Source organism: Drosophila sulfurigaster, chromosome 3 (assembly GCF_023558435.1).
Source record: "Drosophila sulfurigaster albostrigata strain 15112-1811.04 chromosome 3, ASM2355843v2, whole genome shotgun sequence".
NCBI lineage: Eukaryota > Metazoa > Arthropoda > Insecta > Diptera > Drosophilidae > Drosophila > Drosophila sulfurigaster.
In genome coordinates this window covers 9,044,854-9,156,891 of record NC_084883.1, presented here as the reverse complement: position 1 = coordinate 9,156,891, position 112,038 = coordinate 9,044,854, and the positions used below count along the sequence as shown (strand labels likewise).

General features: G+C 37.5%; 10 protein-coding genes, 1 long non-coding RNA gene and 1 other non-coding gene across 24 annotated transcripts; 8 read left to right on the top strand and 4 right to left on the bottom strand.

Annotated features, from left to right (window-relative positions):
- Nucleotides 1-13,111: 13,111 nt before the first annotated feature.
- On the top strand, nucleotides 13,112-14,653 carry LOC133840417 (uncharacterized). 2 transcript variants are annotated; one of them, XM_062272224.1, is made up of 3 exons: nucleotides 13,112-13,274; nucleotides 13,367-13,764; nucleotides 13,821-14,653. In XM_062272224.1, exons 2-3 carry the CDS (start codon nucleotides 13,525-13,527, stop codon nucleotides 14,472-14,474), a joined length of 894 nt encoding a protein of 297 aa, XP_062128208.1. In that variant the 5' UTR covers nucleotides 13,112-13,274; nucleotides 13,367-13,524; the 3' UTR covers nucleotides 14,475-14,653. The 2 variants fall into 2 exon arrangements, with proteins under 2 accessions (XP_062128208.1, XP_062128210.1); XM_062272226.1 differs by having other exon boundaries at nucleotides 13,335-13,764.
- A 298-nt stretch (nucleotides 14,654-14,951) lies between these two features.
- Nucleotides 14,952-19,643, top strand: LOC133840416 (SAM50-like protein CG7639). 2 transcript variants are annotated; one of them, XM_062272222.1, is made up of 5 exons: nucleotides 14,952-15,125; nucleotides 17,802-18,370; nucleotides 18,428-18,539; nucleotides 18,611-19,169; nucleotides 19,235-19,642. In XM_062272222.1, exons 2-5 carry the CDS (start codon nucleotides 17,871-17,873, stop codon nucleotides 19,384-19,386), a joined length of 1,323 nt encoding a protein of 440 aa, XP_062128206.1. In that variant the 5' UTR covers nucleotides 14,952-15,125; nucleotides 17,802-17,870; the 3' UTR covers nucleotides 19,387-19,642. The 2 variants fall into 2 exon arrangements, with proteins under 2 accessions (XP_062128206.1, XP_062128207.1); XM_062272223.1 differs by lacking the exon at nucleotides 14,952-15,125 and having other exon boundaries at nucleotides 17,740-18,370; nucleotides 19,235-19,643.
- Nucleotides 15,429-28,916, bottom strand: LOC133840414 (SH3 domain-binding protein 5 homolog). Its single transcript, XM_062272221.1, has 5 exons — nucleotides 28,769-28,916; nucleotides 28,269-28,631; nucleotides 17,674-17,736; nucleotides 17,433-17,610; nucleotides 15,429-17,369 (listed from the first exon to the last, which is right to left on the bottom strand). The coding sequence occupies exons 2-5, from the start codon at nucleotides 28,308-28,310 to the stop codon at nucleotides 16,159-16,161; spliced, it is 1,494 nt and encodes a 497-aa protein (XP_062128205.1). The 5' UTR covers nucleotides 28,311-28,631; nucleotides 28,769-28,916; the 3' UTR covers nucleotides 15,429-16,158.
- On the top strand, nucleotides 25,493-25,574 carry Trnal-aag (transfer RNA leucine (anticodon AAG)). The gene has a single exon. It is a non-coding gene; the product is annotated as a tRNA-Leu (tRNA).
- On the top strand, nucleotides 26,053-28,837 carry LOC133840418 (uncharacterized). Its single transcript, XR_009894183.1, has 2 exons — nucleotides 26,053-27,776; nucleotides 27,836-28,837. It is a non-coding gene; the product is annotated as an uncharacterized LOC133840418 (long non-coding RNA).
- Nucleotides 28,917-29,713: 797 nt separating the features above from the next.
- LOC133845087 (uncharacterized) lies at nucleotides 29,714-54,085 on the bottom strand. Of its 3 annotated transcripts, none has more exons than XM_062279439.1 (6): nucleotides 53,500-54,083; nucleotides 42,862-43,843; nucleotides 34,661-34,894; nucleotides 32,909-33,154; nucleotides 32,228-32,716; nucleotides 29,714-32,161 (listed from the first exon to the last, which is right to left on the bottom strand). In XM_062279439.1, the coding sequence occupies exons 2-6, from the start codon at nucleotides 43,789-43,791 to the stop codon at nucleotides 31,262-31,264; spliced, it is 2,799 nt and encodes a 932-aa protein (XP_062135423.1). In that variant the 5' UTR covers nucleotides 43,792-43,843; nucleotides 53,500-54,083; the 3' UTR covers nucleotides 29,714-31,261. The 3 variants fall into 3 exon arrangements, with proteins under 3 accessions (XP_062135423.1, XP_062135424.1, XP_062135425.1); XM_062279440.1 differs by lacking the exon at nucleotides 53,500-54,083 and adding an exon at nucleotides 49,889-50,283; XM_062279441.1 differs by lacking the exon at nucleotides 32,909-33,154 and having other exon boundaries at nucleotides 53,500-54,085.
- A 481-nt stretch (nucleotides 54,086-54,566) lies between these two features.
- On the top strand, nucleotides 54,567-81,706 carry LOC133845086 (atypical protein kinase C). 9 transcript variants are annotated; one of them, XM_062279432.1, is made up of 11 exons: nucleotides 54,567-54,850; nucleotides 55,826-56,156; nucleotides 56,237-56,357; nucleotides 75,929-75,979; nucleotides 76,054-76,139; nucleotides 77,131-78,087; nucleotides 78,148-78,342; nucleotides 78,796-78,917; nucleotides 79,666-79,792; nucleotides 80,751-80,973; nucleotides 81,033-81,706. In XM_062279432.1, exons 2-9 carry the CDS (start codon nucleotides 55,947-55,949, stop codon nucleotides 79,751-79,753), a joined length of 1,830 nt encoding a protein of 609 aa, XP_062135416.1. In that variant the 5' UTR covers nucleotides 54,567-54,850; nucleotides 55,826-55,946; the 3' UTR covers nucleotides 79,754-79,792; nucleotides 80,751-80,973; nucleotides 81,033-81,706. The 9 variants fall into 9 exon arrangements, with proteins under 9 accessions (XP_062135416.1, XP_062135417.1, XP_062135421.1 ...); XM_062279433.1 differs by lacking the exon at nucleotides 78,796-78,917 and adding an exon at nucleotides 79,443-79,558 and having other exon boundaries at nucleotides 54,570-54,850; XM_062279429.1 differs by lacking the exons at nucleotides 54,567-54,850; nucleotides 55,826-56,156; nucleotides 56,237-56,357 and adding exons at nucleotides 68,611-69,352; nucleotides 71,506-72,487.
- A 779-nt stretch (nucleotides 81,707-82,485) lies between these two features.
- On the bottom strand, nucleotides 82,486-86,958 carry LOC133845088 (fas apoptotic inhibitory molecule 1). Its single transcript, XM_062279442.1, has 4 exons — nucleotides 86,393-86,958; nucleotides 86,209-86,274; nucleotides 83,526-83,825; nucleotides 82,486-83,463 (listed from the first exon to the last, which is right to left on the bottom strand). Exons 1-4 carry the CDS (start codon nucleotides 86,528-86,530, stop codon nucleotides 83,272-83,274), a joined length of 696 nt encoding a protein of 231 aa, XP_062135426.1. The 5' UTR covers nucleotides 86,531-86,958; the 3' UTR covers nucleotides 82,486-83,271.
- Nucleotides 86,959-94,661: 7,703 nt separating this feature from the next.
- On the top strand, nucleotides 94,662-95,497 carry LOC133839943 (uncharacterized). Its single transcript, XM_062271597.1, has 2 exons — nucleotides 94,662-94,788; nucleotides 94,861-95,497. Exons 1-2 carry the CDS (start codon nucleotides 94,671-94,673, stop codon nucleotides 95,400-95,402), a joined length of 660 nt encoding a protein of 219 aa, XP_062127581.1. The 5' UTR covers nucleotides 94,662-94,670; the 3' UTR covers nucleotides 95,403-95,497.
- Nucleotides 95,498-95,549: 52 nt separating this feature from the next.
- Nucleotides 95,550-96,278, top strand: LOC133839944 (uncharacterized). The gene is made up of 2 exons (XM_062271598.1): nucleotides 95,550-95,667; nucleotides 95,734-96,278. The coding sequence occupies exons 1-2, from the start codon at nucleotides 95,637-95,639 to the stop codon at nucleotides 96,258-96,260; spliced, it is 558 nt and encodes a 185-aa protein (XP_062127582.1). The 5' UTR covers nucleotides 95,550-95,636; the 3' UTR covers nucleotides 96,261-96,278.
- A 1,630-nt stretch (nucleotides 96,279-97,908) lies between these two features.
- On the bottom strand, nucleotides 97,909-102,392 carry LOC133839941 (protein lap1). The gene is made up of 6 exons (XM_062271594.1): nucleotides 102,038-102,392; nucleotides 101,677-101,941; nucleotides 101,473-101,608; nucleotides 101,115-101,404; nucleotides 99,147-101,057; nucleotides 97,909-99,076 (listed from the first exon to the last, which is right to left on the bottom strand). The coding sequence occupies exons 2-6, from the start codon at nucleotides 101,830-101,832 to the stop codon at nucleotides 98,900-98,902; spliced, it is 2,670 nt and encodes an 889-aa protein (XP_062127578.1). The 5' UTR covers nucleotides 101,833-101,941; nucleotides 102,038-102,392; the 3' UTR covers nucleotides 97,909-98,899.
- An 824-nt stretch (nucleotides 102,393-103,216) lies between these two features.
- On the top strand, nucleotides 103,217-108,207 carry LOC133839942 (alkyldihydroxyacetonephosphate synthase). The gene is made up of 6 exons (XM_062271595.1): nucleotides 103,217-103,408; nucleotides 105,012-105,226; nucleotides 105,306-105,392; nucleotides 106,205-107,393; nucleotides 107,464-107,568; nucleotides 107,628-108,207. Exons 2-6 carry the CDS (start codon nucleotides 105,108-105,110, stop codon nucleotides 108,027-108,029), a joined length of 1,902 nt encoding a protein of 633 aa, XP_062127579.1. The 5' UTR covers nucleotides 103,217-103,408; nucleotides 105,012-105,107; the 3' UTR covers nucleotides 108,030-108,207.
- Nucleotides 108,208-112,038: the final 3,831 nt, after the last annotated feature.

Below are 112,038 nucleotides of genomic sequence, written 5' to 3'. Positions count from 1 at the left end.
ACGCAAACGCGTATTGACAGTTTTCGTCGGATGCCTTTGCTCGCCTTTAAGAAACACGCGTAATTTATCTCTTCACGTTTCTTGACTGCTTCGCACGCCAATTAGACGACGTCCCCGTTTCCCTCCCCACTCCTGCTCCAACAATTGCTAAAGCATTTTACACGAGCTTGAATGAGCTTATTATTGGTTTTGCTTTTGTCGATGGCTGTCAATATTATTGATACCCATACTAAACGCATTTGCTTCCATACATACATACTAAAGTATGTATTTCTGCGCTGTTTATAGGCATCGACATTTTCCCACTGGGCTAAGCTGCCTCACCTCACCTCACCTCGCCATGGATTGCCTCAGCTCAGCTCATCAATGCCAGAAGCAGTTCCAGCCAGACGCTTGTTGTGGCTAATTTGCTTTTATTATTCGCATTAAATTTTATGCTTATGTTTATGTTTTTTTCAAATAAAATCCAAAAGAGCCAAACCGAGAACCGACTGTCGAACGCCGATCGAAATTGAGACATTGTTTGGCAGTGCGAATTAGCCGGAAAATGTTTCGCCCTTATCCGCTTCGTTGCCGTGCATTTTAATGGCCAGTTTAGACCAACAGTTGCAACACCAGCAACAGCCACAACAGCAACAGCAGCAGCTGCTCATCGGCATACGCAATGATTAGAAATTGGCAGCAACGATGAAGCTGACAGCTGAAGCCTACCATAAGGTAATAGTACTATTATCATTTTCTGACATGTGATTCGGGCGTCGAGTGTGAACAGCACACATCGAAATTGGCCATCGCCATGACAATCTGATTACCATAAATTACAGCACATTACAGTTGTCCGCTGAGGCTTGATTAATTAGATCAATAAACAGCCAATAATTTGCATAAAAGAAGTTCAATTTGTTTAGTTTTACTACTACGAATACAGTTTATAACTATCACAAATGGAAATCACATTTATTTTGATATGAAAATATTAAAAAAGAATATTGCAATAATTTAAAAGTATTATATAACTAAAAGTATTTAAAAGTATACTTACATATATACAAACAAGATAAAAACTAATTGGAAATACAAAATTTGAAATCGCAAAGAAATTCCTTGTTCAGTAAAGTGAACCAATAGTTCAACATTATTGTTCTTTTTCACTTGTTCACTTTAGATTTTTACTTCGCTCTTTTTGACATGTTCAATTTTTGGTTGTTAAAATTCATTGTCAAATTTATTATACAAATTTAAAGTAAAAATTTAAATTGAATAGGTACTCAATTTTCTATTCAAATCATTTTACAATTAAAATTAATTTATTATACAAATTTAAAGTAAAAATTCAAATTGAATAGGTACTCAATTTTCTATTCAAATCATTTTACCATTGAAATTAAAGCAACATCAAAATGTGAATGAATTTGACTATTAGTTTTTACAACACTATTCGAAATTCACTAAAATACCAAAATCATATTGGTAATTAAATGCATAACAAACAACATTAATTTTCAATACATTATTCCTCGAAATTAAACAATTCACAATCGAAAATAATTATTTTACTACATGTCCACATCATTGATATTAATAAAAAAAAAAAAAAATAGAATATGAAATATTTGAGATGACAGCTTGCAAAAATAAATTCAATATTTCTCTTTACATGTTTTTTTATAAATCATAGTCAACTTGCCTTCAAGTATTTGCTGTGCTTGATTGACGAAATAAAAATAGCATAAAAGCATATTGCTGAAATAAAAAAGCAGAGATAAAAACAAATGAAATTCAATCTCTGTTTTAAGGACACAAATAGCATGGCACAAAAATATAACTGGAACTGGAATTTTTTTGGTTCTCGCTGTTCAGAATTCGCGAACAAAATTTCTAGCGAAAATCAAACTTGACTTGTTGACTTTGATGGTAGTCTGGTCCCTCTGTTTTTATTCGGAGCTAACAGGTTTTGTGACCCAAAACAACCCTAACCCACCTTAATTAAAATCTCGCTGTCTGGCAAATTTCAATTATATTTTGTGACCTATCAGTGACAACAATAAACAAGGCGAATCGGTCGACAACAGCAAGCATAAACATAATACACACACAGCCACACTCCTCCTTGTTTTTGTTATGATATTCGCATATATCTACATATATAATATATGTGTGTGTATATAGGTAAAAGACTCCCTCCCCTTCTGCCAGGCCGTGGCAAGCGCATATGTGTCATAAAAACAGGCGTCGCATAACTCTGTCCCCAACATCGCAGCCAGGGAGAGTAAAGGGAGCTGCCTCTGGCTGGCTGACGCTGTCCCCTGCACTCGGTTGTTTTGTTTTTTATGCCACACCTCGATGCAAATCATTGCCACATCTGACGCACATGTGGCACGTAACAGACACAGCGACAAGCTCGTGTACATCGCTGTTCCCGTTGCAGGATTTTGTCTGTTTTGAGATTGTCGTCGTCGTCGTCGTCAGCAGCAGCGGCTGGGGCTTCACTCCCTTCTGTTCCTCCTGCTCCTCCCTTAGTTATGCCCGCCATTGCTCTTCCCTGCTCCCTTCAGCTGTCTGCTCTGACATTTTGTAGGCGCTATGGCGTGCGAAATTGTAAATTTTTGTGTTGTCTCCTGTTGTCTCGCTGTGTACCTCTCTTCCTCTTCCTCTCCCTTTCTGTTCCTCTCCCACTCTGTAGCTGGTGTGTTGCTGTCCATGTTATGCTTTGTTGTTGCCTTTTTTGGGGGTATATGCATTATTAAGAATATACTCAGCTGTCAACAAGTCAGCGTCTGGTATCCCACGCATCTTTCCTCCCCCTTTTATTCGGGGCGTTGATTCGCCCCGCCTCTCAATGCCCGAACAACATTTGAATTTGTGACGCCTTTTTTCACCACTTCACTTCAGGTCGATGTGGTTTCGGTTCGCTGACTGTCTCGACTGACCTGAGGCAGCTTTTAGTCTGAATTTAGCGTTTAAATGTATTCTCGGCCAGCTTGCGTGGCAAGTGTGGGTAGCAACAGCTTAACTAATCCTTGATTTAGCCACAACGCGAACAACTCGACTGCTGCTGGTTTAAGTGCCTTAACGACCATTTTGTGTTTCACCCCTGCGACTACTAATGATCGCTGTTATTGAACTCCCAACGCCCCGAACTCTCAGCTGACAGCTTCAGTTTTGCAGTTGCCAGTTTCCAGTTTCAGCTACCATTTTGACTCCCCCACCTTGCCAACTTGCCAGCAGTCTAGCCCATGGCCTTAACTGGCCCGCCGATGAATCATGAGTACGTGCCGAAAGTTTTACTTTTGAGTTTTTCCGCTTCTGCTGCATGAGCTGTAAAACTTGACACTGCTTGACCTGCACCAACAACACCAACACAAAGACACACAAACACAGTGAGCTCCTTTGCTCGAGTTTCTACTTAAAAATTTATTTCATATTTTCGCTGACAAAACGAAGCTCGAACTGTAACTGGAACTGGAACTAAAGCTGAGCCAGCCGCTTTTGCTATTTACTTTTCATTTATAGCATTAGACCAGCGAAAGAGAACAAAACAAGCGATAGAGAAGGGAGTGGGAGAGCAACGAAAAAAGCGCGACTGTTGCAGTTACTTGCTGCCTCTCGCTCTCTCTCCCACTACTGGAAAGGCTAACCTCACTTTTTGGCTCGTCACTTTTGCTCATTGGACACGTGTTCACAAATATTTGTGCTACGTGGCTGCACACCTCTGTACACCTTTTTCCCCGCACTCTTTATTCATTGGCCCCTTTGTGTATCCTAGACTGCACATTAGCGCAAACGGGTATGCTTCACATTAAAATCATTTAATCAGTGAAAATTATTTTATTCAGTTAGCTATGAAAATTTATACTGACACTATTGGTAATGCGATGGCTGCAAAGGCCTTCAGTTATTTTATTCAGTTATTCACATTGTTTAAAGAATTAAAATAATTATTGTGTGTCAAAACATGCTGCGCTTTTGCTGTTCGAATGATAAGCTTACTTATGAAAGCTCAGCTCCAAGTTGTTCTTTTTTGCTCACTAGCTCACTCCTCACTCGTTCACTGCTCACACACTGTGTGATAGAACTAGTTCCATTGATGAGTGGATATGATGTTTCAGAACTAGTTATCGAATTATCGAACCATGCACATGAACTACATCGACTGCTTCAAATGATGGAGCTACTTTTGCATTTTGTAGAGGGTATTTTATTTACAGCAATTGTGTGCCATCAAAGCTGTTGCCTTATGGGAATTGAAAATTATTTTATGCTATGGTTTTAATAATCCAGCGATTTTTTTGCGATCTCGATTATTGACATAGCTTGCTCGTATGTAAACAAACAAGCAACGCAAAAAAATGGGAGACGGAAGCGGAAGCAAAAAAAAAAGTTCGCCAAATATCGACAAATTTACCGGACGCACATATTTCCATGTTGTTTCCCTGTCTCTTTTTTTGTGGCACGCTGATTTTCAATAAACACGAGACACACTCAACACACTCCACAGACAGGCGGACAGACAGACAGACAGACAGACAGAGATTCAGACTAGCGATTGGTTTAAAACCATTTGCCGGTCGCTTGGCAGCTGATAATTTTTCCATTTTCATTCTGCGGCCCGTTGCAATTTAATTTTTGTTTAGCGGCAATTTTAGGCGACGACACACACACAGACACACACATACACAAAGTGTTCTCCAGTCCATTCATGTGTGAGTTTTCCTCTCGCATCCCTCCCTTTGTTGTTGCCTCTACGTTTTGCAGTGTTTGATATTGAAATTTAATTTCGAGGTGAAATTGTAAACCATTGACGTATGTAGGTTTGGTCTTTAAGCCCAAAACCAAACGATGTGGCCAGGAATGTTTGTTGAATGTAGAGAAGCATGTTTATGTTTGTACTCTTGCCCCGTATTGAATGCTGCCTGGTTTTGCATACAAATTCCTGTCGCTTTCGGCGAACAGCCGTTTATTGTTGCCTCTTGTTGCAATATTCGTTTTCCTATTCGTATTCCTATTCGTATTCGTATTTGCACAAGTCAGCTTTTTGGGATCTCGTCCTCTTATTGCCGGGTTATTACATTTTGCCAATTGCCTGCATTTTTGCGGCTTTCTAATTGATGCCACCGTTCCGGACCAAACATCAATTCCAATGCTCACATGTGAAACTACGCACTAATTTATGGTCTTAAAGTAAGTTCAAACGAATTTCGAAATGTTGCAATTTCATTTTACAAAATTTAAGTCTTATTTGTTAGCCAATATTTTGCTTATAAATTACATATAAATTCAGATATGCAATATGTATAATATATGTATGTATATGCAAATTAAATATATGTGCTTTGTTTTGGTTTAACTGTGCATGGAGTGAGAAAGAGGTTTGAGAATAGAAAGTAGAGTATAGAAAGTAAGTTCATTTTAATGCTGAAAAGCTAAGATATGTGTTTACAATATCTCCTGAAACAACTACAATCCAATTCTTTCTATATAGAAATTCTTTTGTCAAAGCTGCTTTAAACTCTTTCGATTTAAACAATTGCCAGAATCGAGCATAAAATCACGTCTACACATTATATTCTTAATTAAAAATGTACACAATTTTAAATGCAAACAAATGCGCAGACCCATTAAATGTTTATTGTTCTATTTAATTTATTCAATTTTTTGTTGAAATAAATATACAGTGTTTTCATAGCCGAAAGCAAATAAAAACAAAATCATGACATCACTAATTTTATGTCAAATATTTTCGTTTATTTAAAATACATACACTGAAAAATGAAAACCAATTACTAAAATCTAGAACATTCGTCATTTGAAATAAAACCACTTTAGGAACAAATTCTTAAAACTAAAAAGAATGACAAATTTACAAAATAATACCAAAAATACTAGTTTTAGGTTACAAAAGTCTATAATCCATTGAAATTTCTATAATGTTTTTAAATACGTTTGAGTTTTTCAATTCAACTAAGCTAAGAGAGGAGGTCCTGAGTTCAAGTTCACAAATTTCTAATAAGTATTTCGCAATAAGAGTGATTAACATACTGAATAACTAAACTAAATTGCAGTTAAATCATAAAATCGTAAAATAATAAATAAAAAGTAAAAAAAAAAACAAAACAAAAAAAATATGATATAATATAATATATATTTTAAAACTATGAAATTCTCACCTCTTATTTGGAACTTGGGTCTTTTATTAACATGTTCTTAAAATCAAAATGTGTTTTCTAACATTAACATTTTCATATACGCACTTTTAAGACCAAAAATCTTAGTAATAAGACCAAAATCTTGAATTGAGAACTTTTTTCCAGTTTATAAAGACCATTAAGTTCTTGAAATAATTAAAAAAGCTGAAACGTATGTTAGATAAGAAATGTGTGAAATCATAATTTCAGTAATATTGAGCATAAATTCAATTATTTATTTGCCCCAAGTACTTTGCATTAATTACTTTAGAGACTCCTACAACAGATATGCACATATCCAAAAGTATAAATAACGTTTGGCAAGCATTCAACGACTGTCAATTTGCTATCAATACTTGCTTGTTGTTAAGCTCTCAATTTATTATAGTCTGCTTTTAAGCTGTCCGTTTAATATTGGCCAACTATCTCACTTTCCGACTCGTGACTCGTTACGGGTGCATTGTATTTATTATTGATGCAGGTCGATAGGCGATAGTCGGTAGACGATAGTCGATAGGCAATTGGCAACGAGTGCCCACTTTATTCCACATAATATGGCCTCAAATGTTATCTCTGAATGGACAGTCATGTTTCTCTTTGGGACAAGCGAGTTACCTTCTTAGCTCGTTACTCGTTTCAGGTGCATTGTATTTATTATTGTTGCAGGTCGATAGACGATAGTCGATAGGCAATTGGCAACGAGCAACGCTTTAAGTGCACACTTTATTCCACATAATATGGCCTCAAATGTTATCTCAGAATGGACAGTCGTATTTCCCTTTGGGGGCAGGCAAGTTACCTTCTTAGCCTTGGCATAAACAGCATGTGCAAAGGATGCACAACACAGCTACAACAGCTGGGGCAACATACACACATGTGCAACGAGACGAAATTCAATTGCATAAAGCCGAAGACATTCTATTCAAAAATTGTTGGTGGGGAGCAAACTTAGCCGCCGTAACTTTTCGACTATTTGCACTGACTGCACTGACATGCAAAGTAGCAGAAAAATTGTCTGGCAAAGTTGGCAATCAGACGCACAGACGGACAATTCTTCTTGCTCCTTTCCCTTCCTCACCTCTTTTGCTGCGCACCCCCTTACTTAAGCTAACATCCTTCCAAGCCAGACGCATAAAGTAGCTCAGAATGTTGCAGCTGCTGTATCTGTGTCTTGTAATTGTTGTAGTTGCAGCTTGTAAAGCTTTCGCTGGCGCATCTTAAAGATTTTTAACAGCACAGCGACGGAGCACAGGGCAAAAGTTGTCGAAAATACTCGTTCGTATATACGAAAATTGTTTAACAAGTTAAGCAAAAAGAAATAAGACGAACTACACAAAAAAAAAAGAATTAAATAAATGAAGAACTTTTTCACCTGCTTGCCGGCTCGGCTTGGCCTGCAAAAGTTTTCACACCGGGCCATAAGTTTGCCGTTTTCTCTCGTTGCTTTTTTTGCAACTGGAAATTCCAGCAGACGCTTTGACTTTAGCTTCAGTTTCACTTGCACTCGGAATCAGCTTCAGCTTCAAAGCTCTGGCTTTCGCTTCTTCAACTCCAACTCCAACTCTATTGGTCGAGCTCGAGCTTGAGTTTCTCTCAGCTTTTAATTAAATAATTTCAGGCAACAATGGCAGCAAGCTGCAGCAGTAATAAAATGTTTTCCAGGCTTTTGAGTTAACATTTCATATTTGATTTGGCTTTAAGTTTTCTGCAATTATTTCGGCTGGCAAAATATTTAACTGCATTTCCTATTGATTTTAGTGCTTTGTAATCAACTTGGCAACCTGCAGGCAGCCAGGAAATTGACGATCTCCTGCAATTGTTGTGCCTTAGCAAAGCCTCAGCTCCAACCGTAGCTAAAGCCAAAGCCAAAGCTGAAGCTGAAGCGAAAGCCAAAGCTAAAGCCAAAAAGCCATTGCCATAGTCATTGCTATACTCGTTGCTGTAGCCAGCAGTCATCCAGGAAGTGAGCGCAGCTGCATTTTGTCTATTTTTCTTTAGTCTTCTTTACACACACCAACACACACCCACACCCACATTCACTCACATGTGGACAGAGAGTAAAACAGAAGGTGGAAATCTGAAAAGGAAGAAAAACTGCAGCGTTTAGAGCAATTTTACTCGACTTTTGCTGCTTTTGTTTGCACTTGGTCAATAAATGAGCGTAATATTAAGACATTGATTCGTTCGTATGGCTAAAACGACAGGTATAAAAGAGACTGAAACTGAGACTGAGAATACAATGCAACGTTTTCCCGTTAACTTTGATTCCATTGGTCAATAGCAAATGCAATTCATTCGGCCTAAAGGCTTCCTCCACTTCCACCTCCACTTTTCCACTTGTTTTCTTCCTTTTCCTGTGTCCAACAAATTGCAAAACGATTCCGTAAACCAATAAAGAAAATATTACCAGGTAAACACGTAGCTTAGCTCTAATGAATTTCCTAACATTTTTTCAACAACACTTTTTTATTTTGCTACCTTATTAGCAGCTTGACGAGTTGTAAGTTAAACAATAACAATTTGGTAAATAAAAACAAACCGATAAAATGTATTGTTTTATGGGCGGGATTTCCACAATCTTATTTAAGTTAAAGGACTTGTTACAACTATTGTTTAAACTAATGAGAATTTCATTACATAACTTTCGATTGCTCTTTTTATACACTGTTTAATCAGCTTTTGCTTATCCACATCAAATATTCTATGAAGTTTGATGTACCCAAATTTTGAATCAAATTCCCAGGCGACCAGAAATTGTGAAAATTCTGTCAAAGTGACATTTCTCTTAATTGAGTCAAATGAACAGTAGATAAACAAGTAAAGTAATAATTAAGATACATTATTGTAAATTGTGTTTGCTTTAAAATATAATACATCATATTATATATAATATTTAATACAAAGAAAGCATTTCTTGTTTTATGGAACTTTAGTGTAAGTTTCATGACATTTACTTTGTATTTTTGTCTCATTAAAACTTTTGGGATATGAGTGTTAAAAATATTTTCTTTTTTATATAATATAACAAACATTAAAGTTTTAATTAAAAACAAGTAAGAAAGCTACAGTCGAATGTCCTCGACTGTGAGATATCTGCTACCCATTTTGAATAAATGCAATATATTTTGTGGTATTATTCTCAAAATATACTAAATATACTGAAAAATACTAAAAAAATACACCGAATGGTATATTTGGTATATCGATAGTACCGCATTCAAAATATACCATAGACGGCACAATAGTCCAGACTGTCAGCCAAGGCAACTAAGACCCGTAAGACCCCGTTTTTGCCCACACATAAGTATTTCTTTGATAACTGCGACAATTTTTATCTGATTGCAACCAAATTTTCAGGTATTAAACTACTATAGTTATTATTGTATATACCAAAATTCGAACTTTAAAATTTCGTTAGTTATTCGTTTTTTGTTGATTTGCGGGTGCGGAAGTGGGCGTGGCAAAAATTTGAAACAAACTTGATCTGCGTGCAAATATAGCAAATGCTGGCGAAAATAATATAGCTTTATCGCTTATAGTCTCTGAGATCTAGGTGTTCATACGGACAGACGGACAAACAGACAGACGGACATGGTTAGATCGTCTCGGCTGTTGACGCTGATCAAGAATATATATACTTTATAGGGTCGGAGATACCTCCTTTTACCTGTTACATACATTTCCATACCTGCTATGGGTAGCGGGTATAAATATTATTGTGATTGTAGAGGTTATTATGTAGTCGAGCACACTTATTTGAACCCTTCTTACCTATTTATTTAAAGTCAGAATTACAACAAAGTTCAAAATTTAATATTGATTTAAAATTGATCTGAGAGACTTTTGAAAAATAATGATATAATATAATATAATAATACACATGTCATAACTGGGCTACTCTAGTCTATACTAGAGTTCTTCTTCTAGAAAGACAAACATAATTCAACTGACTGCGGATCTATGATATTGCACACCATATGTTATCAATATTAAAAATTCATATAAATGGATGTTAGACGACAATAAAGATAAAGGATATAACATGGTTTACAAAATGCTATACTTCAAATTCCGGAACTTTTAAGATGACTGTGAATAATCCTAGACTTCTTCTTATTCTAGAAAGACAGAACGAACTCAACTGACTGTGAATCTGTGATATTGATCACCATATGTTATCAATATTTTAAACTCTGCATGAATTCCTGATAATAATTCCCTTAAGCTGTAATGTGTGCAACGTGCATGAGAAGGAGTGAATCAATTACCCGTGTGAGGATATCTGTGAGTGCATCCCAGAAGTATGCTACAAAAAAGTTTCATATCCTAAATTGATGTTATTGCGCAGCGCTTAGCATGTGAAGTAGCCAACAATATTTTGCAGCTCAGTTGCAAGATGCTCGGCTAAATGACAGCACAAGTGTACGCTATGGTTTTTTAAAAAGTCAACTAACCTAACTCAGCTGGACTCTCCACAAACACACACACATATGCACATATATGTATATATACATATATATGTGCATACCTGAACACACGTGCATGCAGACAAAGAATTTGTGACAAAGCTGGCGTTGGCTGCAAGCATCCAGTACTTTGATATGGATGAGGTCTGCCTGAGAGTGTCTGTGTGTGTGTGTGTGTGTGTGTGTAGCGGGGTTACAAGTTGGCCAACGTGGAGTGCAGCGAGCCAAAGGCTAATTCACAGTCAGAGCGCGCACAATGCGCACAAACAATAAAAACACAACAACAACAACAACAACGAAGTACGTCTCGTCCCGCTTTCTGTATTGTATTATGACAGCAGCCGCGCCTGCAAGTATGCAGTGATTTTTTTTTTGAAAATGCGCTACTCTCATTCTTTACATCTCTCTCTCTCTCTCTCTCACCCTATCTCTTGCGCTCTGTGTGTGGAAGTTGTAAACAAGAACTTGCTACAATGGCAAGGTGGCAATAGTTGACAACGACGCTGTGGTATTCTAGGTGTTCATTGTCCAGGCTCTGCTCCTCATGCATGACCCTATCAAACAGACACACACACACACACTTACATACAGACTGCACATAGATATGTGTTCAAAGTCCGAGTGGAGGGACAGCACTTGGCATATCAACTGGTCGGACATGGTGTAAACACGTTTAATGTTGTTGCCCATGTCGTCCATTGCGTTGCGTTGGGTGCAGTTGCTCCAGAGCCAGTGGACTTTGAATCGGACTCTGTCGCCGGCGCGTCGACTGCACTGTTGCACTGTTGCTACGTTTAATTTAATCTACTAGTCGGGCTGCTACCTTGACATGGACTAGCTCAGCCACCTCACAAACACACACGCACACACACTCGTTCAGTTTCCATGCAATATGGCTTAAAGTGGAAATGTGTGAGTGCGCTCACTTGTGTGTGTGTGCGTGTGCGTGTGTGTTGGCTGCTTGAGTGCACCGCAAGTCCATTTAACTTAACTTTGTCCGTACATGTCCCAGCATTGGTTGGCTTTTGGGTGCTCGCTCTCTCTCTCTCTGTCGTTTTTCTCACTCTGCTGCCTGTCTCACTGCATCACTCAAACGCACGGCCAAATGGTGACAGCACTGCGTGTCCATATCCATATGTGTGTGCCTGTCCCTGTGCATGTGTTTGGGTGCAACGTAATTTGCATGGTCAGCATGCAATAGCAAAAGGACCGGCTACGGGAAGGGGTATGAAGAGGCGACGACGACGACGACGACGGCACCAGATGGCAAGGAAATATGTATGGGGAGCTGGAGCAGGAGATGCAAAAGTCTACCGTTGCTGGCTTAATTGCATGGCACAGCATTGGCAACTTCATGCTACCAAAATTCAATTGCCGATGCCAAAAAGTGTTGCCTACTTTCAGGCTGTTTTCTTAGTGTCACTCCTTAAACATGCACATTTCTGTTTTGGTTTTTCACTGCAGTTTTTAAGCATTAACAACAACGAAAGGAAAGTGACCACTTTTCTACTTTGACGTTCAGTTTCTCTGGCAGGTGATTATAGGTCAACCTTTTTCTACTTCTGTGTGTGTGTGTGTGTCAATGTGTATGTGTTCACGTGATCCGACACATGAGCAACTCATATAGCGGATAACGTTAACGCAAAAAAGTATATTGCACAAGTGCCGCAACACGCAAAACATTAAAAGGATTTTTTTGTTACGGCGTTGTTCAGCGTCAGAGTCAGGGAATCAAAATCAGACAATGTTCTCGTTTCGTTGTACATGTGTTTGTATAACAAGAGTCTGCTGGAAAAAAAATTGCAACCAAATGGTGCGGCATTTGCAATCGCTTTTTGTTTATTTTTTCTTTTTTTTTATTTTTATTTCTGTTAGACTATAAAGTGTACGAATCATTTGCGAGCGATTTAATTTCAATTGCATGGGCGTTAATCAATAGCAATAGCAGCACAGGACAAACGTTTACCAAATCCGATTCGTAGAAAAAACACACAAACAAACACACACGCTTACACACTATAAAATTCAATTGGAAAAAATTCTACAACGATAAAAAAATACATAGAGATTTAAACCAACACACAGATTCATTTTGAATACGCGCCAATTAAATGAGTTTCTCAACCCTTCTCCCGTAACATTTTACAGCACTGATGCAATCTGTTGACCATCCCTGTCTTCAATGTGACCAGTTTATTCTCAGCTCTTCAAACTTTCACTGCCAGAATTTATCTTTGAAAAAAAAAACGTCTATTTAAGGAAAAACAAAAAATATGTAAGGCCAATTTATAAAACTACATTTTTTATTCCACATTTTAAAGTTTAAAATTGCTCACAAACAAATCTATGCTACGTTCTATTTGCCTAAAAAAAAATTTATTTGTGTTCCCAACTGCCAAAAAAGCGATGTTTGCAAAAGTGCAAAAATATCGATATAACAAGCGACTTGTCGATTATGCTTCATCTTTATAATCAGCTTGCCTCCACAGTTAAATAAGTAAACCGACCGAGACGAAAACAGAAGTTTACTAAGTTTTGAAAACATTGGGAAGAACATTTTGTAAAATTTATTACAAGGGAGCTAGCATGCATTGATAGACGACACTAATGCTTAGACGTTTCGGTAAGAATGCTTACAATATTTGTAGCAAAACATTTAATTTACGATAACAAATGATTTAAGTCACATTTTTGCGTATTTTGCCTCCAAAATAGACGTCTACTGAAGTCTGATAGAAACCACTTAATAATGAAAGAAGGCAACACATTGATTACAAATCTCTGCAGCGAAGCACACTAGAATCGATAACAGTAACAAAAGCAAAGTTGGCATTAATTTATCTGATAATTGTCAGCCATCAATTAATAGACAAATGAACGGATCTCGCAAATTTAAATCGCTGCGTCTTGTGCGCTTCGGCGATATTCTCTACGATCAGCAAAGGCGTCTTATATTGCTGTGCCGTTCCTGCCAACATCACTTTCTGTCCCTGGAGGCGTTCCAGTCACATCTCACCAAGTGCATTGGCGTCAAGCACATTGTGTCGTCAATCAATGAATTGGATTACGACGAGGATAAGCGAGAGACAAGACTAGTTAATGGCCAACAGGAGGTGAGTGTGAAATTAACACATGCAAATGGCAAGTAACTAGATTATTTCCTATTTAGCTATTTATTTATGAGCCACAAGCCATTCGCAAAAACGACTGCAAAATAGACTGGGAAGCGGAACTTGAGGATCCCCGCTGGTATTCAGATGACTCAGTAAAGTCACCGCCAAGCAAAGCAAAGCAATCACCTGCCAATACCAAAGAGAATGTGTCGAAAGTTCGCACACGCTTTCAGGCCTCGAATGAAGCACATAGAGATAGAGATGCGAAAAGACCACAACAACAGCCGCCGGAGCTGTCGCCCACATTAGCCAAGCGTGGAAGGCACTCAACGCCAAGGCGAACCATTCTAACAAATCAACAACAGGGCAAACCTCGCAGCAGCCTCGATCTACCCGCAGCACCATCACAGACGAATGACAGCGAAGGATTGATACCGGATAACATAGCAACAAAAAACACACCAGCACCATTGCCAATGGTTACCGTACCAGTATCGAATGTGTCCAACCATGGTGACACCCAACAAATACTCAATAAACTGCGTGCCTGCGGAGTCGAAGTAAAGCGTCGTAAAACCCATGAAACAATTGAAAGTCCAGGCGATGCTGCGGCAAATGCGAAAAAGCAACAAGCGCTTGATATTATGCGAAAATTGCAGTCGAATGGTATTAAATGTACCAAAGTAAGCAAACAAACGATTTTTAAATAAATCCAAACTCGTAGTGAAGATTCATCGTTCAGCGGGTTTATTGTTGACTGTAAAAATATGAAAACGCCGAATTAACAAATCGCATTGTGCCCATCTCCAATTATTTACTAAACGCTGAGTAAAGTTGGATTTAAAAAATAAACTAGGTTGCTAGATTAATAATGCATTTATATCTTGTTTAATTTTCGAATTTATAACCAACCCTGACTCTTGCGTGACAAACAATGCTTATTGGAATTATTATTATTGGTGTGACCAGCTGCGCTAATTATTAAAGCCATCTGCATTGCGAATTTAAATGAATTATATTGTTATGCAGATCTGATTAGATTTTCATTATTGATATTCGATAAACAAATTATATTAGACGCTGCCTACTTTACTCAATTAATTAAAAATTAAGAACAATTCAAATCGAGCGCTCACTTATAAGTGTTACCAAGCTAGACCTGGTATATTCCTTAATTGAGCTTGCGGTCACACTGCTTAGTTGATGCCGCACGCGTGTGTTTTCAAGTCACAAGAAATTTGTTAAAAATCTTGGCCTGCTGCAGTGCCGCTTAGTTTGTTTATATTTTGTAACAATTCGTAGCACAATACGAGATTTGTAAAAGCGCCGCGTGTGGTAAACAAAGCAATAACATAAACCAGGTAAGACAGCTGGGAGCCAGCAGCGGCTTACATAATTTTCGAGCTTTTCGGGCCAAATTTTGTTTTCATTAATAGATTTGTGGTGTCAAACTGCAGTCAGAAAATGACATCATACTTTAATTTTTAGGCGTCCAGGTTGCATCAGAATCGACCGTTAATTGCATTTTCAAGTGGCCAAAAATCATTAATTATCATAGACTTCAAGTTTAAACCTTAATGACAATACTGTTAGTTTAAAATGCCTTAAAGCTCTCTTAAATCCATCAGCTTTAAAAAGACTCCCATTAAAAGTCGCTTTTCGAATGAATTAAAATGTATAGTTTTATTTTCAAATTTCATATTGTATTTTAACTATGCAGAAATACTTGTTTACTTGTTTTGCACTATAACATGTAGCTTATCATCTCACCTCGTTTCGAATATTTGAGAATTTCACTTAAATGGCTAATTGAATTCGTTTTTTATTCATTTTTTCATTTGATTTTCATTTTCACACACAAGTGCCGATTGTTGAATTATGTGGTATTTTAGGCTAAACTATTTAGTGCATGTGCCCATTCATTAATCTTTAATTAGTAAGTGGCATTTTGTAGTTGTTTATTTTATAATTAAACATTAACTTAAAGCTGATTATTGAAATAGTGCCTGTTTATTTGCAATTCGCGCACAAATTACAATTTTTCGTTATAAGAAATCACATATATGATGATGACATACGACATAAGGTGTAGGAGTAATATTAACAATTTGAAAAAACAGTTACACAGGACACTCAATATAAGTCAACAATTACGATACGTTTATATACGAAAATAGATGTATGCTATATATATTATATATTTTGTTTGCTTTTGCATTTATGTAGGCATTGTGTACTTAATATTCAGTGTGAACTTAAATGCGGCATTCACTTCTTCACGATTTACAATACAATTCATTTAATATAAACAAACTTAGAATTTGATATACGCGACTCCACTGCTGAGTTCTTTTTCGACCATCCTTGCTGATGCTGCTGAAGCATTTGCTGCTGCTATTCGAGGGAACGACGCCTCAATTGGCGACGTACGCTGCCCATGGCAGCACTGCTCCGATCGAGCAACTCATTCGAGAGCCTCGCCAGCAGTGGCAACTCGCGCATGGAAACATTCACCGATGGCAGCGGAGCCAACTGTTGTTGCAGCTTCTTTATGGAAGTCGCCGCACCGCTGGTCTGGTGCTGTGGCGTAACGGGCAGGCTGTGGGCAACTGAGGTGGCGGGTGCAGTGATCTTGATGATCACATCCCTGGCATCCACATCGTCGACATCAGTGTGTCGTTTCAGCGCCTCGGCGCCCAGTGAAACAGGTCGCATTTCTGTGGATTTTGCGCGCTCGGTTTGCTGATGCTTGGCCGCTTCCTTAAGCATCATCAGATGATCCAGCTTATCGACAGTGGCCTTCAATTCGTGTTCCCACACATCATTCTGCTGCTGACCGTCGCCACCCTCAATGGGACGCACTGCCAAGATCTTAACCTTTTGCCGCAACGCCTCCAGTTGGCGTTCGTCAACGATGCCGCGCAGATCATTGCCCAACGTGGTGGACTCATCGTAGTCGCAGACATTGTCATCCTCGGCCTCATCCTCGGTCTCCACCGTGGAGGATTGTGTGACAAGTGTGGCGCCGAGTGACATTTGACTGCCTGCTATCGATGGATAGTCGCATTTCTCCAGCTCCAGCTGGAAGTCGGGCAGCGATGGCAATGCACTGGAGGTGGGTGTATTCAGTTCAGCACCCACGCCTGGCTCTCGCGTTCCGGGCGGTGGCGGAGAGGCGCTTAACGTTGGATAATCGCCGCGCTGTCTGTGTATGTCTTCGCTGATGCGTTCGAGATTTCGCAGCGCTGTGGAATATGTCGACTTGGCACATCCCACCTGCTGTTGCAGCTCCTGTATGCGGTTCTTTTGTGTCTGTAGTTGGTCCTGGCAGACCTGCTTCTCCTCGAAATAGGGACGCGACTTGTTGATGCTGCGCCTGAAGCGATCTTCCAGCTGCTGCAGCTTCTGTTCGGCGGCATGAAAGAGGCGTGTGCGTCGTTGATGTTCGGCATGACAATCGGCTTTCTGTTTCTCTGCGTCCATTACCTTTTGGGTGGCATGATTCAACATCTCCTGCCAGGCATTGTCGAATTGCCATTCGTGTGAGTTGGACATGAAACGCTGCTCGGCCAACGCCACTGTCTCCTTGGCTGCGGCATGGATCTCTGTAAAATTGATTAACAATCCATTTAGCTTGGCTTTAAAATTCGTTTTGCACTCGCACTCACCATTGGCGCGCTGAAACTTGACTGCTGCCTGCTGGCACTCGATTTGTGCTTCGCGAGCCTTGTCGAGCGAATCATAGTAGGGACGCGCCTTCTCTATGCAGTTGCCCAACTTCTTCGAGGAGAGTTTAAGGCGCCGCGTGGACTCGTTTAAAAGTATGCGAAATGTTGAGTTTGCCTCCTGTTACAAGAGATACAAGTCAATAAGCGAGAGTTAAGCTTACACGCTTTTAGATAAACTTACCTCCAATTCGATTTCCAATTTATTAATCTCATCTGTAGCACTATTGAGATTCTCTAGTTCAATCTGGAAATACAGAGAGTAAACAACAAAAATGTATTAATTTATATTTCTGATTTACACATTTACAGTTATTGCTAATCGACTAACACATCATCTAAACTACAAAACCTGCCCCACCCAACGATAACGAATACAAAATGTCACAAACACCGCCTAAGGATCCAAATAGTAAATACGATCTGAGCAAAATTGGAGCACGAGTTGATCGAGTCAATGTCAACGGCCTGCTGAGGACTCACAATGATTACGTGTTGCGGGCAGCCGATGGCCTCTTTAAGGCTGACAATTTTCAGGACATGATGATCGAAGCAATGGCGGCCAAATCATATCTGCATGAACTGGGCATCTTCAAGGATGTGAGCGTACATATCGATATCAGTCGTGGCGCAGATGCCACGCCCCAAGGCTATGAGATAACACTCAAGGGCAACGAATACTCGAGGATTATGGGTTCGGCGGGCACTGAGATTGGCCAGAACGAAGGTTCGCTCCGCACAGAGCTGACCATACCGAATGTGCTTGGTCGCGGTGAGAGCATTTCCCTGCAAGGAAGCTACAGCAGCACCAGAGCCAATGACCTGCAACTGAAGTTCTGGAAGCCCTTTTTCCATACACGATTCCGTGAGAATCGACCAGAGTAAGTTTGTTATTCAATGAAGATAATGAGCACATTTTATGTTCGTTGGCTTTGCAGAATGTCCTTCAGCGTGTTCCGGCAAACGGATCGATATGACATAAGCTCGTTTCAGACCACAAACTTGGGCTACTTGGTGGACTTGAGTGCACACACAATGCTGGGCGTGGATGTGAGTAAAGAATGCATTATTTTTTATGGTAATTGTCAGTTATTAATGGTAATTGTTTCCTTCTCTTATAGCTCACACACTCGCTGCAGTATGAGAACTCCATTAGGGACGTGAGTTTGTTGAACAAATCCGTGCCCATCGCCATACGTGATCATTGTGGACCCAAGCTAGCTTCACTTTTGCGGTATTCGGTGATCTTTGACAATCGCGACAGCAACGTATTCCCCACAAAGGGCGTTCTATTGAAGTCAGTGAATGAATATTGCGGACTGGGCGGAAACATTTCATACACCAGCAGCACAGCCCATGGCGAAGTGAATGTGCCGCTATTTGCGGGATTGGTGGCACAATTCTGTGGCCGTGTCGGCGTCATGAAGGAGACCAAAAAGACCACAATACTGCCCATTAACAATTTGTTCTACTGCGGCGGACCTTTGACGCTGCGGGGCTTTAAGTATGGCGGAGCTGGACCAGTTGTCGATGGCACTCCCATTGGTGCACAGACTTTCTGGTGCACTGGCGCACATCTGTGGACCCCGCTGCCGTTTGCCGGCGTCTTTAAGGGACTCGCTAGTCATTTTAGAATGCATTTCTTCTATAATATGGGCAACAGCAACAGTTTTAACACAGGTAATTCGACTTTACTGACTTTAAAGTGCTTCTCTTAACTGTATTTATCTCTTTTGATTGTGCAGACAACATGCGCAGCGCCTACGGCATGGGAATTGCTGTAAAGCTGGCGGAACGTGCTCGCATCGAGTTGAACTACTGCGTACCTGTGCGCCGGCAAAACACTGACAAGGTTTTGAATGGTTTCCAGTTTGGCATTGGCTACGAGTTTGTCTAAATCCTCACGGTGAAGTGCAAATGTACTTAGCTATAGAAGCCTTCAGAGTCCCCAAAAAGAACTGCAGCACAGTTGAAATGCTGCCCCAACCCACAAATAGTCACTGTTAGTTTATAGACTATCTATCGATATTTTGTTGTATTTTTTCGTCAATGCATTTTTTCATCCTAAAATTTAATTGTAAATCAGAACACATTTTAAGTATAGCATTTAAGGCGTGTATATAGAAAATAATACGTTGAGCGATTAAACTGTTAAATTAATAGCAAAGTGTTTGATTGATTTAACTACAAAAATATATATTTCAGAACTGATTGAGAAAATCCATTTTACATTTTCGATAAGCAAAATAATGTGGCTTACGAATTATTAAACAATGATTAGCAATCACTATTTATTAATTGCAACTTTACTTAAGATTAATTAAAATCTAAAAAATTAACAAAATCTGTCAGTTAATAAGTCCACAGGAGGGCAACGCTAGATTAATGAAGTGACGCGTACACTCCAGGGTGGTGATATGAAACGGTTTTTGCTCTAGCCCTATGTGAACATGAAATTGCTTTTTGAGCAGCGAATTCCAAAGCAAACCTAAGGGCAAATAGCAACATAATTTATTATTTTTTAAAAATAACAACACATTTTATAATAATTTCGACCGACCGGGGACTCGAACCCGCTACACAATTTCAAATTGTTCTCGCGTACCGCAACTCAACGCTGAACGCCACACTCACATCACAAAAATAGCAGCCACAAAGCTTATTTAACAAACAACCCCGTAAAATGCTGAACGATATTTCCAGCACTTCAAATTAGGGATATTCATCTGGCTACAGGTTTTGCTGGAACTTTATAACCTGTTTACACTGGCCGAATTATGAAAACTTTGTGGGAAGTGTAACCTTTCTTCGAATCTTTCGCATTCGTAGCTGTAAGAAATTGTGATGAAAGATTCCGAAAGTGCAGCCAGTACTTTTTAGTGCTTTTTAGTGTTTGTTTACACTTTTACTTCTAACCTGATGTTCGAATGATTTTAGTTTGATGTAAACACTTTTGCACCACATAACATAATCTATCAAACAGAAGCGTTTGGTATAATCAGGATATAATGTATACATCCACTTCAAATTAGGGATATTCATTTCGCTACAGGTGTTGCAGGTGATCAATCAACTTCACTGTGCAAAAAGTATTTTTTTTTCCAATGGGGATGTTAAGAAAGCCACAAGTGCACAGGATGTGACTTGTATTATCTTATTCCTTTTTTTTTGACATAAATTTCCTGTTCAATAGAGTTTTGGGGGAAATGCGGGCGTGTAACTACTCCGCCCATTGTCATGGATCGCTGAACTGCATGCGGTTATGGGTTTTGTTTTGGTTTGTTGTGGTCGAAAAAAAAAACCGGTTTTAATTATCATATTTATTTCATTTTATCTGAATTTTGTCTGCGTGTAAATACATACAGATATACTACTACGATATGCTGGGCATAGGAATGTATGTAATGCATGTTGTTTTATTATAACAGCTTTTATGGAGCTTGTCCCAATTTGATTTTTATCGTGGTCGCAGGGCATTTCTTTACATACCGGATATACACACATACATTTCAGTAGAAGTATATACACGAAAACCTCTCTCTACATATACTTGGAATGAAGCAGGTCGTCGCAGGGCGACTCTGGAGGCTGATTGATTTAAAGGCCGAGACGAATCGCCGGCTGCTTCGCTGACTGCTTGAGACCGGTTTTTGTGTTGTGTTGAGTTTACCTTTTGGCTGGCCCCTAAAAACCAGTTTCATATACGTCGCTGCCGTTGCAGAAATTTCAAGAGTTGAACTTTCCTGGAATTCGCTGGCATCTGGCATCGGATCGCATCGCACAAAGGAAGCGCACAGCTAAAGCTTGTGGCCTCTGCTGGCATTTGACTAGCAAAGTGCTTGTTAATTAAAAGTTTTTCATTGCACCGCATTTGGCTTTCCATGTCTATTGCCCAACTATTTTCACGAGCGACGTGCACCAAACAAAAACAAAGCGAAAAACTAACAACAGTTATAAACAAGTTGGCACAAGCACGCCCCCTGGCGGCAGAGATAGTGCACTAATTAATGCTGTGCACCGTGCACACTGCGCAGTGGCCCTAAAAAAGCCAAAGACCTCTTAAGTGTGAACATGGTACATTCGATCAGCATATTAAATATATTTACGAAGTATTCATCCCTCAGTTCAATGAGCCGCAGTCAATGAAGATTGACGGACGCTTTTGACATCGTAAAATTATTTATTACAATGCAATTGAATTGTAAAAAGAAAAACCTCACACACAAAAGGCTGTACTTACGTCTGGATATGAAGTAGAGAAAATATTTGATTATCTCCAAAGAAACCAGCAATTATTTATTGAAGGTAAATTGTATGTTGGAATGACGACTCGAAAATTGTATAAATATTTGCGCAACTTTTGCATATTTATTTATTTACTTATTATATTATGCCTCATGTTCAATAGCAAAACATGGAGTGGATACAAAATATGGAAATATACAATACAAAGCCAAATTCATGACGTGCGCAATAAATTGACAAAATATCTCGATTCAATTACTAACAACCAAAGGGGGGATTTTTGTTATCTGACTGGTAGTAAAATTTATTATTAAAGCTACACAAAATTATTCTTCAACAATCGAGTTTATTATCCGAATTTTGCTTCAACAACTAGAATAATTTCATCCGACAAGCAAGTTGATATATTGATTTGTTGATTTTTAAACTTCTTCTCTCTTTGCGTTGATGTGAAAGCGTTTTGCATAAACAGGGTCAAAATCACATGATATAGACCCCCAACTAAACGCAAAGCCGGCAATGAAACGTTGCCCAATCACGCGATGTGCTGACGTTTTTTTATTTTACTTTTTTTTTGCATTCGTCAGAGAGCTTGAAAGGTGTGTTTCGGTAAAGGGCAACGCAACTCAACCTGAGTCACAGACTATATAAATCAAATGGAAAAGGTTACAACCGCAGCTAAGGCGAGTCTAAATTTCCTAGAGTATGTTTTCAAGATGACGTATTGCCCATCGCACACACACAGACAAATGGGCGCCCTTTTGACAAAAACCCAACGATAAAGTTGATGATGACGTTAATTTTTGCCAAGTTGTATAAAACGATGATAGGCAGTTGCTTGGTACTAAACAAAGTTATGCCAACTTGAGCATTTAATGCTAGCTGTCAAGCTGGACAACTTTTCAAACTTAATGCGGAATTGGCATGTCCTTTTTTATGTTTGCAAAGCCAAAGGGAGAAGTGACAAGGAAGTGGGTAAGTGAAAGTGGCAGTTGTTGTTGGAGTGTTCAAGCCAACAACTGTGCGAATAGTTTAAGCACTCTTAAGTTAGAAGATAATTATGCAGGAAATGAAAGCTTAGCTTCAAGTCATTTCAACTTTATCTAACAGATGTCGCTGCTTGTGTCGGTGAACTGAGAGAAAGAGTTTTGCAAGCGATAGTCACATTTATAATTATACACTATCGTGTTCCCTTTTATTTAAACTGAGCATATATCATTAGCTTATTAGTTTGCTTCACCGTGAACCCGTTAAGGACACACCCTGAGATAGTCGCAATGACGCCAGCCAAGCGAAATCGTATGGCGTGATGTCCTGGCCCAAACGAATGCCTTCCCCGGCCTAACCTGACCTGACCTACTTGTGGTGGCCTCGTATAACTACGACTACCAGCCGAATGTCCTCCCACCCGTGGCTGCGTCAACATTTGCCAAATGGGGAAATGCGAGCCAGCCGTAATGGAAACCTTATTCATCGATTTGTTTTTAGCAACATCAAACAGGAAGTCAGGTGGCACGTGTAGAGTGTAGTTGATCAAAGGACATTCAACTCAATGCGTTCTCATTTGCGTCATAATCAGCAGAAAGTGGCATAGATATCTCAGCATGTTTGCTTAGTGTTTTTCTCATGTATTGGGGACAGGCAATTAACGCGGATTTTGGCTAATAGAAAGTCGCTACGCCTGAGGCTGGGCGGTGGGTTGAGAAGGTTAAGCGGAGGGAGGTAGGGAGGAGGGCTGCGTGCTTATAGCTGAAACTAAACTAGCACAAGTGTTGTCGTTGCTGAGTGCGCGCTGCGAAAGTGTTGTTATATAAAGAAAAACAAAAAAAAAAGTGAAGAAAAAAAAAAAAAGAGTATGCCACGCCGCCCAAAAAAAGCATAAAATAAATGAGAAACAACAACGCAGCGTAGCTTGACTGAAACGCAATTGACCGAAACAATTTTAATTAGCCCAAAACTCTAACCCACAAAAGAAAAGAGACCAAAAGTTATGTCAACAATGCAAAACAGAAAGAGAGATGAGAAAAATCCGATAATGAATAACGAACATACCATCCCAAAAAAAAAAAGAGAGAGGGAACATCAGAAGCCAAATCTCCGATTTATATGAATCATGCTAGCTTTGGCTTTCAGAAGTCAAATAGAAGAAATTAGTCAAGATTTTGTTTTTCCTTTTCATCGCTAGCATGGGGTAAAAGAAATTGTATCTTGTGAGCATGGGAAAGGTCAACTGAGTTGAGCTGAATAAAGTCAATAATCTGAGAATATTCTTTGCTTTCATTTAAAGCTAGCTTTTGATGTTTATTAATTACTGTCCCAAGGCGATTTGAATTTGGGTAATTAAACACAATTTTCATCAAATTTGGAGCAGAATTTGAGCTTTGAACCTTTTGCTGCTTAAGTTCAAAGTGCTTTTAGATTTGATTTACTTATTTATTCATTCTTAAAATTTCAAGCCAGATCTTATTAATCTACTTTACAACGTATTTTTATAACTACTTTATTTCTAATGCAATTATTTATTGTTAAATCTATTTCTATCTTCATTTCTACATCAATTTCATTTGAAGATGGTTCTTTATTAATAATAATGGTATAATTGATTCCAAATGAATGGAAAAATTCCTGTTGCTAGTTCAGTTAGAATTTCTTCATAAAGAAACTTCACATAAAATGACACAATATTTATGCATTGTCAATAACAATTTACCAACGATTATTACCAACTGTTTACAATCACATTGAACTTGGAACTGCTTTTGAAATGCATCAGTCAGCTATTGATAAGATTATTCCTGATATACTTAGAGGGTGAGCACACTCCGTGAATATATATGAGCGTGATAGATAATATTGGGGGACTGGTAAAACGAGCAATAACGTAATTGAAAGAGCGGAAATAACTACTTGGCATTTAGCAAGATATTTGCCGCTATTGACAAACCGCGAATATCATTAAAAAAAATATAATACCAAACAATGACGAGAGCAAAATCTACGTAACCAAATTGTTTGAAGCATCTGGCTTATGGCAATACAAAATTAATTAATTAAGGCAAATTATACAAAACAGTAAATGCAAATTGAGTGCGGTAACCGGCGGCAAAATGTTGCCGACTTTTGCCACAGATTTCTGTTTCTGTTATGCATCATTGAAGAGGCGGCGCTATTCATGGCAATAATGATGATGCTGAATGACGATAATGATGATGGCACCTCGGGGGCTTGTTGAAAAGACGGCGTCAAAAACAAAACGAAAAACTACAAACAATTTGCGCTTTGACAACAGACTACGAAATTGAAATAGAAAGTAACCTCGTTGCAACGAAGTGTGGATACACTTAACTGAACAAGATGTGAGTGAATGTAGTTGAATCTGCAGTTCAATCAACTGTTTGAGGCATTTCGGTGATGAAATTCGTAAATTGCGGCGAGTTAAGTGAGAATAAAAGACAATGGCATCCGTTCAACTTGCAGCTTCGCAAGATGCAATCGCGGATGGTGCGACTGCGATATAAAAATAAAAAAAAAACAGCTGCGTGTGGGAGTCTCTCTCTCTCTTTCTCTGTCACTGTTATTGTTGCAAGTGCACAACAATATTGTTGCTTTATGTAAATATTTTCAAAAGGTTCAACTCTTAAAATAAATAAACTTCCTACAATTGTCCGACAGTTACACTTTAGCTTTATAAATAGCACAACCCTCAACGAGTGGCGATGAAAGCATAAGAAATATTTCTGGCCGGAGATCAACCAACTGGTAGCGTGGCCGAGCGGTCTAAGGCGCTGGTTTAAGGCACCAGTCTCCTCGGAGGCGTGGGTTCGAATCCCACCGCTGCCAAATGGGATTTTTTTTAATTTTTATTTATGCACTGCGAGATAAGCGAGATAAGATGAACTGCAGTATCTCAGACACAGTTGTGATTGATTTAACAACGCAATACCTGGGTAGGGAAATTTATACACAAAGAGTACGTTATGTATATTTAAAGCATGTTTATTTCTTATTGTTTAGTAATTAATTCCACAGTTATACCACACTACTTGAGTCACTAGAACACCTTATAAGTGCATTTCATAAGCTATATGACATGTCAGGCGCTTTGGTGATTCATAGAAGTCGGTTAGGTTCTCTATATGGCGTCTCATCGCTCTTCTTGCAAATATCGTATATCGTTTCGCGTTTAATTAGTCATTAGCATAATCTCAGACGTGTATATTGTTTGTTTTGGCATCCAAATTATCAAGTGGCACAAGGTAACACAGTACGGCAACGTTGATAATAAGGAGGGACTTAAATCTCAAATGGCATATGATAATGAAATTTGATTAATATCAAGGCGACACACAAAAAAATATAAAAATAAAAAATTCCTCGAAGTACAATCGATATACAGCGAAAGGTTAATGTTTCTCATATCGCCCAGACATGTGTATTAACAGTTAACGTGTCATCGATAAGTGCCAACTAATTATACAACCCATGACGAAAGTTTTTAATTCCATCGATACGAAGAAAGCAGAAAGAAAAAAAACTCCCCTACAGAAATGACTAAACTTTCCATGGCGCGTGTGGGAGGCGGTGTCGGGTGGGTGGCAGACTTAAAAAAAAAATACAATTTGAGTTGAGCGCAAATATCAACAATTGAAACAGCTGTCTAAATCGCTGAGGACTTTAAGCTTTTTTCGTCGTTGGCTTTCTTTTGTCGTACGCAAGCGCGAGCAGACGTCACTCGAGTGTCTTTGCTTTCTATCTTTGTACTTCTAGATCTAATCATCTATCTCTGTTTCGCTCTGTCTCCCTCTCAAATTGCGTGATAAGACAACGAGCAACAAAATTGCACGCGCTAAAAATTTCATTGATAAACCGAACTTGGTGAAAGAAAAAAATAATAATAAACAGCCGCTTGTTTTTTCTTAATAAGAGGAAGTGGTGCATAAAACATAGAAAATCCATCAGCAGCAAGCACAACAAAAAAAAAAAGAGATATAAATAAATATTTATGAACATATTCGAGTATTATATCATGCACATTGGCAAACGGGTTTTCAATTGTTTATGGAGAGAACTTTTGCGAAAAATACAATGTGCATACGTATGTATGTTTATACTATAATGTTTATAGGAGTATCAAAAGTCTATACACCGCCATATCGAGCATTCCAATCGAATCACATGCCCGCAACATCAAATTTTTGTTAATGTTGTTACTCAGCGTGGGACTTTTGTTGCTATCTTCTTTTCATTTTGTGCTCTCCTACTTGGCTGTGTGTTTAAAAATAAACAAATTGAGGCCGGGTGGGAAAATAATAATAGACTGACTGGTATTTGTATTTAATAGAAAAGACTTCTACGAAATTTTGATGGATTATGATTAAAACTTGTATTTTTAAATTAATTTTTTACTTCAATTTCTACGAAATACGAATCGAATTTCTGCTGACTCTTTTGAAATATTGACAAAGTAACAGACAAATAAAATGAAACAAAGCAAAGCAAAGCCAAGTCGAACTTAATTTGCATAAACTGCGCACGAGGCTCTTGAAATCGGAGAGAACAAAATCAACACACAAATTCTTTTGTGTGTTCGTATTTATTCGCTTTAGGCAAAATTTGCGTATTTGTATTTGTTTTCATCTGCTTGCGTCGGCGTTTTGGCATTTCCCAAACATTAATGGTATGCCTGACATTGCCATTCCACGAATTCCAATGCGATTTACAGTGGTCTCCCTTTCTCGCTCTCACATACTACCTAAGCCGTACTTAATACTCAACTGCACTTAAGTTGGGATTTGGCCACACGCACGTACAGCAATAGAGAGAGACGCCAACGTGAGTGCGTAAATTGAATATGTATGAATGTAAGTTCGAAATTACGCACAAGGAGAACGGATCATAAAGTGCAATTACGTGGAAGAGGCAACAAGACAGAAACACTTGACAAGGACATGGACAATGCGAATGTGTGGGTGAGAGAGCGAGACAAGCATCTCATACTTTGAGACAGGAAGTTGTCGGTTGGGACAGCTGTCTTACTAAACGGTAAATACCACAACAACAGAAACAGCAATTCCCATGAATATTTAACAGTTTCATTAAAGGAAGCGCGCAATTTGTTTAATTGCCAGGCAAAAAATGCCATGGAAATTGATTTTTGTTGGTTAAGCAACAAAACGCAGCCAAGCGTAAACAAGGCACATGCGAAAGTCAAACGAGAAATGTAAAATGTAAAACGCAAAGCGCATTGCAAAAACTAAAGCCACCTTCCTGCGATAGCCTTTGACAACTGTCAAACTAATTAATACTACACTTATGCACAAAGAGAGTGCGAGTGGGAGAGACATACACGTAAACAAAGAGAGCACTCACTCGTTCCGACACACACAAAGATAGTCTACTCGTACTATTGCGAAAACAATAACAAATAACTAGCCAAGGCAACTACAGCTGAGCCCCGTTTGCGCCTGTCACTGCCTGACACCATGTTTGTCGATTGAGCGAGAGATGGAAGGAAGACACGTGCATTTTTCTTACCTGAATTTGCGGGTCCAGCTCGCTGTCTTCAGTGTTTGACATTTTGCACCACAGTAAATTTGCTTTTATCGTCTGCCAAATCCGAAATGTGTTAATTTGCTATTCCAATGCAACCGCTTTCAATTTCAATTAGTTTTCACTTTTGTCGCCAACAGCAGCCAGTTATTGCTTTATTTGCGCCTTTTCAATTGATTTGCATTTGCATTTTCACTTGCATTTCATTTGTTAGCAGCGCAATTCAATGATTTGTTTTATTCTGCTCTGCCCGGGGACGACGCTACTTTTATGGCAGCATTTATTTAAGCAATCAACTTTTAGCTGTGTGTGTTTTTGTGTACGAAGATTATGCAAACACTCTTCTCACTGAGAATTTCGTGAATTAAATAAAAATAATAATAATAGCATTTGTTGTATTACGTTGTTTGTGTAAGAGAGGGATAGATAAATAGAGAGAGGGACGCAGACGTATAAAATCACAATTGCAAAATTAACTCAAATACCACAAATTTCATATGCACACTTCTAATGTTACTGTAGCTTCACTGTTAACCAACTATTTTCGTTTTAAATGCTATCTTAAAATTATTTATTTATTTCGAGGAGCGAGCGTCCCCGTCCAACCGAACGCGGTGTAAGTGAAAAGCAGACTCAGTGTGAACGCAAGCCAAATCCATGGATATGCTAACAAAATATACCATATCCATTATTACGGACGGCCACACTTTTACTGTAGATAGTAGTCTAGTATTTATAAATGTATTTTTGTATATACAATTTTAGTGCAGTATATTTAACAATTTATTTAATAATATATAATGTTTTTGTAAAAATGTGTTAAATATGGTTAATAGATAGCTCGGTGTAAGCGTTGAGAGGGGTTGCAAGTTGACTTACCGAATATACTATTACAGAAAACAAAATGTACTAAACCTACCACAACTGATTCAAATGAACTACTGAGTTTGAACTAAGATTAGCGCGCGTTTAAAGATTATTAGTTTTTTCGCAAATAATATTTTCAAAAGACAAACTTGAGTCCGGACTCTTTTAATATATTGCCAAATATTATTAGCAATCAATTAATAAATATTATTAGCAAGTTAGATCAGCTTTCGTAAAATGTGAAAACTATACTACAGTTTGATGAATACTGATTTCACACACCATCTTACAGACAGAAATACGTATTCATCATCAAAACTTGGTCCAAACTTTAGATGCATTCTAATCAATTATTAAAAAATTTACATATTGATATCAAAAATTTCTCTTGATACAAATCGTTAAACAAAATTGAGATGAGAAGCATTAATCAATCATCAATCACATAGCTCACATAGAAGTGGAAAAAGATCCGTTAAATATGTTTTAATTATTAACAAATTTTGTTTTAAACATATTTGCTCACCTCTAACTTTTTAGGAGACAAAGGAAACAAAGTGGAGTTTTTTATTATGAAATTTTATTTTATTTGTTTGTTGGGTTTCTCGATCATTTTGGTTTTGTCCATTATGTGCTTTACATGTTGTGTGATTTGTTTTGCTTTTTGTTAATATATGTGTTTGAATATGCATATATGTATACGTATATGTATATTTCAATTTCCAATTTCATTTTCTAATGATATGCGCACCAAAACAAATTAACTCAGCGCAAAAAATTTGCTTTACAACTGAAAATGATAATCGAAAAGAAATTCTAATATGTTTTTTACTAAAAAATTTTTATTTAAGTAAATGATAAAGAAAGGCAATAGAAGTGTATACCACGGAATTTCTATACGTTATTTAGCATTGATGCCCGTATTTGCTTGCTCTTAATGTAACGCTAATATATTTATATATATATATAATATAATTTGTTATATTTAATATAATGAATTTTTATAGTTTATATGGAATAACACTTAATTATACATTCATATAGATCTTGTTTTCATTTTGTATCGTATTGTTTTGTATACATATTTAAAATATATATAAAATACAACTGAATTCTTGTAGTTTGATTCGATTTGAAACGGAAATACAATTGTTTAATAACTAAAAAGCCTGTAAAAATGCAATTTGTAGCTCATTTTTGTAGTAGAAATGTTTTTACTTTGTAGTTTAAGTTTTTGTGTTTTTCGGTTTCTGTGCGTCTTTTGTTTCTGTTTATAAATGTATGCTTTGTTTTGTCGTATAGTATCAAACCACTAAATACTTGCCATATAAATGATTTTGTCGTTTAAATATTTATTATATGTATACATCATATATATATATTTTATGCTATATATTAACTATGCAATTGTTGCATACTTGCCATTTGCAATTAGCGCTTAATTTTCATAATTTGCTTAGATATTTTTATTCTTCATTTTTCTTGTTCTTTTTTTCTGTTCGGTTTTCTAGGGAAAGTACAAAAGTATACGTGTTTCAAAAGCTTTTCTGTTGTAGTTGTTCAAGTTACATGTTTATTATACACACTTCAAATGCTGTGTATGCGAATATCGTAATCATAATCATAATTAATAAAACTGGCCATGTCGTAATACATATTAACAAAAGAACTTATTCAGCTATAGCCCGAGGGTAGTATCAAGCAACGTGTAGAGCAGAATTTTGGAATGTCTGATAAATTACACAATGGTTTATATTATTAATAATTTAGGTAGGTTCATTAAATGCAACATTCATATTCATTCATTTTTGATACTACCACAGCTAACATAAATTAGTAGAAAGAGTCAACGAATGTTACTCTTATTGCAAACTTTGCTCTTATTTCCAAATCAAAAATTATTGTTAAAACATAGAAAAAACGAAACTCAAATGTGACGATGGCTGAAAACCAAGAATTTGTCGACTACACACGGGACTACAAATTACAAAAAAATTCAGCTACACTACGTGAATTCATTCATTCTCGAGAGTTGTGGGAGTTGTGTGTTCACCTTAAGGAAACTTTGCTTTCGGATTATTGTTATTGTTGTTGTTGTTGTTGTTGCGAGTCTACTCGCTGTCAATGTTGAGACCCACACGCTTCTCCTCCTCGAGCATGGCGTCCAGCTCGTCAGTTAAGTTTGCCAGCATGTTGCCAATATCGTTGAGCACATTGACCGATACTTTTGGCGGCACTGTCGTCACCGGAACAACAGGAGCAACCGCTGTGGCTGCATCTGGCGATGTTGCTGGCTCAATGCCGCTACAACTGATGTTGCCACTGCCACTGTTGCTGGCCACATCCAGAGTGGGCGAACGCAAGTGGAGGGCGCTGCTGCCGGCGCTCGCTGTGCTGTTCATGCTGTCGCTGCGAGCGAGCGTGGCATCATGCAGCGAACTGGAAGATTTCAGCGAGTGAAACGAGTGCGCAATGTTGGCAATGGTGTTCGTTGACGACGAGCTGGAACTGGAGCTGGAGGAATGCAAGTGCGTTCCGGCCGCATGATGTCCACCAGCTGCTCCAGCCGCTGCTGATGATGCCGCATTGCCGCCAGCCTGCAGCTCCTGACGATTGAGCAGACGCTGCTTGATGGTGCCAGTGTTCTCATTGGCAAACGGTATCGTGTCGATCGAATCGATGCTGGAGTTCGACTTGTTGTCGTGATACTTCTCGCAGTGTATCTCCGCCGTTGTCTGCTGAATGGTTGCATAGTTGGCATAGATTGGTTGCTGTTGCTGAGAGTTGCTGCCAGCCGCTTGATGTTGCTGCCAATGCGGTGCTGTGTGGCCATAGAACATGGGCTGCTGTTGTTGCTGCTGCTGTTGATTGCTCGCTCCGACTCCGACTCCGGCTGCTCCTTGTGGCGTTGCTTCCACACTCAACTGACGCGAGTTGCGTATGCTGCAATGACGTCGCGGCGGCTCTGGCGCAATCTTCTTGCCCGCCAATGGACTGCCGCTTAAGTAGGCCTAGAGAGAGAAAAAGTAGTTGCAATTAGAAGACTAGACTCGAGCAGCAACTTAAGACGAACTTACTGCTGCACTGTCTGCACCTCCGGCTGTCACATACTCCGCCGCCGCGGCCGCATTCATGTAGTGATGATGCTCCAGTGGCGGCATCGTGTTCAGCACGGCTCGCTGAAGTATGCCCCGCTGCTGGCGTGGCAAGGTGCCGCCGCCCTCTTCATAGAGCAGCTCGCGTGTGGCATCGTTGGTGGGTGTTATGTCGCCATCGTCGTAGGAACGTCGCCAAGCCATGGCTGCTGCCGCATTGTTGCCCAACAGTCGTGCTGTTGCCGCCTGTTGCTGCTGCTGTTGTTGTTGCTGTTGCTGCAGCAGTTGATGATGTTGCTGCTGTTGCAGTGTGGCAGCGGCTGCCATTGCTGCTGCTGCGGCCGCTGTCGTTGGCGGCCCAAAGTGTCCGTAGTCCGTGGTCGTGTAATGGCTAAAGGTCAAATGGCTGCGCGTGCTGTTGTCATGAATATCCTCCAGCGATTCCAGGCTCTTGCCACGCGGCTGTCGCACCTGCAATAGACAACGCAACGCGAAGAGTGTTTGCATTAGTATTACCGAGTGTGGCATGTGGCATCTGGCATGTAGCACTTAAAGTTCAAGGACGACTGCAGACGACTGACAACACAACTGACATTTGTCGAGCACCATTCAGAGAACGAGCGAAGAAGAGGAAGAAGAGAGAGAAGAGAAGAGAGCACCCACCTTAATGAGCACCACATCGTTGCCGTTGCAACACTCGTGATTGCTGCCCGTGCAGTAATAGGCGTCCCCCCCGCTGGCAGCCGAGAGGCCACCGCTGTGACCATTGGCCAACGACGATGTCGACGATGATGACGACGTCGACGTCGTGTTCACATTGCTCGTCGCATAGATCTTGGTGTAGTCCCAGCCACAAGATGGCGTACTCGGTATGGGGACATTGAATTGCCAGGGCTTCCGTTGGTACTCCTAACGGGGTCAGTCCATTAATCAAATTATGATGAAAGTAAACAGAGAGAGAACATAAATAATCAAATTAGAAAAATTATAAAGAAAAAAGGCAACGAAATCAAATGAATGCGAGATACTGTTTAAACTTAAGTATAAGAAACAAATTTTGTATATACTGGAATTAGAAATAATTGCAAGGAATATTATAAATATAAGTTGAGTAAATAATCAAATTAGATACATTTTTAAGAAGGTAACGAAACAAAATGAATATGAATCACAATTTCAACTTAAGTATTACAAATAATTGCAAGGTATATCATAAAATTAAATAGAGTAAATAAACCGATTAGAAAAATTTTATAGAATCTAACAAAATAAAATAAATGTGAGTAAGTGTTTATAATTAAGTATAAGAAACAAATTTCACATTCAAGAGAATTATAAATAAGTATAACGAATATTATAATATTAAATAATCAAAATATATCAATATTAAAGCAGCTAACGAAACAAAATGAATATGAATCATAATTTTAATTAATGTACAAGAAATTTAAGTATTAGAAATAATTGCGAAGAATATTATAAAATATTATAAAATTTAAATGAGTAACTAAAAAATTAAAATGGTGACTACAATTACAATAAAATATTGTTTTTCAGTAATGCATGAAATTTAATTGATCAAATTATTAAACCTGAATGTAAAACAAATTTCACACTATGGATACTTTGGAACTTTGTAATAGGATAGGATTAAAATTTAATCTAATTTGCCATTTAAATTAATGCGTTAAAGTATAAAAACAAATTTCATATTTAGAAAAAATTATAAATTAAAGAATTAAAATGAAACAACTAAAAATTGAATATGGAATATGAAAATGAATACATATCTATTACATTTCATTAAAAAATTATTAAATCCGTCATTACATTTAAAACAATAATGTATAAGGAACCAGTTTTGGAGAATAAAAAAACAAAAACTTTTTATAGGAAGAATCATATACTATTTGAAACCAGTTTATTTAAGCGAAATAAATAGAATTAAATAATTGTAGGAAAAAATATAGGAAAAATCAATCGAATTTATAATGATTGTGAAAGTTACGTTTAAAAAGTAAATAAAACAAAAATTAAGTTTACAAGTGCATAGTAAAACTTAATAATTTCACTGCCCAAAAGAAAAAATAAAATGAATTGGTAGCACTTCATAAAGATTCTTTATAAATGCCTTAAAGAAAATAAAGTGAAGTTAAATTATACACTTTAGTCTTTGCACTTGAACAAATAAATAAAAGAATAGATAGAAAATATCACACAAACTTAAAAAAGGTTTAAAATTTTCCGTTTGAAGACGCGCCCTCAAAAAATACAGCAGATAACACTTAAAAGTTCGAATCGAATTGTTTATCTAAGACGCCTCCATAACAACGCGTATTATTCCATGATTTAATTAATGATCTAACATTTATCTATAAGTGTGATTTATAACAACTATTGCCAGACGATTCTCACCTGTTGCTGATAGGCATTGGCACCGCCCGGATTCCATTTGCCGCTGATGATGTCTTTGACCCGCTTGATGGCAAGCAGAATCTTCTTTTGATGTCCCAGCTTAACGATGCCAATGTCCTCGAGATCCTCCCAAGTCACTTGGGTGACATCGCGCACCGTTTTGTAGTTCTGTTCGAGCAGCGGCTGAATGTATTCCTCCAGACGCAACAGCTGCAGCCACTCCTCAATGGAGCCCTGGCAAACAAATATAGAAATAAATATTCGAATTAGTTGTAAAGTCAATCTGTATGTCTGTGTGTCTCTGTCTGTGTGACAGCTAATCGCATTTGATTAAAGCCAACCCCATCAGCGGGAGCAGCTAAGCAACAAATTGTCCATGAACTAATTCCAGGCCAAAGCTGATACCAGATCCCATTCCAATCTCTGTTCTCTGCAGTCTGAGGAGAAGGGGCAGAAAAGAGAGAGAGAAGGGCTGAGGGGCTTAGCTAGGGAATTGTGTTTAGTTTTGCTGGTTACACTGGGCATTGCATTCGTCTATCTCTTTCTCGCTCTCACTCTCGATGTCTGATGATGAGCTCGTCGCAGCTCTAATCAGTTGTAATTGATAAGATATGACATAAATCGCGTCAAAGCACAAACATAAAGAAACGAGTAAAGAGACACAAAACTCGTTGTCGACGTCGTCGTCGTTGTTGTTGTTGTTGTAACTGCTGTCTGCCATTAAACGGTAGCCAAAGTCTCCACACTCGCACTTACACACACACACACACACACACTCGCACACTCATAGACAGACTCTCACATACGCAGTCAGAAATCATCAACATTTTTTCCTTCTTGTTTTTCGTGTGACGTGTTAATAACTTTTGAAGCGATTGCTCTTTTGCTAGCCGTCTCTAAATTGCCGTTGATTTCTATTTAATTAAGCGTGTGTGAATATTGTGCATATGTATGTACGTATGTATGTATGTACATATGTCGATGTGGATGCTGTTACACCACTCACTCTCCTTCTATGTCTCTATCTCTGTCCCTCTCTCGATCATTCGCTTGTGCGTGATTTTGCATGGGTTGTGGAGACTTTTCAAGGACGCTACCATTTAATGGAATTTTTCTACACAAATTATCACTTTATAAAAAAAGTGTTCTCGTCTTTAATTACATATGTATGTATTTGTGTATAGCGTTATATTCTAATTCTATTTTACATTGTTTTATTTTGAAAAAGCTTTATTCTGCTGAAGATTACTTAAATATCTCCAAGTCTTTCTAAAACGACTTCTTTAAGTTTGAGAGTTTAGTTATATAAGTGTCACTCTAAACCATTTGTCTACATTACTTTCTAAATTTGTAAAATTTCATAAGAAATTCTAATTTATATAATTCTCACTTGCATATTCCCTATTTACTTTGGAAAAGTTTTCACCGAACGTTTGACAAGTTTACTTCAACTGCCATTTTTATATTTTATTGTTTTAATAATGTTAATATTCTATTCTAGTAAATATTGTAAAATTTTTTATCACCTTGGCTCGAAAGTACTTTCTGAAGTAATTTATATGGTTAGCGCAGTTTTATTTATTTAATAATCTTTCTGGAAACCGCAATTTCAAACAACAATGTTGATTAGCATTTTAATTAAAATCTTTTACGCAGTTGTATTTATTTCAAAGTTCTTTTTAGAACCGCATACATTTTATAATAGTACGTATTTTAGTTAAAAACTTTTCAATTCATTCCTCAATGATCTACATTTTTAAGGCTATTCGACATGAATAACTTCCAATTAAAAGTCTCCACATTTCCAATGCTTCATTCGTATTTGAATAGTATACAATATGTAGTTTATTTTAAAATATTAAATTAAGTTCCAAATCTTTCTAAAAATAGTATGTTTTATAGTTACATAATGTCCAATTCGCTTCTCATAGATGAACATTTTGAAGACCATTCTACATGAATAACTTTTAATAGGAAGTCTCCACATTTTCAATATTGGAGCTTCAATTGTTTTTGAATAGTATTATAATTTAGAGGTTTTACGCAGTTATATTTACTTCACAATCCTTCTGGAGACCGCAGTTTAATTTAAACAATTTACGCAGTTTGAATTATTTCAAAATTCTTGTGAATGAATGAATGAATACCATGAATACCTTCTCCACATTACAAATACTAACATATAGCTTCAATTGTTTTTGAATAGTATTATAATTTAGAGTTTTAACGCAGTTGTATTTTCATAGTTCAAAATTACTCAATTGAGTTCTTATAGATCTACGTTTCTTATATTATTATCCCATCATAGATTTCATATACTATTATCCCATCCTACAGTAATATTTCACAAGACTCGCGACCTAGCTTCAGCGACTGCATAGGCCTAAATAAACTACTGCAGTTAGTAATCTTGAGACTGTTAAGCAAACTTACAACAACGCTTCAATCGCAATCCGAAGATGCTAATCATCTGATGTTTGTAGAGAACATAACTTAACATGACTAGCCACGCCGTATTTTCCATAAAATCGAAAAAAGAAATATGTTATTTATTTAACGTCATTCGGGCGGTATACAATTATCCGCGTATATATATATTTTGTTTTCTACTTTAAAGCTCATTAGCAGGTAGCATATGGTATGACACCAACAGATCCGCACAGCAGCAGCAGCAGCAACAGCTAACATCAACAGCAACAGCAACAACAACAACAGCGACGACAACGTCGATGGTCACCATAAATGCGACCAAAAGAAAACAACAAACTCGAAAAACAAAAACTGGTTTTTTTCTACGTACCCAACGAAACAGAGAGAGAGAGGGAAAAAAAAGAGTATATACTTTAGCTAAAAACATTAGAGTACGTCAGGCCGAAAACTAAATACCATTTGAGAGTGTATAATAACGGCTACAAAAATAATAACAGCAACAACAACAACAACAACGACGACAACAACAACGTCAAGGTCGTTGGTTGATTGCGGTTTTTGGTTTTTGGCTTTAAGGAAAGGAATTGGAACTGGGAATGCGCCAAGAGATTGGCAACGACATATCGTTGTTGACGTTGTTTAATAACCTTTTTCTCTGCCTCTGTCTCTCTGCTTCTGCTTTTGCCTCTGAGGTATTTCGCTTTATTTCCTTTTTCGCTGCTCGCCAGATAAAGAAAGTGCCGGGTTCGGATGTGGGAAATGTTTACGTGTCTATATAACTATTTTGTCTTGTTTATTTTTTGTAGAATGCCAGCTAATGAGGGTGCCCCTAACACATTTGCATGCGCTTGCAGAAAACTTTCATATTCCCAGCATCAACTGTATATATGTATATAGACTGGTCTCTATAGAGACAGCTTAGCTGTCAGTGTGATGTAAGTACCTCCCCCTCCGGCAAAGTGTTGGAGTCTGAAACCACACCCAAGGCGACGTTGTCGCTCAAGATCAACAAAAGTCTGTATAGCTCAATGGGGTGCTTGGAGAGCGATAAGAGTCGAAAGACTGAGTAACTCAACCAACGACACAGCAAAAAAAAAAAAAAAAATAACAAACTTGCGAAAACAGTCACGAAGCGCGGCAAACAGCGTCAACAACAAATACTCGTAACAATAAAAACAAAACACAACAAAAAAAATATACAAATATATAATAAAAAAAATTCTATACAACTACTAAAAAAAATTATCGCGCATTTTTTTAGCCAAGCTAACAGAAATAAAATAACAAAAGCTGAGGTCATTTTGTGAGTTTGAAAAATTGCAAAGCTTGAAATCGGTTTGAGATATATTGGCATATGGAATAAATGTGTTCATTTCATATGGAAAACAAAAGATTTAATGATAACTCAAATCTCATAGCTGAAAAATGAAAACTAACCGCAGGTTATAATTTGAAACAAGCAATTAAGAGCGAGTAACTATGGAATGCGGTTCAAATTTGAGTTTCTGAGCTAGATACGAGTAGAGTAGCGAGACTAGAGACTTGAGATACAGATACGATGCGATAAATGATATTTATATGTTCAGTTTTTAGTTTTCAGTTTTAGAGTAGAAACACATGCATTTTGTAAGCACATTCATTAGACGCAGGTGGGCAGCTTACAGCCCACGACAACAACAACTGTTTCAGGTGGGTGGATGGAGGGGAATGTGAGTGTTCAAGCTTGAGTTGCTGCTGCTTTTGCTGCTGCTGCTGGAGGAGCTGACGAAATCAATGAATCAGACGAAATTCAAATGCAACTCGAAAGCTGCAGGTTTTTTTTTTGGTTGGCGTGTCCATTGTGGAATTGTGGCCAATGAAACGTATTTGTCATTTCAATTCAAGTTGGGGTTGGAGTAAACCCGTGATGAATGCATGAGAATTAAATTATGATCGGATCATGTGCATAACAATTGTTGAGATTACTATCGAAGGAATGCCATTCGATGAGATTTTGAGCCGATTGTTTCGGTTTTATAGAATCACCAAATAGAATTCAAATTGGTTTCTATATTTTCATTGTTAAGTTAAATGTATGGCACGACAAAAAGTAAGCTAGAAATATTAGCTCAAATACTATCGATTTCTCGCTTCGATTGCAACATTTCAAACTATTGATGAGAGTACTATCGATTGAAGCCTATCGTTTTGGTTTGATAGAATCGGCAAATAGTATTTTAAATGATTTCTATAAAATTTTATAATTCCAATGCAAAGCTTTATCGAAAAGTAAGCTAGAAATATTAACTCAAATCTTTAATCGATAGTTTTGATTGCAAATTTGCATATCAATTGTTAAGATTACTATCGAAGGAATGCCATTCGATGAGATTGTTTCGGTTTTATGGAATCACCAAATAGAATTAAAATTGATTTCTATATTTTCATTGTTAAGCTAAATTTATGGCATAACAAAAAGTAAGCTGGAAATATTAGTTCAAATCTCAAATCGATAGTTTGTTGAGAGTACTATCGAAGGAATTTCAGTAGTTGATGAGTTTTTAAACCAATTACTTCGGTTTGACTTAATCGGCAATTAGTATTTGATATGATTTTTATAATATATTGTAATTAAAATGCTAAGCTAAATTTATGGCATATCAAAAATTAAGCTAGAAATAAGAACTTAAGGCTTTAATCGATAGTTTTGATTGCAAATTTGCATAACAATTGTTCATATTACTATCGATGAGACTTTGAGCTGATTGTTTCGGTTTGATAGTCTCAAAACAGAAGTTGAATTGGTTTCTATAATAATGGCAGCGATAAATATTTTATAAATCCAATGCTAAGCTAAATTGATTGCAGGTCAAAAATAAGCTAGAAACATTGGCACCGAATTTTAATCGATAGTCTCAATTATAGAGAACATTGCAGAATGTATATCAATTAAGTAGTTCGATAATGCGAATATCACAAAAGTGATTAGATTAGATGAAAATCAAACATTATAGTGGCAAATGTTAACTTAGATCTTAAGTCAATAATGCAACTACAACACAAAATTGTTGATTATTTTTCCTATCAACACTACGGACTTAAAATCGTGATTCTTACAGGGTATTATATATTTATATATACAATGTTTTGAATATTCCTAGTTACTTTTGACAACTTAAATGGAAGTTTTATGTCACGTTTAACGATTACGTTTATAATTTTTGTTGATATATTTCAGTTGTAATGCGCAGTGACTTCTTAAAATGGGGTTTTAAGAGGGACTGATCACCACTTTTGGACATGGAAAACTTGTATCGAGTGTCGAGGGCTTGTTTGGGGCGAACGTGAAGTGCATATCGATAAGCGACTATATAAGCTTGCATTTCATCAAGTCACGTCTTATTTCGGATATTGTGGCAAATAAATAAAACAATAAAATATTATGTGGATAAGACAACGAAGCGACTTTTCTTTTAAAGCGTGTCTGGGTCACGTGGTGTTTATTGACAGTATCTCTGATGAAAGTTGAGCATTGAGATTAAGCCAAGTGAATGATAACACGGCAAAACTACAATAAACGAATGAGTAATGAAAGATTCTGCGAAAGCAAAAAGTAGCGAGTAAATCAAGATATGCTTTGGACTTAATTGCATAAGATTTGCATATGTTGAAGGAGTCTGTAAAAAGTTATTAAGAATACTTGTTTACTATTTGCACTTAAGTGGAAACTGGTAATCTCATGTTATTTGCATTGCAATCTAATAAATACCGCGCTTTTGCCAGCAATTAATCGTATCGAAGTAAGACACGATGCACATGCACTTGACTAGCACTTTGATCTGTCAGATCAATGCTAAAGATCACCGGATTTACGTCGCTCAATTAGCCTCGGCAGAACCTCGAGGCGACATTTCTGCTGATCTACATCTTGATGCCCCAACTAGCTCAACAAAATGTCACCTGAAATGGCGCCACAATTCAACACAAAAACATGGAGTAAAGTGTCACCGACAGACAAAGCGAAATAGGGAGAGGGAACTTTACGAATCTTTTGTTATATGTTTGATTGTTTTGGTTTTGGTTTTTTTTTATTATTTATTTTATATGCTTGTGTTTGGTATCTGTTTATGTTGCCAAGTGTGTTTAATGAATTGCTGATGGGAATTAATGTGCGCATATTAAACGAAATTCTTTCATTAACAATAAAATAAAACAACAAAAATCAACAACTTGCTGACGGCGCTTTTTTATGTGGGGCTCAGTATGTGGGAAACAAGTTTTTGCAGCACGATTGCAAATGCTTTTTTAATGAAATATTTTAAAGATAAGCTGCGAAAAAAATACATATACAAAAATAAACAAGCAAACACAGAAAGCGAACGAGTTGGAATAGCATGGCCAGCAACTAGAGATGAGACTCGTGATCTTCTTACGTGTAAAGTATATAACGTTAACGTATATCAACTGATATTTTAAGACGCGGTTAATTAAGCTAACTAACAGATGGCGGCTTAAAAAAACAAGCTTAAGTGCGCTAATCAATCCGATAACGACAACACGAGAAGAGCAATTAACGATTGCAATTCTCAATGATGATTAGAAAAGCAGGAGAAAAAGACAATTTGAAAATGTAACTAATCGTGTAATAAATGAATTGATTAGTACATTTCAGTTGTTTAACTGCTCATTGAATTCATTTGATTACTATCTTAGATAATAGTCGATACTTTAATTCTTAATGAATTGTACGTTTTTTTTATTGGTACTTTCTTATCTCACAATTTAAAAGTATATACTTAACATATCTCATGCAAGGAGAATCCTAGACTAAGATTCCTTTTAATAAAATTACTATTTTTTCTACCCTCTATCTAACATTTTTCCTAATATATGGCATATTTTTAGCGGAGTAATATATTATTATTCCAAATGCATTTATTTGTTGGTGTATATTACCAACTTTCGGTATATTAAGTTGGTATATTTTAACCATAAAGTCGCTTTTGTCGTTTTGCCATTTACTTATCTTCTTTTTCAATGAAAACTTTTTAATATTGTCTTTTAATTGATTACAATATTTTATACTTGGTATATTTTGCATTCTGTGGTATATTTTGAATGTCGAAGTATTTCGTTGCACCAAATATAGCTGTTGGCTTAATTTCGCATATTTTCAGTGTATTAATTTAGTATATTTTAACGATTATACTGCTTTCACACTGTTTTGCTTTTATTAAACATATCTAGCGGATATTTTAGTTCACTCGGATGCAGTTTTGTTGTTTTCTAACAGTTTTCCTTTTAAGGGTTGGTGTTCCTTCTGTTCTTTCTAAGCAGTTCTTTTTTTCGTTGATTTTACTTATTCACGTTAAATGACTCTTTCGAACAATTTTAAATAAGAACAACAATAAATAACACTACAAATTTATCGATGTGGCAAAAATACAAAAAATATAATCCTTTAACATTACTACTTCGTAAAGTCTTAACATACTAAGTATTACAGCAGTTAACAAACTCGCAATATGAACTTTATGTTATCTTTTAGTAATTTGTTCGATATTCCCTAGATACAAAACGAGTTTTTCATCATCGTTCATCCCTAGCACTATTCACCTCCACTAGCCATAATTAATGCCAATTTGACAAATTGCTGAGACTGCAGAGACACATACATGTATGTACATATGACTAAGTTGACTTCATGCAAATATCACGAGTTGCTTAGCTGATTAGATAGAAAAGCGAAAAGCGGAACTAGCTGGTTGCTGGGTGCGTTGTTGTTTACTTACCGGCACAAAATGTGGCAAATTGTCGAGCACCTGCAGCTTGTCGATGCGCTGCTTGATGCGTTCACGATGATGCGGATTCTTGATGCCAATCGCAGTGAGATCCTCGGGCGTCATGCGTGCAATCGTTGGCAAATCGTAGCCAGCAGCAATGAAGAGCTGAGCGTACTCCTCATGTTTCATCTCCAGCAGCCAGTCGATAATCAACTCATCATTCCGCTGCCTATCGACGCTGCCAATCGAACACGAGCTGACCGAGCTGCAGCGTGGCGACGAGAGTGGAGCACGTATCGATGCACCCGATGAGGAGACGCCTGTCAAGTAGGAGGACGCTCGTCCTGAGTCCAGGCTGGCGGTGCTATGACGCGAACCCGATCCAGCGGAGCCCGACGAAGAGCCTGGCGAATCACGTCCCGGCGATTGGGTCAGATCAATGCCCTGATCCTCTTGCAACGCCAGCTGCTGATGATAGTAGACCGCTGCCTTGTGCGTCAGCGGTTCGCGCAATGTGGCACAAAATACGGGCGGTGGACATGCCACAATGCTGGGTGGGAGCGGAGCTTGTGCTGGGGGCTTGCTGCCAGAGCCTGCACCTGCAGCTGCTGCCCCGGTGCTTGCCTCATCCTTCATGCGCAGCGCCACGCTCGTCTCGCGTGGCAAGTTAAAGCCGCCCTCCTCCAGCGAGGGCGATGAGACAATGCTGCTGCCACTCATGCTGCAAATGCCATCATCCAGTTGAAGCTGTTGTTGTTGTTGATGTTGTAGTTGTTGCTGATGGTGACGCAGGGGTCCGCTCAGCCTGTATAGCGGTATCACTGGCTGATGATGGCCTAGGGGCGACGAGGGCGTCACCGGTGGGTCACCAGGTATTGTCGGCGGCTGTACCTTCTTAGCTTGTGCCGTGGATGCGTGCGGCTTCAGTGAACGATGCATTTCGCGCCTCTGTTTCTGCTGGCCGCGCTGGCCAAATTAGTTGCGGCGACTCCTGCAAAGAAAAACAAAACACACAAACACAAATAAGAGGCAACTGCATTAGATATTTGTTTTGAGGGGAACTGAGAATCGGGAACAGATGTGCAGCAGATGTGTGTGCGCAGTGAAAATCTGCATAATTGGGCATACATTTTTATTTTGTGTTTTTTTTTATTTTTATGTTGCTCCAGCTAAAAATAGGGTCACACTATTTACGCGCGCGCGCGACTCTGCGGCAAGTCAATAAACTGCCCCAGAACACGAGCGTCGCACAGTGGCAGCAACTAGAGAAAAAAATGGCATTTCTTAATTTACATTTATTTTGTGGATTTCACATGAAACATATTGATAGAATACACTTTTGACTACCGATTGTAACCCTGAACTAGATTAATCCATTAATATGCATAATTTTATCTTAATTTCCGATCGATTTATTATCTATTTCAGAAAAATTATGCAGAGTAAATCACAAAATTAGTGAGCTTGTTTAAAGTGTATGCATAAACAAAGAAATTGTTGCCTTTGTTTACAAGGTGAATCATCGTCTTTATTCAATTGAAAGTGCCTTTGTCTGGCAAGGTAAGATTTTTGATTTAAGAGAAATACAGAGTTGAAGATCTTTGTTATAGGAATTCACTTCCAACACTTGCAACATCGCCTGCGGTTATATGTATTTGAGATGAAAATTTACTATTTTTTTGTCAGTCTCCTAGCTATTACCGTTTGGACTGGCTTTAGTTAGTCAGTTCTGCAGGACAAAAATGTGTACATAGTGAAACTTCCTTATTTCACACTAACACTCTTTGTTCGAAATTTGTTTTTATCTCTGTTTTATTTACAATCTATCTATTTTCACAATAAGTAAATTTATTTTCGTTTATCTCGTTTTGGACGTCATCTCTGTTGCCTGGACAAAACTTGGGACCGACTAATAGAAATTTTCCTCTATACATATTGGAAGCCCAACACTTATCAAGCTGTCTTAAAAAGATTGCTACCGATCCATATATCCATAACCATATATTAATATAGTTTTTCTTTTTGTGAATGAATGAAGCTATTTATTATCTTTACAGCTAGCTCCGACATTTAGTCAGGACTAACATCAGTATTTGTTGTAAGCAAATATCAGCCTCCAAGATATAAACGTAAAAGTCAGTCAGTAAGGACAAAGAATGTAATATATATGTACATAGAACCCAACCAAGGGTTTTTGTCAACCTTTTCCCAAAGTGCATCTTAGAAAGATTGCTACTGACCCACTGTGCTCCCGCCGCAGTAGCATCGTATTACAAATTTCATTCACAAAAACACAACCAAAAGCAAACACGAAGGGGCGACGACAGCTAGAACGAAGAGAGGCCGACCGAGAGGAGAAGGAGAAGTAGAGAGAGAGAGACAGAGACGATGTCAAAGTTCGTTGACTGTGGGCTGCACTTGGGGTTGGGGGCTGACTTGTCTAGGCGCGACGTCATAATACACTTCAAAAATGCACAGGCAGGCGAAGTTGGCAGCGTTAGCGTAAATCTGGCAGAAGTCACGAACAGGGCCGTTTCTGCCGGAGCATGTCATTAACATGAGCGAGTGAACAAAGCCGCAAAATACTTGGAAACAATAATAGAAAAAAGCTTTAATTTGCAGTTCTAGTGAAACAGTTAAATTCCAAAACGATTAGCAGAGCAATAACGTTTATCGATAACAAGCGAACTGCAACAGCGGCCACCTGTTCGATTAAAGTACTCGATGCCCGGCCGGTTGCCGAACACTAACACACACACTGAGCGAGTAACGAATGATACGACAGAAGCAGGTGCCAAATTTCATAACGTATGAGTGTGTGTGTGGGAGTAAAAAATGCAGGCAAAAGAGAAGCAGAGCAAAAGCTGAAAAACAACACGCAAAACGGTGGCAGTAGTAAATTTCATTTACAAGCCCGTCGACAGTCGACAGTCGTCGCGTCGACTGTCTTTAATGAATTTTTATGTATGCGACGTGAAACGAAAATTAACGAAAAACTGCAGCCGAAGGCACGGGAGAGCCAACGCCAAATGGAGAGAGTGAGTGAGAGAGCGAGAAAGAGTGCGCGCACAATGAGCTGCGGCTGCGGCAGCGGCAGCAGAGACTGAGCAGAGTTGTAGTAGGGTAGTATATCAAACGGTGAACGGTGCACAAATGTGGGTTGCGATTTGTTGTTGTTTTTATTGTTATTATCGTTGTGCTGTTGTTGTCACCCACACAGCCACACACATACACACGCTCACCCCATTCACCCAGCTGCACATTTGCAGATGTTGTTGAACTGTGCGGCCGGCTTTGCATTTTGGGCAAACATTTTCTGCTTCTATCTATCCTTTATTCCTTTCCTTTTTATTTTCGGTTTTGAATGTTTTTTTCTTGTCGTCTACTGGCCATTTTTATGAACCCATTTTGCTGTTGTCTTTTGTTGCTTGCGCATTTAATTGCAAACACATAGCGTACACAGGACGCCCCCTGGCGTAGATAATGCAAAACTATTGCAGTTTCTCTATCTGTCTCTGTTGTTCTTATGCTATGTATATGCTTCTAGTTGTTGTTTTTGTTGTGGTAGTTGGGTGTGGTGTGGGTGGTGAGTAATCATAATAAGAATAACACTTGATTATGCGCTCGTAGTTGTATGTGCGATTGTGTGTATGTGTGTAGCATAACATAAAAACTGATTGGAAATGCAATTGAACGGACGCTTGGGCGGCGTTTTCCTATTAGAAATACACAATACAAAACTATTACAAAGGGCAGCAAAGGCTGAAAGATTTATTGATTGTCGCTGTCGTCACACACACACACACACACATACGGCACGATAGACACACACTCACACACAAACAGAGATAGACATGTATTGATACAATGTAGCGGAGTTGCGGTTTTGAAGTCGGCAGCAAAAACGCTGAGCAACTAAAAATAATTATGGTTACCAGTGCTTTAAACACACACACACACACATACAAACAGAGCAACACAAAGGGACCGCAATGTTTATACGCTTCTCTTTGGGGGAGTATTGGGAGTTAGTTGTGAAGTTAGAGTGCTGTGAAAGGGGGTGCGATAAGAACCATGAAATGTCTCACACGATACTCTGTATATCTATGCGAAGGAGATGGTCACATCCCTATGAGATAAATGGTCGACAGACGACACGAAGAAATGGGGAAAGAAAACTATTAAAGACGATCTACTAATGCCTATAAGGAGTGTGACAGATTCAAAAACGATAAGCTGAAAATAAATTGGTGTATGTGCAAGTAAGCCATCTACATATATTGCAGGCTTTAAATTAAAAGGAAAGAATCTCAAAGAGATTATAATTGACAGAATGAAAGATAAAAGTATCGAAATTTTAAAGAAATTTTGGTTGAAAGAATGAATTTCATTATAGATTTGACATATTATTCCAATTATGTTATTATTATCATAGATGTTTTGAATCTTTCAGTGCAGTGTTCTTATAACTAGTGTGTTCTTATATCAGTATTAATTTTTCATGCTTAAAAATAATACATAATCTTTCATGTTCAAAAAATTTGATTTTACGGCAACCTAATTATATATGTATGTAGAAAGAAATATCTTTGAAAATGTAGGATATCTTAAATTCGTTTAGTTCTCTGACAATTGCTCGTTGTCGCTGTGCGCCGTTAAAGTTTACTGGCATGAGTAATCAGCCAAATGGAGCGCAATAAAATGGCAACGGCAACACGGCCAATCTATCAGCCCAGGCAGCACATCAACTTAGTTGATGTTGCCCAGCCACCCCCGATAAAATGCCTCCCCATATACGCCTGTCAACCACTTCATGACCAGATTCATATGCCACACTTTGGCATGGGACCTGGACCTCAAACCGAATGGAGTGTCAGGAGGTGGCGGCTGAAATCAAATGAACCGAGTCTCATTCACATGTTTATTAACGCTGCTTAACTGAAAATGTCTCTGTGTGTGTGTGTGTGTGTGTGTAAGTCGGTATGCTTGTGTGGGTGTCATTAAGCCCGATAGATAAAGCGACCGCCCAGGCAACACTTCATTACCATCACGACTTATTGACAACGGCTCGGTGATATACCCTATAAAGATTTCATCAATGGATAGTTATAAAACATTCCAAAAGCCGTGTTGGCATATAATTAATGTATTGATTTATTATTATCATGATAATACTGAATGGTCCCAGAATATATGATGTCCACAGTATTCTTGAATATAATGGGTATTTTTATATAATACACTCATTATTTGGAACCTTCTTTAGAGAACTGTTAGTAATGCTTTGGGATTATTTTTTAGAAAATTAGAACCTTCTCTAATAATAATGTTATCAGATTAATTTCGAGAAAATATATTTTATTTTCAGAGCTTATAACATATTTACAATTTATTCAATCCAAAAACAAAAAACTAGAAGACAGTCATAAATATTTTATATTTATTACTTTGCATGCAATCTTTATCGTTGGAAAAGTATAGATATGCAATTTAAAATCATCCACTGTACTGATAGTCCGAAAAGAATGATTTTTTTTATATGAAATTGCAATCTATGCTATAAATTTGCTGGCTTAAAAAGAGTGTGTTACGGGCTATCTACGTAACTTACGTTCGAAATCGCATGCGTATTTTTATTAAATGATAGTGGGTGGCAAGGTTTTTATAACAGACATTTTTCGTCATCTTACAATTGATTCCTTAATATCTTTAAGTTAGTTATTCATAATTTTTCGCCGTTGTTTTAAGCGGCTCATCTAAAATAATCCTAAATTGCATTTTTATTCCACAAAGTTCCAAAGAAAGTTCATTCATTTCAAATCTTCCACAGAGTATATCGCTGGTCCATCATTTTGTTGGATTGCATCTTAGTTGCGGGTGCTTTGCATATGACATGAGACAGTTTTCTATACTTTCCCCAAAATGCTGGGCGAACTGACAAAAGTTTTTTTTGTCGTTTTTTCGGTTGCATTTTTCTTACATTTTCCTTTTGCTCGCTCTGCCACGCCCCAGTGTGAGACTATGTTTTCTTCTGCTTGTTGTTGTAGTTGTGTACAATGTTGGTAGCGTGTTTTGTCAGCAACAACAGCAATAGCAACAGCAACAGCAACAAAATAAGATGGTGTCGCTGCCTGTCGATAACTGGAGATGTTGATCTTGCACAGCAAAGGAGAGGACAGCAACAACAACAACAACAATGGCCGCGGGCAGCATAAACTTGTTTTGCCTGTAAAGGGAGTTGTTGTTGTTGTCGACGTCGTAGTCGTTGCTTTGTAGTTGTTATTGCATTGTCTTTGCGTTTTGTTTCAGGTTTCATCTGGCAACGCCAAGAACGGAGCAAACAAGAGCCCATAAAAAGCTCGTAGGAGTAAACTGCAGTACACAGCGAAGATGTGACAAAAGTGTGGGCGAGGGGCGGATGAGGAGGAGGAGGGGGGCGGCGGAGTAGCGTAGACATACAGTACATACGTGCAGTTAACGGTTAATGCAAAACGAATGCGTAGCGCATATGGCACCAGACAGTTAGACAGTGCAAGAAGCAGCAACAGCAGAAGAAGAAGCAGAAGAAGACAGTCTGCAAGACAGACAGACGGACCAAATAAGGCTGACAGCACGCACACAGAGTCAGAGCCAGAGCCAGAGGCAGCGCAGCAAACCTCCAAAAGCGGCCATCAATTCTTCTTCTTCTGCTTTATGGTCAAAAAACGCGAACAAGTTGTAAAGCGAGCAATGCGAACAAAGCACCAAAAGCGAACAACAACCAACTACAGTAATAGTCGCAGAATATCTCGAGAAAGGAGAAAGGGGAATAACAGGAGGAGGTCGTAAAGAGAGAGAGAAGCATTTACACATTGAACTTTTTAGTACTCAACTATTTGCCTCCCACTTGCAAAGTGCGTTTACTACTACGCACACACACACACGCACATTCATATCCATACACACACTCACACATTCGAACTCACACTCATATACACACACAAGATGAGTGAATTGGGAATATTTGCAACAACTGTGCCAAAAATATGTAAATTACCATTTGAAAACGTTGATTTTTATTGCAATTTTTATGGCAAACACGAAAGCTTCATCCAAATAAGCTTAACTTATAAATTTCACATAAATTGCGATTGATTTGCTTGATTCAAAACGCGTTGGAAAATTCTGTGCAAATTTCTTTCACATACAAGCACACACACACACACAATCGCGCGAGTAACAACAGCACTAACACCAACACATTCACGTAAACGAACGACGAAGAGCGCGTTGGCTTTGGCCAAAAAACAAGTAAAGCATATGAGAAAAAAAAGGCAGCGCAAAAAGTTGCCGCTGGTAGCTTAGCTTAGTAGCTGCTGCTGCTGCTGCCTGCTAAAAGAAACGAAGAACGAGTCAAAAAAGGCGAATGCGGAGCGCGTTCACGACGAGCCGACAGCGACCGCAAGTCAAAGCGTATTGAAAACGCGGCTCAAGTTCGAGTCCAAGTTGCGAGTCCTCCTGCTGAACGCTACTAAAGTTGTTTCCAGAGAGTAACATGAGAGAGAGAGGGAGAGCGCGCCTGAGAGAGCGAGTGTGACTATAAGAGAGAGTGCGCGCAAATTGAAGCTCTGTTTCAATTGTGTGTTTTTGCCACACAGTCCAAGTCAATTTGCTGCAATTGAAACAATAACAATTGTATGTCAATTTGTTGTCGTTGGCAAATGAGTTAATAAATGAACCAGCGCGAGTTTTGATTAAAGCCACAGAGGTCTACATACATGTACGTATGCCCAACAGTGTGTGTGGTGTGCAAAAGGAGCAGAAGCACAGAGAAATGCATTCAAGCTCGCACATTGGTGCAAAAGTGCAAAAATCTATTTACAGGTTGGTAATGTCCTATGAAAAGTCCCTCAGAGAATATCTATCTCCATTAGTCGAACACCTTTCGTTTTGTTTGGGGTTTTCTAATCAATTCGTGGCATTGTAAATCAGTCATGACCGTCTGAATGAAGTTTATACTATAAACTATAAACACCACGAACGATAATAACTCTAATAATAGCTTTTAAGTTTTAGTAATTCGTTAAAAAATGTTGAATGTTAAGACTTGCTCAATTATTATTTTGAAAAAAAAAAAAACAATTAAAATAAGATCGAAGTCTCTTTTTAACCTCACGAAAGTTTTGTGACATTTTTATTCTATAGACCTATGATGACTATGATGTAAGTTAATTTTTTTTTTAGTTTTCCCAAGATCTGTATGATAAGAGTTGCGAGGTCAGTTCAATTAACAAGTAAATGTATTGTTTGTAAGCCATTTGCATTTAAGCGTGTTTAGCATGGGAAGTTGTAAAACTGGAGCTAAACTGCTTCAAGGTAAAATGTTAATGAGCATTCGCGTAAACTTCAACTTACAAATTACAATCTTCATGGTTCCACTGCAGTGATGCCAATATTTTTTCGAAAAAAACGGACAGATTGAGAAAAAAAAACAGGAAAAATAGGATGTAAATATTATTAAAAGGATAGAAAAAGAGGCAAAAAGTTTGTTTATAGTAATTTAATTTGTTATTATTAAGATAATAGTTTTAAGGCAGCTTCGATTATTTTTCCTTCGTCATTATTGCTGTCCTCATAAGTAACCATAGAGCCAATTATTTGGAGATACTTTTCAGGCACAGAGTGTCTGTCAGACACTACATTTTTAACAAAGTTAGTGCACTTAGTTCTGTGCAATTTAACCTTCTTGGCGTCAAAATGTGTTTTTACTAATTCACTTAGGTGGCTACATAGCTATCGCAGCTTCTTGGCGACAAGTTTCTGAAGATTTGACCGGCTCGAAACAAATTTTACTTTGTTTCAATAAACGTGATGTATTTTTCGTATGATTTTTTGTCGTCATGTGCACTCTTAATAGGTCAATTTTACAGTTAATACTGCATTTGCAGTATTTAAAATAAGCCTTGTTAATGTCTGAATTATGTCGGCTAATCCAATCTTTAAAATCCGGCTGCAGTAGCCAACAGTCCCGAAACTTTTGCTTTTACATTTTTTTTGACATTTTTAATTTAATAATATAAATTTTGAAATTGTGTGTTCAGTATCGAAACAGAGAGTGCAAGTAAACCGTAAATAGAGTTTTTCGATTAATTTTTTACCAAACTGTCGATATAAGTATGGCAGACGTGAAAAGTTGCCACCTGTTTCATATTTTACAGCAGATAATAAAATTAAATTGTAGTGCGAAAGCAACTATTTTAGAAAAATAAAGAATTAATATTAGATTTAAAAAAAAGGACAGATTTCCGGATGAAAAATCTAAAAATAGGACAGATTTCAGGTATGCGGATGATTTTCAATTTTTTCCGGATGAAGCGTTAAAAACAGGACAGATCTGTCCGGAAAAAGGACAAATTGGCATCACTGTTCCACTGTGCGACAATGTGCCACAAAAAAGACAAACAAATCAAAACACTCACACTCTTGCATTTAGCTAGGGAGCCAACCACTTTGCTTGCCGCATAAGCCAATAATACCAACAAAGATAGTGAGAGAGAGAGCAAGAGAGCGTGAGCACGCGCTCCACACGAGTTGAACACAAACTTCAAAAAAGGCTCCATCTCTATTAAAATTTCCCTGTTTGCGCACTCTGGCTCTCACTCTCTCTCTCTCTATTGCTATCTTTGGCTCTCTCTATTGAAGTTTGAGCTCTCTCAAAGATACGAAATGTCATCGTCGTTCAACGACAATTCTAACACTTCATTGGAGCTGTTTGGGCTCGGGACCGATGCGTTGTTATTGTTGTAGTTGTTGTTGCGTTACGTTGCGTTGCGACGCAACGGAGCGACGTCGACGTCAAGTCATTTGATTCCCACACAAATCTCTGCATATTGAGCGGACGCGAGAGTCGCTCCCCATTATGGCAAGTGAGTTATGGAGCCTCAACTTGTGTGCGTGTGTGTGTGTGTGAAATACATATATGCATGTGTGTGTGTGCACTGCGCTTTCTATTGATTTATATGAGCTTTATGGCGCAATCTGAGTACTTACAACGAGTACAAAGCTTAACAAGAAGGCTAAAGTAAACGCGCTTTGAATTCTCAAGTGCTGCTAAAAGACAATGGCATAATGAGCAGAAAAGAGAAGAGAAGAGAATGAATGACAGCCTAAACATTTAATTGCCCACGAGCAAGCAACGCGTTTTGTTAACTAACAGCAACAACTAGAAGCAAGCGGCATTCGAGAATAAATTATGCAAAGCATCATCACCAACAACCAGAGTTGCCGCAGTGCCATTGTTGTCTGCAACAACAGCAGAGTCGTCGCAGCACGCGTCAGCATCGTCGGCGCTCGAGCGTAACACACTTTGTCGGCCTGTGACACGTGTTGGTTTATTAATTGCATAAGCAGATCAGATGGAGCAGAGGTAGAGGCAGCTGCACTTTATCCCGAAACAAAAAGCAATTTCCTGCAGATGGCCACTCTGGAGAACAGCTGGCGGCTCCTGCCAACAGCTAAGTAAAAGAAGAAGCAGGCACATGACAGATGGCAGCGTCAGCGCCGACGCAGACGCCGACGTCGCAACAGGACACAAACGTCAAAACAAAAACATTTGCGGCAAAAAGCCGCTTAAAGAATTACGAATTTAACAAAAAGATTAATACACACCTGTGAAATGTATGGAAAACGCTATTTTCCACGCGTTATGCTTTTCAGTTTACAATTTCCGTATGCAGGTAAATACAATCACATTAAAAGCACGACAACGAAAGTTGGGTTGACACACAAAAGGTAAACAAATGTTAAGTTTTAACAGGGCATCAATTATTGTTGTTGTTTGCACGTTTTATGACATTTTCTACAGGCACACAAGCACATAAACACTCTCACACAGACACAAGTGGCGCGCGCGCGACGCATAAAAGTAAAACATAAAACCAGATTAATTTTTGTGCAGCCGAGAAAAGAGTTTATTAAGCTACGCTGCTTACGTAGTTGTGACTTCGCTGTTGTTGTTGTTTCTTATTGTTTGTGCTACGCCGCCATTTTCTTTACTGTTAACTCGGTAACTTTAATCGCGTTTGTGCGCTTTTTGTGTTGCCTTAGATTTTATTAGATTATGTTCACATTTAATTAAACATTAATATTTATTTTGGTGCCACAATTCAATAAATTTATGCGTTTATTTATTAATTTGGAAATTCCGCGCAATGAAGCGACGCGAACCACCTCAAACCGCTCGACAAGAAAACAAAAACAGAACTGAGTGTGGCTGCATATTTGAAAATTCAGAATACCAAATTCACCACTGCTTGCGTGGTTATTCAAATTTCTTAGCACTGTGGTGTATTAAATATCTATTAAATAAAAGCTAGATAAAAAATGTATTCTGACAATTTATATCCCTTAAGTAAGTATTTATATTTTGTTATCAATTAACTTTTACTGAACACTTGCTGGAGTACATTTAATAGCTTATGATCCGTAATCACCCTGTGTTAATAGCAAAAGTTTGAGTACTAGATTCTATGAAATCATTATAAATAATTAATTGCAATTGCACAAATTGTATTCGACAAACTATCACATTTTTCTAAAATTATTTAACAAATAATGATCTTTTCCATTTACCATGACTGTCATTGTTGTTATCGATATTCGAAATCGGTGAAAATTTAGATAGTACCAGCCCATTGCTTCTGTATAAATCTGCGCATTTTGTAATCGCAATTACAGCCACACTTGTTGCATTTGTATAAAATGTTACAATTATTTAAACAAATTGACGACGAAAAACAATAAAAGTGCGTGCGCTTAAATCGTCAATTAAAATATGTGTTGCTTTTTATTTAAATCGAATTAACTGTGTTTTTCTTCGTGTCGTGATTCGTTTGCATTCCATTTATATTTTCTGTGTTTTGTGTCTTTGTGTGTGTGTGTGAATTGTGAGTGAGCTTGTTGCTATTGCATTGTGCGGCATTTTTCGTTAAACAAATTACCACTACCAGCAAAGAAAAAAGTAAGCATAATGAGGTGAGATTAAGTAAATCAACAGTTTATTGTCTTTGCAAAAAATAAACTGCAAATAGAAATTCAAGAAAAAGCGGCAACGCCGACCCGATTTAAAATGCAAATGAGCATATAGAAGAAAGAAGGCAACAAGAAAAAAACAGGTTGTCGATGCTACGCATTGGTATTTGTTGGCTTGGCTCTCGCTTCAGTCTCGCTCAGTGTTGCTATTGTTGTTATAGTTGTTGTTGCTGTAGCTCAGACTTTGCTGCCTTTTTGGTTGGCCAAATGCACAGCGTTAATTAAAGCGATATAAATGTTCGTTGCTTGCGCAATAAGTAAGCAACAAAGTGTTGTTGTTCAAATTAAACTGTTCTAATTCCTCTTTAACAAATGCGCTTTGCAGTGGGCGGTTCACCGTTCGTCGAATGACGATATGATTCATGCCTTTAAAATGTTAGTTACCAACAATTTGGTGCGTGTGTCTGTGTTGGGTGAGACAATAACAAACACCTGTGGCATGCTGTTTATGCTATTGTCCAAATGGACCGTTATTGAGAGCAAGTGTCAAAATTTGACAGCTGCGTGGCGCATCCTGAAACGGGATTTAAATATCGAAAGCTTGCAGGAGGAGAAGAAGAGAGATAGAGATGTGCTTTAATCAGAGAGAGATGACAAGAAGAACATTGCTAATCCCGCAACTGTCGATGCATAACATAGTCATGTTAATGTTAACAGAGAAATGTTAAATTCATAACCCGATAAGAAATTGATAAACAGGCAAAAAGACAAGAACATTGCTAATCCCATAATAACATTGTCATGTTAATGTTAACAGAGATATGTTAAGTTCGAAACCCGATAAGAAATTGATAAATAGGCAGCCAGAAACACACATAACATAATCATAGGGGCTTAATCAAATAATTCAATTATCTACATTCTTTTCGTTTAATGATTTATCGTTTTATTTTGTGTCTTGCAGCTCTGTGATTACTGTGCCTGTTGCACAAGCAAATACTAAAACCACTCCCAATTAAATTCAACCATATAACACAAACTGATAACGTGATAAGAACATCTGAGTTATTCAAGTTTCCGTCCCAATGCAGAAAATGCCCTCGCAAATATTAAATGATGGCAGCGGCTCTGGCAATTTGAACAATGCCGCTTCATTGCTGGGCACCTCGCCGAATTGCATTACAGTGAAGACTGCCTATAATGGTCAAATCATTATCACGACCATCAATAAGAATATTACGTACGAGGAGCTTTGCTATGAGATACGCAACATTTGTCGCTTTCCCATCGATCAGGTAAAGATCGATAAATCTATCGATAAATACGATATCCATTTCAACTACATTTCAATATTAATTTTGAACAATATTTACAGCCCTTCACCATCAAGTGGGTCGATGAGGAGAACGATCCTTGCACCATATCGACGAACATGGAACTGGTCGAGGCAATACGCTTATATGAGATGAATTATGACTCCCAGTTGGTTATACATGGTGAGTCTTATCTTTTATTTTTTATTGACATATGCAATACAATATTGTTTATTATTCTGCAAGTGCCCTTTCTGCATGTTTACAAAGCAATGTGATAAAAATTTTGTATATCTTAAGAAAGACAATTGTTCGTCACTTAGGGGGGAAATTGCCCAATGTCATGAAATATGAGAGTCTTTGAAGCTGAAAGCGAAATAATTTTATACACTATTTGTGGGGCAATTCTTTAACCCATTTGAGACCCCTCAACGACTTTTCAAACATTCATAAATTGTAATAATTAAGAATATAAACATAAATTAATAGAATATTAATATTGTAAATGTTGGAAAATTGTGAATGTTGGCTATCAGAAAAAATACTAATTTCTGGTATTATTTTTCAACATTTATTCTAAAAAATTTTTTTTTGACTAATTGGAAATTGATGAAAACAATTCCCATACAAAAACATTAATAATTACTTAGAAGTGTTTGAAAATTAACACAGTTCAATACGTTCCACAACAGATTTGAGTTTCTTGGTCAATTACTCTTACCTTAAAACTACAAGTTCTTAACAAATTTTTAAGATAATATCATGTAGAATGGTATTTTAATATTGTGACTCCATGAAATGTATGAAATCTTTGACCCTATAAAGTATAAATATTCGTGATCAGCGTCAACATCGGAGACGATGTAGCCATGTTTGTCTGTCCGTCCGTCTGTATGAACACCTAGATCTTAGAGACTATAAGAGATAGAGATGTCATTTCTTTCTAACAGCACTTGTTATGTTTATCAATTTCTTTAAAAATTTTTCCACGCTTGGAAATCGGAAAAACAAGTGTAATTTTGAAGCTGCAGTATTTATGATTCCTGAAAATTGTAATGCAATCATATAAAAATTGTATAAATTATTTAAGAAATACTTTTGTATAAGGATCTTAGTGGCTGTGGCTGACAATCTGGTATATTTTGCACTCTATAGTATATTTTGAATGTATTACTGTAGCAATATACGAAATATGGCCTTGTGTAGCGGGTATCATAAAGTCGAGCACACTCGACTGTATTTTAAATGCTTCAAATTAGAAGCTGCAGTATAAAATCGCAAGCTAAGACTATTAAATAAAATTAACAAGTTGATGAAGAAGTTAATTTATTTACCAAATTCTCTCACTCTAATCTCACTTAGTTTATGTTCCTAAGTTAAAAGAGATTAATTTGATGTTCTTAAAAATATTATTATACGATTTTATGATGTCCAGTTGGACGGCAAATAAATTGTGTGTGTGTGTGGGCGTGTGTCGATTTTAGTTTGGGTTGAAACAGAACTATAGTAAAGTTTTTCATTTTCACAAATTTCATTATCAAAGTTTGTGCTCATTTGCGGGTGTCGAAATGGGTCACATTCCGGGCTTTTAGTTGTAGCACAATTTAACCGCAATTTTGTGCACATTTGAGCCTGGTTAAACAATACGCTCGTTGCTTTATTAGCCCAATAAACCTTGCCACTGGCTGATGATGCCTCTTGGCTGCTTGTCGCTTCTCGTTCCTCGTTCGCTGTTGGCTCTTGTTGCCTTTTGGCTTTCGGGTTTCGGGGGCGGGGTTTGCAGCGCAAATCCCAAACAGCAGTCGACCATGTTAATAACATAAAATATTAATTAACTCGTGTTGGCGCACATATAAGTGTAGTACACACACATACATACAACCGCACTCACTCACACACACACACATGCAAGCGCGCCTACAGATTAAATGTTTGCCTGTAAGCGCCCATAAGCAGACTACGGTTTTTGTATCTTACTCTCTTCTTAGCAGCTATCTTATAGTATTTTTTTTGTTTTTGTTTTTTTACTCGATTTTGTTGTTCTTTCTCTCTCGCTTTTTGACCCGATTGCCGCTGCCGCTGCCGGCTTCGTTTATAATTCATTATAATTAAATTGTTTGCTGCCAGCCCGGTTAGCCTTGTTTTCAAATTTAATTTTTGTGCGGCTTCTTCTTCGGCTCTTTTATATTACAGTCACGCCTGAAAGTATGCGCCTCTCTCACACACACACTGAAACTCAAACACATCGCCATCTATCTGCTTAGTTAACTGTCTGTGCTTAATTATGCTTACCACAAAAAGTTTTCACTTCGTTTGTTCACCATGTTCGAAATTTGCCTAATGACAAAAACCAAAAAAACAAAAAACAAGAAAACAACAACAACAAACAAAAAATGTTTCGACTACAACAATAAATTACTGTAAACAACAAAATGAGACAACACTTGGGTATGCATAATAATGTTGTACACAAAATGTACGACACGTCTTTCGGAGGAAAAACATTTGAAAATGTTGCAAAAAACACGCAACAAGCGCAACTAACTTAGGAAAGAGTTTACCACTAAGTCTGCTCTCAGTTCCTTAATCTAACACGTGAGAAATATCTATAGTAAAAGGGTAGAAGTTCTCAAATTAGAACTCTATAAAATGAGGATCTTCCAAACTTAATGGAGTAAATTTTTTATATTTTGTTGAATATATTTAATGATAATAATATAATATTTCATTTACTCATTTTATTTGATCAAAAATGAAATAAGTTATATGTATTTTATATACTTTCTTTATTTTGTTATTATTATATTAAATTAAATATTATTTACAGAAACAAATAGTAGCATTCTATTAAATAATAATATAAAAAATTAAAAATGAAAATATAATTGTAAAAATTAAAAGTATCACACTTCTAAATTAGAAGTTCTAATTTAATTAATATATATTATATAATGTATTATTCATATTGAGATCTAATTTTATTTTTTAGTATACACATTATTCCATTTAATTTACCTTAATCTTTAAATTCGGGCGTTTCTGTAGATCGCATTTCTTTATTGAAGAGCACAGAATCGTTTTTTTTTTCAACAAATGAAAATAATTTATCATTACATATGAGATTTTAGAGATAATTGATAATAGATCTTCCAATATTTGGGAATTATTACATTTAACAAAATAATATAATAATATAATATAATATATATATTAAAATCACAGCCAAACTTCTAAAGACTAAACTTTTTTCTGAGTAAGCTTGCAATTATTGGGTTGGTTAATTAATATTAGAATGCTTAAGTTGAAGCTATAAAAGGTATGTTTTTACTATCATTATTTATTAGAATCCGTTTTAAATGGACTCAGGATTCTACAAAACTTTTTTATTCTTAATCTTATAATGAAAAACATTTCTATAGATTGAAATTTTGACGTGAAAGGTTCAGAATCGATCTAATTGCAAGAAAGAAAATAACTTTCTAGTAGATGTTTGAATTGGGAGACAATGTAAAGGTTTTCAAATATTAGATAAAATAAGTATCATGATTTCTATTGTAAAGATTGACGTTTAAGATTCCTTTGATAACCCCAACCAAGCTTCTAATAACTAAATTGACTTCTTTTTTTTGAGAATGCTCAAAGTTATATGGTTGGTAAATGAATATTAAAAAGTTGAGCAATATCAAGGACTTTGTGGCATTGTAGTTTTTTGGTGGCAAGCAGTTAGTTAGTTGAGAGTAGATGGCAAAAACGAATATATTATTATTATTCATATTAGAAGTAAAAATATTTTAAATGTAATTAATACTTGCAATTTAAAACAAAGTATAAAAAGTATATTTTTACTATTGTTATTTATTAGAATGCTGTTTAAATGTACATACAAAAACTCTAAAAATGTTATATTTGATATTGGTTTCAAATATTAGATAAAATAAGTATGATGTCATAAGAATTTTGTGTTGTAAAGATTGTTGTTAAAAAGAGTCCTTCAATAATCCCAACTAAACTTCTAATAACTAAATTGACTTTTTTTTTTTTTAAAATGCTCAAAGTTATATGGTTGGTAAATGAATATTAGAAAGTTGTGCAATATCAAGGACTTTGTGGCATTGTAGTTTTTTGGTGGCAAGCAGTTAGTTAGTTGAGAGTAGATGGCAAAAACGATGGCAAATATAATTTTACCAACGCTTCGCACTTGGCAAAGTTTGAGTTGCTTGTTAGCTGAATGCTACAGGATGCTGTTGGATGGTACTCTGCTTCCTGGCTCCGTTCTGTTCAGAGTTCTCAGTTCTCTGTTCACTCCCTATCCACAATATAGTGCCACGATTTCGTTGTTGTTGTTGTTGTTATTCTGTTGGCTGTTGTTGTTTTGTAGCCACGTGTGAAAAAATGCGGCTTAAAATGTATTAAAAGCATTTTCTGTGCGGTTTAGCTCTCCGCTCGTGTCTCTGTTGTAACGTATTATTCCACACACACATACACGCACACACACACACATGCGCGCAGACAACCACAAAACTCATACAAGCGCCTTAAAAGCATTACACGACGACGCGACTGTTGATGTTTTTGCTACCTTTGCATGTTTGTTTGTGTAGTTATTGTTATTGCTACGGTTGTTGTTGTTGTTGTTGCTGCTGCTGCTGTGTTGATTAGTAAATGTCCATGTGTTCATGTGTACATGTGTGTGTGCGAAAGCGCGCGCGTGTGTGTGGCTGGCATTTTTATAAGCCGTTGTTTTGGTTGCCTTGTGTTTTGTGTTCCACCTTCCGGTTTCATCTCCGGCTAACAATGAAGCACGCCTTTGCCCCTTTGCGCTCTCTCTTTATCTCGCTGCCTGTCGTTATAATTTATGCGCCTGCAATATGGCAACGCTGCCCCCACACACACACACATGCACATCGAAACTTTACCCAGGCGTATAAGCTTTGAAGCACATAAGGTCGATACAAAAGTTGAGTGGAATTTTAGAGTGAGAGAGAGAGAGAGCGCCATAGAGTGAGTAAATTTCCCTGGGCAAAAAAAACAGCTGAGTTGTTGGCGGCATTGCCAACTGAGCATCAGAGTTACTCAACCACCGAATCGAAATGGTTGGCAATGCTGCGCCGGCGTTTCGCATTCGCTGTTTTCCAAGGCGGCTGCCAAAGTTTCAAAGTATATGAAATTGAGCGCAAGTGCAGGAGCAGAACTTTAAAAGGCGTCCGGTGCTGCGGCTGCTGCTGCTGACTTTGCCATCGCCTGCGTCACCTGACATTGAACAGCGGGCATACACACACATACACACATATATATGTAGTGTGTTCGGCTCTCTGTGCAAAAATATCCCTGCTAGCTAAAGTTTCGGTGTGGAATGCGTCGGCATTCGTCGTCCTGTCGCAACATTCGCGCCGTGGCCGCTCGCCAGTCTGGAAGTGCCGTGCGGAACAAATAAAACGTGAAAAACACACACACGCACACACACACACACATATATATATTTAAGAAGAAAAACACTGAAACAGTGAAACAGTGAAAAAAAGAAGAAAAAAACTAGAGGAAAAGCTTCGCCTTTTTCTTCTCCTGCTGTTGCTAACGTCGTCGCGTCGCGCACTCACCAAAAATATACACACACGTAAAACCCGCATATATAAATTATATATATATGTATATGAATATGTGTAATACATATTATAATTCCTAATTCGAGTGAAATTAACTAAAAACGTTGCCAATTTGTCAACACAAAGGCGGATGCAAAATCATAGCAAAAGTGTTGTCAACCATTTTTCTTTTGGTATATTGTAAATCGTAAATCGCAACTCCATTTATAAAACATACCCAAAAAAAAAGTGGAGAAAAAAATCAATTACCCCCCTGGACAAACATCTGAATAGAGTAATTGAGATTGGGATTCTCATAAATATATTTGTGCCTACCTTTGAGCGGCTTTACACTTTTGACTTTAAGACCCTTCACACTGATGATGCTGCTGCGGTGGGAGGAACTTTTTCTATAGAGACTTCAGGCTTTAGAGGTGCACTAAAGCATAAAGTTATGAAAAACTCATTTGATGTTTTCGTTTGATATTTGAGTCGAAAGGTAACTTTGTTGAAGTTAAAGTCAAGTTTCAAGTGTGTGTGTTTTTTTTATCCAATTTAAATTGTCGACTGTCGACTGTCGATGTTCAATTTGTTCGCTTTACCCGCAAGGCAACTGTCATGTTTTACATTTGTCACATAATCAAATTTGTTGGTTACGCCGAATCCGCTTCATGTCGAACGGCGAACAACGAAGTCGAGTCGAACCAAAATCGAATCATTGATTTTCATTTGCTTCGCTGATTCGTTTCTTTTTTTCGTTTTTTTTGTTTTTTTTTGCGACTTGCATGCTTTACTTTTTTTTTTTGGCTGCTGTGCCCAGACTGACATGCAAACACACACATAGACAGGGTGGCAAAAACATACATGTTTTTTTCTCTGTGTGTGTTTGTGTGTGTGTTCCTCTCTTCCCCTCTTCGTCCCTAAACTTGACCCTAGCAGGCATTTGCACTTCATCAAGCGCTGATGACGCCTTCGTCTTCGCCTTTGCCCGGCTGCATTAAAGGCCCCAAAAAGCGACGCCTAAATATTTGTTACTGGACCACACACACACATTCAGAGTGTGTCGTCTTGATGCTGCAGGGCAAGTAAATCGCTCTCGCTCTCTTTTGTGCTTCGCTTCGACCCCCCTTCGTCCGTCTTGAAGGTCCTAAAGGACATGCCCGAAAAATCAAAATGCCCACATTCGACAAATTTGTTGAAGCCAAGCTGTCGCCTACAAATGCGCCGTCATTTAAACTTTATGCGATTCATTCTTGGTTCTTGGCTTCCCTTTTTGGTGTGTGTGAGCGCAAATCAACACATTTACATTTCGTATTTTGCTTTTTGCATAGCATACTTTTTGGGGCCGACCGAATTCTGAATTTGTGTTCGAAGTTGAGTTCCACGCCCCTTGGAGACTCTGGCACATTATGATTGTTTGGCATATTTTAATGATGCCATTGGGCTTAATGAAATTATTGTTAGTTCACTCCTCCGCTCTGCTCTTCCCTTGCTCCTCTTCTTTCGCGTCCTCCTCCTCCTCGCTTAGCAGGACACACAGTGAGCGTTAGTTAAGTATGCACATGACGTACATTTCTGGCTCGTTTTGCATGCATGGCCAGCTTCTGAATAGCCTTCTTCAGCCGTTCAGCTAAAGCCGCTCTCTGCTCTTTGGGCTAAATTGTTTTTCTTTTCGTGTTTTCTTCTACCGTTCCCTCTCTCTCTCTGTCCTTCACTTTTCTTAACATTCTTTCTTGCAGCGCGTAAAATTTTACAGTGTGAAGTGGTTCCGTTTTATGCGAAGGCGTCGAAATATCGGACGCAGGTGGCCTCCTCAACCTCCGAGAGGAGCAGAAGGGGGCGGAAATAGCATTTTACGGTCCTTGGCGTTTCAACAACGCCTCTGACGTCATTCGCAGGCAAATTTTGTTGTTTAACTATCGCCAAAGAGCAAAGAGAAGACCAGAGGAGAGAGCGAATGGATGCTGAACACGGCTTTAACTTGTCCATTGCCTTGTTGTTTTATTTATCGTTATTATCGCATGGAACTTGAGTGGGGCTTTTGCTGGGGCGTGTCCTGATAACCAACACAGAAGACAACCCGTCCCGACCCGACCCAACCCAACCCGACTCAGACTCGAGTCGAGTCGACTCTGATGTAAGTCCATTGTTTGCAGATACTTAAGCGCTCTTGATTTGCCAATCTCTAAAGTACTCGTAGCAAGAATGAATTAATACATTGCCCGGGGTTGGCTTTTAATCGCTGTGCCCACAATGGACGGGGACAAACAATGCGACGCTGCCTGCCAACCATGAATTATCGTATTAAATCAAATTTCTTGCCTTCAATGGCGGTTTCGCTCTCGTTCGCTCATAATGAGCCCATTATTCAGTAAATGTATTGTTTGCACAATACAATTTCGATACGACTGAACTAAACTGAACTCAGCTAATCAATCAGTCGTCAAACAACAATAATTCTAAACAGCGTGATTACGCGTACTCGCCAATTACTCGATAACATTTCACACATACTCACATTACTAATGGGACGGCGAACGGTGCGTATGCGTAACGCACACAGTGATTATCTTTGTATTAATGTCAACATTTTGAGCTAATAATGAAACGGTTTTCATTACTGCACTCGCTGTGCAACATATTATTTCTGTCCCTTTCCCCTTTGATTTGCAATCTAATTCTTCTTTTGAAATCGAAGTTTAATACGATTTGTTAAGTACGATAATGTGATTACGAATCTTTAATAATTTAATGCTACTGTTCGCGTCTAATGCAATTGAAAATAATTTCATCCCTAGCTGGAGGTTATACTTCTTTTGTGAATTACATTTTATATTCACAAGTTTTATTAATTTCATTTCAACTTCAACTTCAATTAATTGAGTCCAGTTTAGAGCTTCATTCTCCAGTGCAAACTAAGTTTTATTATGGTGTTGAGCCTATAAAAAGGTTTCATTATTTTGAAGTAAATTGCGTGTTGCATTGCAAATAAAAGTATTATACATGAAGTATTCATGTATATATATAATATATTGAATATTTCAATAAAATCCTTCAGATATTTTCTTCATATATAAAATGAATTTTATATCTCATTTTTATTGATATATAAAATTGGATATTCTACCGAACAATGATCATATTATATTTACTTTAAATATCGTTAAACATATTAAATCTGCCATACTTTTGCGTAAATAGCAAATCCCTTATACGACTTTGATAACAAAATTAAATATATTTCATAAAATTCTAAAAAGTACATATATTTTTATATACATATACGCAACTTGCCAACATCAAAAACTAATACATTGTATCCCAAATTTAATGCACGGCCTCAAAATTAATAAAAATGTTTTTCAACGCCATTTCGAGCTTTGGTTTATTTCTGTTTTAGATGAAAAGGCATGAAAGAAAACGAGCACACTTGATTGTGAAATACTCAAATCAGAACGATAGCTGTATTATCGTTAATATTGATATACTACTAAATTCACAATATACCATAGAATGCAAAATATACCAGATTGTCAACCAAATCAGTTCAGCGCAAGAGAAGATTAAATTGCTGGTATAAACGTCGTTCCAATGTACCACATTAATACACAGAAATATACTACAATATATCGTATGATATATTTGGTATATTGATATTTTACTGCATTCACAATATACTATAAAATACAAAATATACTAGGTTGTCTATCAAATCAATTCAGCTAAAGAGAAGATTAAATTACTGGTATGAACATAGTTCTAATATACAAAATGAAAGAAAACGAGCACACTCGACTTTAAAATACTCGTTAGTAATTATCAATAGAAGCAAATCAGAACGATAGATATATTATCGTTAACATTGATATACTACTACATTCACAATATACTATAGAATACAAAATATATCAGATTGTCAGCAAAGTCAATTCTGCTCAAGAGAAGATTAAATTTCTGATATAAGCTTTGTTCTAAAACATACTATTGGAAAATAAGAAGAGATGTAGAGTAATTGCAGTGCTTTTAAAAAAGATAATATTCATATATTAAATCATAAAATATCTGTTTCTACTTAGAACAGACAACTTATTGAGTGCTGTGATATATTCAGTTTATTAGTTCAGTTCAGTCAGTCTACAAACAACTTTACATATTTAGGTTAATATCGGTATATTCAATAGGTGACAGAGTTGTGGTAAATTTATAATTTATTATTTGCTTTCTTCTCATCTGTCGCCTGTGTAAATCATAAAGCACTTAAAAGTTGGCTGCTTTAAGTTGTAGAAATCTTTAATGCCCAATGCACTTGCCATTTCTCAAAGTTAGTTGGCAGATGTCAGACTTGGTCTGGCAACTTTTAGCATTCTGCAGACTCGGAAATGGGCAAGCTAAGTGCAATTACAGTATTTCAAGTCAAGCATTTATTTGGCCAGCATATAAAGTACGAATGTGCACATACATAAATAAAATTAAAACGGGAAACTAGCAATTGGATTATGATATATTTTTTGATATAAGTGCATTAATATTTTTTTTTTGGCAAATAAACCAAATTAAGAGTAAGTGCAATTGGGTTTTATGAATTTCGAAATAAACATAAATTGCATTAAAAGTGAACAACTGGGCTAAAATCGAGTCTATTAATGCAGCTCGTTGGCTAAGTGCAGTTTGATGTGCTCTCATTTCGTAATAAACTGAATTGGATAGACACACATATAGTAAATAATATGCAAATTTCGAGCTTATCACAAAGTCAAAGCATCTCTGGGGTTAGCCACTGATTGATTTACCGCTCACTGTCACTTGGGGCAAAGCAGGAGAGTGGGAGGCAGGGGCGGGGGACAATGTTGATGCTGTGCAACTAACCAACTTGTCAGGGCTGGCAAGCCAAACCCCAACGGAGCCCAACCAATATTCATGCTCCAATTGCAGTATCCAAACAATGCCAGGCCAATGTGGTGTGTTTATATTTAGCAAACGATGTTGCCTCCTAAGGGGTGTGGGGTGCAACCCCCCAAGGGTTGAGAGAAGGGGATCTGGACAGACTGCATCATCAGCACAAAAAGAAGGCATCGAGTGATGGCAAGCACTCTCGAGTGGATGCCACTACACTGCTTGCAGCTTGCCTCTCGTTCGTTGCCTCGTTAATCATGCGAATTATGCATGAAAGTAGAGTACTTAATTTCAATTGTCTCAACAACAAACTACAACAACAACAACAACAGCAACAACCACAACAAGGACAACGACAGCGACAACAATGTCGCAAGCGTCAAGCAGTTTCGATGTGACCTACCAATACACTTGAAGAAATTTTCTATTTACACTTGACTGCACTGCGCTGGGGGAGGGTTGCACACTTTCGGCTGCCCTGTGAGAACAATTTCCCTTGCGCAGCATTTACTCTCGCTTGCGCTCTCTCTTCTTCGGCCGTCTCTCTTGCACGCGCTTATGCTCGCTCTCTCTTTCCCGCTCTAGCTTCTTGAGCTTTCACGCCTTTGTCAATTTACAGCAACTTGTGCGCTCGTTTGACTTGGGTTCAATTGTTTGTGATTGTCCCAACATCGCGATGAGCATGTTAGTGTTTCTGTGTGTGTGCGTGTCGCTGTGTGGGTTGCTCTGTGTGGGTGCTCTTCTGAACAGAGTTGTCAGCTGTTTCGCTTGCATTGTTCCCCCTCTTTGCACCGCTCTTTGGTTATCTCGCATTCGCTCTTGCCCATTATTACACAATTTATATTTTTTTTTTAGGTGTGGTTTCAGCGGCGGCGCCAGCGTCTGCTGCATGACTCCCACATCCCGACCACGCCCCAAGCTTCTCCCTTACATTGCCTTGCCTTTCCTTGCAATTCCATCGCCTGCAGTTTTTAATCAATCATTTTAAACTATAGAATTCTGCACGCCAGGGGGCGCTGCTGTCGCTTGGCTTTGAAAACTTTTGCATTGCATAGTTTTAGGCGGCCCGCGGCGTTGCCTGCCTGTTCAACTGTAACTACAAATGGAATTGCAACAACAACACACAAACTGCAAATAGAAGAGCAAGTGCAATAGCAACAACGATGGCACAGCTGCTGGCTCTGAGCCTGGGCCTTGTCCCGGTTTAATTCTGCCCTTTTTTTTGTGCTATCATGTGCCACACAATTTGCACTTGAGGCTGCACAGTGGGGCAGCTGTGGTTGACAAGTGGCATAAAGCTCCGGAAAGTTAATCTGCAAATTTTGACGCTTTTTCTCGTTTTATTTATTGATGGTGGCTTTCAAGTTTAAAGACAGTTGTAGGGGCTAAACCTGTGATGACTGCGTTGAGTTCAATAAAGTCTGAAAAGTTATCAATATTGAGGTGTGAATTGTTCTCTTCAGACATAAGAGATTTACTAAAATGACGTGTTTTCTATTCAGGCTTCAAATTGAAGTTGACGATGGTTACGATTACGATGATTGAGTTTCTTTGAAGGTTGTGCCCTTCGAACATTTGGAGCTTAACATTTTCCAGCTGTTTTTTAGGATGTCACATTTTTTAAATTTCTTTCAATGATTTTTTTGTGGATATTCCCAGCGATGCTTTCAAACTAAAAATGTTTGAATTTTCTATATTTTATTGTAGTTAAATGAATCTAATTTGTATGCATTGAATTCTATGATAGCTTTTCTTTTGAAAAGTGTGCCCATATCTTGAAAAACTTGGTATTTATTAGCCATTTTTTTAGTAAAGCTCTCTTAAGGTTTGTTTTCCACAATATTTGTAATTTGACTCGAGGTGACATAAGCAAATTAAACTGGTTCTCCGAGAATAAAGTAAAAAAACAATTTACTAAAAAAAAGTTGTAAACATTTTTGTAGATTTAAAACTATTCGATTTATGTGTGGAACAAGTTCGCGCCCACGTTTGTCCCACTGTGCAATTTGGCATAAAGTTTTCATAGTGTGTGCATTACTTTGTGCCGCTTGTTGACATTGCCAGTTTATGCAAATTTGCGGCAATTAATCGCAGCCAGCAACAGCAAGAGTCAAGTGCAAAATAAACGCAACCAAACCGAATCTGCAACGCGTCGCGCTCAAAAACTAAAACAGTAACAACAAAAGCAAAAGCAAAAGCAGCAACAACAACAACACTAAAAAGAGAAACTGAAATATGGCCTGGGGCTATTGGTCCGCCACAACTGTGGATCGTGGACGTTCTCCGCGCCGCTTGACGCAGTGCACCCCGCTGCCGGTGAATCTGGTGCAGCAGGAAGAAGAGGAGGAGCAGCCACCACCTTGCCTTCCCCAACAGCAACAGCAGCAACAACAGCAGCAGCAGCAACAACAGTCGCAGCAGTCACAGACCTGCCCCAGCACACCATCGGCGAATCAACAAGGAGGCGGCGGCACTCTCTGCTACAGTCCCACATGTCGGTCCCGGTGCTCGAGTCCGTGTCCGGGGTCGCCGTGTGGCTCGATAACGCCGCCGCCTCCGCCGCTGCTCACGTCCTCGCAACAGCATCTGCATCAGCACTCGAATAAGAATTGCCCGGCCGCACAGCAGCTGCTCACGCATCTGGACTATGCGGCCAGGCGGCAATCGCTGGATCAGCTGGACAGTCCGCAGGTACTGAACACGGTACTACATAGATCAGGGACTCCCCAGAGCTGTGCACGACTTAGGTCCAACCTGAAATGTTTCGTGAATTTAGCAAAGCTTCTACGAATTTGAATTTGATATAAATTGAGTAAAGATATCGAATAGTTCAGCAAATGGGAATGATGATGAATTCAAAACATAGCACAGTTACTTTTAGCATATTTTCAAGGACTAATAGTTGATAGTTGAATTTTGATGACACTAAGTTTCGTTTTTATCAACCCAATGTGGAAAAGATACACACTTTTCCGTAACGATTACAGTTGCAATTTTTAAATGAAAGAATCAATCACTTTGAATTGACATGTTATAATGACATGGTTATGCTAGATAAAATTACTTAAAATTCAGTGATCATTTATGATAAAAATCAATACATAATTATTAATATTATCATCAATCATTTTTAAAATAAAACTATTGATAAGTACGGTCTCTGCATATTTTACAATTATATGCGTAAATATTTATTTATAAATATAAATCAATAATTAAAAAAATAATTAATGTTATGAAAATATGCAAAAGTCTGAGGTGTTGTCTTAAAAAAATTAGTATTTCAAACTGTGACAAGAAATCGGAGAAAGTAATATAATTCACAGGAAGTATGAGCAGCAATGAAACCTATTTATTAATGGAATATTCTGATAGGTGGAATTTCAAAACACTTTCAACATTGAACTAGAGAAAGTTTGTATTAGATTTTCTAAAGTTTAGTTTCAATTTCATTAGCTGAAAGTTTACTTTTTGTCATGCCATCTCAATAGTATGACAAAAACTAAAAGGGGAATTTTTCAGGAAATCAATTACACTTTAACTTGTACAACTTCTTTAAAGAAGAATTGTTTTTTTTACATTTGCTCTTAAACTAAATGCATTTCTTTAAAAATAGCTCGTTTTGTCATTAAATTAATTGGACTGAAACTTATTCAATTGTGTGACTTTTTAATAGAGTTCTTCAAAATGTAATATTTAGTTAGTTCTATAAGAATGCATTTTTTCTTTAATGCTCGACTTCTTTGAAATAAGTATGAAAAGTGTTCTTAAAGTTCAATATTTCGTTTAACAATATTTAAATGAATTCCAATTAAACTTTTATCAACTTCTTGAAAATGTTTAACAAAGATGCTTTGTTCAACTTTTTTGAGACAGAAAGTGTTCTTAAAAATGCAATACTTTGCTTATGCATTTTTTCATTAAATTTATTACTGGCCCAACATCTTTCATAGAGTTCGTAAACTTCAATAATTAGTTTGACAATTAAGAACTTTTGTTTTGAGTTAATTTCATTGTAACGGGTTCAACCTATTTGAAATACAGTTCTTACAAATGCAGTACTTCTTTTAAAAGAAATGCACTTTACCTTTAAATGAATTCCACTTAACCTTCTTGTTCCCATTTTTTTTTTATAATATTAATTTACATTCCTTTTATGTTTTCTGTTTATTGTGGACAAATTTTTGCTATAGCACGGATTGAGATTTATAAGATAAAAACCTTGGACCTTATAATAGCAATAAAAAATCTGGCGAAAGTTATTTTTTGGTTTTGCCTTCTTGAGGCTATTAGCAATACGATAGTAATTTTGTTTTGAGCAAAAACATCTTAAAATATTGAAACAAAAAATGTTTTGAAGTCTCGTTTTTGCCAAAATAATTATTTTGGTTAAACTGCCAATTTTTTGAGCCACGACAGCAGCAAATAACGAAAGCTCTGACATCTATTGCAAACGCAACAAACTTCATTTTTGGACTTCCCTGAACTAGAAAAAAAAAACAAGAACGTAGACAAAAAGCAATAAGGACAGTGTTTTAAACTTTGCCAGTTTAGTGTGTTAAACTTTTTCTAGTTCTTAGAAATAGGTTTTCTTAAAGTTCAATACTTAGTTAACGAAGCTGATGATTTGCTGTAGATTTATTACAAATTCTTTCAAATAAAAGTTGCAAACTTAAGTTTAACATAAATACATTTTTGCTTTCAATAAAGTATAAGTTGAGTTTAACATCATTCCCAAAAAGCTCGATTAAAGTGAATATAAAATTGGATATCGAAAAAAAGGATTGTTATAAGTCATGCACAGCTCGCCAAAGGATTAGCTCTCTAATACTGACACTTGCTCTTCTGTCTGGCAGTCGAAGTACTTTGATATCCAGGCCAACCAGCTGTCGGACATCATGTGCCGCGGCGCTGTGGTCAGTTCCATACAGTCGGCAAACAACACGCTGACCAGAGGCGTCTCCCTTCACAGCCGGAGTGGCAGCGCCCATGGCAGCCATCATAGTCACAGTCATCATGGCAGCGCGCATGGTTCACTCGGTTGCCTGCAGGGAGGCGTCGGAGTTGGAGTTGGCGTTGGAGTGGGCACTGGGAGCACTGGAAGCATTGGAATGATGTCGGCGAGCCACATAGACACGGGTGATTACGATGTGCCGCATCCGCATCCGTATACGCATCATTATATGCAGACAACAGCTTCAGTGACGCCACCGCATGCAACGCTCAGCAGGCCAGGATCGGCTGGTGCCGTCTGCACCGGCCACGACTCTGGCTCCGATTCCAGCCAGGGCTGCGGTGGCTCCATAATGGGAGGCATGCTGGTCATGGGTCATCCCGGCCATATGGGCAGTCTGGGCCATCACAGCACCGGCAGCGGCTCCCTGGGTCGCTGCTCCAGTCGTTGCCACAACACCACCACCACCGACGACTCTGGAGGTGGCAGCAGCGGAGGTGGAGGCGGTGGCGGTGGCGGTGGCAGCGTCGCTGTGGGCGGTCCGGGCATGCTCATGGACTATCATCATGGCCATCACAGCGGCAGCGCTGGCAGCGGCCTCAATGGCTGCGGAGGCGGCGGTAGCATCGCTGGTGGCAGCATTGGCGGACGCAGCAGTGTCCTGGGCACCATTCACAATGGCCACGGGCATCATCATCAGCAATATCATCACGAATGCATTCACTATGAACGCTTGCCCATACCCGTGCCCATTCCCACAGTGCCCATGGGCGTGACGCAGCAGCAACAGCAGCAACAACAACAGCAGCAGCAGCAACAACATCAGATGTCGTCACAGCATCAGCTACAGTCGGAGGAGGAGATTGAGCCGGCCTACGCAACAGGTAATTTCGAGTGGGCGCATCTTGACCACAAGTGCGCTGTGAGTGTACTCATTTGTGATTCGCATGAACCCTGAACCAATGCTCACGTGAACCAGTTCGCAAGAGTGTAGGAATATATATTTATCAGGCCATTCATTTGATCATGTTATTATTGAAAGTGAAACGAATATTAAGAATTCATTTGTGATTCGCATGAACACTGAACCAGTGCTCACGTGAACCAGTTCTCAAGAGTGTAGAAATACATATTAAACATATACATTGATTAACCAAATTTAGGCAATTCTTTTAAACATCTTTATCTTTGAAAGTGAACAGATTATTAAGAATTCATTTGTAATTCGCATGAACCCTAGAGTGTAGGAATATATATTTATCAGGAAATTCATTTAAACATGTTTATTATTGCACGTGAAACGAATATTATTAAGAATTCATTTGTGATTCGCTTGAACCAGTTACCAGTGCTCAAATTATCCAGTTCACAAAAGCTATTTGAGTGGGTTTAACGGAGGAACAATTTTTTTCATATATGTTAAGTTGCTTAAAAATATTCTTTCAAACATCTTTACAATTTATCAATGTATATTTTTCTGAAAGCCAACAGATTAAAGATTTTCATAAGCCAGTTACCAGTGCACACATGAACCAGTTGACAAGAGTAGAGGAATATATATTCATATTTATGTTTATTATTTAAAGTAAACAGATTATTATTAGGAATTCATTTGTGATTCACAAGAACCAGTCACTAGTGCTCACCCGAATTAATTCACAAGGAATATTTATTCATATGTTGTTTAACTAAATTCAAGCAATTTATTTAAGTAAAGCTTAACGTATAAGTGAATAATTTATATTTTATGTTGTTTAAAAGTATTCAAGCAAGAATCATTACAATTTATCTATACATATTACTGAAAGCTAACAGATTATTATTAGAGTCTAAGGATTCATGTGTGTGTGTGTGATTTACATGATCTAGTCACCAGAGCGCGCATGAACTAGTTCGTAAGAAATTTTTGAATGTGTTGTTAATGCAGGCAAGGATCTTTACTTTAATTTAACAAATTAACTTATTATAATATACATATTAAGACATACTTTTTGCTTAATTTTCATTCAAATGTATTGAAAAAAATAATATTTTATTTTTAAATTCTTTGTAGTTCTTAGTGAAATATGAAAATGAATATTATCGTTTTATTGAAATATGAAAAATGCTTTATTAAAAGAGTAAGAAATTTAAAAAATATTTTATTATTTTTCTTTTTAATTATAGTGTTATTCTTTACCTTTATTTCTATTAAATATTTGCGATGATGATGTTGGTTAAGAATTTTAAAGGAGATTTAATTCTTTAATAATAAATTTGTATATTGCTGATGTATTTAGTGTTCTATAAAGAACAAGATTGCTTTTATTTTGCTTCTTTTGTGAGTGTTTTCTTTTCTTTTAGTTTCTTTTTAACTAATTTCCATCCCTGATCTTATCGTTTGTGGTATTCGTTGCGCTCTCACTTGCTCCCAATTAGGTTTACACTTGTCGTTCAATTCTTGTGACAATTCAATAGCCACTTGAGGCTGTTGATTTTTGTTTCTTTTGCTTTTGTGTTGTGTTGTGTTTTTTTTGCGCTTGCTTTTGCCTTTTGATTTCTTCTGTTCTTTGGCTCACATTTTGTTGGCCGTCAGTTCGCAGTTGAAACCCGCGCGGTGACGACGCCTCGCGCGTGCTGAAGCCCAACAAAAATATCAACGAAACGCAACGCAAAACAAGAAATTATAATTTGTGATACTTGAACATAAGTATTTCTAATTGAAAGCAATACAAATTGCTCATTTGTTTGTCTGGAGTCTACTGACCCGCGTTGAACTTGCCACAAAAACAAAAAAAGAAAACGATGATCATCTGGAGCGGCTTCTGTGAGGCAGCGCAAATTTACAGCACTCAAACAGCCAGCTTTATGAGTGGAGGCGCCTCGTGTTAGTATCGATCTTAGGGGGCTGGGCCACTTAAAGTGTCAATAGTCCGATTGTCTGTCAGCTCGCTGATACCATTTAAGGGCGTGAGATCAGCGTGAAGATATTTCTGAGTCAATCAAGTGTCACAATTAGTTTGATAGTAAATCAATTACAAATATGAATAATAAGTGGGTGGTCAAAAGTGTGTTACACTCACTTTTTAAGCGACCTTTAGTTGTTGTTGTATTGGTTATCTTTATAGCATATCGATAACTTGATTAAACAGCAAAGTAATGCGATCTAACTGTTTCCTATTTCAATATGAATTGTATTATTCATCACAATTATACAATGAATCTATCAGATACGTGCCACACAAACATCCATGCGACCTTAACACCTGTTGAACAGTAGTCCGGTTCAATGACTAACCGACTGCATAAGGCAAACACTTGACTTATATTTCCCAATATTTCTATCCATTCTATATAAATTTGCTTTGTTATCTTCACTTAGTATAGGTATGAGTAGCTCTACTACCACAACAACAACAGCAAATATCTTGCATATAACACAAACCAAACAAATTTTGTCATCCCTATCACAATGCCGCTGATAAGAAAGGCAAAGTAACAGCTCAACTCTGTGTGTGTGTGTGTGTGTGTGTGTGCGTGTATCTGTATCTTTGTGTAGATAAATGCCAACCTATGAGAGATATGCAAGTAGTCAATAGTTGCTGATAATAGAATCGGGGGATTTCTAGGTCAATGCAAGGCATGTCCACGTCAGTGTGACCAGACTTTGGCTACTGATTGGCCTTGCATCGAGAGTCAAATGATGAACTCTGGACAGTTGGTAAACTAATTGAATATGAGTGATAGCTAAAACATCGAAAACTCTTGATGGTGAACAATTGAGCTCAATTGAGACAGACACTGACTGACTTCTGTTCTCTTCTCTACTCTGCTCTGTTCTGTGTATCGCGTCGATTGTTGATTGTCTCTTGGGTCTACCCGGAAAACTTAATTAACTCTGGCAATTACTTGGAAAAACTGCTCAAATAACGCAGCTCTCTCCCTCTCTTCTATTTGTGCTCTCTGCGTTTGTGTTTTGTATGTGGTGCGTGGCCACGCTGCAGAGATAAGACTCGAACGCCTTTCATTCGTGGGCCGCAGTCTCAGTCATGGAGTTGGTTTTGACATGTTAACAAGCCACACACAACAAACACAACAAGAATCCACGGCAAATGTGGCTGGGCAGAAATCCGTTTATAAGTAAAATATAACACACAAAAAATACAATATACAGCACCAAAATCACATTGCTTGGCAATTAAATTGATAAGGCCAGGCCTCGCCATGGGCAAACCAACTGGCCGTAAGCATGACAGTAAATTGAATCTAAAATCAATTCCCCGCTATATACGACATTCATATTGATATTCTCTATTAATGCGTCTTTATTCATCTTCTATTTGCAGTATTTCCGAATGTTCCTCAAGCGCCCGGTTTGTCCTGCGATGGCGAAGATCGTAAGTAGCTGTCTTTGTCTTTCGCTCAACATAATTAATACAACTTCCGCATCTTTGCCTCTATCTCTCTTTAGGCAGCATCTACAGAAGAGGAGCGCGTCGCTGGCGAAAATTGTATCGCGTCAATGGACACATTTTCCAGGCAAAGCGTTTCAATCGCGTAAGTAGCAAAACATGTGTACACATGGTATCTGTTAGATACATATATGTTAGATACATTGCACAGTGGAATTGGGGCAGTCAAACAAAGCAACTTGCAAAACGAAAAGCGTTGTCAAACGATTTTGCTAGTTTAATGAAGGGAATATAGAGTGAATTTAACATAAAGTTAAGTTAAATGTATAAATATAATTGAGGTATTCCTATTTCTTAAATTTAAATACATATATAAAATGTACTCTTGAGAAATTTATACTTTTAGAAAAACAACTTTGATAAAATTAAACATTTTTTTAAAATGAATTTCTGAGTGCATTTAATACAAGTATTTACATTAAATCAAATGTTGAAACATACAATAACAACTATGTATAATCTTAACGATTCCTGATTCTTTTACTATATTAAATATCGTGCAAGCCAAGTATCAATGGTATTTTTTCTCCTATAAAGTCAGATTAACACTTTTTAAGCCACAGTTCATATGAAGCCATATTCTATGGTATATTTTAATACCTTTCGCAAGAAATAGTATATTTTATATTTGTACAATTGCAGTATATTTTTAATGCTATACCGGTGTTTAGAATTAAAATTGAATTATAATATACGAATTTTGCAGATATTTGTTGGATGCAACTCAGTCAATACAATGACAATATAAATGATACAATCAGTAATTTTATGAAGATTATTTAAAATTTCTTCAAAATTTCAATCAAAGGAAAAAGCAATTATATTTGAATCAAACATTTTTTTTGCGTATTGCGCCTTTTTACGTAGATAAAAATGTACTTCGGTGACGTCACTTGAATTTGATTAAAAAATGAAAAACCAAAAGTCTTCTTATGACGCATTGAGCTTAATGGTAGAGAAGTTTGATTATAATTTTTGTTTGCATTCACAGTCGAATTCACTTTACTATAGCTTTCTAAATTGTTTAAATGAAACTATGCAACTATTAATACTCTTTTTTCTCTACTTGATTGCAGCGCGCTTTCTGTGCCTATTGCCAGGATCGGATCTGGGGTCTGGGACGACAGGGTTTCAAGTGCATACAGTGCAAGCTGCTGGTGCACAAAAAGTGTCATAAGCTAGTGCAGAAGCACTGCACGGATCAGCCAGAGCCGCTGGTCAAGGAGCGAGCCGAGGAGGCCAGCGATCCGATGCCGGTGCCGTTGCCACCGTTGCCCTACGAGGCGGTGGGCGGCACCAGCGAGGCGTACGACACGCACGAACATGCGCACATTGTGGTGCCGCCGCCTCCCGAGGATTCCCTGGAGCCGGCCACACAGCGCCAGTATTCATTGAACGACTTTGAGTTAATACGCGTCATTGGACGCGGCAGCTATGCAAAGGTGCTGATGGTGGAGCTGCGACGTACGCGTCGCATCTATGCGATGAAGGTGATCAAGAAGGCGTTGGTCACCGATGACGAGGACATTGACTGGGTGCAGACAGAGAAGCATGTGTTTGAGACGGCCTCGAATCATCCGTTCCTGGTCGGTTTGCATTCATGCTTCCAAACCCCTTCGCGCTTGTTCTTCGTCATTGAGTTTGTGCGTGGCGGCGATTTGATGTATCACATGCAACGGCAACGCCGCCTGCCCGAGGAACATGCTCGCTTCTATGCCGCTGAGATCAGTTTGGCGCTGAACTTCTTGCACGAGAAGGGCATCATCTATCGGGATCTGAAGCTCGACAATGTGCTGCTCGATCATGAGGGGCACATCAAGCTCACCGATTACGGCATGTGCAAGGAGGGCATTCGGCCGGGTGACACAACCTCCACTTTCTGCGGTACTCCCAACTACATTGCACCCGAGATTCTACGCGGCGAGGACTATGGCTTCTCCGTGGACTGGTGGGCATTGGGTGTCCTGCTCTACGAGATGTTAGCTGGACGCAGTCCATTCGATATTGCCGGCGCCTCTGAAAATCCAGATCAGGTAAGTAATTGAATATCTTTCTAGAGTATTATTTCTAATGACTTTCTGTATTTACTGTAGAACACTGAAGATTATCTGTTCCAAGTGATTTTGGAGAAGACTATACGCATACCGCGTTCGCTGAGCGTTAAGGCTGCTTCGGTATTGAAAGGTTTCCTCAACAAGAATCCCGCTGATCGTTTGGGCTGCCATCGTGAGTCCGCCTTCATGGATATTGTGAATCATCCGTTCTTCAAAGTCATCGACTGGGAGATGGTAAGTGCCAGGCCAACGATATCCTTGTGTGTGTGTGTGTTTGTTGATAATAATGATGATGATAATACTATTTGTAGTAATCCAATCTATATATAGCACAGCTCTTATATTCATTCAGCTAGTGAAAAGAGAAAGTGTTAGTTAATAAGTTTTGTCGACAGGATTTGATTTATAAACTCCTCTTAATGCGCTTCTTCAAAATTTCACTTCTTTATTTTATTTTGATTAATTGGCATTCTATAGAAATTATTCCTACTCATATTACTGCCTTGATTCCAATGTTAAATATCAAAAATGCTATTCAAAGTTCAGCGCTTTCAATTGTTTTATATTTTACTTGATGTTTGTTCTTAAATAATGAATTATCTTATGTATTTCTTATCGATGTTGCTCTGCTCTGCTCTATTACCATTTGATATTGTATAAACTTGTGTGTATTTTGTGTATGCAAAGATTGCACAAAAAGAGGTACAACCGCCTTATATACCAACCCTGGATCCTGGCGATCCGTATATGACAACAAACTTTGACGATCAATTTACCAGAGAACCGGCTGAATTAACGCCAGATGATCCGTAAGTTTTGTGTCAATGAAAACGAAAACCAAAAACGAATTTTAGCTTTTGGTTATTTTGTTCTAATTGTACTACAACGACAAGCATGAGACAAATCCCTCCTAAAAAAGAAAAAGTGTCCCCTTAAATAAAATAAAATAAGATAAAAGTGAATTAGAAGTCAGACTAACAGCAGCAGGTAATGTTCGTACTTCAGCCACATTGTTGACCCCCCTTCAGCCACCTGAACCCCTCCGTTTATTACCTTTCGAAACACAGCTCGCTCTTTTCTATTTCTATCATCATTATCATCAATACACACAACATGCATTTTAATTGTGTGTCCACAGCCTCTTGAAATTGCTATTTATGTTATTTTTTGGCTAAATTGGCTGGCAGTATTTGGTTTAGCTATAACCATTTTATTTTTACTATCTTTGCATATATCCTGCATCGAATTGAAATATACACAACACACCACACAATACGACACGACACAAAAACATTCAAAAACACGCCTGCACATCCAATTTCAACCTCATGCAGCTCGAACGCAAACAGGTTTCGCCACCATTTAAGCCACGCTTAGACTCAGATCGCGATCTGGCTAATTTCCCGATCGAGTTTACCGGCGAGCCGGTGCAGCTGACACCCGATGATGAGTAAGTTCTTTCTCTTATGTTGATTTTGTTCTTTCTCCTTAATTCTCAACAGGTTGATAAACTGATTGAAATGATAATTACTAATGAAATTCTTCTCTCTATCACAGTCATGTCATTGACAACATCGATCAATCGGAATTCGAGGGCTTTGAGTATGTAAATCCCTTGCTGATGTCACTGGAGGATTGCGTCTGACACCACGAGACATGTGACTTGCATCCGTATAATATGCGTGTAAGTAAATCTATACTACTGTGTGCTGCTGTGGGTACAAAGTAAGAAGTAGAGTTCAATTTAAACTTCGCAGGCTTAACATTTCAAGCTAGTTTTTTTTTTCTTGAGTTGGCAGGACTGTTAGTGGCATCTGGGCGAAATTTCATGTTAATTTAAGTATCAGTAATATATTTATATATACCAAACGACCAAGACTGACAAATTTATAATTTATATTATGGAGATTTAATTGAGCAAAGAAGTTCCATTAAATTTTGTTAACATATCTGAAGTTTAGGCTGCGGAAAAGTTGAGAATGTTGTGGAAGGCTTTTGATGATTCTACTATGTCGCAGAAATAAGTGATACAAAGACTTCAAAGAGGCTCGGGAACGTGTTGAAGACTTGAAGTGCTCCGGACGACGTCATCGACGTCAACAGATGACCAACACGTCAAGGAAGTGAAGGAATTAGATGTCAAAAATGATATAATCGGAATATGAGTGAAAACCATTTTGAATGGTTTTGGACCAACGAAAATTCAAATTTCGTTTGGTACCGAAAGCGCTTAATTTGTGCACTTATTCTTTGTGACCATTTCGCTAAAAATTCGACTCATGTCAATCCGCAACCTCCATATTTTCCTGATTCGGCTCCGTGTAACTTCTGTCTATTCCCAAAACTGAAGAAATTACTTTGAGTAACTTGTTTCGAGTCGAATGAGAATATAAAACCTGAGTCGAAAAAGGTGCTGATGACCATATTAGAAAGGGAATATTTGGCATGTTTCGAGTCTTTGAAAAAAAGTTGGCTTTAGTGTATTTTATCGGGAGGGGGATCACTTTAAAAGTAATGAAATTGATTTAGTAGAAAAAATAAAAATTTTTTATTTTACAACAAATTTACTTTACCTACCTTACTTTACCAACAGTAGTACATTAAAAGTGCAAATTATATTTAAAAGTTCAAATTGCTTGCAGCTCTATGGTGAGGATTCCAGTGATTATGATTCCGTGGCTGATGATCTAAGCCTCTTGCATTTGAATAGCGCGGGAGGCGCAGCCAATACCAATAACAACATAAGCCAGCAGCAACATTATCGCCAACAGCAGCAACAGCAGCCACAGGGCCAGCAATATCATCCATACCCACAGCAAAAACAGCACCAGCAGCAGCAACAGCAGCAGCAACATCATCATAATGGTAACAATAACAATCATAATAATCAAATGCAAGCAAATAATAATAAAAGTCTACTGCAGCACATGTTTTGCCTTCCATTGAACTAATTAAAATAACGAATTAGATACAGATAACAACAACAAGAGCAACTGCTAACAGACAGCAACAACAACTAGCAAAAGCAAAAGCAACAAAAACAAAAACTTTAAATACTAATTACAAAACAATTAAATACAATTATAATCTTCTATATTAAAATTGACTAAAAAAAAAAAACGATGAAGAAAAAAAAAGAAAACAAAAATTAAGGAAAATAGAACTACTTTCATACCAAAAAACTGTCACAAGTTGCGAGTATTACACTAAACTACAAACGATTACTTTACTATTTAAGCACCTAGACATCTAGCTAGGCGAATTCTATGCATGCCGAAGCAACAACAACAACAGCAACAACAATTTCAAAACTCAATGCAAGACTTTTCAGCAACAGCGTTAAAAAAGACACCCAAAAAGAAGAAAAAAAAAAAATAGTATGCAAAAGATACAACAATTTTTAAGCTATTAAATCTACAACAAAATTATACATACAAAAATATATATAGATATAATTTTTAAATATTTAAAAGCAAGACATTTAATTTTACTACAAAAAGATAGAAACACGAGACAAAAAAAAAAATAAAAACAAGATAAGGAAATGGAAATCCATTATATTTAAGAGCGTAATGATGTGTAAAATGTATGTGTGTTAGTATTAGTGGACAGAATGGTTTTTTAAAAGCAACAGAAACAAATGATAAATATGTGTGTAAGCAGAAAATGCATTAAAGTAAAGTATAGAAATAATGATTTAACTGGCAAAATTATCAAAAGTGAAAAAATACTTATCAAAATATTTGATTGCACGGTCGATAAATCGTGCATAAAGAATGATTAATAATATTATTAGAAAATCTGCAATTTTTGTATTTTCTGTGTTGTTATACAAAACGATAAAACGAAAACAAAAGATCACACATCCGTCTATTGGCAATATATGTATATCTTTGATTTTGTTAAGTATTAGAAACATTACGTTGTCCAACACATTCCACATTGTACTTACTATACAAATGAAAAGTTGTTAAATTATTGTATCGGTATAAGTAATTAAACATTAAATTTCCCAACAAGCAATAAAATTATGATTATTCTCACTGTCCTCGATCATTGTTTACATTAGTTGTAATCGTATCCAAATTGATTGCTAGAAAATTGTTCCAATTCGAAGTTTTAAATTGATGACAGTTGAAAAAAAAACAAATATACAAATATATAAAGCAAGATAAATATATATCTAAAAATAAAATGTAAAATGTAAATTATGTTTTTATAACCCTTAAATGAGTAGACATATTAATAATTGAAATCGATAACGAAGACAGAATTAAATTAGTGTTAACAAACAAAAATATCATTGTGTTGCTTTAACCTTAATGACAATTATAAACAAATTGTGTTTTTAAGTATTTACAAAATTTTTGAAATGAATCGCGTATATGATAAATAAATTAATGAAAAACAAAAGAAAATGTTAATTGTTAATGTATTCAAAGTGACAACACATAAGCAATTTAAAATTATGAGACACTTGAAGGAAGAAAAAACAGTTTTTGATTAAACACAAAGAAATAATAGCAAACAATCAATTAAATACCTAACATAGTACATAACATAATTTATATACCTACATACATACATGCATACATACGTACATACTAACACATTAATCATATTTAGAATGCACAGTTTTATTGTAAAGAGAAAAGAAAACAAAAAATGTAGTTACAGTCAGTCAGCGGAATATATTATTCGAAAAGTTCTCCAGTTACACACACACACACAGTTTAGAGCCAGAAACAAAATTAATTTCTAGAATTTCTACTAAATTTATACTATTTTTTTAAGATGATGAAAAATGAAACTTAGTTTAATTATACATAACACTATTGTATGTCTGTTTCTGCGACTTTTTTCATACTGCTGTTTTTCAATTATTGTGTTTGAATGTTTTTATACGTATACTTAATGCACTTTGAGTACTTTGAATGCTAGCAAAATGTCAAACGAAATTGAGAACGTAAACAACTTGCGTTACAATTATGCATATAAACAAACGAATAAACTATTGTGTAAGTAAAACTAAATACAGTTTTCTTAATTATGTGTGGGAGAAAAGCGAATGAAAAGTATTTCGTATTCAAAGTTTTCAGTTTTTTTATTAAGAATCTACGCTAATAATATTCTGAGTAACAAATGCAAATGTCTCCGCTTTGTTCAGTTCGTCTGCAATATAGAGACGGGTTCCTGCATAATCTGTTGAATCTTTGCCTCGGGCACCAGTTCGTCATTGGCCAGCAGCGTGTGCACAATCCCGTCATGCTTGTTGCCACTCGATCGCGCTTGCAGCACAAATTTGGTCTCGTTGAGCATAAAGCTCGTGTCTGTGCCTCCGTGAACGAATGCAGCCTAGAAAAATACAAAAGTGAAAGGCTGTTTCTTTTCCCTGTCTCTTCTTCACTTGAACCCACCGTCTCCTCACGCAGTTCATCGTTCACATACAGACTGAGTGTGTCCAGCTTGAGCATTATGCGATATTCCTGAGGCGCATCCGCTTCGTCCGTTTGACTCGACCCACAAGTGTAAAGCCAAAGGCGATACTGACGCGTCAGTTCCTCGGTGTACTGGGCATGTGGTTTTCCATCTATGTAGAGTAAATACTCGTACTTGAAACCTGGTGCAGGATCCACTCGTATAATGCAGCGCGCCTGTTCAATGCTGAACGTATCCTCGCCCACCAGCTTGAACATCCAATCACGACGGAGCACCTCCTGCAATTGCAATTATCAAGAGGCGGGGCTATTAAAATTGCAAAAGACATGCTCCATAATGTATGAGGAGGTAAAGGCAGTTTGAAAACACGATTTAGTTTTGATAAATTGCACAGATAATCTGCAAGTCATTTAGTGGAACTTTTGACGTTTAATGCTCAATCAAACTTAATGTAGCGAAACCTAATATTGTTGTGTGACCTTGTGGTTGCTTAAACAGCATTTAAGTAATCGTATAGACAGCACTTGCAGGCAAGCATTTTATTAAAATTTAGGGCAATAATATTGCAAATTAAAAATTTAAGAAATGACATAGTTAAGGTCTAAATAGGAATTATTTTATATAAAACTGATGTACACGTTTTCAGATTCAGCTTTGACTACATTTAATATTAAAGTTATAATTTATTTCATCTTAATTAAAGTATGGTATTATTGTTTTGGGATGTTTCTAAAAACGTGAAAATAAATAAATGATCAAATTTTCCTTTTATTTAATTTAATATTAAAGCTTGCTCTGGTGAAAATGTTACGTGCGACACTATCTAAAGTGACAAAAACACATATAGAAAGATTCTGTCATTCTGAGTAAAGATAAATCCTATAGCTCTTGATTAGAAAATTATTTGGGGCAAAGCATGATTTTGAAATTTTTTCAGTTATAAGATATTTTCTAATTTAAGTCAATTGCAAAAAGGCGAAATTGTATTCAAACGAAAAAATTGTCAAATTCACATATCATATTTTATCCTAAAACAGAAAAAAATTCTTAAAATTAATCTTATCTCTATTCAGAGCTATATGAAAAACCTTTCAAAATTTGTTCAGCGTTTTCACTGTAAATAGTGTCGCACACGACAAATTCTGCCAGAAAATTAGCCATATTAAAAAAAAAAACTATATTATTTTTGAAGTGTTTTTAAAAATGTTACTTTTTTTATAAGATTTTGCTTAGATGAAATTTAATTTTTTCAGTCATAATTCTTTTTATTTTAGATAACAAATATGTTTTATTGACAATGTTTGAATGAATAAATAATTGAATTGAGTGTGTTTACAATTTTTACTAATTTTATTTGAAAAATAATAGTATTTATAAATGTTGTTTTAATATTCAGCTTTTTACTTAATTAATGATTTTTTTTTTTTAATATACTTTATCTCCTTGTCTTCGACTAATAATCAGTTATCAAATCGTTCAATTAATTTAATAGAATTCAGAACTTTTACTCACTATTGTTGAAATAATAATAAATTTATAGCTGCACTGCTGATAATATTTACGTCGAAAAAAATTATTATTAATAATAAATATTCTGAGAATTAATTCATTTAAAAAATTATTATATCTAATTTGAGTGAAAGAAATTTGTGCTCTTAAAACTTTTATTCCTTATTGTTGAATTTACACTAAATCCACAGCTCAGTCTGAAGACAACATTTGCGTCGAATAAGAAAAGAATTGATAATATTCTGAGGAATATCATTTAATAGATTATTATACCTAATTTCCCAAAGAGAAGTTCGACTAATTAGAACTTTTAATAATCATATTGAATTTATAATAAATCTAGAGCTGAGTCTGAAGACAACAAGAATCAAATTCATAATATTCTGAGGAATTATTCCTTTAATTGACTATTAAATATAATTTGCCTGAAAAAGTTTGTGCATTTAAAACTTTGATTAATTATTGTTGTAATAAATCTAAAGCTCAGTCTAAAGACAAAATTTTTGTCGAATAAGAATGGAATTCATAAAATTCCGATGATTAATTTATTTTATAGATAATTAAACCTAATTTTCCTAAGAAAAGTTCAACCAATTAGAACATTAAATAATTATTATTATGAGGAAATATTCCTTTAGTGGATTATTAAATCTTATTTGCCTGAAAAAAGTTTGTGCATATAGAACTTTAATTCATTATGTTCAATTTACAATAAATCTGGAGCTTAGTCTGAAAACAAAATTTTCTTCGAATGTAAGCTAGAATAATATCCATAATTGGTATAATTTTAGAGTACTTCACTGTGCAGAGAGCACTCCACATTTGTGTACATATATGGAGCAACTTTGATTCATTATTGTTAAATTTAAAATGAATCTAGAACTCTGTCAACATTTACATCGAACTAGAATCGAATTTATAATATTCTGAGGAAATTATCTTTTAATAGATTATTAAATCTAATTTCCCTTAAATAAGTTGACTTAGAACTTTGATTAATAATTGTTGAATTTATAATAAATCTGAAGCTCAGTCTGAAGACAGCATTTTCCTCGAACGTAAGCTAGAATAATGGCCATAATTGGTATAATTTTAGAGTACCTCACTGTGCAGAGAGCATTCCACATTTGAGTACATATATTGAACACTTACCCGACCGTTGACCCAAATCATGCGACGTCCACTGGTGGTGCCGTGTTCCAGTTCGATGCGATACATCTAGGCGCAGTGAAAGTTAATTAAATGTTAATCAATCTGGGATGAATGTGAAATGAAATGTGGTATTTTTTTTTGTTTTGGTTTTTTTTCGTTTTTTCGTTGATGTATTTGACAGCACCTTGCCATTGATGGGAGCACACCATTGGGCGACAATGTTGTCTTTGTTGTAGCGCTGAGCCTCGGGCACATGATCCAGACTCATGATAGGCTCCGTGGACAAGTTCTCTAGGCGCAGCAGGGGCGAGAGAAAGGACATTGCTCGCTTGCCGCTGTCGCTGTTGTTGCCGTCAGGTGGCCGCCAATGAAAATCGATTGCGGTAAATAGCAATTTAGTTATTGCATTAAAAATGCAACAGTGAACGCGGCGCGTTCGGCGTTTCAGATTATCAGATTACACAATGCAACAGTGAAATGTGAGCAATAGAAAAACTAGAAATCAGCACAAATGATGGTAATAGAAAAGAACGCAGTGTTTAATCTCATTAACATTCGCATTTAACACCATTGACAGAGACACCTTTGATTTAAGTCCAATTCACACGCTTCATGTATTTTATTTTATTTATATATGGTACATATATAGCGACGCGTTTTAACGGCAACGGAAATGCGACGCCAACGATAGCGACAGCGACTACGACGACGACGAACCGTCAGCATTCAGCGTCAATGGCACACTAAACAACACACACAATAATGGCGAAAGGAACTGAAGAAAGAATTTGTGTATAGTCGTTGTGTGTAGTGTGGCAAGTAGTGTGTAGTGAAGTGGCCTCAGTGCTAGTAGCGCTTGGGTTTGAGGTTGAGTTTGGGTCTGCTTCTGGTCGAGTTGCGTTGTCGATGGCTCTTTCTGTTGTGGCTAGAAAAAGTGCAGAGCCACAGCTACAGCTACAGCTATAGCCATAGCCATCGTCATAGTTAGAACGCCGCATGGCGCCAAAACAGAGTTGATTTGTTTCGCTTCAAGTGTGTGCGTGTGTATTGGTACACACATTACGTGTGTGTGTGTCAGTGTGTGTATGGTTAAGCCCCACTTCTGAGCACACTCTCTTTCTTCGTATGTGTGTGTTGACTGTGTGCTAACATTTGCACACATGTCGCAGTCTCCGTCGTCGTCGCCGTCGAGCATAAAAATAAACTTTAGTTTTTGAGCAGCCCCAAGCGCCGACAAGTATGCAATTGTTATGGCTGTGTAGCCAAGGGGTAGCATAACTCGAGCAAAGGCTTCGGCTTCGGCAACGCACGCACCACGCAAAACTTAGCCCATAAATTACGTATACGCAATCATCCATCATAACAAAACGAATGTCGTTTGAATTTAAATTTATTTTCAAAACACTTTTTTGAGGGGAGAGTATCCTGAAGTCATCTTTCTCGTTGCTACTCGACACGATTGCAATCGAAACTCAAATTGAGCGTAAGACAACACTTTTCCTTTGGTCACATCAATTGGCTGACCTCCCTCCAATCACTCGCTTCTTCTCCTCCTCCTCCTCCTCCTTGTGCTCACATATAAATGTGACAATTATATTGCTCGCGGCTGGCTGGAATAAATTTAAGGCAGGCAACATACGCTTCTTGTCGCCATCTCCTATCTCTATCTCTCTGTCTCTCTCCCTGCTCCTGGGCGTCGCAAATTTGTCGCATTTTGTTTGGGCTGTCATGTTTATGGCGTAATATTTTGCGGCCATAAATACACGCCAAAAATGCTAATGACCGCTTACGACGATGAGGTTACAGGGCGGGAGGCAGAGACGGGTAAACAAAGCGGCGAGTTAGATAGATGGATAGACGGTTAGGATAGTGTGACAGTTTGCGTTAGTTTTGTATTTCAATTCGCCAAAAAAACAAGTATTGATAAATGTTTTTGGCACACAGCGGAGCTCCAGGCACATCATATGTCAAATTTGGGCCTTGACGAATATTCTTAGCACTTCGATTGTGTTGGTGTGCGAATGTCTCTCTCTCTCTTTCTATGGGTGGGTGTGGGTGTGTAGTGAGGGGGCGTATAATAGAAAGAGAAAATAACAAAAAAGCTACATTTACCACACGCGAAGGTCAATGCAAAGCGCCGTTTCAAGCCGCTTTCAGCAAAGCGCGACTGTATGTACTTTTGCCGTAGTTATTGTATAGTTGTTACCGCTTTTGCTTGCCCCCAAAGCGGCAATATAAACAACAACTATATCAAAAGCAACAGCAACAAGAGTCCATGGAGATAACGAAGCGAAACATGACAAGGACAAGGCCCCCAACTGGCAGCTGACAGGCGGCAGAGTGGAAGCAATTCAAAGCGTCATTCTCTCTCTCTTTCTCCCTCTCTCTTTCTTTCTCTCTGTGAACGTGTGTTCGCGTAATTACTTCTCTACCGCCCGCTTCACATATTGCACATGCGAGGGAGAGCGAGTACAACAAATACATGTATAGTAGTGTGTATCTTACAGATACAGATACAGATACTTAGTCATATAACATAACTGACACACTTTGCAACAACAAATGAATGTTGACACTCTCCTTTTTGCCACACAATGCGAAAACACTGCGATCCGCGGATTTGACACTGCAAAAGATGCAATATGCGCCAGCTAAGTCCACATCAGATGTGTTCGAGAGTCTTTGAATGTCAGCCAACGTTTATGGTGATATATTTGAATACAACATATGTTACTCTGAAACATAATGCAGACAATTAATTGTATTCATTTATTTAGTTTAAAATCACAGTACTTTTTGTTAGTTCCAACATTTAAAATTCAATTTATTTTGATAGTACGACATCATGAGAAAGCCATCTTAAGTCAATGGACATTTATCTAACATATTTAAGCAATTCATTGACTTTAGAAAACATACTAAAAAAAATATAAAATTTTTCATACTACAATAATTTAATTTAAGCAAAGCAATGTATTTTATGTTTTGGTTTAATTGCAGAAATTTGAATTAGTTTCATTAATTACAAATTATACGATATTACTTTTCACATGAAATGTGTTGCAAAGGCTTTTCAATGTCAGCAAACGTTCATGGGAATTTATTTAAATACATATGTTAAACTGAAACATAATGCAGACAATTAAATATATTAATTTATTTAGTTTAAAATTACAGTACTTTTAGTTAGCTTCAAACATTTGAAATTCAATTTATTTTTATAATACGACATCATGACAAAGCCATCTTAAGTCAATGAATTGTTTGAATATGTACGAAAAATGCTATTCTGTAACAAAATATTTAATCTATTATTGAATATTATTAATTTATTGAATATGCAACATTTCTTTGCCGTATTCCAATAATTCATATTCATTTCATAAACGTTCATGTAGGTTTTGGTAGCACGTAAAAAGTTAATATATACATACTACATGGTAGCTATGTATACTATGCTTTGTTGTATTTGCAGAAGTTGTAGTAAGCTTCATTAATTACAAATTACAATTTACACATGTGTTGCAAACTCTTTGAATGCCAGCGAACGTTTATGAAATGAATATGAGTCATTGGAATGTGGCAAAGAATATGTTGCATATTCAATAAAATAATTATGCAATTAAAATAAGTATGCAATTAGCATACCACAAAAAAAAAATGAAAATATTAATACTTTATTTTATGTGGAATTTCATTACTTTCAGATAGTTACTTCAATTTGAAATTATAATTAATTTCCATTTCATTGAACCTCAATGGTGAATTATTAAAAAATGTTGTGTGTTCTGAAATTTACGTACTACATAAGATAAAAATTTTTAAATGGTTAATTTATTTTCTTTAATGAGTTCCACTTTACATCACACATTACATTAGAAATTACATTTGACGCAAAGTCTTCTAATGTTAATAAATCTGAATATATTAGATAAAAGTTGTAGACTTTGTAAATAAACAATATGAAAATGATTTACATACTACACAATTTTAATATTATATAATTATGTATAATAATATAATAGTTTATTTTCTTTTATTTGCAGAAATTTGATTTAATTCGATTAATTACAGGTCTTTCAATGTTAGTCAACGTTTATGGTTAATTATTAAAATTCTTTACAGAAAAAATGTGGTATGTTCTGTTATTTTACAGAATTTACAATTTACATACTATGAAAATATGATAAAAACTATTTTAAAAAAAAATAATAATTTATTTTGTTTATGTCTACAGAACCAAGATTTGATGTGGACATGAAAAATGGCACACTACTTTGAAAGTATTTCGTTATCAGTTATCAAAAATTTATTTTATTGCATTTACAGTTTGTGTTATTACTTACGAATTACAATATATTACCATTTTAATTTTAAAATCTAGTCAATTTAAGGCTTCCTCTGCTTCAGAAATTCTCGCTGCAAAAAGCAAACATAGTTAATTATTTGCCGGGCTTGTTCATTAAGACTGTCGCTCATTGCTTGGTAAACAGTATTGTCGACCTTAAAGTGCGCAACATCTTTCTTTTGACAGGTTTTTTCCACCACATTCTCTGAAATCCATTTCTCATTGCTGAGTTTCTTCTTTGTAGCACGAAGAACAGACTTGGCGCCAATTGTGCGGCCATAGGAAATGCAGGCATCCTTTGTCTTATTAATGCTGAACACATAATGCTTGGTCAAATCGTCTACTTTAATAAAATTAAGTAGAAGATCTTCCATAACGAACTTCTCCTCAGCAATCACATTCGGATCACCCATAACAAGTTGTGATAATCGTTTTGTGAACTCCGATTTGAATTCACATTTTGTTATTTCTCTTTTCTTATTGGTGTTTTTTGGGAAATGATCGCCAATCGCCAAAATATTGCTTTTAGATGTTAAACGTTCACTTGCATCCATTGTAGAATTTTCCATTTTATTGTAAAATTAAATTATATTTCAATAAACCACAAATATGACACCAACTCTTCAGAGTGCAAGTCCAAGTGAATTGCTAACAAATTTATAAACAAACACAAAGCTTTTAAGCTTTTGATTGGTGAAATTCACGTATTTGTATTTCGCTATGGGAAGAAGGTAAGTTTGTCCAATCACAAAATTTAGTCATCAATACCATTTTAATCAGCTGTGTGGTAGACAATCTAAGCACAAACAAACAAGAAAAGCACAGTTGAGTATTTGTGTATATTAATTACTAAAAAAATTTATTTTATATTTAGGATTCCTGAAAATTCGGTTGCCATAAAATACAAATTTTAATAGTTATTTAAGAAATAAATGTATATGGCAAAAGTCTGTTGTTGTTGATAATCTGACATATTTTGTGCTTTATGGTATATTCTAAATGAAATAGATTAATATACCAAATAATTCGTATACTTTAAGTATTTTTGGTATATTAATTTGGTAAATTTGAGAAATTCTCAACGTGCTGTTAAGCACTCGATTCGTATATGTACAGTGAATTAAATATGATATGTCAGATAAATATATGATTCTGTAAAATAATTTTTGAAATTGCAAAATTATAAAAATATCATATAGCAATGTAATTATACATAATATAATACTTTATTATTACTTTACAGTTAGTGCCATTAATTATAAATTACAATATATTTCTATCGTTTTAATTTTAAAATCTAGTCAATTTATAACTTTCTTTGCTTTACAAATTCCTGTTGCAAAAAGCAAACATAGTTAACTATTTGCTGGACTTGTTCATCAAGACTTTCGCTCTTTGCATGGTAAACAATATTATCGACCATAAAATGATCAGCGTCTTTCTTTCGACAGGTTCTTTCCATCACATTCTCTGAAATCCATTTCTCATTGCTGAGTTTCTTCTTTGTAGCACGAAGAACAGACTTGGCGTCAATTGTGCGTCCGTAGGAAATGCAAGCTTCGTCCGTCTTATTAATGCTGAATACATAATGCTTGGTCAGATCGTCTACTTTAATAATATTAAGTAGAAGATCTTCCATAACGAACTTCTCCTCAGCAATCACATTCGGATCACCCATAACAAGTTGAGATAATCGTTTTGCGAACTCCGCATTGAAATCACGTTTGGTTATTTCTTTTTTCTTGTTTGGGTTTCTTCGTATTCTTGGATCGCCAATAGCCAAAATCTTGTTTTTAGATGTTGAAGGTTCGTTTGTACCGGCATCTATTGCAGTATTTTCCATTTTTGTAAAATTAATTTATATTTTAGTAAACCACAAATATGACACGAACTCTTCACCGTGCAAGTCCAAGTAAACTGCTGAAAAATTTATAAACAAACAGAAAGCTTTTAAGCTTTTGGTTTGTGAAATTGTTCGTATTTCGCTATGGGAAGAATGTAAACTTGTCCAATCACAAAATTAGTCATCAATACCATTTTAATCAGCTGTGTGGCAGGTAATCTAAACACAAACAAACATTTAAAGCACAGTTGAGTGCATATCTACATTAACTTCTAATATTTTATATTTATGTTCCTGAAAATTCAGTTGCCATCAGATAAAAATTGTAAAAGTTTTTTTTAAGAAATAATTGTATATATTTTAACTTTATGGTATATTTTTAGAATGAAATACATACATTAATATACAAATAGTTGGTATATTTTTAGTATTTATGGTATATTAATTTGGTAAATTTGAGAAATTTACACCGCACTGTTTTGCCCTCGACTCGAGGTGCTTACAAATGTACAGTGAATTAAATATACACTGCCAGATAAATGATATGATTCTCTAAAATAATTTTTGAAATTGGAGAACTATAAAAATATAATACAATCATGTAATTATACATTATAAATATAATAGTTTATTAAGTTTACTTTACATTTAGTGTCATTAAATATAAATTACAATCTATTAATATCGCTTTAATTTTAAAATCGAGTCAATTTACAGCTTCCTCTGCTTTCGAAATTCCTGTTGCAGAAAGCAAACATAGTTAAATATTTGCCTTCTTTGTTCCTTAATACTGTCACTCTTTGCTTGGTAAACCAAATCGTCGACCTTACAACGCTTAGTGTCTTTGTTGTCAAAGGTTTTTTCCATCACATATTCTGAAATCCATTTCTCATTGCTGAGTTTCTTTTTTATAGCACGAAAAACGGACTTGACATCAATTAGCTGAACGTGAGACATCCACTCATCGGTCGTGTTTTTATTAATGCTAAACACATAATGCTGGGTCAGATCGTCGACTTTAACGATTCTCAAATATATCTCATCCATAACGAACTTATCCTCAGCAATCACATTCGGATCACCCATGACAAGTTGCGATAATCTTTTTGTGAACGCCGAATTGAAATCACGTTTTGCTCTATCTCTTTTCTTATGTGGATTTCTTGGGAATTGATCTCCAATAGCCAAAATATTGTTCTTTGGCGTTAAGCATTCATTTGTATCGGAATCCATTGCACAATTTTCTATTATTTGCAATATTTATTTATCTTTTAATGAACTACAGATGTGACACCAACTCTTCACAGTAATCGTCCAAGTGAACTGCTGACAAATTTATAAACAAACAGTAAGCTTTAAAAAGAGCTTTGAAGCTTTTGCTTGGTGAAATTGTTTGGGAAGATTGTAAACTTGCCCAACCACAAAATTACCTATGAGCTGTGCGATTCGTAAGATTATGATTCTATTCGTAATTTATTTCTATTCGAGCTATAAAAACAGAAGTATCTGGGTGTTTTTCTTTATACTATATATAAATTAATAAGTTTATTTAACAGTAAATTGTTTATTCTAACTTTACAATTTTTTGTTTTTATGTTGTTGATGCAAATAGCAAATAAATTGAACTATTTTCCTGTCGTGTTCTCGTAGGCATTCACAGACTTTAGTTACAATATAGCCGTCAGATCGGCGTAGATTAAAATGAGATTTATTATTGAATGATATTTCCAGTACATTGTCGGAAATCCAGTTTTCCGTTCTGAGATTTCTTTTTACAGTTCGCAGCATAGTCTTCGCATCTACCACTGTGCGAGCCCAAACAATGTTTCCGTTGTCGGAGTCTTGATAGTTAAAATAATAATGTTGCGTTTCATTATTTACTTGCACACTTTTAACTTTAAACTCATACTCAGTATATTTGTTACTTTTATTTGGCTTTGAATTTCCATTAACAAGATGATTCAAATGTGTCTCAAAATCTTTGTTAAAATTGCAGCTCTCCAGTTTTGGCGATTTAACGATCGCTTCTAGATTTCCTATAGCAAGTACATTACAATTTATAGATTCATTGTTACATTGTATCTCATCTTCCGTCGATGTTGTCTTCGTTGTAGATTTTGGTTTGTTTTCCATTGAAACAGCTGTGCACAACTACAAAATATAAACAAACATCAGTCAAAACTTTTAAGCTTTTCTTGTGAAATAATTTGTATTTCGTTATGTGCATGATACAATCTATAATTGTATCATGGTTATGTGTAGTGTGTTAAAATGCCGACCTATCGAAAGCTTTTGTCATTCACAAGCTACGGCAACACTCAGCTGTGTCAGACAAGCAAAAATCAAGCAGACAACATTATGGAAAACGTTAATACAGAACACGATAAAGGTAAAGCTAAATAAAAAATTAATAAATTATTATTATTAATTATACAATTTTATTATTATGTAAATTTATTAGATTCATCTGCAGCAATGTCAGCAGTGACGTCGAAAACTAAAGTCTTGGCTATTGGAGATTCAAAGGAAAGTTCAACCGACAATAAGCGTATATCAAAGTACGATCGTTACAATTTCCGGGAAGACTTTAAGTCCCATTTGGGTTATCTACTAGTAGGAACTCGTAGCCCCATTGATGTTGTCGACGATTGGGATATTGTTTGGCGGTTTGGAGCTTCGGTGCAAGATAAAGGCAATCATGTGAGGCGCTACAGCTTTCATTGTGTTAAAGGAACTTCCTCGCCCCCTGGAACTATAATAAATGGACCCGTGCTTTGTGGAAGAGAAGCTATGGACGTAGTTAGAAAACAACTGAAGGAGGAGAATTGGGTATCGGAAAATGCAATAGAAACACCTTTGAAAACACATCATAGCAAAGAATATTACCACTGTGATCAATACATTCAGCATGTAGTGTCCGTTGCGCTGAATTCACAAAGTAGTAAACTATTTCTATACTTGTTGCATTTACACAGGGATTATGTGAAAAATAAGAAACAATAAATGAATAATATTTAGATAATTCTTTTTACATATTTTAATTTAAGAGTATTTAAGTAAGCACAAACAATTGAAATATTTAAAATAAATGAGCTTTTGAGCTTTTCCTTGTGAAATTATCTGAATTTCATTATGTGTAGTGTATTTAGTTGCTGGCAACCTGAAGCTTTCAACAGTCACGAAAAGTATTGATAGAGTTTAGAAATCAGCTGGTTTTTTCATTTCTGTAAACAAACAATGGACAAACTAACAACAGAAGAAGATACAAGTAACTAAAAATAAATACATCATATATATTAAATAAAAATACAATTATTTACAAAAACTCTTTTAGCTGTTTCAAAAATAAAAGTCTTGGCTATCGGAGATCCCGATGAAGACATGCCCAAGGAACCGGAAACATCAAAATACTTGTATCAACAAAATCTCCAAGCTGATTTTAGGAAACACTTGGGTTATCTCTTGCTGGGTACTCGCACTCCCATCGAAGTAGTCGAAGATTGGAATACGGTGCGAAGATTCGAAGCGAAGAGCGTCAAGGAAGATAATAAGCCAAGACGATATTCCTTTCACTTTACAAAGCCAGGAAAGTGTGTGCCGGGGACCATGATAAGTGGGCCTGTAATTGATGGTGCTGCAGTTCTGCAGGAAGTTAAAAAGCGTTTAAATGAGGAGAATTGGATATCGGAGAATGTGATACAAACGCCGCTCAAGACAACAGAGAGTAAAGAATATTATAACAGTGATATGTTTATTCAGAAGATAGTATCAGATGCAATAGATACAGATGGAACTAGACTGTTTAAATATGTGCTAAGCTTGCATAGAGCTTATATGAATGAAAATAAAAGGAGAAAATAAAGTAGTTAAATTAATCAATGCTTGGTTTAAGACAAACTTCTATAAGTCATTAGAAATTTCATACAAATTTAAAAGTTAAAATGAGCATCAGATGTTGAGTATGAAATCATCGGCGGTAAGCTTTTGCCAATCACAAAGCTCTCTATTAAGATATAAGTCATGAATCAGCTGAGTGAACTTTGCAGTTTGTTTACAACTTTAACAGTAAACAAAACAAATATATTTCGCTCTGTTTTTAATTAAGGAATAAGTAATTAAGGTAACACTTAACTCTGTTATGAAATTCTTTATATTTACAAAAACATATTGCTTCCAGCAGCTCTCAGAATGACGTCCAACGTTTTGGCCATTGACGATCCCGAAGAAAATATTAAAGCACCTGTCGTCATATATGAAAAACTGAATTTTCAGAAAGATTTTGAAAAACATTTGGCATTAATCTTAGCTGGAGTTCGCACACCCATCAAAGTTCACGATAACTGGGATTTACTAGAGCAATTTGGAGTTCTTTGCGATAGAACACCAAATCGACCTCGTCGCTATAAATTCTTTTGCAATCCAGTTAATTACTTTCCGACTGGTTGGGTTATTTGTGGTCACACACTTAGTGCGAAGGCCGTAATGATGCACGTTAAAGAAAGGCTTAAGGAAGAAAATTGGATATCATACAATGTTCTGGAGCTGCCCTTAAGAAAGAAAATTGGACAAGAGTATTACAATAATACCGATAATTATATGCGCGAAGTAGTCTCAGAGTGTTTAGAAGCAGAAAATCGAAGACTAATCGACCATGTGCTAGAATTACACAAAGATTTTATTAAACATAATAGAAAATAAAAAAAAATTGTTTTTATCCTTTCGTGTATACTTTAATCACAAGGCGTAGTTTTTGTCCGTATTTTTCATGTTGTGGGCCTTTTCCTTGGTGACAATTAATTTGCTTAGATAATTGCCTGCCGATAAGAAATGGAGAAACAGAAAAAACCATCGAAGTGAGTTAAGCATAGGAAGTGGACATTAATCAAACAAGCTCAAGGAGCTTTGTTTTTGCTGTAAGATTAAATCGCAAACAAGACGAAATGACAAAAGACCAGCTCAAGTGAAAAGTTGTGTGTTTATTTATTATTTTCTTTCATGATTCGTTTTGTTTTTGTCTCTGGGTGATTTGTTAGCAGCGCATAGAAACAAAATTCAATTTTCTAATTATGTTGATGTGCGCCTTACAATAGCTAAATTTGTGTGTGTGTTTGTGATTGAATGGATGTAAATTGTATTGTAAATGTATAATATAGAAATAGCAATGTTCAACTTTAGCACAATTCACCATTAATAACCAGCTAAATAATAATACTGTTCACAACGCCAATGGTATAAGAATTCAACAATTTGTCATAGAAAAATGATTCATCGATCGATTGATATATAGACATTAGACATTAAATATAGATTACATGTTACATAAATTGTATATTGTTTAATATACTCGAAGCATTTGTATTTTGTATTGTATGCACCATAACAACTCACATAAACAGCTAATATCTTTGTTAAACTTTAAACTAATTAATTTTGGAACAAATTTGAACAACGCTGGGCGTAAAATAGGCGAGTTGTAAATATATAAATATATATTTTTTAAATGTATGTATATACGCTCGTAAATTTCATATTATTATTAAGTTATTATGTATGTATGTAAATCCTATAAGAACACCACACATGCAGTAAATGCATATGCGATTATGTTTGTAAATGCTGTCTATATGGTACTCGTAATTGTATGTACGTATAATCAACGCTAATTGCACTATTTATTATTAGATTTCTATTTTTAGATGTATACTATGAATTACACTGGCTGTTGAAAAAAAAGAGCACAACGTTGGGATTAAACATAAACTTAAAGAGGGTCAAAACCACATTATTAATATGTTGTACATGATTTAAGTAAACTATCAAGTTTGATACAAATAAATATCTTTAATGAATTCATGAGATTAATGATCAATTCGAATACACAGAAATAATAATATTGCTTCACTTTCAATACCAATCGAATACTGGTCCATATTTTAACAATCTATAACTGAAACCTCATTATTCCTTAACATATTACCTAATAAACATAATTTCATCAAGTCATCAGGTTATATCAACTTCATGTAACAAGCTTAAATATGTGTTTTTTCGTTTCGTGTTTTTTAAAGGCTTATAGAGCACTACTTATATAGTTAGGAAATTTATATGACTTAAATTAGATTTCGAATACTTAAAATACTTGTGTTTCGTATGAATGAAGAATGTGTTTAAACCCAAAATAAACAGAACTCAGTAGTACATAGAAGTCCACTACGTACATTATTAAAATGGCAGTTGAAATAGATGATAACTAAATGAAATGCAACAACTGGAAGATTGATAATATTGTTTCGTGATAGGAGTAGATAATCTTGAGTCAAAGAAAAGCATTTGTGGCGCCAGTGCAAAGGACGTCTATGGCTTGAAAATGCAGTTTTTGCTAAATGCTAATGGTAGGTTGATTTATATTAGCGTTATTTTAAATTGCTTTAGAAAAAATGCGCAAAAGTCTTCGGTCTCGGTTCGGAGTGGATTGTGGAGGAAGTGCTATAAACTTGATATCACTTTCGTGACAGCATTATATTTATAACTGTGCCGCAGTTAAGCAGCACACGTTTGGCATCGCTCAGATTGGCATTGGTCAGGTCATAGCCGTCGATTTCCAATAATTTATCGTTCAGGCTCAGCAGTCGCGCGGCACTCGAATTGGGGGTAATTGCACTTACAAAGATGCCCACCTAGAAAAGATGAAGCACGATTGCAATAAGTATGCCAATACTTTTTTGTGTAGCATTGCAGTATACGCACCTGATTTAGCAGTTCGGCCACATCAAAGCCAATGCTGTTCTCCCATTTGAGGGTCACCTGCTTCACAGTGGGATTCTTGTGCACCCCAAAGATCCATGTGGATTTCTTATTGCTGCCCTTGGATGTGTTGTTGGTCGCTGTGGAGTTCAATGAATGCTGTGATAACGTATCGTCCATTTCCATGGCCATCTCTGTTTCCTGCTGTTGCTCTTCGTCATTAGCCGCCGGAGGCGGAGGCAGATCATTATGCTCGCTGCTGTTGATGTTGTTCTGATAGTCAAGCTCTTCCGTTTGGGCGCCAATTGCTGTTGTCTTGAAATTACTATTGAGTGCATCTTGATAGCTATTGCTCTGCTCGTACAGTGATTGTGTAGGCGACATTGGTGGCTGTTGTTGTTGTTGCAGCTGTTGCTGCTGCTTACGCTGACGCATGGATTCGTACAGTGTCAGATCCTCGGGCGTCTTCTTTGTGTACACACGCGCTATATGATAAGGCGGTGGCTCCATGCGAGGTGGCGCCACAACTGTTTGAGGCTGCAGCGGCTGCAGTTCGTAGCTCTGGTCGCCATTTGACAAATGCGTCGTAGGCAACGGCATGGCATTGGCATCCACATACAGCTGCTGATAGTGGGCATCGTAGTTGACCAGCGGCAGTCCGTAATACTCCTGCGTTGTTGGCTGTGCCTGCGGAAGCGGCTGCTGGTAGACGCCATAGATGTGCGCTGGATCGCCGGTCGCAACGCCGTATATTGCACTTGCTGTGGCATGATCCACAGCGTCCTGATTGCTATCACAGTGTGGCATGGCCACCTGGCCATTGGGAACCACAACACGCGCCTCGCGCACTTCACTCGCCCCGCCTGCTGCCGCATTCGCCGCCTGCGCCTGCCGCATGTATTTGGCCATTTGCCGCAGCTCTTTGGGATACGGCGTGGGCGAGCGCATCAAACGCACCGAACTGCCAGCAGGCAGTTGCTCTGGTGTGTGTGGCGGTGCTGCCACATAGCTGCTGGGTTGGCTGGTGTAGCTGGGTGCAGGTTGTGGGGCGGCAGAGCTGCTGTTGTTACCGGCACTCAATATGGTCGCCTCCTCGGCGAAGCAAATGCGACGCGATGGACTCGATGGCTGCTGTGGCTGTTGCTGCTGCTGATGGTTGTTGGCATAGACGAATTCGTATTGCTCCTGCACCTGTTGTTGCTGCTGCTGTGCCTGCATCTTGAATGTGACTTGGGGCAGCATGAAGCACGTCAGCTGCGTTTTATTGCTCGCATCCAAGTACTGCAGTGGGACCAGGGGTTGCGATTGATTGTCGCTTAGCCACAGCGATGTGAGATTCACCAGACTCAGCATTGAAACTGGCAGCGCATTAATGTAGTTATTAACTACATTAAGCACCTTCAGCTTGGACAGATGGCCAATATTTTGTGGCAATGCTGATAGCTGATTGTTGGCCACACTGAGAACGCTCAATTGGCTGCAGCTGCAGAGCTCGTCGGGCAGCTGGCGTAGTTGATTGTCGTCGGCAAAGAGGAAGCGCAGTTTCACCAAGGAGCCAATTGTGTTGGGTAAACGCATCAGCTTGTTGTGGCTCAGCACCAGCTCCTCCAGCTGTTCCAGGTAGCTTATGCTGTCCGGCAGCTCAGTGAGACCGTTTGACTCGCACTTGAAGGTGACTAGCGACTTTAGCATGCCCACACTAAAGGGGAATGCTTCCAGATTGTTGGAGCACACGGATAACACCTCGACATTGCGCCAATTGCTCAGTTCATTGGGCAGCGCATCCAACAGATTGCCATTGGCCTCAAAATGCTGCAGCTCACGCAGTTTGCCAATATTAGGCGATACGCGTCGAATTTGATTGAAATCGATCCACAGTTCCCGCAGTGATTTCAGCTCGCCAATGACTTCAGGCTGTGAAGAGACGGTGTCATTAAATTTGTCCAGGAGATAGAATGTTCAATTGCTTACCAACTCGGTAAACTCATTGCCGCCAATGTCCAGCCGCTGCAGGCTTATCAATCGCACCATGGACTTGGGCAATGTGATGAGATTGTTGAGACGCACCTCCAAGATGCGCAGATTGACCAAGCGCCCAAAGTTGGCTGGCAAAAACTCCAAGTAGGTCTCATTCAACAGCAGCTCCTGCAGCGATATCAGCGACGTGATGGCATCCGGCAATCGTTGCAGACTGTTGCAGCTGAGGTCCAAATGAGTCAGATGCTTGCACGCTTTGATCTCCTCCGGAACACTGACAATAACTGCAAGCAAAAGGCGATAATGAAGAGTCAGTGAAAGATGAATGGATATATCTTTGGGTGTGACTCACGATTGCGGTTCAGATCCAAGTGCTGCAGTTGGCGCAGTGAGCCGATGGCCTGTGGTATGCTCTCCAGACTATTGCTGTTCACTTGCAGGACACGCAATCCTTGGCAATAGAAGAGCTGCGGCGGAAGCGTTTGCAGCTGGCAATAGAAATAGATACGTTGGTCAGTTAGATTAGATTAGATTAACGGGAATATTATTTACTTACCCTTGCATTGCTCAAGTGCAGCTCCTCGAGTGTGCGCTCGTGTTGCCAGACCTCGGGAAAGGCATCTTGGAGCGGGGTGTTGCTGTAGTCCAGCTTGTCTATGACCTCCTCACGTTTAAATTTGAAGCAAGGAAAACATTTGGACAGCAGCGGCATTTTGCCAACGTTTCGTTTGCTTGTATTTGTTTGTTTTTTTATTGCTCTACGTTCGATATTAAGGCACGGCCGTTGATATTGTTGTTTTTGTTGTTACGATTATTGCGGACTGCGAATTAACATACACACACATACATACAGAATATACATATGCACACTCTGACAGCGAGTTTGGGCGACACTCAAAGCAAGTCGCATAACTCACCTATGATTCATCGCTGCTTCTGCTGCTGCAGCGGCACAAAGACAGCGGCCGCATTGAACGCTGTTCCGTTACAATTCATTGGCATTTTGTTGGCTTGTTATTGTTCCAACAGTCACACACGCACACACACACATTCATATGTAAATACACAAACAATAATGAGGCTACGTCTGCATGGAGCCGTTTGCTACGTAGCCGGCACCTTGCAAGCCTCTACTCTACTTATATCTATGTATCTTAGCTCACTTTATGTATTTTATATTGCGATTTTCGACTAATTTGCGTTTTCTTTAATGTTTTTCGCGTTGAAGATGACAATTTGTGGAGCAGAGCTGTGTTAACTGAGTTCGGAACAAGTTCAAATCAATGAACAGCAGGGAACTAGATCGTTCATTTAGTTCCTTGATATCGTAATTTATCAGTGGCTCATCGATTGGCAGCGCTTAACATTCCGACTGCTGTTAAAAACAGCACACTGAAGAGGTTACCCACAAAATTAATTCTAATATTATAGAATTAGAATTCAAGAATTTAATTAACAGCTACTATAATAAATTCATATTACTACATGACTAAAATAACTCATTAATTCAAGGGGTTGCAAACGATTGAAATTAAGAGAGTAGTTCGTAATTTTGCCAACAGATGGCTCAATTAGAAACAGTTAAAATTCAAATGACATTGACAAATATTCGCAAGTTGCAGCTAATCTTATAATCAGCATATACATATTTTCTAATTTAACTTCCTGAATGCGTAATATTTTGCAAATGAAGCGAACCAGTTAAATCAACAAAGTGTAGAAGGAAGGGCAAATTGAGCGTTTCGAGTATTTAAGCAAACAACTAAATGCAAATTTCCAGTCAAGTGGCAATAAATAAATAAATGGAAAAAACTTTGACAAACTTTGAACTGATCGACGGAATGGTAAGAGCTTTAGTAGTGCGAAAATTATACAAATACCGACCACTTTCCGTTTCACGTGTCCCCTTTACGAATTTACACTTCAAACAATTGTAAAATTGTATAGTGAAGTGTAAATAAGCACATAATAAACATAGCTTTTTGTTGCTGGATTTTGTAAGAGACAAAAAGTTTACTGACAGCTAAACGCGACGAGACAACGAGACAAATGTGAAATGCATTTGCCTTTTGGGAGTTCAGTTTTGTTTTTAAAGCCGTGCGCTGCAGTCGAAAAATTTACCTATTCGCCGCTTTAGCTTCGATAACGATTAAAGTGAAATTTAGAAATTCGATAATTGTGCAAATGCTACACCGATAAGTGTAATCGACTTGGAATAAGTTTCAAATAAAAACGATTACATAATATTTGAGTTATGCCAACGAAGATAATCTTTCAACACGTAATTGGTACAGCATAAAAAAAGTATTTTTAGCGTTTTCCCACAGCAAACAATAACCGTAAATCAAATCTTCACTTGCCGTCATAATAAGTACACAAAAAAAAGCGTGTCAATATGAATTAAAAATTAACAAGCAGCTGTTATATTTTCACCACCATTGAATTAGATATGCGGCAATACGCATTTAAAGTTTTAAACTATGTATGTAAGTGGGTCGACCAATTGGAGGACTATACCCCTGATTTTCTATAATTAAAATCACCTATCGCCGAATCCCATTGGAATCTAATTGATGTGACCGTTACACATGATTCATGACTCACCGAGAATGAGGAACATCCCCGTTTTACCAACCACCACCCCCTAATACTCCTGGTGAGACAACCACCCCACATAAACAAAAGAGCCGGCAACTCAGCCCGAGAGAGCACAATAATGAGAGCATCAAGAGCGAAACGGTTAGATTAAATTTTTTTTATTTTAGTTAATTTGATAAAAAATATTGCTTTGCCGCAAAGTGTGTGCTTGTACTTCATAAAATCCCTTTTCCTAGAGTGGTTTAGAACTGGTAAAACCTATTTTTAACTGGTAGTAAGAGTTCATATTAGTTCCAGTTAAGTTTCAACCTTGAAAGGTGTAAACCGTTAGCTCCACTTCTTACTGGGCATTTGTGTTTTTGTTTGCTGTGAAATACATTGAAATTAATCTATAAGTGTCACTTGCTATCATCATTCGTTGTACCTTGATAATTTTTAAAATTTCAATACCACTCCCTCATTGTCTCTATTTGCTCTTGGTTTTAGACTTGCTCTTGGTCTTGGCTTTCTTAACGGCTGTGGCTTCAGTCTTCTCCGCAACCACTGCAGCCGCTGGTGCTCCTGCAGTGCTGCCAATATTTACTTTTGCCGCAGGCGTGGCTGCTGTTTTCTTGGCAACGACTTTCTTCTTGCCAGGCATTTTGAAAACCTATGGTCAAGAGAGGGTAACAAAATTTATGGGGAATTAACAAATATTTCGAAAGAAATTTTGTCAAGCCAAAAAGTGTGTTCTGAATTTTGTTGTGAAATGATTTCATAGCAAAACGTTTTCATAGTAAGACTGGATGTTCAAAAATGTAATTCATTGATTGCTACGTTTTTCGATTCCAATACGAACCGTTTCGTTCGCAGTCGTTGACAACCGATTTGTAACCGTTTGCAACCGTTTCGCTCTGCCCCATCCCCCAAGAAAGGCGCCTCATCTGGGGGCTGGCAATTCTCTTGCTCTCTCTTGCACTCTCTTTCGCGCTCTCGGTCTTTGTCGCCCCGTGGGTCGTTGTCATTCGTGGTAGAGAAACCGAAACCAAAACGCGTGCAGCAGCTGCCGCAAAAAAATTGTTTTAGTGGAATTCATATTTAAATTTAGTTATAGGCACAAAGTACAAGGGGCTAGTAAACAAAGTTCGTCAATCAAAAGTACATATTTGAATAAAACTTAAATTATCAATGAATCGAACTGTAATTGTGTTAACATAGCAAGCCGAGTAGTTTCAATTGAGGACATAATAGAAAAGCCAAATATCATCAACAACAAAATAACACAAAAATATCGATTTTTTTTCGTTCGTTAAGATAAACGGGGCTGTGTGCAATAATAATAACAACACTCTTTAGCCAAAAGTTATTTTGCATTATTGTGATAAGCGATAATTCGAATTGTTCAACGTGATGTCAATCAAGCGCAATAAGGTGACCACACAAATTCCGGAGCCACCGCCCGAGGGCACATCCCTGGTGCTGGACACGCGTCTCTCGCGGCACGTGGAGAGCGTCATACCGAAAAAGCGGTGAGCACAATTTCACACCTGTAGTTCATCAGGGTTGTCATTCTCATTAAATTATCGTTATTTCTTTCATTCTTATCAGTCAGGAGTCGCTCAAGTGGTACGGATGGGGATATAACGATTCTGCGTTCTATGAACGTGACGACATCATCTGCTTCAAAGGCGCAAAGTGAGTATCTAACTTGTTTAGGGCGACTTCTTCTCTTGAAGAGCAAATTATTATTAAATTAGAACACTTAGAGCAAGAAGAGTTGTCCGCTCTAATCCAGTAAAATTCAGCGGGAACCCAGAATAATTTAAATGCTAGAGTTCGTTACTATGGAAAAAGGTTATTTTAAGGAAATTGCTATTAATTTTTGTTTTTTCTATGTCTGTCTATTAAAAAAAAAACGTAATTATTTTTAAAGCCGTTAAATATTTGAATTCAAATTTAAATTAGTATTCAATTATAATTTATTATTTTAGATTTAAGCATGTTAGTTGGTTTATATATAGAACACTAATCTGAAATACATAAATGAATAATTTATAAGAATGTTTGAATATTTTCAATATTGTTTGGATTGGGAAGCTGCTGAGGATATTGTATTCGAGGGAATGTCTTGCTTTAAAATAAATGAATGAAAGTTTTAGAAGTGAACCTTTGTAAAAGAAGTTAAATAAAATAAGTTAAATTAAAGGAAAACAATGAAAGGAAAATAGTATACGATTTTAGGCATAAAGTACTTACCTTATAAATTAAATATTTTTTATATATGATCGATTAAATTGGTCTTCTATCTGCTGTCTATTAATTTCTTAATTACTTCGGGGTGCATTGATCATCAGATACAATAAGTTAACAAATTGAACATGAAATGAACAGCGAATTATTGAACACCCGCCAATATAGGAAATAAATTCGCATTAGACAGCAACCCCTACATTGCACCCTTTTCACACCACATGCTCATCTTCCGATGTTTACATCCCTAATTTCAGATACCCGCTGGACGGTTGCGAGTTGCCAACATTCACCAAATGGGCGAAGAGCAAATTCAACATGGAATTCGATCCCACCAAGTCGTATCCACAGCTGCCGCAAACCTACCCCAAGCCCGTGCAGAATGCTCCGTTCCTGAACGAGCTGCGTGGCGTGAGCAAGGTGGAACACTCCCTCGATGGTGTCGATCGTCTGGTGCGTTGTCATGGCCAGACACTGCGGGATATCTACAGTCTGTGGAACAATAAATTCCAACGCATACCGGATCTGGTGGTGTGGCCCCGCTGTCATGACGAGGTTGTCCAGCTGGTCAGGCTGGCGCACAAGCACAACGTGATGCTGTTGCCCTACGGCGGCGGAACGAGCGTCTCGGGTGCGGTCACCTGTCCGCAGGGTGAGGAGCGTATGATTTGTGTGCTGGACACATCACAAATGAATCGCATGCTCTGGCTGAATCGCGAGAACCTCACTGTCTGTTTTGAATCGGGTGTTGTGGGTCAGGATCTGGAGCGTGAGCTACGCAAGCTTGGCCTCACGGTGGGTCACGAGCCAGATTCGTACGAGTTCAGCACCCTTGGCGGCTGGGTCGCCACCCGTGCCTCGGGCATGAAGAAGAACGTCTACGGCAACATCGAGGATCTGGTGGTGCGAGTGCGCATGGTGACGCCCTCGGGCACTCTGGAGCGGGAATGCAGTGCGCCGCGGGTGAGTTGCGGACCGGACTTCAATCATGTCATACTCGGCTCCGAGGGCACACTGGGTGTCATCACGGAGGTGGTGCTAAAGGTGCGCCCTTTACCACCAGTACAGCGCTATGGATCCCTGGTGTTCCCGGACTTTGAACAGGGCATTCGGTTTATGCGTGAGGTGGCGTTGCGTCGTTGCCAGCCCGCATCGGTGCGGCTGATGGACAACGAACAGTTTGTGCTCGGTCAGTCGTTAAAGCCCGAGAAGAGCTGGCTGGCCAGCTGTGTGGACGCGCTCAAGCAGCGCTATGTGACCAGCTGGAAGGGTATCGATCTGGAGCACATTTGTGCCGCCACGCTGCTCTTCGAGGGCGACCTCAAGGATGTGCAGCGTCAGGAGGCGCTGATCAATGAGATCGCAGCACGCTACAAAGGATTTCCGGCAGGTGGTCAGAATGGCGAGCGGGGTTACCTCTTCACCTTTGTCGTTGCCTACGTTAGGGTGAGTTGAGGGTGTTGCCTATTTACGTAGATGACTCACCATTCTCCATTCTATTTTATTCGCCTTGCAGGACTTTGCCATGCATCAGGGTATTGTGGCCGAATCATTTGAGACATCTGTGCCCTGGGATCGCTGCAGCATGTTGTGTCGCTGTGTTAAGAAACGAGTTGCTTCGGTAAGCAGCAAAAGTCGTGCAGTTTGCGGAACATTATTCAAATTTGTATGGTTTTGCAGGAGTGTTCCAGGCATAACATTTCCCATTACACGATCTCATGTCGGGTGACACAGACCTACGATGCCGGCGCCTGCATTTACTTTTACTTCGGCTTCCGCTCGCCGAGCATTACCGATCCTGTTGGCGTCTTTGAGTCCATTGAGCACAGTGCTCGTGAGGAGATTCTTGCCTGCGGTGGCTCCCTGTCGCATCATCATGGAGTGGGAAAGCTGCGTAGTCATTGGTATCGCAATGCAGTCACAGAGACGGGTTCAGCTCTCTATTCAGCGGCTAAGCAGCATCTTGATCCGCGCAACATCTTTGCCGCGGGAAATCTTTTGCCCTCGAAGGAGCAGCTGCAGCTCGACGAAGCGGAGAAGCTCGAAAAGGCCGCAGCAGCTGCCGCGAAAGCCAAACTTTAAAGTCACTTAATCCTTATATAGTATATGAAAATACTAGTCTAGATCGAATTCCTTCAATTCAATTTGTAGCTGCTTTGGCCCCTTTGCAGTTAAGTTTGCATTTGTCGTAGAGCTCACCTTTTGTATGGGTTTTACCTTTTTGATATGACGAATAAATATGGTAAATTTGCAAAACGAATTCTCTTGTATTCCACGCTCTTGAGATTACAGTCTGGGCACTTGTTGGTGGTCTACCACTTGGCATCTCTTGTCTGCGTAGAGAAAACCACAAAACCTTTGTACTTCGACTTGAACTCGACATTGACTTTGAGTTCGATATCGGTGTCAACCTCAAGTGGCTTTGGTATGTAAGAATATCTCTTAATTTTCTAAGGTATGTTGGGAGAATTCCTGGAATTTCAGTACGAATAGCTTTTATTTTAAATATAATTTAAGACCTTAATTTGTGTAATTTTTATTATGTTATTACTACACTCATTATTTTTATACTTGTTTTTGATTTTTTGCCTTAATGATTCTATAAAATATATTTTATTGAGTTTACAACGTGTTGATATAGTGCAAATACAGTTTTGTTGTAAATAAAAAAAAGTACAATAATATTATATAAATAAAATCAAATAAAATTACAAATTTAATAAAAAGAACAAAATATTTACAATAAATAATGTAAGTTCAATAAAATGAACAATAAACAAAATAAATTAAATAAATAATAAATAAAATAAACTTTATTCTGATATTGGTCAGCTAAATTAACATATGTAAATTTAATTTTATGAAAGTTATAGTACGAGGGTGGTCCGATAAGTACTTAGTCTTCAAAAGAAAAACGAAAATTTATTTCTCAACATAATCTTCTTTTAGCTCGATACACTTGACACAGCGATGCTCAAACTTCTTTAACCCGTCTGAAAAATACGTTCTCTCAAGGTCTGCAAAAAGGGCCTCAGTGCACTGCAGTGGCGGCGACGACCTCCTCATTGGACGCAAATTTCTGCCCAACGAGTGACTTTTTCAAGTTTGGAAACAAGAAGAAGACACACGGGGCCAAATCTGGAGAATATGGTGAATAGGGTAGTAGTTCGTAGCCCAATTCGACCAATTTGGCAATTGCTCTGAAGTTGTCTTACGGTTGCGTTTGTTGTCCGGACTCCGGAGTGAGCAAACGCGGCACCCATCGCTCCGACAGCTTTCTCATGCCCAAAATTTCAGGCAGGATATGACCCAAGCGGTCTTTTGAGATGCCTACTGTCTAAGGTATCTCGCGGATCTTCAATCGGCGGTCTGCCAATACGAGATCGTGGCTCATCAAAAGCCGACGTGCGACCACGTTGAAACTCATAAAACCAATTCTTGACGGTCGCCATCGAAGGACAAAATCACCGTACACAGCATTAAAGCGCTCTTTGATTTCGCTGCGCGATTTCCCTTCCGAAAAAAACAAGAATCAAATCACAGACCGGTATTGCTCTTTCTACATTTTTCTAAAATCCGCGGACACGTCCGATCCCACACGCAGTCAAAACAAAACTACATATGAGTCCGATTCGCCTGAAATTTCGACAGTAGTCGTCTACGAGAATATACTACACGATAATAAAGTTATCATGAGATAGCGACGCCACAGCATCCACGCGCTCTTTGATTTCGCTGCGCGATTTCGCCTCTAAAAACAAGAATCGAATTACAGACTGATATTGCTCTCCATACGAAGTCAAAACAAAACTAGTTCGAACGAACGATTCACTGAACTGAACAAGTGAATAGTTTACAGTTCAGATTGCTCATTCATTAGGTCGTTTAATTTTTTTTTTGTCAGTTTCTATCAGCATATTGTATAATATTTTGATAACATTGTCAGTCCAAAATGAATCTAATAAAATGTTTAAAACAATAATTAAGTTTTAAAACAAGTAAGAAAGTCGAGCACACTCGACTGTAAGATACCCGCTACTAGAGGTGGGCGCGGGCCTGTATTTTGAGGCCCGGGCCCGCACGAAAACAAACTCTTTTTTGAGAGGCCCGGCCCGGCCGAACACGAAACTTTTTCACTAAGGCCCGGCCCGCCCGGCCCGGCACGAAACTTATTTACACATATAAGGAAATTCAAAAGACATGTAATTTATATCTATAACACAAAATCTACATTATTGCCATTATAATTAATGCAAAAGAAAAGCTTCCACACTTCACTCCTGCCCTTTTCATTTTGAATAAGCTTTACACATTCACTTTTTTTATTTACAGCGTCCTGAATTGTTTGTCGCGACATATTTTAATTTTCACAGATTTTGTAATTTCACCACAATTGTAATTTCACCGCCAATTTTTAGTTAGTGGTGTGCAAACAAGTAAAATATTGTATGAGCAAATCGATAGTAGCATCGATAAGCAATTAAAATGCGATAAATGACGGTTCTAATTCGATCAAATCAAAATTTTTTCGGGCCTATTTCGGGCTTTTACGGGCCTATTTCGGGTTTTTACGGGCCGGGCCTTTTTTCTAAAGCCCGGGCCCGCCCGAACCCGCTCCGGGCCTGTGTAAGCCCGCGGGCCACGAAAAAAAGCCCGGCCCGTGCCCACCTCTACCCGCTACCCTTTTTGAATAAAAGCAAAATATTGCGGTATTATTTTCAAAATAAATCGAAAATACTACAATATACCAATATACCAGATTGCCGGTCAAAGCAACTAAGACCCCTAGTTAGTAGGCGTTTTTGCCCATACAAAAGTATTTCTTTAATACCTTCCACAATGTTTATCTGATCGTAATCAAATTTTCGGAAATCATAAATACTATTCTTATTATTGTATACACCAAAATTCTAGCTTTCAAATTGCGCTTGTTAATCGAAACAAACTTGATCTGCGTGCAAACATAACAAATGCTGTCGAAAAAAAATTATAGCTCTATCTCTTATAGTCTCTGAGATCCAGTGTTTCATACGGACAGACGGACAAGGCTAGATCGTCGGCTATTGATGCTGAACAAGAATATATATACTTTATGGGGTCGGAGATGCCTCCTTCTACCTGTTACATATATTTCCTGCCGGCACAAAGTTATAATACCGTTCTACCTTATGGATAGCGGGTATAATTCGATTTGGATGAAATTTCGACAGTAGCCGTCTACGAGAATGTCCTACACGGTAGTAAATTTCTCTTGCGATAGTGACGCCATCGGGTGAGGTTAAGTACTTATCGGACTGCCCTCGTAAATGTTCCTTACTATTGATACTGCTTTTTCAGTTGCCATTAAGCATTTATTTCATTTATTTATCGAAAGAAATACTTTAAATTACCATTTAATAGATTTTATTGCACTGCTATCAACAGTCTTTAACTTCCGTTGAGTTTAAGCCTATTCATCCTATTCTTATTTCTCTCCATGCAGACTGGAGTGGAATGAAACCAACTTGACCGATCGCCTGATCGTCGAGTTGCTTCGAGTCGGATCGTCTCATCTGATCATCGCTGTCATTTGCGGTTTTGGCTTTGGCTCCTAGACAGAGTGTTGTTTTTGCGCAAGCCAAGAGATCAAATGTCATCAAGTTGTCAACTTCGTTAGCTTGCCAATGGCAAACACTAACAACAACAAGCACAACAACACAGCAACGACGAGTTGCAAATCGCATTTGGCCTGCTCCTTGTGCTCGTTAATGGGCGACTGGGCGATTGGAAGATTGGAACTGGAACTGGGATTGGAACGGGGAATGGGAATGAGGCGCATGCGCAGCCGGCAGCTGCTTATTGATGATCTGGCTCTGTCTGTCTGCGTTTTCTTGTCTTGTTACCGTGCCAATGCCAAATGGTAGTTGCAACCCAAAAGTCATTGGACACGCACACTTACACACACACACACACATACAGAATTCACACTCTTACACGCATGCGAGGCCTATAAATAAAGATTAAAATCGGTGTAGTGAGCAAACTTAAACCTGGCTAAGACGTCTCTCTAAGCCGTCTTCCTTTTCTTCTTGCATTTTTGTTTTCTGTACTT

Bases quoted from the DNA above. Each gene is read 5' to 3' on its own strand.
- LOC133839944 (XM_062271598.1), top strand. From the start codon at position 95,637: ATGGACAAACTAACAACAGAAGAAGATACAA. The intron at 95,668-95,733 runs GTAACTAAAAAT...AAACTCTTTTAG, and splicing joins AACAACAGAAGAAGATACAA to CTGTTTCAAAAATAAAAGTC.
- LOC133839942 (XM_062271595.1), top strand. From the start codon at position 105,108: ATGTCAATCAAGCGCAATAAGGTGACCACACAAATTCCGGAGCCACCG. The intron at 105,393-106,204 runs GTGAGTATCTAA...CCCTAATTTCAG, and splicing joins ATCTGCTTCAAAGGCGCAAA to ATACCCGCTGGACGGTTGCG. The intron at 107,394-107,463 runs GTGAGTTGAGGG...TTCGCCTTGCAG, and splicing joins TTGTCGTTGCCTACGTTAGG to GACTTTGCCATGCATCAGGG.
- LOC133839943 (XM_062271597.1), top strand. From the start codon at position 94,671: ATGCCGACCTATCGAAAGCTTTTGTCATTCACAAGCTACGGCAACACT. The intron at 94,789-94,860 runs GTAAAGCTAAAT...TAAATTTATTAG, and splicing joins TAATACAGAACACGATAAAG to ATTCATCTGCAGCAATGTCA.
- LOC133845087 (XM_062279439.1), bottom strand. From the start codon at position 43,791: ATGCATCGTTCACTGAAGCCGCACGCATCCACGGCACAAGCTAAGAAG. The intron at 34,895-42,861 runs GTAAGTAAACAA...TTTGTTTGCCAG, and splicing joins ATTTGCCACATTTTGTGCCG to GGCTCCATTGAGGAGTGGCT. The intron at 32,162-32,227 runs GTAAGTTCGTCT...TTCTCTCTCTAG, and splicing joins GAGGTGCAGACAGTGCAGCA to GCCTACTTAAGCGGCAGTCC.
- LOC133840416 (XM_062272223.1), top strand. From the start codon at position 17,871: ATGTCACAAACACCGCCTAAGGATCCAAATAGTAAATACGATCTGAGC. The intron at 18,540-18,610 runs GTGAGTAAAGAA...CTTCTCTTATAG, and splicing joins ACACAATGCTGGGCGTGGAT to CTCACACACTCGCTGCAGTA. The intron at 19,170-19,234 runs GTAATTCGACTT...TTGATTGTGCAG, and splicing joins CAGCAACAGTTTTAACACAG to ACAACATGCGCAGCGCCTAC.
- LOC133845086 (XM_062279429.1), top strand. From the start codon at position 68,885: ATGGCCTGGGGCTATTGGTCCGCCACAACTGTGGATCGTGGACGTTCT. The intron at 75,980-76,053 runs GTAAGTAGCTGT...ATCTCTCTTTAG, and splicing joins GTCCTGCGATGGCGAAGATC to GCAGCATCTACAGAAGAGGA. The intron at 78,088-78,147 runs GTAAGTAATTGA...TATTTACTGTAG, and splicing joins CCTCTGAAAATCCAGATCAG to AACACTGAAGATTATCTGTT.
- LOC133845088 (XM_062279442.1), bottom strand. From the start codon at position 86,530: ATGTCCTTTCTCTCGCCCCTGCTGCGCCTAGAGAACTTGTCCACGGAG. The intron at 86,275-86,392 runs GTGCTGTCAAAT...CACTGCGCCTAG, and splicing joins GTGCTCCCATCAATGGCAAG to ATGTATCGCATCGAACTGGA. The intron at 83,826-86,208 runs GTAAGTGTTCAA...TTGCAATTGCAG, and splicing joins TGATTTGGGTCAACGGTCGG to GAGGTGCTCCGTCGTGATTG.
- LOC133839941 (XM_062271594.1), bottom strand. From the start codon at position 101,832: ATGCCGCTGCTGTCCAAATGTTTTCCTTGCTTCAAATTTAAACGTGAG. The intron at 101,405-101,472 runs GTGAGTCACACC...TTTTGCTTGCAG, and splicing joins CTTGGATCTGAACCGCAATC to TTATTGTCAGTGTTCCGGAG. The intron at 99,077-99,146 runs GTGCGTATACTG...CATCTTTTCTAG, and splicing joins TGGCCGAACTGCTAAATCAG to GTGGGCATCTTTGTAAGTGC.
- LOC133840414 (XM_062272221.1), bottom strand. From the start codon at position 28,310: ATGTCAAACACTGAAGACAGCGAGCTGGACCCGCAAATTCAG. The intron at 17,737-28,268 runs GTAAGAAAAATG...CTGTATTTCCAG, and splicing joins AGCTGGACCCGCAAATTCAG to ATTGAACTAGAGAATCTCAA. The intron at 17,611-17,673 runs GTAAGTTTATCT...CTCTTGTAACAG, and splicing joins AATTGGAAATCGAATTGGAG to GAGGCAAACTCAACATTTCG.
- LOC133840417 (XM_062272224.1), top strand. From the start codon at position 13,525: ATGAACGGATCTCGCAAATTTAAATCGCTGCGTCTTGTGCGCTTCGGC. The intron at 13,765-13,820 runs GTGAGTGTGAAA...TTTCCTATTTAG, and splicing joins TAGTTAATGGCCAACAGGAG to CTATTTATTTATGAGCCACA.